The following is a 124,985-nucleotide window of genomic DNA, read 5'->3' on the forward strand; positions in this document are numbered from 1 at the left end:
ATCATAGACATGAGAGAGAGAGAAAGAGATAGATAGATAGATAGATAGATAGATAGATAGGAAATAGATAGATAGATAGATAGATAGATAGATAGATAGATAGGAGATAGATAGATAGATGGCCACGTATTTCCATGCTAAAATTGATAAGATCCGTCAGGAAATTACTGCCCAAGCCCCAGGTGGCATTGATCCCACCACCTACCATAGCAATGATCCCCTCACCAATTGCACCTCAGACTGTCTATTCTCATCTTTTGAACCTGTTACAGAAGAGGAAGTCTCCCAGCTACTTTCTTCATCTCGCCTTCACCCCTCATATTGAATCACTCGCACGTTCATGTCACCTCCACCTCAAAAATATCTCCAGAATACGCCCTTTCCTTACCAGAGATACACTAAAGACACTTATTGTCTCTCTGATTCATTCTCGCCTTGACTACTGTAACTCCTTACTAATCGGTCTTCCCCTCACTAAACTCTCCCCTCTACAATCTATTCTGAATGCAGCGGCCACGCTCATCTACCAGGCTAGACGCTACAGTGATGCCTCCGGTCTGTGCCAGTCACTACATTGGCTGCCTATTCATTATAGAATAAAATATAAAGTTATCACTCTCATCCACAAGGCTCTCCATAATGCTGCACCTCCCTACATCTCCTCCCTCATCTCTGTCTACCGCCCAACCCGTGTTCTCCGCTCACTCAATGACCTAACACTTACATCCTCTATTATCAGAACCTCCCACGCTCGTATACAAGACTTCTCCCGAGCTGCACCACTTCTCTGGAATGCTCTACCCCAGACAATCAGTTTAACTCACAATTTCTACAGTTTCAAACGCAAACTAAAGACGCATTTTTTCAGACAGGCCTATCACAATTCCTAATGCAAACCCTTCTTGATGCCTTTTCAGCCTAACATATTTGTCCATGCTCTAGCCACATGTTAAAGGACACTACTAGTGACGGCCCATAAAGCTTTGTTTGTGTAATGGCTGCAACCTCTATTACAAAATTGTCTGAACACTGTATAAGCAATACCGCCCCTGCTACCTCTTGTGTCATCCTCTCTACCTCATAGATTGTAAGCTCTTGTGAGCAGGGCCCTCAGTCCCATTGTGTGAAATGACGTTCTTTGTTTTGTATCTGTCTGTATCTGAACCCTACAAATTGTACAGCGCTGCGGAATATGTTGGCGCTATATAAATAAAATTTATTATTATTATTATTATAGATAGATAGATAGGAGATAGATAGATAGATATGAGATAGATAGATAGATAGATAGATAGATAGATAGATAGATAGATATGAGATAGATATATAGATAGATAGATAGATAGATAGATAGATAGATAGATAGATAGATAGATCGATAGTAGTGATCGGAGATTGTCAGTGTCTATAAGGACAACCCCCAGGTGGTAACACCCAGTTGTCAATCTATTTTACATTTCCAGGCGTTATAACAGATGAACAGCACAGAATAGTCATGTAATAAGAAACACAATTATTCAGTAACCCTTCATGTCAGCAGTGACCGGATCTCCCGATAGAGCTTCTACCTGTGTGACTGTATCTATCGGGTTATAACCTCATTACAGGGAGAAAAATCTCCAGTATTGATCCAAAGCTCTAATAAAAACCTCCACTATAATGTGGAGCCGAACACGGCGAACTGATCTGTAGAGAGGAATATGGAGGGGGCAAATAATCTCATTGTGGTTACCCCGTCTGTATACATGATAGGGAGCGAACACAGCATAGATATCATAGACATGAGAGAGAAAGAGATAGATATATAGATAGATAGATAGATAGATAGATAGATAGATAGATAGATAGATAGATAGATAGATAGATAGGAGATGGATAGATAGGAGATAGATAGATAGGAGATAGACAGATAGATAGATAGATAGATAGATAGATAGATAGATAGGAAATAGATAGATAGATAGATAGATAGATAGATAGATAGATAGGAGATAGATAGATAGATAGATAGGAGATAGATAGATAGATAGATAGATAGATAGGAGATAGATAGATAGATATGAGATAGATAGATAGATAGATAGATAGATAGATAGATAGGAGATAGATAGATAGATAGATAGCTATGAGATAGATAGATAGATAGATAGATAGATAGATAGATAGAAAGATAGATAGGAGATAGATAGATAGATAGATAGATAGATAGATAGGAGATAGATAGATAGATAGATAGGAGATAGATAGATAGATATTAGATAGATAGATAGATAGATAGATAGAAGATAGATAGATAGATAGATAGATAGATAGATAGATAGATAGTAGATAGATAGATAGATAGTAGATAGATAGATAGATAGATCGATAGATATGAGATAGATAGATAGGAGATAGATCGATAGGAGATAGATAGATAGATAGATAGATAGATAGATAGATAGATAGATAGATAGATAGATAGGAGATAGATAGATAGGAAATAGATAGCTAGGAGATAGATAGATAGATAGATAGATAGATAGATAGATAGGAGATTGATAGATAGATAGATAGATAGGAGATAGATACATAGATAGATAGGAGATAGATAGATAGATAGATAGATAGATAGATAGATAGATAGATAGATAGGAAATAGATAGATAGATAGATAGATGATAGGAGATAGATAGATAGATAGATAGATAGATAGATAGGAGATAGATAGATAGATAGATAGATAGGAGATAGATCGATAGGAGATAGATAGATAGGAGATAGATAGATGATAGATAGTAGATAGATAGATAGATAGATAGATAGATAGATAGATAGATAGATAGATCGATAGATATGAGATAGATAGATACGAGATAGATAGATATGAGATAGATAGATAGATAGATAGGAGATAGATATAGATAGATAGATAGATAGATAGGAGATAGATAGATAGGAAATAGATAGCTAGGAGATAGATAGATAGATAGATAGATAGATAGATAGATAGATAGATAGATAGGAGATAGATAGGAGATAGATAGATAGATAGATAGGAAATAGATAGATAGATAGATGATAGGAGATAGATAGATAGATAGATAGATAGATAGGAGATAGATAGATAGATAGATAGATAGATAGATAGATAGATAGGAGATAGATAGATAGATAGATAGATAGATAGATAGATAGATAGATAGGAGATAGATCGATAGGAGATAGATAGATAGGAGATAGATAGATAGATATGAGATAGATAGATATGAAGTAGATAGATATGAGATAGATAGATAGATAGATAGGAGAGAGATAGATAGATAGATAGATAGATAGATAGATAGATAGATAGATAGATAGATAGGAGATAGATCGATAGGAGATAGATGATAGATAGATAGATAGATAGATAGATAGGAGATAGATAGATAGATAGATAGATAGATAGGAGATAGATAGATAGATAGATAGATAGATGATAGATAGGAGAGAGATAGATAGATAGATAGATAGATAGATAGATAGATAGATAGATGATTGATTGATAGATAGATAGATAGATAGATGACAGCTATCTCACTGTATACAGTCTGGTAACCTTCTATGTATTTCTATATGACAATGGCTGACATTACTTTATTCTTCTGACATTCTGGGTTTGCAGACCCGTCTTTTGCGCTCAGCTGGTTGTCAGGGGTGATCTTGTCTTTGCTTTGATGTGGGGCAAGTGACATATGTCTGTCATACATGTTTCTGTGGCCTCCCGTGTACATACGTGTACATGTTTGCCATGTGCTGGTGGGATTTTCGTGTTTTGAGGCCTAGTTGAGATTCCGCGCATTGTTCCCAGGAGGCAGTTGCTAAGCAACAAGGTCCCCTCATCACATCCCAGCCAGATGCAATAAGCTGACATGGATGGGGTGGGGGGAGGGAATGCTGCGGACGGCCGGGGGGTGTCCGGAAGGATAAGGAGATCCCGGTGGTTTCTACGCTCCAGCAAGTTCATGTAGTAAATTCCTCCATTGACACCCGGGTGTTTATCGCCCTCCCTACAACACGTCTCTATTAACTCATTGTGTAATGGCAAAGCAATACAACACTGTAATTGCCAAAATTCTCTGAGACGCCACAAGTGTCGTAAGATGTGATCAGGCTCCCCATGACACAGATGTATATCAGGCTCCGTACACACTGGGCACCACTTCTATGTATTTGTTCTTTTGTACGACCTTCCTCTAATATCTGATATTAATGATGATTATTTTGCGATCTTCTCCACAACTATAGACCTAATTGTCCCCTCTCCTGTCCTGCGACCATCGATGGAGTGCAAAGCTCCTACAGATTCCGTCTCAAGACCACAGAAAGGCGATTTCCTTCCTTCATTCTGTGTCGCCGCACCTAATGATCGGATCTTCTTCTTCCGACAACTTTCTGTCCTTGATGTTCTTACAATATCTTAGTAAGTCTTCTGCGAGGACATCTTGGCAGAAATGTCTGTCCGTAGATATTGGGCTGAATTAGTCTCTGTTCACACTGTAGTCAGACGTCTCCATTAGGAGATTCCATCATATCTGAGAAGAAGAGCTCAGCATGGAGCCTGGCAGACCCTTTAATAATTCGGGGGATCTGTAGGGTGGCGGGGACTTTCCTCATATGACAGAACCAGCACAACGGATGCTAAAGGAATATGGAAGACTTGATGGAAATATGAACAGAGACTTAGTTTTTGAATGTTGTCAGGGCTGGGATACGACTGGAGCAGATTTGGGTTTATTCACATCGGAGTCATTTAGAATGTTCTATAAAGTTCGTAGGATCAGAACAACGGATGAAACAACAAATCAGTAACACAGTATTCTGAGTGACCTCATTGGGGTCAGTCAGGTTTCAATTATTGTCCCAGTGACATTGCTGGACCAGAAGGTCGGACTTACAGGATATTCTGTCCATGAGGTCAGGATGACTCTGAACTGGACAGACACGGACACAGGTGTGAATGCTGCCTTATACTGATAAAGGAAGGGATATGGATATTACGAGGAAATGGTTGGATCTAAGAAGAGTCACTGGGCAAAGGAAAATGTCATCAGGTGATTGGTTTGGTCCATGGATGAGATTGGAAGCATCATACAATAGTTGTCCAGAGGTTTTATGTTGTAGATAAGTTGGGTGATACATTATGAAGCCTCTCCAGAAGACGCCTCTTTGAGGAGACCGACCTCTTGACCAGACAAGGTTTTTTATGGTGGATTTTTAGTTTGACCATGTTTGCCATCTTCTATGAGAAGACCACCCCCCACTTCTTCTGGAAGAGATGTCACTGTATTGTGTCCTATAGCAGCCAGTGACTCTGTACTGTATACATGGGCATCATATTGGGGTAAATCTTTGTTACATGTCAGAGCTTCCCGGGGTCATCACATAACCCTACACATCTCATAGAAGGGGGCGCTGGACACAGCAGCAGGGTGAAGGGCTGATGACTCCAAGGGGCTTCACATGGATGAGAAAGGAAATTTAGCCCATCGTATAATGAGTAGTAATTGTGGGAAGAAGGGCCGAGAGGTGGGTGGAAGAGGCAGAGGAGGAGGGCGAGGGAGGGAGGATATTAAACGGGAGGGGAGGGGAGACACTATCCAGGTTGGGAAGACAGAGAGAGGTGCAATACTGAAGAGGATGAAAAGGAGGAAGAGGAGATTTGGGGAAAGGGAGAGAGGAATTGGCAGCATGTGAGTAGATAGAGGAGGGAGATCTTGGCTGAGGAACCGGGGGGAGATACTGAAGGAGGAGGAGGAGAGGGAGTGGGGTCACATATACAAGAAGAAGGAACGATTCAGGGAGAAGACGAGAAAATGGACAGTAACATTCAAGACGTTCAGCTGGATGGATGGGAAAGATAACGGAGATGAGATGGATGGGCATCAGTGAGAGGAATCGCAGTCTCCATTCTCGCAGGCTGGGAAGAGACATCTTTGCAGGCGACCACCTGTGCCACTGTGGAGCTGGGAGCCATCCAACGTACCTCGCGGTGGAGTACGAGGACTGGATTTACACAAAGAGACACCATTTATCGTCCTGTATCCGTCCATAACCCCTGGATTTCCAACACACAGCGAGGGCAATAACCAGGTGGGAGTGTACTGGAAGCATTACACAGAAATCACTGTCTCGATGGAAGACGACTTGGAGCTGGATGTGAGAAAGTAGGTAGGCTCAGGTCTCTGTGGATTCACATGCTCGCCATACATGGATTCCACTCATAGCTTTGTGTGCCTGCAGTAACCTGGTCTATTGGTGGGAAGCAAATACAATGACTTAGTGTCATACATGAAGGACTATTTGTCCCTATGTGTCTCCTGCGTCTACGTGACGACTCGGCCATTGCATGTACCAGACTTTAGTAACTTGCAATATGTACAGAGAGACAGCACGACTTGACTCCATTGCGTCACAAGATTTGTAGGTACAAGACATTGACCCCAACAATTCTTTATGCTGTCCATTATATTTACAAACAATCTCTTAAGTTCTTTCGATATCCAGAGCCCGGAGATATTCAATGGACCGAGGTAGACGGGAGAAGACGCCTGGACACACATCTGTATCTGCCTTGTACAGGATTACAGCTATATTCTCCACTGTAACAAGGATTACCTAGACTTAATGTCAAATCTCTTTAAATTTCGCCAATCTTCCTTACGTTACTGTCTCACCAGAGATGTTAGAAGCTTCAGGCCTTGAATCGGAGCCATCTACTGCAGCACATCTGGAGAGGATGATATGAAGAACACAACTGTCATGTTGTAAGGACCCTCGCGATGGAGATACCTAGCGCTGCCCTCCATCCCCCTACCCAGATGTTCTGATATCTGGCTCAGTATTAGAAGATTATCTCTGCCTTCCTTAAAGAGTTTCTAAACAAAAGAAGAGGATTGGGGAAGTTTTTGTGGCCAGAAGGGAGGAGGAGGAGGTGGAGGAGACCAGCTGCTCTACTGGAAAGTGCTTGGTAGGTAGTCGTCCCTGACACAAGGCAGGACAGGACTGACAGATATGACCCACATCTTGTTATTACAGCTTTATACGTCAAAGATATGGGGCCGAGATATTATAGAGCCTTAGTTATTAAGGTGTGACCAAGAGAGGGCATTGTCTAGGATCAGCTTGGCGACTCTTTCTAACCATATTTCTGAATCCTTCTGTCATTGTCGTGGTATATTTCTATCACAGTGTATATATATATATATTTTCTTGCTGTATTTTATTCTGTGTACTCGGGTATCATCTCATCTACACAATAGCTATGTGTAGTATATCAAGGAACAAGTTCTCTTATTCTGCTGTAGGACCTAAGGAGATGTCAATGAGAAGGTCACACTGGTAGGATTTCTCGATCAGTGACCTCTGCCATACTCCAGAATACGGATTTCATTCCCTTACATCTCTCTAGTGGAAGTTTCAGAAACATCTAAGTGTCCGCCACTGATATAAAGCAGGGAGCTTGTGGGGCAACACGGTGGTCTTGCAGTGCTGGAGTCCTGGGTTCGAATCCTGTCAAGGACAACAGCTGCAAGGAGTTTGCATGTTCTGCCTGTGTTTGCGTGGATTTCCTCCCATAATCCAAAGATAGGGCTCGTTCACATCTGCGTTGTCATCTCCGTAACGCAGGTTTCCGTTTCCTGCATAAAACAGAGCAGGAGATGGAAACCTGCAGGAGTCTTTCTCACCCATTCATTTCAATGGGTGAGAAAGCTGTCCGGCGGTGAGCGTTTTGCGCTCTCCGCCGCAAAACCGGGTTTTTTAATCCGGACACAGAGTCGGACATGCAGTACTCTGTGTCCGGATTAAAAAATCCGGTTTCGCGGCGGAGAGTATAAAACGCTCACCGCTGCTCACAGCCGGACCCGGTCTGTGCTTTCCATCTTCTGGCATGCAGAAGACGGAAAGCACAGAACGGAGAGTAGAACGCAGGTGTGAACCTAGCGATAACATAACCCTAACCCTATATGGGACTCACAATCCACATATAAAAGCAGAGACCTTGTGTACGACATGGCTGCTCTGGTTCCTGAGATGGTCCCACATGCTCCTCTTCACCAGAACATGAGTCCAGTATCTATTATGACATGTGGTAGGACGTTGGGGATATGTCATAGCACTGGTGACCACAGGACAACAAGGGATCTATCCCAACCATGCAGTATATGGTCACCCTGTAGCAGCCGCAATCTCCTTGGGTTTCAGAAGCTGGACTTTGAGTGATCGGGTGATTGTCTTTAAAATGGGTTGGTCATGTCTTGTTCACCACTTTAAGGGGTTGTCCACTGAGTCTTTTCTCACCTTTTTCTTCCATGGGTTGTTGTACCTTGAGATTCCCAGCTTCTTCCAGGATCGGGTCACATAACCTGATTCCTGCTCTGTTTCCTCCATCCTCTTCTGTTTTCAGTACTAGTTACCTGTATTATGGGGGTCAGATTTAGGATAGTCTGTGTGACCCTATAGCATCAGAGTCATGGACATACAGTTCTGCTTTCCATTACCTTGGGAAGGAGTTTACTGACCCAGCCAGAGGCCAAATCCCCTTGCCATGATGAGGTGTCTTGCTGGAGTTGCCATGTTATAGCAGAGCCCACACCTCCAGCATACACAGATAGAAGACTTCTCCTCGTAGTTTAGGGTATTTAGGTCTGACCTGATGTTCACCATAGTATCAGGCATCAGATCTTTATTATTGAAGTATTTGCTCTCTGGGATAAGACATTCTTTTCTATTCAAGTGCATTAACCTGAGCTGCAGTACCAGGCACAGCCTATGGATAAGAGGGGCGCTGTTTCTGAACAAACAAAAATATACCACTATATAGTCACTATATACTGTCTGCTGAGACCGGTGTACAGTCGGTATATACCACTATATTGTCACTGCGGTAATATTGGTACCTGAATTCAGGGCCACTTGGATGTGTTTGGCTTCCCTGTGCTGAACCCTTAACTACACCTCTGGTCAAACCATGTACATTTTACTTTAAGGGGTGGTTTATAATTTTTGTTCCATTTATGCAATTTCCAAATCAATGCTGCCATATACAACCTACATAATATTATTATATATTGTCATGACAATACTGCCAGTATATAGCACACATAACACCGCCATATAGTGCCAAGACAATACTGCCTGTATATAGCCATATAGCCCACATAACACCGCTATATAGTACCAAGACAATACTGCCTGTATATAGCCCACATAACACTGCTATATAGTGCCAAGACAATGCTGCCTGTATATAGCCCATATAACACCACCATATAGTGCCAAAACAATGCTGCCTGTATATAGCCCATATAACACCACCATATAGTGCCAAGACAATGCTGACATGGAGTCAACAGACCCCGATGACTTACAATCCTGATATTTGTCAGTTCCATGGGAAAAATAGAGGAACAGTAAGTGATAATTAATAATAATGTAAGATGAGACCCAATGACCAGAGCAAGATAAAGACAACATAACAACTGAGCCACAGACACCCTAATAACTGAGCCACAGACACCCAAATAACTGAGCCACAGACACCCTAATAACTGAGCCACAGATACCCTAATAACTGAGCCACAGACACCCTAATAACTGAGGCACAGACACCTTAATAACTGAGCCACAGATACCCTAATAACTGAGCCACAGGCACCCTAATAACTGAGCCACAGACACCCTAATAACTGAGCCACAGATACCCTAATAACTGAGCCACAGACACCCAAATAACTGAGCTACAGACACCCAAATAACTGAGCCACAGACACCCTAATAACTGAGCCACAGACACCCTAATAACTGAGCCACAGATACCCTAATAACTGAGCCACAGACACCCTAATAACTGAGCCACAGATACCCTAATAACTGAGCCACAGACACCCTAATAACTGAGGCACAGATACCCTAAGAACTCAGGCACAGACACCCTAATAACTGAGGCACAGATACCCTAATAACTGAGCCACAGACACCCTAATAACTGAGGCACAGACAGGCTAACAACTGAGCCACAGACTTCAATGTCACTACGTCTATAGTATTGATGTAAGGTTTCCCGCTTCTCAGATATGAACTTCTAAGTTTCAGATCTTGGACAAACTTAATGAAATATTGCGTAGAATAATTCCTATAATATACGGGTTATGTAACATCTTCACTGGCTGACCTCACAGCGCAGTGAATACTAATGGAGTGGCTCATGGTTCGGTGAAAGTCAATACTGACCGGGTCATGGCGCCAGAAAACTGAGTGAGCTGAGATGTATACCACAGTGATGAAGCCCTTGTATAAGTGACCTACTAAGGCCCCAGTTACTTATTACATTAGCTTTCTAGTATTCTTATAACATGTCAATGATAATGTTTTGCGACCACTTGTGATATCTCAGGATACATTGCTCAGATTACTTTGTAGATCAGACTCTTCTAGTGAACATTATAAACTCTTTGTTTTTCCGTCACCTCCAGGGACTGGTTCGGTCACAAAGGGAACAGGTCTAAGTGAAAATGATTCCAGGGGGTCGACGAGAAGGAATGAATCCTGGGCGGCCAGCAGAATCCAAGGAAGACCGTGAGGAACGTATTTTAGCCATGTTGGGTATTATCGGAACCATCTTAAACCTTCTGGTTATTATCTTTGTATACATATATACCACAATATAGAACCCGATACTTGGGATAAAGAGCCACAACTTCCGCTATATACGATACAACACCTACAAAGTCTTTGGATCAGTTTTTTGAGACTAGTGATGGATTCTAAAGCTCTACTGACATTTTTGGATTGGTGCTGCCATGGTGCTCACTGCTCTCCACTATTCAAAGTCTTCGGCATCCAGGTCTTATAATAAGGAGCAACCATATAACACTACAGGTAAGAACAAGCACAAGTGGGATGGAAGATGTGGTCGCCCAGTGACCAACTGAAATTCCTCGCACCTTCTATAGAGGAAAATACGGGGATGCAGACTGTCCTCCATCTAGTGCTGTATGTTTGTAGGATTCATCCACTACTTAGTCACCACCAATCACTATGAAGAATCTGAGCCAAGAAACCGGGAACAACCCAACAACTGGACTCCATGGATATACTCAGACAACATGAATTTATACCTGTAGTTTCTCGACTGACCACAAGGACAACAGGGATCACGGAAAGTCCGTAGTGAAGAGTTTATCATCAGACAGACATGGCAATAGCTTGGTGGGTAGTGGGATTATATAACCTCTGTACTTCATGTAGTGTATTATATTATATTAGTAGGGAAACATGACTGATGTTGATCTTCAAGGGGTTGTCCACATTGGACAATCCTATTTTTACTAAAAATGCTGATCACAGAGTTTCCTGCAGCTGAGACCCCCATAAATCTCCTATAACCAGTGGAGGAACTTGGCAGCAAATGTTCAATTCCCCTGCAGCGCCCCCGCAGGAGAAATGAAGCATTGCACGATGAAATCACTGGCCTATCTCTGTAATGCCTGGACGTGCTAGGTCCTCCAGAGTAAGAGACACTCTTTGTAGTGCCTGAGCAGGATCTATACCAGGGATATCACAAGAGAAAGCTGAAGGCAAATATTCTGAGGAGCATTTTATAGATTTCCTATAAATTGGGAATCTAATTATAAGTGAGATCATTGGAATGGATGATACCAATGACGATAGATGACTATGATGATAGATGATTATGATGACGATAGATGACGATAGATGACGATGATGATAACAATGACGATGATACTAATGACGATAGATGACGATAATGATAGATGACGATACCGATGACGATAGATGATGATACCGATGACGCTAGATGATGATGATACCGATGACGATAGAGATGACGCTAGATGATGATACCGATGGCGACAGATGATGATACCAATGGCGATAGATGATGATACCGATGACGATAGATGATGATACCGATGACAATAGATGATGATGACGATAGATGATGCTACAGATGACGCTAGATGATGATACCGATGACGATAGATGATGATACCGATGACGATAGAGATGACGCTAGATGATGATACCAATGACGATGAGGATAGATGATGATACCAATGACGATAGATGATGATACCGATGACGATAGAGATGACACTAGATGATGATACCAATGACGATGAGGATAGATGATGATACCAATGACAATAGATGATGATGATGATGGACAATGTGCTGATGACAGAATGTGAACTTTATATTACTCTCATCTCAATTGATGCATTTTCTGTAATCATAAGATTTTCTAACGTTGTAACATTTTTTTATTCTGTCATAATTCCGGCTTTGTGTTTTCCCCTTGGAGACGTTGGCATTTATCTGGGCCACAGTTTAGTCATGCAGCCCCTCCAGGCGCCCACCCTGTGCGATGTGACTCAATGTCTCTAGCACGGAGCAGTGGTCGCGTCTTGTTATTTCCAAATGCTCAGCGTTTAATGCCAGCCGTAGCTCCCTGTAGTTTCACATTCTCCGATAGCTCAGCAGCCTCCTGGGTAGCAGCAAATTTCCAGATTTAACCAGCTCCACTAAGCATCGAGTGATTTCTACATACGGCACATCCATTTCAATTTGGATTCAACAAATATGAGTAGAATTTGCACTGAAGAAGAAGAAGGGGTCATTTTAGGTCTAAGCTGCCCCTTGTACGCAGCAAATACTGTAGCAATATTGGGAAATAGGTCACATTAGGATCTTTGCATTGACTGGAAACAAAATGGATCCTTTGTAATGATAATACATGAGAAAAGCCGGGCCAATGCGCCAATGCGCAAACCATTATGTATGGGGGTGTAATACCGCCAGATCTGGCCACTCTTAAAGGGCTTCTCCACTTACTATATCTTTATATTAGAAGGGTCCCAAAACAATGATTAGGATTAGTACAATCTCCTGCAGCGTCCTCACAGGTGAAATTGGGCACTGCATAGTTCCCAATAAAAATCAATGGGCTTGCAATGCATGGACTTGCTGTGTCCTCTGAAGACTCTCGTGTTTTACTGTTCTTACTACTTGATGTGGATCCTTACAGGGAACTCCCATAGATTAATCTAGAATGACCTAATTCTCCTTTAATAATACATATAGTACAAATGGAAGTAAAACAAAGGTGGCCGCACTCCTTCTGAAGAGGCGAATCTTCCCAACTCTTCCCCATACACATGCAAGCTCGGCCTTCCCACCAGTATCCTCACCAAGTAGCCAGAACAGACAGTTGTGAACAAAAGAATTGGTGGATGAACATGGCGAATTCAACATGGTGGGTGCTTTTTGGAGATGATATTGGGAGCCCCCTACACATCACATAGTCAATGGCCTTGCAGAAACTGTTGAGCTTGACTTATGTTAATCTTCTGTGTATGGACACCTTAAACAGGACCTTTCACCACCTCCGCCAACTTGTGCTCTTTTTGTTCTCCAATAGGTGCCGCTCGACTGATTCTGGTGCAGCTGGAATTCTTACTGTAGCCTCCACCGTTCCTGAACAATCAGTGCTGTTAGTTTTGGTGCCAGATATCTTGGGAACGGTTGGGGCCAGAGAAGTAAATTGCCACTGCACCGGGGTCAGTGGAGCGGCGTCTACTGGAGGATGAAAAGAGGACAAGTCAATGGAGGTGGTGAAAGGTCCCCCTTAATGGAGGTGGTGAAAGGTCCCCCTTAATGGAGGTGGTGAAAGGTCCCCTTTAATGGTTATCATGAAGTGGACAGTCCGAGACAATTAGAATTAATCACTATATAAAGGCTTTGAAGTGGCCCCAACTAAAAAATTATACAAATGATGGAGTTTGTTTGGGTGTCCAAGAAAGTTACTCAACAGGTCTGGTGCCCAAACGCCTTGTTAGCTTCAATCTGCCAGTCCTGCTGCGTTGTGGGGAGCCATTTGTAGCCATGTAGAGTTACCACTCATAGGCCGGTGCGTTTCGTAACGCTAGGGCTGATACTGTTACTCAACATGTCTGGTGTCCCAAACGCCTTGTTAGCTTCAATCTGCCGGTCCTGCTGCGTTGTGTGGGGCCATTTGTAGCCATGTAGAGTTACCATTCATAAGCCGATGCGTTTCATAACGCCAGGGCTGATTTTTAGCCTCAATCTTTCTCTTGCTGTAATACTTCAGTGCAGCTCATGTGCCAAATCAAAAGGAGTCTCAGGGGACTTGGGGAAACAAAATGTTCTTGTTACAGCGCTGTAGCCCCATTACTGGAATGTGGCATCGCGTCCCATATTATTAATCCTTCGCAGTAGATGGAAATTTTTGGATAACAAGAGAAAGCCGATTCCAATTTCAGAATAGAAAATGAAAGAGATAGAAAGCACACAGGGAGATACGGTATATAGCTATGTACAGTCTATACGCTCATTTGGAAAGTGGGTCTTGTTACTTGGCAGGATGACGGGGATTGCAAAGTTTTATGAGGAAAGAAAAAAAAATTGAGGTCACCAATTGTTTCTGGGTATATATATCAGGTCTGTCAAACTATCAGGTCTATTATAAGCCAACAATATGGTGGAACTTTTATGGGGAGAGATAAAATGAAAGCTGCCATACTGATTTCTTTATAGGGGTGTGAGTTGTGGCCACGACATCAGTACCTTAAAGGTTCTTCTGTTCAAGAACTGTCTTAAAGTGGCAGCGTCAGACAATATGATAATGATGCTGCATTGTAAAACTCCTATCTATTGTGATGTATCAATCGTTCTGTGTATCTGTGCCCAATATATACTCCAAACTTGGCCGGTAGTAGTCTTTTTTACACAAAGGGTATACAAGACACCATTGGCCCCCCATGACACTAACGGGGGCACCTGCCATTTTGTTAATACCTACTACTACCAGAGATCAAAGGTGTCACGCCCCAGGTGAGAGGTCGCTACTGTCTCCTATGAAGACAATGACTGATGATCTTCGGTCTGATGGGACTGAACTGGAGATTCCGGTTAAATCTGTCCTGGAGATTCAGTCCAAACCTGGAATCCTTTTATATTGTCCTTGTGAATGATCTCTCACCTTATGGGGCAATTGTTTACATCGATGAAAGTTTCCAATGCAGGAATGTTCAGGTCACTCGTCCTCTAACGAAATTTGCTCAGGATTTTTGACAGTTCATGAGGACAAATCACAGAGGGAATAAAAAAAAGTCATCGATAGATCTTCTCCTCTGTGACGTCATCCAAAAAGTGCTAAAACATTTCTTCTTCCATAAATTCACCGGTGGTGGGACAAGAATGATTTATATGTGTGATACAAAAAGAAGTTCTGATAAGTTACAAAAATTTCAATGTTGGTCTTCCACGGGACTTGTGCGAAAAAAACAAGGAAAAAAAACTTTGTACTCCATTAAGTGTGGATGAGGTCCTTTACTAAACTGGAAAGCCGTCCTCAGATGAAATGTATTTTCTATGTATTTCTTGATAAATAAAATTATGAATACATTATTATTTATTTGGCTCAGTCCTTTCGTATCTTTCTTTGCAGCTGTATATAGTGTGACGTAACTCAATGGTCTCAGGAGATCTAATAGGCCTCTTATGGTCACGGACACTATGGAAGGTACGAAGGAGTAAAAAAGTCTGCATACAAAAATATAAAGAGAAAAATGGGTTAACAAAAGACCACACACAGTGCAAAAGTTTTAAGCATGTGCTGAAAAAATACCGCATAGTAAAAAAAAAAAGCTTTCAGAAGTAGAAGGGTTAATACTTTATGTCAATCAACTAAATGAAGACATCTAAATCTCACCAATATCTGCTGTGACCTTTGCCCTCTTCTTGGTACTTGCAGATAGTTCTTGGCACAACTCAATAGGGAGGTTGTTCCCGCCGCCATCTTGGAGAACTAAGCCCAGATCTTCTGTGCATGTTGCGTTTCCAATCCTTCTGTCTCTTCATGTCATCCCAGACAGACTGGACGATGTTGATATCAGGGCTATATCTGTGGGGCCGGACCATCACTTCCAGGAATTCTCCTCCAAAGGGCAAAGGTCACACCAAATATTGATGGGGTTTACATATCACATAGATAACCTATTAACCCTTCCATTTCTGAAAGCTTTTCTACTGACTGCAGTCACCTGTAACATTTAGAGAGTTTAGGACTTTTTAGATTTTCTTGCTGTGCACTTTGATCCTGTTCATGGTCAATTTGGGCTGTGCATGCACATGTAGCAACTGCTGGGACTCTACAGACCCCCTATGGGTGTGAAGGAGGTCAGGAGACTGTGTTTTGGACATTGCCTATTGGGCTGCATGGACAATCCAGCAAAATTTTCTTAAACAAATGCCAATTGCGTAAAAAAAAAAAGAAGCATGGAGGACAGTATGACCATGGAAGCCTATCGATGACGTATATCACTGCATTACCATATTTAGCCTCATGATGTGAACAGAGTCTTAAACTGGATTACTCATTACAATAATGTCCGCTGAGCCCACTTATTTCCATAGGACAGACCACTGACAATCCCAGGTCACATATTGCTGGGGTAGAGAAGGATTGTGCTGTTGGTTTTCAAGACACCTGATACTTTCCTTCTCAGGGAGATAAGTAATTGATACCATATTTGGGGTTGGTTGGGCCGAGCGTGCATGTGTATGGGGCAGTGAAGAGGAATCACTCTTACACAACTGCGACCTAAGTTGAATATCTTTGTCTCCTGAGTTTTTCCTCTTTGCTTTGGGATCTTACTGATGTTTCTTTCGTTCTCCTTGAGTTGAGATGGTTGTTGCTTTGCTTATTTGCTTGCCCGGGTAGTTGCCCCCTTGGGTTGCGCTCTTGTTTGTCACAATAGGGGCAGTATTTTACATTACCATCCCATAACCAAATATACAGATTGTTTTGCAAAATCATATATTAATAGAGGGGTTTTGCCCCACAGTTCCAAAGGACGTTCCACCAAGGCGGGGCGAGGGCACCATTTCGCTATAGGTGGCAGTAAGGCTATAGCTATAGGTGAATTTTTTGCCTTTTTTGCTGCTGATGATATTACAGAGAATGAACATGTAGAAGAATAAATCACAAGCCTGTCCCTTTAAGTGCTCTCTGGTGTCTTTCTTCATAGTCCACCATGCGGAATGGGAGCAGTTTGAGTCTTACGTCTTCGCTCCCCTGGGTAAAAGCAAAAGAAACCAAGTGTAAAATGGATGGATTGGCTGTTAAATGATTTATGCCGGCTCTGGTACCACTGCCCCCCCTCCCTGTACCACTCCCACCCCCCAGCCTTCCTGTTACGCAGCAGTGATTGGTTTAACCCATTCAAAAACTAGGAGAAGATGCCTCCTGGTACACAGAGTGCCCATAGTCAGGTAGAAATCAGGGATTACTCCTTAAAGGGCCAGTAAAGCTAAATCTCCACAGCCCGATGGCTGATAACAGTGAACAATAAATGACAGTACAAACACTACTGATAACGTCTACAGTACTGCCCAGCTCGTACACTTGGGAACAGGGTTAAAGGGGTTCTCCAGCTTCCAATATTCATCCCCGACAGTGCTGACTCCTCCCTGCTCCCTTGGCTCGGCTTTATTTTACTTGCTACTCCTTGTATTCCTGTTATTTGCATGCAGAGACTCTGTGGACAGACTACATTTCCCAGGATGCATCTGCCTTACATCACAGATAATAAATCCCTCCCACTTCTGAGGTCACATGATGCTGCTGTGATGTTTCGTTTGCTGGCGGACAATGTTAATAATAATTAGACAATATTTCTTATTCCAGTCAGAAGCCCGAACCCCTGAAATCATTCAGTCCCCTAAATTAAACAGTCCCCAGACCTGAAGAAAAAAATCCAGACCCCAGACTCTAAATTCATGGAGACTCAAAACCAAAACAAAGAAAATCCCGACCTCTTAATTCATTCAGACTCCAGACCTCTAAATTTAGCAAAACCCCCAGATTGGCCCTATAAATGTCTTCAGATCCCACCTAGGACGAGACGGCCCACTGTTTGGGGATTGATAACAACTGCTGAGGACACAGGTGGCGTTGACTACAATGGTGGAGCCGGAGATATCAGCACTTCAGGCTTCGATGATGATTTCTGTGATGGAGGTGCGACATCTCCGAGCCAGGGATAGCGCTACAGCCAGAGCCTACTCAATGGGAATGGAGAGGTGAGTCTAACTTTAGATATCGAGGCATTATGTGGGGGCTACTTAAGGTGGCACTAACATATGTGTGTGAGACATTCTGTTCTCAAGGCCCAATAATCTTATCAGCAAGTAAAACCTGTGGCACAAGTCGGAGGGCCAGAAAGAGGAGAGGAAATTATCACCGAAGTCAAACACAAATTCCTCTTCCTCTCCGCTGTGTGAACATACACTAATCGCATCTTCCCAATCTTCTTCCACACAGTGGATCTCCCTCCTGCCTCTGGACCTTGCCTGTTCCTTTATAAGACCTTCCTCCTCTGTATAGACCCCTGAACTATACCTTGTAGTCCCACGCACATAGTAATTCCAGAGCACTGGGTGCCAGATGTATGGGGTATTACTGCAGCTACATCCCGTCCTCGCATATCGGATGAATGATATGACGTGTGAAGCAGAAGGTTGTCCAGACAATTAACTTTCTATTTCTAACAGGCTATAGATGGTATGAAGAGGCGAGTAATGGAATGATGGCAAGTAATGGACGGGCTGAGAATAACGGAAGTGCTAGGGAGTAACAAGTGCTGGGAAGTAATGGCAAATAATGGAAGTGCTGAAGAAAAATGGAAGTTCTGGAGAGTAACGGAAGTGCTGAGGAGTAATGGAAGTGCTGGGAATTAATGGAAGTGCTGGGGAGTAATGGAGGCTTCAGTGAGTAATGGAAGTGCTGGGGGATAACGGAAGTGCTGGTGAGTAACGGAAGTGCCAGCAAGTAATGGAAGTGCTGGGGGTAACGGAAGTGCTGGTGGGTAACGGAAGTGCCAGTGAGTAATGGAACTGTTGGGGAGTAATGGAAGAGCAAGTGAGTAATGGAAGTGCTGGCGAGTAATGGAAGTGCTGGCGAGTAATGGAGGCTTCGGTGAGTAATGGAAGTGCTGGGGGATAACGGAAGTTCTGATGAGTAATGGAAGTTCCAGCGAGTAATGGAACTGCTGGGGAGTAGAGGAAGGGCCAGTGAGTAATGGAAGTGACGGGCCTGCTGTAATCCCCAAGGTTTAGGGGACAGCGGTCCAGAGATGAATCTTTCTCCTGACCACTGTCATATTGAAAGGGCCTGGAGGCAGTGGTTCGTGTGATGGTGATTTCTTTGAACAGAGGGGGTACAAAGGGGACTACTCTGTGGGGAAGGGGGGCACTAATACAGATGGTAGGAGCATTATACTGTGTGTGGGGGACCCTAATGGGGAACTATATAAGATGGGAAAGAAGCAACAGTATTTCTTTATAACATGTGGGGGCAATAATGCCACATTAGTACGTCCACATAGATTTCCCCCCCTCCCCACAGTATAATGCCACATTAGTTCCCCCACACACAGCATAATGCTTCTTATTACCCCCTATAAAGCATAATTCCACCTTAGTGCCCCCAACACAGTATAAAGACACATTAGTGTCCCCACAGACAGTATAATACCATGAAAGTGCCCCTTACACAGCGTAAAGCCACATTAGTACCCCCATACACAGTATAAAGCTTCTTAGTGGGGGCCACACGGTGGCTCAGTGGTTAGCACTGCAGCCTTGCAGCGCTGGAGTCCTGGTGTTCAAATCCCGCCAAGGGCAAAAAACCATCTGCAAGGAGTTTGTATGTTCTCCCCGTGCTTGCATGGATTTCCATCCCATATTCCAAAAAAAGACATACTGATAGGGAAAAATGTACATTGTGAGCTCTATGTGGGGCTCACAATCTACATTTAAAAAAAAAAAAAAGCTTCTTAGTGTCCCCACACACAGTATAAAGCTTCTTAGTGTCCCCCACATACAGTATGAAGCTCCTTATTACCCCATAAAGTATAATACCACCTTAGTGCCCCCCACGCAGTATACCATGAAAGTACCCCCCTACACAGTATAAAGCTCCTTAGGACCACTTCACTTGTTTGTGACACTGACCGCCTCAACTCCATTTGATCACCATGGAAGGTTAAATTAATAATAATAAATTAATTAAATATTTTTTCCTAATTTTTTGGTCTAAACCTGGGGTGGGTATTATCATCCAAAATAAATGGCAAATATTGGACGTGTTCAGCTTGGACAGTCACCTGATGGTGGGCCCTGGCCAGTGGAGCTTTGCTAAATGTAACCCTGCTCTAGACCTTCTCGTTGTGGCAGAGTCCAAACTGCATCAGCACCTCAGGGCGGCCTATTCTAATCAAGACAATGTACTTCAACCATTTCCAAAATATTGAGGGTCCACTTAAAGAAAGCGGCGTTCAAGCCAAAGTTGCAGATGGTTGCCTTCATCCTGTGCTTATTAAACTTTTTCAATTTAAATACAAGAAAATATATTACATTGTCTCATATCGGGAATAACAACCGCAGACAAGGCCCAGCATCAAATCTAACAAGATAAAGTCCAAGAAATACGTTACATGAATCGACAGCCAATGTGATATTCAGGGCGAGCCTCAAGGAATCCACAAATGGTTTTATATCATAAACAGGTCATTTGTCCTGTATTTTAATTTTATTCACATTATAATTGTTTATTCTCGCCATATTTATCAGTAACCGCTTTACCTGGAGATAGAAAGCTGCCAATACCGTAAGAACATCTAGGAGACAGGTCAGCCTTTTTTTTGGTAGGGTTTGCTAAGTTAAAACTTAATGACATAAATACAGTTTGCCCATGTCATGCTAACACATAGAGCCCATTCTATACCACTATACAGTTTGCCCATGGTGTGCTAACACATAGAGCCCATTCTACACCACTATACAGTTTGCCCATGGTGTGCTAACACATAGAGCCCATTCTACACCACTATACAGTTTGCCCATGGTGTGCTAACACATAGAGCCCATTCTACACCACTATACAGTTTGCCCATGGTGTGCTAACACATAGAGCCCATTCTACATCACTATACAGTTTGCCCATGGTGTGCTAACAGTTTGCCCATGGTGTGCTAACACATAGAGCCCATTCTACACCACTATACAGTTTGCCCATGGTGTGCTAACACATATAGCCCATTCTACACCACTATACAGTTTGCCCATGGTGTGCTAACACATAGAGTCCATTCTACACCACTATACACTTAGCCAGTGGTGTAACTACCATGGTAGTAGTGGTAGCAGCTGCCACAGGGCCCGGGACATTAGGGGGCCTGGCGACAGCTGCTACCCCTGTGTTTTTTTTCTTTTTTTAATAGGCCATTACCGTTACTGGCGTAACTCCAGCCGGTAACGGGCCCTATTTACTTACCGATTCTGGCAGGGGTCGGGATCAGTAAGTGACGGCGCAAGCCCCACAAGCGCTATTATACTCGGGGGTCTTTTTGGACCCCCGAGTATAACGATCGGAGGCACGGGAGAGGTAAGATAACATAAAAAACTGTGTTACTTAACTCTCCTGGCAGAATTCAGCCTACTTGCGTGACCTCATATGACCCGCGACGCAGGGCTTTGGTCACATGACGTCCCGGAAGATTGCCGACAGCGATCAAGAATGCAGGGGAGTCGGGAGATAGGTAAGTAACAGTAGTTTATGTTTGTATCCCTCTGGGTCTCCAATTATTATACTCTAGGGTCTGAAAAGACCCCAGAGTATAATAATTGTTCATGTGTGTCCACAATGGGACATAATACTGTGTACTGGGGCCAGTATGGGGACATAATACTGTGTACTGGGGCCACTATGGGACATAATACTGTGTACTGGGGCCAGTATGGGGACATAATACTGTGTACTGGGGCCACTATGGGACATAATACTGTGTACTGGGGCCACTATGGGACATAATACTGTGTACTGGGGCCACTATGGGACATAATACTGTGTGCAGGGGCAACAATGGGACATAATACTGTGTACTGGGGCCAGTATGGGGACATAATACTGTGTACTGGGGCCAGTATGGGGACATAATACTGTGTAGTGGGGCCAGTATGGGGACATAATACTGTGTACTGGGGCCACTATGGGGACATAATACTGTGTGCAGGGGCCAATATGGGGTATTATAGTGTGCACAGAAATGCGCGCAGGGGGGAGGGGGGCGGCGGCTGTAGGGGTCAGATGGTCGAGGTCTTCAGCGTCAGTGGGGAGGGGGCCATGTCAAAAGTTCGCCACAGGGCCCCGCCTTTCCTAGTTATGCCACTGCCCTTAGCTATCACACACATCAGTCCCTGTCCCCATTAGGGTACACAATCTAAATTTATAACTACAGTTCGCCCATGCAGTGCTAATGCACACCGGGTCTAGGTTCAGGAAAATCGCAAAGAGACTCTGAACTGTTGCCTGTGGATTATTCTAACAGGTAAAAAAAAAAAAAGCCCCTTTTTTATTGAAGTTTTGAAATTATGGCTGAAATAAATACTCCCGGCTGCTTTTTGTACATTTGAACCCTTTAGCCATGTAACACATTTTGCTGGTTTTATAAGTTTTTATTTCAGTGCAGCTTTACAAGACCTTGTATTTTGTGGTTACAGAAGACTTGACCTGAGATTATCAGAAAACATCAATTCTGGCCCTGAATTTCAAGGTTTATCATGTGCAGTAAATAACATCCTACTTTTTTTTTTTTTTTTTGGGGGGGGGGGGGGTTGTATAAATATGGTGATAACAATTGCGGGTTTATATTTTTTTCATTAATTGGGGGAGGGGATCTATTTTTACTTATTTCTGTAAAAAACCTTTTCTCTTTGTTCACATCTTCAGTGTCGTATTCGTTTTTATTGTACGTCACAGAACCAAAAGAACAGAGAAAAGACAGTAATGGAAACTGGGAATGACGGACACAAACGGATCCCGAGGAGTCTCATTGACGATAATGGAGTCTGGCCGCTGACCTGACCTTTACATGCTGCAATGTCTCCCAGGCACTACAATGGAGACTCCTATGTAGATTTGAACATGGCCTTACTCTTATTCATTTTACATTATGTCTTGTGTGACTTGCCTTGATATTCCTTACATACTGTAATGCTTACTCGTCTATGTAGCCCCCCCTTTACATGCCGATACAGCAATAGCCTATATATATACAGTATATACGTCTTTGGCAGGGTTACAGAAGCAGAGTAGAGCACGAAATAGGAAATTGTGAACTAAACTGCCACCTAGTGAGGATGTAGATGTATAGATGTGCGCACTCATCATGGATTACTTCTCCATCGCTTTGTGTTTTTGGGGAGTTTATCTTATACAAAGATGTCATCTGGGGATGGGGGGGCAAAGCAAAGATAAAACCTTGGTCCATTTCAGATCTGGCTTGACACCCCTACACTCCTAACTACTTAGTACGAGATAGTGGATAAGAGTAGATGTGGTCCTGTCCTACCTGGTACGGTGGATAAGAGTAAGTGTGGGTCTTGTACTACCTGGTATGGTGAATAAGAGTAAGTGTAAGTCTAGTCCTACCTGGTATGGTGGATAAGAGTAAGTGTAAGTCTTGTCCTACCTGGTACGGTGCATAAGAGTAAGTGTAAGTCTTGTACTACCTGGTATGGTGGTTAAGAGTAAGTGTAAGTCTTGTACTACCTGGTACGGTGCATAAGAGTAAGTGTAAGTCTTGTACTACCTGGTAAGGTGGATAAGAGAAAGTGTGAGTCTTGCACTACCTGGTACGGTGGATAAAAGTAAGTGTAAGTCTTGTACTACCTGGTATGGTGGATAACAGTAAGTGTGAGTCTTGTACTGCCTAGTAAGGTGGATAAGAGTAAGTGTGAGTCTTGTACTGCCTAGTAAGATGGATAAGAGTAAGTGTAAGTCTTGTACTACCTGGTAAGGTGGATAAAAGTAAGTGTAAGTCTTGTACTACCTGGTATGGTGGATAAGAGTAAGTGTGAGTCTTGTACTGCATAGTAAGGTGGATAAGAGTAAGTGTGAGTCTTGTACTGCCTAGTAAGGTGGATAAGAGTAAGAGTAAGTCTTGTACTACCTGGTATGGTGGATAAGAGTAAGTATGAATCTTGTACTACCTGGTATGGTGGATAAGAGTAAGTGTGAGCCTTGTACTGCCTAGTAAGGTGGATAAGAGTAAGTGTGAGTCTTGTACTACCTGGTATGGTGGATAAGAGTAAGTGTGAGTCTTGTACTACCAGGTACAGTGGATAAGAGTAAGTGTGAGTCTTGTAGTACATAGTACGGTGGATAAGAGTAGATGTAGTCCTGGGGGGCCACACGGTGGCTCAGTGGTTAGCACTGCAGCCTTGCAATCTTTGGTTCGAATCCCGCTAAGGGCAAAAAACCATCTGCAAGGAGTTTGTATGTTCTCCCCATGAGTAGATGTAGTCCTGTCCTATCTGGTATGGTGGATAAGAGTAAGTGTGAGTCTTGTACTACCTAGTACGGTGGATAAGAGTAGATGTAGTCCTGTCCTATGGTGGATAAGAGTCAGTGTGAGTCTTTAACTATCTAGTACGGTGGATAAGGGAATACAGTCCTATGAAAAAGTTTGGGCACCCCTATTAATCTTAATCATTTTTAGTTCTAAATATTTTGGTGTTTGCAGCAGCCATTTCAGTTTGATATATCTAATAACTGATGGACACAGTAATATTTCAGGATTGAAATGAGGTTTATTGTACTAACAGAAAATGTGCAATATACATTAAACCAAAATTTGACCGGTGCAAAAGTATGGGCACCTCAACAGAAAAGTGACATTAATATTTAGTAGATCCTCCTTTTGCAAAGATAACAGTCTCTAGTCACTTCCTGTAGCTTTTAATCAGTTCCTGGATCCTGGATGAAGGTATTTTGGACCATTCCTCTTTACAAAACAATTCAAGTTCAGTTAAGTTTGATGGTCGCCGAGCATGGACAGCCCGCTTCAAATCATCCCACAGATGTTCAATGATATTCAGGTCTGGGGACTGGGATGGCCATTCCAGAACATTGTAATTGTTCCTCTGCATGAATGCCTGAGGATTTGGAGCGGTGTTTTGGATCATTGTGTTGCTGAAATATCCATCCCTGAAGTAACTTCAACTTCGTCACTGATTCTTGAGCGTTATTCTCAAGAATCTGCTGATACTGAGTGGAATCCATGCGACCCTCAACTTTAACAAGATTCCTGGTGCCGGCATTGACCACACAGCCCCAAAGCATGATGGAACCTCCACCAAATTTTACAGTGGGTAGCAAGTGTTTTTCTTGGAATGCTGTTTTTTTTTTACTCCATGCATAACGCCTTTTTGTATGACCAAACAACTCAATCTTTGTTTCATCAGTCCACAGGACCTTCTTCCAAAATGAAGCTGGCTTGACCAAATGTGCTTTTGCATACCTCAGGCGACTCTGTTTGTGGCGTGCTTGCAGAAACGGCTTCTTTCTCATCAGTCTCCATACAGCTTCCCCTTGTGCAAAGTGCGCTGTATTGTTGACCGATGCACAGTGACACCATCTGCAGCAAGATGATGCTGCAGCTCTTTGTAGGTGGTCGGTGGATTGTCCTTGACTGTTCTCACCATTCTTCTTCTCTGCCTTTCTGATATTTTTATTTGCTTGCCACTTCTGGGCTTAACAAGAACTGTCCCTGTGGTCTTCCATTTCCTTACTATGTTCCTCACAATGGAAACTGACAGGTTAAATCTCTGAGACAACTTTTTGTATCCTTCCCCTGAACAACTATGTTGAACAATCTTTGTTTTCAGATCATTTGAGAGCGGGCTGTCCATACTCGGCGACCATCAAACTGAACTGAACTTGAATTGTTTTGTAAAGAGGAATGGTCCAAAATACCTTCATCCAGGATCCAGGAACTGATTAAAAACTACAGGAAGCGACTAGAGGCTGTTATCTTTGCAAAAGGAGGATCTACTAAATATTAATGTCACTTTTCTGTTGAGATGCCCATACTTTTGCACCGGTCATATTTTGGTTTAATGCATATTGCACATTTTATGTTAGTACAATAAACCTCATTTCAATCCTGAAATATTACTGTGTCCATCAGTTATTAGATATATCAAACTGTAATGGCTGTTGCAAACACCAAAATATTTAGAACTAAAAATGATTAAGATTAATAGGGGTGCCCAAACTTTTTCATAGGACTGTATGTGGTTCTTGAGCTGCCTGATGAGAGGATACAGGTAGATCTTTGTACAGTTCTGTCTGGTGCAGTGGATAAAGGTAGGTACTGGTCCTGTCCTGCCTGGTGCAATGGATAAGAGTGGATGTGGGTTCTTTCCTAACTGTGCAGTGGGTAAGGGCTAGTTCACACGTGAGTATAAGGGGAGGTTTTTGACAGCGGATTTCGCGTCCAAAACCTCCCCTTATAATGGTGGTCTATGGAGACCGCCGGGCTTCTGTTCTCCGCTAGCGGCGAGCTGTTGCTAGCGGAGAAAAGAAAGGACGTGTCCTTTCTTCAGGCGGAAGCCGCGCAGTCTCAGTCGCGCGGCTTCCGCCCCCCGCAGCTCCCTCCTATGTCGGCTCATTCATTTGAGCCGACAGCAGAGGGTTAAGCCGCGACAGCGATGGTCGCGGCGGGCGGGTTTTGACAAGAGAGAGACGCAGCTCGCCGCGTCTCTCTCTGTGTCAAAACCCGCGCGGGCAGTTCATGTGTGAACTAGCCCTAAGGGTAGATGTGGGTCTTATCCTGCTACCTTATACCATTGCTAGATAGACTCTGAAATTTTGCTAAATGGGTTTCTCCAATTATTTCTATTTTTCTTCCATAAATAACCACACTCAAGTAAAGGGCTAAGATGCAATACCGGATACAACCATGGACAAGAGTGGCGCTGTCTCTCAGTAAAAGTAGATCCTTTCCTTTTATCTAAGACAAGCCTTTACATCTCACTGCTTATCCCGCGGTAGTCTAGAGTTTATGGCTCCGGCTACATTGGCCGTCTGTTGCCTGTTTTTGGATTCTCTGGGATTTCTTGGAGGTATCTGCAGTGTTTTTAAATTGTGTCTTGAATTAATGTGGTTTGTAAGATTATATTAGGGACTTTCTAACTAACATCCCCCCCCCCCCCCCAACATGTCCTGCTCCTCCATTCTCAGGCCAACACTTAACCCTTTACTTAATTTCACTGCTGTGCCTTGAAGACAACCGAAGTGAAGTCCAGGGCAGTTGCCTTCCAAATCTTTCTGACTTTTGCTGGCTTCATCCTCGCCATCTTGCTTGCATTCTATTCATTCCTGTGTGTTTTCTGTAAGTGTCCCCCTGGCCCTTTGTCCGCCTCCCCGTCTGTCTCTCGTGCGCTCCTTCTGTGCCCTGATTTCGCTCTCTCATTCATTCGGGTGCTCTCGTGCCTTTGTCTGAATGCAGTGTGGCTGAAAGAGATGGAGAGGTTTACATTTCAGCAATATCTTTTGTGTCCTGATGCCACATAACAGCCATCTGAAGCGGGAGCCCCCTCCCAGCGTGGCATGGCCTGGCAGGGGACCAGGAAACAATCTTTACCATGGTACTGTTATGGCAACACATGCAAACCAGTTAGAAAGCAACGGCCAGTCTGCGCACGTTGTAACCCTGTGTGTACACGCTTCTATCAGAGCGGATCATTAGAGATGATCCCACAATGGCTGTAGGGCCGCAGTATTAGCTATGTCAGGTATATATCCAAGGCCTATATAATTTGGATAAAAGGGGGAAATTACTAACTCATCTATTCCAATTATCGGGTGTAAATGGGTTTCAATGTGGAGCATCTTTGGTGCACGGCCCTTTCTAATAGTAAAGATGACCACAAGGTTCCTTCTGTGCCCGGCTCGCCAGGGAAGCAAAAGGTATGGTGTGAAATTGTAAGAGTCCCAGCGGGAACAGTCACATCAGTCACACACAGCATATGAGAGATGGCTTGTAGATCGGACTTGTGCATCAGAGGATTGCTGAAGATGATGGTCAGCCTTCTGTGCACTGTGTACCAACCACAGCAATGAGCGCCAACCAGAACAATGAGCGCCAACCAGAGCAATGTGTGCCAACCAGAACACTGTGTACCAACCAGAGCAATGAGCGCCAACCAGAGTGATGTGCGCCAACCAGAGCAATGAGCGCCAACCAGAGCAATGAGCGCCAACCAGAGCAATGTGCGCGAACCAGTGAAATGTGCACCAACCAGAGCAATGTGCGCCAACCACAGCAATGTGCACCAACCACAGCAATGTGCGCGAACCAGAGCAATGAGCGCCAGCCAGAGCAATGTGCGCCAACCACAGCAATGTGTGCCAACCAGAGCAATGTGTGTCAAAAAGAGTACTGTGTGCCAATCAGAGCAAAGTGTGTCAACCAGAACAATGTGCACCAACCAGAGAAATGTAAGTGAACCACAGCAAAGAGCGCCTACCAGAGCAATGTGTGCCAACCAGAGCAATGAACGCCAACCAGAGCAATGTGTGCCAACCAGAGCAATGTGCGCCAACCACAGCAATGTGCACCAACCACAGCAATGTGCGCGAACCAGAGCAATGAGCGCCAACCAGAGCAATGTGTGCCACCCAGAACAATGTGTACCAACCAGAACAATGACCGCCAACCAGAGCAATGTGTGCCAACCAGAGAAATGTGTGCCAACCAGAACAATGTGCGCCAACCAGAGCAATGTGTGCCAACCAGAACAATGTGCACCAACCAGAGAAATGTAAGTGAACCACAGCAAAGAGCGCCGACCAGAGCAATGTGCGCCAACCAGAGCAATGTGCGCCAACCAGAGCACAGACACAGACATGGCAGCAGCCATTTGTCCCTGTAGACCCCCAGATGAGTTAGCCAGTTGGCAGTTCCATGGCATGTTACTAATAAATAGTGATACTATATGAACACCTTGTGACTGGACCATAACATTATGATTAAGGGGCCCCCAGACATTCTGTCCCACATGGAGGGGGTACGTAGAATCACATACATGTATCTGATCTCATGGATAAGGTTAACATAAACTCATGTATGTATAAAAAGTCACTGAATCTCACGTATGTATCCAATGCCTTATGTAATCCTATGTACGTATGTGGTGTCGTATAGATGGAATACGTCAAATATAATGTATGTATATTAGGTATGTATTCAGTGCCATATATAGGATCTCATGTATTTCATGTTGTATGCATGGAGAATAGATACATAAACTTACATGGATGTATCTGATGATGTGATACAGTATAAATAGGACCCACAGTCTCTTGTCTGTATCATATATATATATATATATATATATATATATATATATATATACATATATATATATATATATATATATATATATATATATGGACACAGAAATCGTATGTGTAAAATCTTGGGAATGTGTATGATGTATCCACTGCCATATGACTGGGTTATGTACAATATCCTCTATGTATGTGTTTTATGTGTCTCATACCATCTTCTGCAATCTATGTATCCAGTATCCCAACCATAAGCCCACGTCCATGTGCTTGGGGGCCTCAGATTGGCAGAGAATGGGTTAATTGTGAGAGGGACTATTTTGGAGGCTCGGTGACTTAGCCTGTGCCACAGACTGGAGTCCCCTTCCTTGCTAAACACCTGTAATCCTGAGCCCCCTTTGATGGAGCTGATAGGGTGAGGACAGAGGAGGGGGACGCGGGCAGAGCTGACCAGTCATTGGTGGGCAGTGAAAGCCCCAGTAAGGGGAGAAGGAATAAAAGACATTTCTGTACTAAGTCTGTGGGAGAGCGAGGACCAGGAGGGAGAGACATTAGCAGCTGAGCTCTGCTTTGGGTATATTAGTTTCTGACACTTTTCCTACTTCACTGTTCTCCCCATCATCCTGAATTACTCCTCAGCTCTTCACAAGCTCTAGAAGTTATCTCCTTGTCTGGCAGAATCTTACAGTCTGACACAACTGCATCTTCTTGTAGGATGTCACATCTTCAAGTTTTCTGTCTTCTGTAGGTTAATTATCTCCAGTCTTCATTCTTCTACAAGTTTGGTCTCTGGTCTTCAGTCTCATCTTCATTCTTCTACAAGTTCGGTCTCTGGTCTTCAGTCTCATCTTCATTCTTCTACAAGTTCGGTCTCTGGTCTTCAGTCTCTCGTCTTCATTCTTCTACAAGTTCGGTGTCTGGTTCTCAGTCTCGTCTTCATTCTTCTACAAGTTCTCTGTCTTCCTCTTGTCTTCATCCTTCTTTGATGTTCTTCTGCCCTTGCCTTCCTTCTACTCTTGAGAATTTGTTCTTTTCAGTCCATTTTCCAGTCTTCTGGTCTTCGACTTATTTGAGTTCTGGTTCATTCCAATCTTCATCTTACACTTGAGGATTAACTCTTGTCGATCCACTTTCCGGCAATCTCTTTGTAACTGTTGTCTTCATTTTTCTTAGGCTTTCTTTCTTCTCTGTCTCTCACATAGTCTTGATTTTTTGCTTCTCTCAGACCGTTCTTCTGCCACCTCTTTCCACCTCTTGACTTTCTTGAGTTTGTTTCATCTCTATCTTCATCTTACTCTTGAGCATTAACTCTTGCCAGTCCATTCTTCTCTAACATCTTACTGCCTTCTTGATTTCCCACATTCTCTTTTCACTCAATCTTCATCTTACTCTTGAGGATTAACTCTTGTCATTTGGATGTTTTTTTGTCTTCTTAGCTTCACCCTTCTTAAATTCTCCTTCTTTAGTCTTCACATTCTCTGAGACTCTAACTCTTGTCAGTATTGCTGTCTTCTTCTTCTTTTGTCCATGTTTCCTAATTCCTCCTTTATATGAGGCTTCATCCTTCATTTCAGTATTAATTCTCCACAATCCATTCCTTTGCACATTCTTTCTTCATCATCCTGGTCTTGAGTATTAACCCTTCACACCCCACAGTTCTGTAGGTTCTCTTTGTCATCTTCTCCGCATTTTCTTAGTTCTGCCTTTTGCTTGCTGTAATCCTTGACTATTAACCCTTGCCAGTACACTCTCCAACAAGTTCTTAGTCTCTGTTCTCCAATATAACGCAGTTCCTTCCTGGCTTGCCTTGAGACTGATGTGAGGTCTCCAGTGTCTCGGTTAGTCACTACCATATCTCTCAGCATTCTTCATCTGCTATTTCTGTAAATTGTCTTCAGCCATCACCCTCTTCATCTTGTGCCTTGTGTATGACTTTGCACCATGACTTCAGTCGCTGTGACCTTTCTCCTATGGCTGGCTGGACTCTCATGTCTTTGGCCCCTGGCACAACAATCTGAAAGGGTCTCAGGTGTTGTAATGGAAAGCAACATACTGATTTCTGAAACCAATGAATCACCTCGTGACGCGACGACTTCTACAATCCAATGGATCAATAATCAGACAACTTATCCAAATCCTGGAGGGAATAAGAAGAAAGTCATATTGAAAAGAATCCATAAGAAGAGAAAGTCGCGTCAGAAGGTACAAAGTGTAAGGTAAGAGCCGTAATAATCCAAATAATCAATATCTGATGTCCTTATATTATATAAGGGGAGGGGGCTATGTCCTCCTGTCTGTATATTAGGAGGTGAGATTGTGTATGGTGAAGTCGGAAGTTCTTATACCTATACAAGTAGTAATAAGTCCATAACTCTATGTTTAAGATAACCAGCCTGACAAGTCTATTTCTGTCCCTTGCTGGTATACTGCTCCCCCAGTAGGCCACTCTGAAGAAGATGAAAAAGGCCCTAAGAAGTGGCCCCTGGACCCCACAGGCCCTCAGCCTCCTGAGCAGGTAGAGCCCGCTGTGGCCCTTTCTGTGCAGCACATCCAGGTGATCGGCCCAGTCCAGCTTATTATTGGGGAGCGCACCCAGGAACTTATAGGTCCTGACTATCTCACTGCCCGTCCCCTGGATCTCCACCAGATTCGGGGCACTCCTCCGCTTACTAAAGTCCACCACCATCTCCTTGGTCTTCCCAGCATTAATCCGTTCCGCTGACACCAGTCCACAAAGTCCCAGTTTAAGTCTCTGTATTCCCTATCGTTACCATCAGTGATGAGGCCTACTATAGCAGAGTCATCGGAGTACTTCTGTAAGTAACAACTGGATGAGTTGTGTCTAAAGTCAGCAGTGTACAGTGTGAAGGGAAATGGGGCAAGAACTGGACCTTGTGGTGCCCCCGTACTACAGATTACAGTGTCAGACACACAGTCCTGGGCTCTCATATACTGAGGGCGGGTTGTCAGGTAGTCTAGGATCCAGTGGAACAGGTAAAAGCTCCGGAGAAATCACAGGACATTATTCTCACAGTGTTCCCGGGTTTCTCCAGATGAGAGAGAGCTCTGTGAAGAAGGTGGATGATGGCGGCATCTACCCCAATGCCCGGCCGATAGGCGAACTGGAGGGGTCCAGAGCGGAGCACACTAGAGGGCGTAGGTGTGTCAGGACCAGTCTCTCTAGGAACTTCATCAGATCTGTAGACGTTGAGGTCCATCGGATCAGGTGACTTTGGAACTGGTACCACACAAGGCTTGGGGTGTGTGGAGGGAAAAGCTTACAGCACATATGTCAAACCTTAGTGGCCACATGTGAGTTCCTTTTGCTTCCATTATGCTGGTATATCTCTGTATTCTTTGTATTTGAGGGATTGTTCTGGATTTGTAGAAATCTCAGGGCTATCAGGGTGATTGTAATACAAAAAAAGTTTCCGCTGCCCCTTTGTCCAGTTCCGGGCTCCCTTACCTCACATGGCTACTTAGACCAATCAGTGGTCTCTGCAGTGTAGAGGGGTCTCATCACTCACATATGTCACCAGTTCTCTACCAGCTACTGCTGAGGTCACTGATGATCTCATTGGTCATGTGAGCAAATCCTGGCACAGGAGTTAAAGGGGATCAGGACAGGACAATGGCGTGTGGGGGGCACCCCTGAGTTTGCTCCAAATTCCTGGGCAACCCCTTTAAGTGTAGTTTCTATGTGGTGCTATATGGTGCCATAAAACACCATATATAATAGTTAGACAGTGAAAACTCAGACAGGCAGACTGAAAATACCCCAGATTTATCACAGTTACTGATCCCGGGGAATAAATCTTTACACTCGTCTAAGTTTATACACCGTATAGTTGGAGAACTTTGGGACAGAATTTTTTGACACTATTTTGGTGCATTTATAACACATTATGGCGCTATTAAGTCAAAGTCATCCAAAGTGGCCCAAACTAATAATTACCCAAATACTGTGGCTAAGCTTTTCCGACTGGTATTGAGTCATTGGCCCAGTGATATGGCCACCATGTTGAGGGTAGAAGCATCTTCACTACACACCAAGGCAATATATATGCTGCAGTCCTGACAATGGGGTAACGTGGATCTTCTGGGCCCAATGCATTATCTATAAGAGGCCCTCCCACATACCACGTGCCACTTATACCACCAGTCACTTATGTGGGCCCCCTCAGCACCCACATAGCAGAGAGCTTGAATACGTCCATGTTAGTGCGCTGGCCCTCCCGCTATGTGAGATATCCATCCTAGTCTGCAGTTTATATCCTCTGTATACAGTCTCTGGTGTCTGTTTATACTGACAGATCTACTATAAGACCCATCACAGCCACAGCTTATAAAACACTTTCCTAATAGTGCGCACAATACACAAAGATCTGACCCCGACTCGTCTCTCCCGAATTGTATAAACCCACAGACATACTAAACACAGTCATAAAACCTCAGTATTGATATTAGCCACAAGTTCACCCCATGCAGGAGATATTGAGCCCGATAAGCGGTGTTACGTCTTGTATAATCCGGGCTTGTTGACAGACCGGCCTTGCTATGGAAATATCTCAAGGACGACGGCATTAAACCTGCAGATTTATGGAATACTCGTCAATACTCCATTGTGGTAAGGAGAAAGCGGGAATTCTGTACCAGGAGGTCAATATTCAATAAAACGGAGAATTATGTACGTGAAATAGCACAGTACATATATATGGTTGGGGCCCTCAGTATTCTACTGTATAATGTCTGCAGCCTAGTATATCCTTGACAACCCCTTTAAGAATACACAGCACCCCTCCTGGTGCCCGAGGTGATATCACAATGTAGGAATAAGTCTTTGTACGTGATGTACGTTACATTTCCCATGCCTCTTTTGGTGGTAGCAGGGTGGTCTCCACGTAGCAGCAAGTAGTCAGGACTATCGATGGGTAGGTCAGTCCAGGCAGAGGTAATAATAAATGATAAGACGCTTGATGTTGGAGAAGGAGTTTTTGGAGGTTCTTTTTGAGATGTGTAGGATTCGATAGACTTACGTAGATTTGTGGGATCCTAAGGCATCATATAGTTATGACGACCATTTGTTACACAGACCCCCACCCATCCCTGCTGCCCCTCAAGACTCACTCGCGTGTAACTTTGTTAAACCGAGACTAGATTTAATTAGCATGAATGTCCTGGCACCGGACGGGACCCCCGCCTCGTAATATCCTAACTGTCAACAAAAATACTAATCCTCTTAGAGCCTGAGGCACGTTATCTGGACCAGGCCTTCGGTGTCCTTACCCCTTCTCCTTACGCTACGATGGATATATTTCCTCAACACATTCTTGGATCGGATATCACACATCATGCCACAAATTCACATTAAATCCTGAAGCGCGGCCTGAACCTGAACGGATGTCTTTGCTAAAGGGTGAAATCTTTTTGGAACTAAAAAATTCTATTACCCTACAAAACCCCCCAGAGATGACTGGTAGGTCCATACAGGGAGGATTTATGAATTATAGGGCTTAAGCCGCACTCTCTGTCCCTTGTTGTGTGAAGGTTGGCGCATGCGCTGGTGTAGCCACTGCCAGGGCTCCAAGCCATCCAGAAATACTAAGAGTAGGAAGGCATGCAGAAATGGGAGGAAGCCGAGGTGCAAATGTTATTGTAGCTTCATTTCAGTGTCAGACCAATGTGGGGTCACTGGCTCGAAGTGATCAGCCGAATGTCAAGGGGTCCTTTTAATGAATATAGAAAAACCCTTTAAGTAAATGGCTCGGAAAAATGGCCAAAATAATATCAATATTAACCCCTTGCTCTCCCTAGACCACAGAGATACTAGATGGTTAGAAGGGCCGGCTCTGTCCTGGGGAGGCCCCTGGACCCAAGACAGGTGGTGGGTGACAGAAGGACACTGTCCGTGGTGAGCTCCATGCTGGAGAAAAATCCCACCCCATGTATGAGACCGTGATAGCACTGGGCAGTACCGTCAGTGACCAACTGCTTCACCCCAAGTGTGAAAAGGAGCTATCGGAGATCCTTCCTCCCAACCGTGGTCAGGCTGTATAATCTACATCAGGCCGAGCGGAGATCCCTCCGCACAGAGAACTAAGTGATCCTGAAGTTTTCTCTTCTTAGTTGCTCTGACTCCTGGTATTTTCTATCTGCTCTGAGCTTGTCTGTGCCTGTCCTGTAATATATTACTGTATTATCCAGGCTGATGTAACACACTGAGTATTACAAGATTATCTTATCTTAACTACCAAGTCATTCTAGACCACTGGTTCCCAAACTTTGTCAAGAGAGACTTATTTTGGCCAAGACTTATCTATGAGACCCCTCCACTACTGTATATAGCCCAATTTGAAGAATATATCCCTGTATATTGCTTTTCAGCTGTATTCTGCCTCTATTCTCTCTCTGTAATGCCCCTTTCTGCCGGACACCTTTTTAGTGAAGGACATGGCAACTAACGCAATATATCCTACTATTATAAATGTGAAAGTTTGTGTGTTTGGATGTTTGTTCCTCAATCACGCGAAAACAGCTGAACAGATTTGGATGAAATTCGGCACATAAATAGTCTGTAACCTCGAGTAACAAATTGGCTACTTTGTATCCCGGTAAATGACATGGCCTCACGACTGTTATGGATTTATGGTCACATACTATATTACACTGCTCTTGGCAGCAGCTGATAAAGCCAGGTCTGTTATCTCTCTATGTAAACACACAGATAACACTGATCACATTGTGTACAAGTATCTGCATATTATCTAATCTGCTCCAGGCAGTACTGACACACTGAATGGGAAAACACCTTTAATCCAAATTGGTAGTTTGCTAATATTAAACATGCCAGGAAAAAGAAAATCTAATTTGTCGCAAAAAACGAGAGCTATGAAGGAGCAAGAAGTCACAGAGTTCTCCTCAAGCGGAGCTGATGGATATCATCGACGCCAACAACACGCTCATTATATGATGTCCCAGCGAGCTGCTGAGAGGCCAGAACAATCACAGGCACGGTGCGAGGAACAAGTTCAGCAGCAGGACAGCTTGAGAGCTGCCGAAACACCAGAGCAAGCAAACCATCGACAGCAGCAATTTGCTGAATAAAGGCGGATCATCGAATCCAACAACACGTAGACAAAGTCATGGGCAGGAGCTAGTTTCTTCATAAAAGGCGGAATCTGATGGAATGGAGCGTCACATTATACATTTGTGATTAAATTATAATACCTGGCACCCAGGAAGAGCAAAGACTATGAGACAAAGGGACTTGGGACCCAAAAGCGGTAAGTACTGAGAAGAACCAGTCGCCGATCACTCCCTGGCCAACCGTCAAGTAATGGCCACGTCTGTCAATAGTGATGGAAGCACTCACGACATCCCCAGTGACAGGTGATGAGGTGGACGGGTCTATACATGACCCCCAAGGCGTTGGCCAACAAGGATATGACAGAACATAGTCCTAAAAGACCCTATGTAAAAAAAAAAACGTGTGATGGTTCACGTAAAGGGTTAACAATGTCAGTAAGTCAGGGGTGTAGGCAGAGAGAGGATTTATCATCTCAGCTGTGGGCACCAATGTACCAAAGTCTTCCCTTCAAAGATGGTGAGATGTCTTAGTGACAAATATCCTTAAGTCAGAACCTTTCCGTTCAGCTGATCCGACTTTCCAACGGACTCTCCAGTGGACTCGAAACTTTCCCACAGCTCCTCTATGACGTCTTCTCTTCACTGGCCCGGGAAGAATTCTTCTATTGTGGAGCCTAATGGTTTTACCACTTTAAGCTGTCGGGGGACGTCTGTCTCACACAGTCTTACTGTACGCTGCCAAGGAATACTGCAGGTTATGTATTCATCGTGCGTGACGGACCCCATGGCTGACCCCACAGCTGAGAACCACATTGGAGGAAATAGAAGGATTGGGGAGAACATACAAAGCAGATATTGAGTTTGTTCTCTTTATTTCCTCTGCTTTTACTACTTCATATAATCTCCTGCAGCCTCGTCCTACACCGAGAAGGAGTAAAATACCATCTGGGGGCTGCACAGCTTTAGGACCACAAAGTGGCGCAAAGCAAAGATGGAAAACCCTCCTTCATGTCTCATTTCTATTAGTAATTACTATTTCAGCTCCAGATGCCCAAAGGTTTCATTTCACTTTATAGGCACATTCTGGAGATGCCACTCGGACCTCTACTAGGTCTCTGGTCCTCTACTAGGTCTCTGGTCCTCTAATACGTCTCTGGTCCTCTACTAGGTCTCTGGTCCTCTACTAAGTCTCTGGTCCTCTACTACATCTCTGGTCCTCTACTACATCTCTGGTCCTCTACTAGGTTTCTGATCCTCTTCTAGGTCTCTGGTCCTCTACTACATCTCTGGTTCTCTACTAGGTCTCTGGTCCTCTACTACGTTTCTGGTCCTCTACTAGGTCTCTGGTCCTCTACTAAGTCTCTGGTTCTCTACTAGGTCTCTGGTCATCTACTACGTTTCTGGTCCTCTACTACATCTCTGGTTCTCTACTAGGTCTCTGGTCCTCTTCTACGTCTCTGGTCCTCTACTAGGTCCCTGGTCCTCTACTAGGTCTCTGGTCCTGGTTATATAGTGGCACTACTTAAATAAAAATGTATTTCTTCAAATGAATTATTTGTAATTATTACTTATTTATTTAATTATTATTACTTAATTATCTTAAAAATTTAAATAAAAAAACACCAGATCTCGAGGGAGGTAAGCCCCCACCAGAGACCCCTTTCTGGCCACATACCAGTTATCGGGGTAGATAAGCCCCTACTAGAGACCCTTTTCTGGCCATGCACCAGTTCTCGGAGTAGATAAGTCCCCACCAGAGACCCTTTTCTGGCCTTACACTAGTTCTCAGAGGAGATAAGCCCCCACCAGAGACCCTTTTCTGGCCTTACACTAGTTCTCAGAGGAGATAAGCCCCCACTAGAGACCCTTTTCTGGCCTTGCACCAGTTCTTGCAGTAGATAAGTACCCACCAGAGACCATTTTCTGGCCACATACCAGTGCTTGGAGTAGATAATTCCCCACTAGAGACCATTTTCTGGTCTTGCACTAGTTCCTGCAGTAGATAAGCCCCCACCAGAGACAATTTCTGGCCACATACCAGTTATCGGAGTAGATAAGCCCCCACCAGAGACCCTTTTCTGGCCACATACCAGTTATCGGAGTAGATAAGCCCCCACCAGAGACCCTTTTCTGGCCTTACACTAGTTCTCAGAGGAGATAAGCCCCCACTAGAGACCATTTTCTGGTCTTGCACTAGTTCTTGCAGTAGATAAGCCCCCACCAGAGACAATTTCTGGCCACATACCAGTTATCGGAGTAGATAAGCCCCCACCAGAGACCCTTTTCTGGCCACATACCAGTTATCGGAGTAGATAAGCCCCCACCAGAGACCCTTTTCTGGCCACATACCAGTTATCGGAGTAGATAAGCCCCCACTAGAGACCCTTTTCTGGCCATGCACCAGTTCTCGGAGTAGATAAGTTCCCACCAGAGACCATTTTCTGGCCACATACCAGATCTCGGAGGAGATAAGCCCCCACCAGAGACCCTTTTCTGACCTTGCACCAGTTCTTGCAGTAGATAAGTACCCACCAGAGACCATTTTCTGACCACATACCAGTGCTTGGAGTAGATAATTCCCCACTAGAGACCATTTTCTGGTCTTGCACCAGTTCTTGCAGTAAATAAGCCCCCACCAGAGACCCTTTTCTGGCCACAAACCAGCTCTCGGAGTAGATAAGCCCCCACTAGAGACCCTTTTCTGGCCACACACCAGTTCTTGCAGTAGATAAGCCCCCACTAGAGACCAGTTCTTGGAGTAGATAAGCCCCCAGCAGAGCTTACTCTTGTCTCCCCGTTCAGAAGACACGCAGGCTCCATACTCAGCTTGGTTAATGTCTTGATCTGTAAATCTGTCTATAGTTCTCCAGCTTAGGTAAGTCATTTGTTGAAGCTGCATTTCCTTATGCCAATGTAACTCCAAAGTCTTTAAGGCCACTGACAAGTCTCCAGGCAAGGAAGAAGTCAATGCCCTTCACTGGGATATCAATTATCACATATAAAACAATTTACCTCCTAATGGGTTTTGTGCAGATCGGCCTCCCCCGTCAAGCTGAGCCTTAAATCCATTAAGACTTTTGGCAAGAACAGAAAGCTTGTCCACCGCCCCCGACCCGTCCCTGGTTTTCTCATTTCCAGAACCCCAGGGAAGCAGCAGGGGTACGAGAGGAAGCCCCTGAGCAGGCTCGCAGGATGTCCTTCAGCTCATTACAGAAAGTGAGAGCAGAGACAGAGACATCGAGGACTTCATCTACTCCGTTTACGGCTTCAGTATGTCCTATTAACCCATCATATATGGGACTTGCGGCCTAATGCCAAATCCAGACCTGTCGTCATAACCGGGTTATGTGGCCGCCATTGTATCCATATGATAACATTACGAGGTTAAAGTATTTGTCGGGATTCAGGAAGATTTAAGGGATGGAAATATTTCAGAAATGTCTTCCCTAAACATGTCCTTACTTGGCGCTTGTTCAGTGCATAATATTATCATTAGGTCGGTTTTTACCTCCATGGACTTATCCCTTAAAGGTATCTGAGTGCCATTGAACGCTGAACTACAGATGTAGGCGAGTTACCCCGAACGTCAGCAATCGGTGAGCAGCGGGATATCTTATCCTACAAGAAGACAAAAAGCAGCAAAAAGTCATAAGAAAATAATGCACCGATCCTTGTGCTCCTTAGTGCATTACCAGACACAGCCTAATGACATGAGGGGCGCTGTTTCTGAGGACAGCAGCCATATTTGTATCGTCTTTTACAATCCCTTTATCTACTACGATTGATATTTGTATTTTGCTTCTTTTAGTTCCAACCTGTGTGGAGATCTTTGCTGTCCCGGATGGAGCAGGGCCCCAAATACTGGCGCATGTACAAGAGGTAAGAACTCCGGGGACCTCTGGGATTACAGGATGAGGCCACAGTGTGAACTCTGTCTAATCTCTGTCTATTGCTTTCTTTCTACAGCGATATGCACCCCAAAATGTAAAAACAGGGGTGTCTGCACAAAACCCCAGGAGTGTGTGTGTAAGGTTGGCTTTGAAGGGTCTCGTTGTGAGAGAAGATCACCCCCGCTGATTCCCAGCCCTGCACCCCTGGCAGGGGTATCTGTCACTACTAGTCCATCTATCAGAGCGGAGGCCGAGGCTATCTCAGAGGATATGAGCATTGCTACATCATCTCCGAGACCCTTCATCTCATCACTACTATCTGCAGACAGCATGGACCGCCCAACCAGCCCTGCGCCCACCAACACGGCCCAAAAATCTGGAGATGACCCTATGATCCCCAGCCAAGCTAAGAACACATCCCTAAACTGGCGGCCATTGACGTAAGTGTCTGTCAGGAGGAGGAGGAGGTTTATCTCCCATTGTATTGAAATTCACATCTATAGTCTGGTGACCACCATAGACATCAGATGGTCAGTGACAGCCGGAAATCTGGGTGAATATCAAAATGCCTGTCATTACAGTTTATATATATCAGACCAGCTGACAACTGTACAGGCCTTGTACTATGGTTATTGTCAGGTGCTGTCACATGCATGGTTACAGTGGCATTATAGAGCCTTATAGAGCACAGACTGGTAGTGCTATTAGGGTATTATAGAGACTTATAGAGCACAGGCTGGCAGTGCTATTAGGGTATTATACAGCCTTATAGAGCACAGGCTGACAGTGCTATTAGGGTATTATAGAGCCTTATAGAGCACAGGCTGTTAGTGCTATTAAGGTATTATAGAGCCTTATAGCGCACAGGCTGACAGTGTTATTAGGGTATTATAGAGCCTTATAGGGCACATGCTGGCAGTGCTATTAGGGTATTATACAGCCTTATAGAGCACAGGCTGACAGTGCTATTAGGGTATTATAGAGCCTTATAGAGCACAGGCTGTTAGTGCTATTAAGGTATTATAGAGCCTTATAGATCACAGGCTGACAGTGTTATTAGGGTATTATAGAGCCTTATAGGGCACATGCTGGCAGTGCTATTAGGGTATTATAGAGCCTTATAGAGCACAGGCTGACAGTGCTATTAGGGTATTATAGAGCCTTATAGAGCACAGGCTGACAGTGCTATTAGGGTATTATAGAGCCTTATAGAGCACAGGCTGACAGTGCTATTAGGGTATTATAGAGCCTTATAGAGCACAGGCTGACAGTGTTATTAGGGAATTATAGAGCCTTATAGAGCACAGACTGACAGTGTTATTAGGGAATTATAGAGCCTTATAGAGCACAGGCTGACAGTGCTATTAAGGTATTATAGAGCCTTATAGAGCACAGGCTGACAGTGCTATTAGGGTATTATAGAGCCTTATAGAGCACAGGCTGTTAGTGCTATTAAGGTATTATAGAGCCTTATAGCGCACAGGCTGACAGTGTTATTAGGGTATTATAGAGCCTTATAGGGCACATGCTGGCAGTGCTATTAGGGTATTATACAGCCTTATAGAGCACAGGCTGACAGTGCTATTAGGGTATTATAGAGCCTTATAGAGCACAGGCTGTTAGTGCTATTAAGGTATTATAGAGCCTTATAGATCACAGGCTGACAGTGTTATTAGGGTATTATAGAGCCTTATAGGGCACATGCTGGCAGTGCTATTAGGGTATTATACAGCCTTATAGAGCACAGGCTGACAGTGCTATTAGGGTATTATAGAGCCTTATAGAGCACAGGCTGACAGTGCTATTAGGGTATTATAGAGCCTTATAGAGCACAGGCTGACAGTGCTATTAGGGTATTATAGAGCCTTATAGAGCACAGGCTGACAGTGTTATTAGGGAATTATAGAGCCTTATAGAGCACAGACTGACAGTGTTATTAGGGAATTATAGAGCCTTATAGAGCACAGGCTGACAGTGCTATTAAGGTATTATAGAGCCTTATAGAGCACAGACTGACAGTGCTATTAGGGAATTATAGAGCCTTATAGAGCACAGGCTGACAGTGCTATTAGGGTATTATAGAGCCTTATAGAGCACAGGCTGTTAGTGCTATTAAGGTATTATAGAGCCTTATAGCGCACAGGCTGACAGTGTTATTAGGGTATTATAGAGCCTTATAGGGCACATGCTGGCAGTGCTATTAGGGTATTATACAGCCTTATAGAGCACAGGCTGACAGTGCTATTAGGGTATTATAGAGCCTTATAGAGCACAGGCTGTTAGTGCTATTAAGGTATTATAGAGCCTTATAGATCACAGGCTGACAGTGTTATTAGGGTATTATAGAGCCTTATAGGGCACATGCTGGCAGTGCTATTAGGGTATTATACAGCCTTATAGAGCACAGGCTGACAGTGCTATTAGGGTATTATAGAGCCTTATAGAGCACAGGCTGACAGTGCTATTAGGGTATTATAGAGCCTTATAGAGCACAGGCTGACAGTGCTATTAGGGTATTATAGAGCCTTATAGAGCACAGGCTGACAGTGTTATTAGGGAATTATAGAGCCTTATAGAGCACAGACTGACAGTGTTATTAGGGAATTATAGAGCCTTATAGAGCACAGGCTGACAGTGCTATTAAGGTATTATAGAGCCTTATAGAGCACAGGCTGACAGTGCTATTAGGGTATTATAGAGCCTTATAGAGCACAGGCTGTTAGTGCTATTAAGGTATTATAGAGCCTTATAGCGCACAGGCTGACAGTGTTATTAGGGTATTATAGAGCCTTATAGGGCACATGCTGGCAGTGCTATTAGGGTATTATACAGCCTTATAGAGCACAGGCTGACAGTGCTATTAGGGTATTATAGAGCCTTATAGAGCACAGGCTGTTAGTGCTATTAAGGTATTATAGAGCCTTATAGATCACAGGCTGACAGTGTTATTAGGGTATTATAGAGCCTTATAGGGCACATGCTGGCAGTGCTATTAGGGTATTATACAGCCTTATAGAGCACAGGCTGACAGTGCTATTAGGGTATTATAGAGCCTTATAGAGCACAGGCTGACAGTGCTATTAGGGTATTATAGAGCCTTATAGAGCACAGGCTGACAGTGCTATTAGGGTATTATAGAGCCTTATAGAGCACAGGCTGACAGTGTTATTAGGGAATTATAGAGCCTTATAGAGCACAGACTGACAGTGTTATTAGGGAATTATAGAGCCTTATAGAGCACAGGCTGACAGTGCTATTAAGGTATTATAGAGCCTTATAGAGCACAGACTGACAGTGCTATTAGGGAATTATAGAGCCTTATAGAGCACAGGCTGACAGTGCTATTAAGGTATTATAGAGCCTTATAGAGCACAGGCTGACAGTGTTATTAGGTAATTATAGAGCCTTATAGAGCACAGGCTGGCAGTGCTATTAGGGTATTATAGAGCCTTATAGAGCACAGGCTGACAGTGTTATTGGGGTATTATAGAGCACAGGCTTACAGTGCTATTAGGGTATTATAGAGCCTTATAGAGCACAGGCTGACAGTGTTATTAGGGAATTATAGAGCCTTATAGAGAACAGGCTGACAGTGTTATTAGGTAATTATAGAGCCTTATAGAGCACAGGCTGACAGTGTTATTAGGTAATTATAGAGCCTTATAGAGCACAGGCTGACAGTGTTATTAGGTAATTATAGAGCCTTATAGAGCACAGGCTGACAGTGCTATTAGGGAATTAAAGAGCCTTATAGAGCACAGGCTGACAGTGTTATTAGGGAATTATAGAGCCTTATAGAGCACAGGCTGACAGTGTTATTAGGGAATTATAGAGCCTTATAGAGCACAGGCTGACAGTGTTATTAGGGAATTATAGAGCCTTATAGAGCACAGGATGACAGTGTTATTAGGGAATTATAGAGCCTTATAGAGCACAGGCTGACAGTGCTATTAGGGAATTAAAGAGCCTTATAGAGCACAGGCTGACAGTGTTATTAGGGAATTATAGAGCCTTATAGAGCACAGGCTGACAGTGTTATTAGGGAATTATAGAGCCTTATAGAGCACAGGCTGACAGTGCTATTAGGGTATTATAGAGCCTTATAGAGCACAGGCTGACAGTGTTATTAGGGTATTATAGAGCCTTATAGAGCACAGGCTGACAGTGTTATTAGGGTATTATAGAGCCTTATTGAGCACATGCCAAAATCTCCTGATGGGTGAATTTGGCTTCCTGTAAAAAACTGTCCCTTGTGGGTGTTCCGGCCGAGCGCCCATAGGGGGGGTCACTGACTCCCCTACGTTCCCTGCACCTTGAGTCCCTTGTGGGAGAAAAGTGCATTACAAATGTTTCTCATTGAGACAATTCCTGGAGTTCTCAGCAACGTTTCCTGCAGGATGTGGAGGTTGCTGTTATGCTTTGTGGCCAGCAGGCGGCAGCAGTGGACAAGTCTTTGCACCATTTGTCACTCACAATGGCTGCCGAATGCCGATCCTTGTGCTGGAGACTTGTGTAGTTGCAGGACAGTGGTAGGAGTTGGTGCACTAAGTGGCGGTGCTTGTACCCCCGGTGCAGGATCTTTATCACTAGGAATATTGAGGGGATTTACATTTCTCTTTTCTTCATTCACTTCATTTTGTTAGTTGGTAAATCTATTAACCCTTCTATTTCCAACACCATGCTTAGTGAACAGAATTTTTTACACACCTGCCTAAAACTTTTACACCATGCTGTATATCTATTAAGTTGCAGCTCCGCCCAGAATAGATAATGGCAGACTATTAATACAATAAAAAAAACTCCTTGGTCATAATTTGTCTCCTACCAATCACCCCATCAGACCTCTGCACAGGGCTGTACACCTATGCATTAGGGGGCTCTGTGCCCCCTCCCCCCACAACCATAATTTCATTTCCCCTGCCCACATAAGTTCCCCTCAACCCCCAATATTACAAATTTTAAAAAAAAGACCTCACCGAACCGCGTCCCCAAAGACCTGCAGGCTCCGCTATAATGATGTCTGTGGCTGATGCTCCACTATTATATACTATCATGTGCCCACGACTTCGTCTGCTGGTTGGTTGCGGCGCTGAGCCGCGTTTATGTAGCGAACTCATGGTGGCTATGATCCACCGCACTCATTACGCCATTGGATCCCCTCCCCATTTACTACTTTCCCCTGCCCCCTACCTGGGCTCTACCCACCTCCCCGCGCATCATGCCCCTTTCGCTCGGCACGCGCTCCTGCTCCCATGCCCCTTTTTTTCCCGCACCCATGCCCCTCCTTCCCTTGTGGTGCAACGGCAGCCGCCACGCCCACTTGCGGGCTCCTCCACCTCCCCACGGCACTGGCCCCCGCCGGTTACCCCTCCCTTGGAGACCGTTCAAACAACCACCCCCCCCAAACTCCCCCCAGCTCCCCCCAACCCCCTCATCCCCCCAAACAACCCCCCTACACCACCACCAAACCCCTCAACAAACCTACCCCTACATCGTGTGTTGGCACTGCTACATCACAGCCTATGCTGAGCAGCACAACCAGACACGGCCCAGGCTGAGCAACACCCGGTCCCGGTGAACTCACCAAAGAAGTATAGGCGATCCAGTTCTGTTGCAGCCGCTACGTATGCCGGCATGTGCAGTCCTTGGCCAAGCGTGTCTTGGACATGTGTCGGCCAGCTATTAGCGAAGCCAGCCTGTGCGTTACACAGCCGAACACGTGCCGAGATGTCATCGTGTTTGGCTCGCAGTCCGGCTGATAGCTCATCCCACACAGTCAGCCCAGCCAATCGGGGAACGGCTCAAAGATCTGGGATGACGGCATCTCAGGTCCTTGAGTGTAGCTCGACCGGAAAATTTTCGTTAGTGGTGGCAAAGTGCGGGCATGCAGGGGGCTACTATGTAGCCTATGTTTCAAACCAGGACCCAATGTATGTGTGTGTAAAATTCCAGCCAAATCCATGCGGCCATTTTGCCGTGATTGAGGAACGAACATCCAAACCCACAAACATCCAAACCCACAAACTTTCACATATATAATATTAATAGTAGGACATATTACATACTATTATATTATATACTTATACTATACATATTCTATATGTGTTCAGTGTACAGGAGCTCCAGTCAATTCTGCACAGGAAGGGTTTAGCGAAAAAGGACAAGATGGCCGCCTTACTGGCAAAGCACCTGGAAACGCAAAAGAGCCAAACGGCGAAAGAGATCTGGAAGGAGAGACATCGGGAGCCCAATAGTCTCCGCACTGCTAAAGGGGAGTACAATATTCTGCGTCAGATCCAGACAAATGGTGAGTGTATTACAAGGTCAGAGACCAGTGAAGTATACACCGTATCCTCCAACAACATGGAGGGCCAGGCAGTGGTGAACCTAGCCTGTCTGCTGCCTGAGGCGGCCAATCAAAAGACGACCCCCCCCCCAGGACTGAATACTGAAGGGGAGGGGGTGTCGTCTTTCGATCGTCCACCTCAGGCAGAACAGAGGAAGATGAGACTCCATGGACTGTTATACCCCAAACCATCCGCCCCACCCCACTCCACCTCCCCATATAGCGGTCACCAACTAAGAGGAAGATGAGACTCCACGGACTGTTATACCCCAAACCACCCACCCCACCCCCTCATACCCACCACTCACCCACCTGAATCCAACTCCCCCCCCCCCCCACTTTACTAGCTTTGGCAATACCAAATATCTATTCGGACGTGCCAGTAAAGCCTGTTTGACTTGATTTGATCAGAGGCAGCTATGGCGGCCACCAAAGTTCGACACCCGGCATCTGAGGTACTATTTACCACTTCCCAACATTCGCCGTACTAGTACGGTGGATGTCAGGAAGTGGTTAATAGGAGCAGTGCAATTCAGTGCACTGTCGTCTTTCTAGTGGTATATAATATCACCCATCTCTGAGGACATGAAAAGTTCGCTTTAGGCTGAGGCTCCACATTGAGGAAACGCAGCTTTTTCTGTTGTAGATTTTGCTGCGTTTACAATAGAAAAGGGAAATCTATAGGAAGTTCTTATACTTCTACCTCCTGCTCAATCCACTCCTGGCTTTGGCTCAAAAAACCTCAGAAAACTGGCTTAGGTGACTCAAAATGCCACCCCCCGGCATTATGCCGCCTGAGGCTATTGCCTCATCTCGCCTCAATCGAGCTTTGGCTCAGAAAACCTCAGCAAAATCTGCACCAAAAAAAAAGTATTTCTTAGGCAGAACCCCAGAACCACAGTGTTTTTGTCTACTGCAGAAAAAAAGTGTTTTAAAGAACCAGCAAACTGAATGAAATGTAATCAATCTACAGCAACCTCACATGGCAGGAAAAAAAAACATGTGGAAGATGCTGCAAATTGTAAGATGCGTGCGCTTAAACTATGGCGGGTAATTCTAGCTGCACAATCACGAGCATTTCCACATAGAATTAATAGGGGGAGAAAGTGCAGGAAAATGCATCAAAAGCTAAAACAAAATACTGTGGAAAAAAACCCAAACTGTGATTAACTGCTATTTATTTCCACAGTGTTTTTTTTTTTAGCTGCGTCTCATTGTTGGGCCTAATCCTTATCATCCTTGCATCACACTATAAGGATAAAGCCTCGCGTAGCAGGTCACAGCAAAAAAAAAAGTGCTGTGGGAAAAACCACAGCGACATCGCATCATAGTCTACAGTCATGGCCAAAAGTTTTGAGAATGATACAAATATTAATTTTTACAAAGTCTACTGCTTCAGTTTTCCTAATGGCAATTTGCATATACTCCAGAATGTTATAAAGAGTGATCAGCTTAACAGCAATTACTTGCAAAGTCAATATTTGCCTAGAAAATGAACTTTATCCCCAAACACATTTCAACATCATTAAAAGGACTAGCTAACATCGTTTCAGCAATTGCTCCATTAACACAGGTGTGGGTGTTGATGAGGACAGGGCTGGAGATCAGTCTGTCATGATTAAGTAAGAATGACACCACTGGACACTTTAAAAGGAGGCTGGTGCTTGGCATCATTGTTTCTCTTCTGTTAACCATGGTTATCTCTAAAGAAACACGTGCAGTCATCATTGCACTGCACAAAAATGGCCTAACAGGGAAGAGTATCGCAGCTAATAAGATTGCACCTCAGTCAACAATCTATCGCATCATCAAGAACTTCAAGGAGAGAGGTTCCATTGTTGGCAAAAAGGCTCCAGGGCGCCCAAGAAAGACCAGCAAGCGCCAGGACCGTCTCTTAAAAGTGTTTCAGCTGTGGGATCAGGCTACCAGCAGTGCAGAGCTTGCTCAGGAATGGCAGCAGGCAGGTGTGAGTGCATCTGCACGCACTGTGAGGCGGAGACTCTTGGAGCAAGGCCTGGTCTCAAGGAGGGCAGCAAAGAAGCCACTTCTCTCCAGAAAAAATATCAGGGACAGACTGATATTCTGCAAAAGGTACAGGGAGTGGACTGCTGAGGACTGGTGTAAAGTCATTTTCTCTGATGAATCCTCTTTTCGATTGTTTGGGACATCTGGAAAACAGCTTATTCGGAGAAGATGAGGTGAGCGCTACCACCAGTCTTGTCTCATGCCAATTGTAAAGCATCCTGAAACCATTCATGTGTGGGGTTGCTTCTCAGCCAAGGGAATCGGCTCTCTCACAGTCTTGCCTAAAAACACAGCCATGAATAAAGAATGGTACCAGAATGTCCTCCAAGATCAACTTCTCCCAACCGTCCAAGAGCAGTTTGGCGATCAACAATGCCTTTTCCAGCATGATGGAGCACCTTGCCATAAAGCGAAGGTGATAACTAAATGGCTCAGGGAACAAAACATAGAGATTTTGAGTCCATGGCCTGGAAACTCCCCAGATCTTAATCCCATTGAGAACTTGTGGTCAATCATCAAGAGACGGGTGGACAAACAAAAACCTACAAATTCTGACAAAATGCAAGCATTGATTGTGCAAGAATGGACTGCTATCAGTCAGGATTTGGTCCAGAAGTTGATTGAGAGCATGCCAGGGAGAATTGCAGAGGTCCTGAAGAAGAAGGGTCAACACTGCAAATATTGACTTGCTGCATTAACTCATTCTAACTGTCAATATAAGCTTTTGTTACTCATAATATGATTGCAATTCTATTTCTGTATGTGATAAAAACATCTGACAAACACACATAAAATCCAGAGGGCAGCAGATCATGTGAAAATAGAAGATTTGTGTCATTCTCAAAACTTTTGGCCATGACTGTATACCGCAGCACTTTTCACAGAAAGTCAGTAGAGGTTTCCTCTGAGGACTTTCTGCTTCCATTATACCTATAGGAAAACCAATGGCGTTTCTGTAGGTATAAATGAAATGAAGCAATTTCCAAAACCACCACACATATATATACCATATATACCTACACAGTCATACATATAACATATATACTCACACATATACATACCTCCCAACTTTTGAAGAACTGAAAGAGGGACAAAATGTGCGTCGCGCGTAGCGCGTCGCGGAAAATTTAGCCCCGCCCACTTTTGTACTGACTCCGCCCACTCGTTAATTTTTCATGTGCCCGCACACAGTATAATCCTCCTACAGTCACCCGTAAATTATATATCCCCCCTCTATCTCTCCCCCAGTTTCATATACACCCTTCATCTGCCCCCAGTTTCATGTCCCCGTTCCATCTCTGCCCCCAGATTCATGTCCCCCCCATCTCTGCCCCCAGATTCATGTCCCCACATCTCTGCCCCCAGATTCATGTCCCCTCCATCTCTGCCCCCAGATTCATGTCCCCGCATCTCTGACCCCAGTGTCATGCCGTCCTCTCCATCTCTGCCCCCAGTGTCATACCATCCTGTCCATCTCTGTCCCCAGTGTCATGCCGTCCTCTCCTTCAGTTTCACGTTCCACCTCCACATTAAACTTACCTTCTGCTCCGCTCCCTCGCCGCTCTCTGCGCGCCTCTCTCGCTGACACATATGCGGCTGAAGCGAGGAGCTGACACAGGTCAGCTCCTCGCTTCGCCGCTGCCGCCGGTCTCGCTGACTCATATGCGGCTGAAACGAGGAGCTGACCTGTGTCAGCTCCTCGCTTCAGCCGCATATGTGTCAGGGAGAGAGGCGCGCAGCGGCGAAGCAAGGAGCTGACCTGTGTCAGCTCCTTGCTTCAGCCACATATGTGTTCAACTCAGATCTGCATCCACTGGACGCAGATCTGAGTTGAAATCGGGACATACCTCCCTCCAACCGGGACCGCGAGACATGTCAACCAAATCGTGACTGTCCCGCGGAAATCGGGACGGTTGGGAGGTATGCATATACATTATCCTAGCACATATACATTCTTACAGCATATATATTCACACATAACAAGCACAGTACTCACACAGTATACAAGACACAAACTATAAGCAAATATACACATATATACATATTATATTTTACCAAAAAAATCCACACTCACATTTGTCTGTAGTGAAGCTGTTCCATCGCTGCAGACTTCTTCCTGTCCCACACACTACAATCAGACACTGCTGTGAGGGGGAGGGGGAAGTCCGAGCTGCACGGACAGGATCTAATAAACTGGTAGGTGTAACTGCTGCTGTATAGTGTCCAGAGGGTTAAGCAGCTGCACCCCCCCCCCCCCCCAACACCAACCCTGGCTGTCTCTGAGCCATCTCTCTCCTCCCTCGCCGAAAACACAGGACAAATCACATGCATCTTGTTTTTTTTAAAGCGGCCTGTCCTGGATTTGCTTAGGTGACTCAAAATGCTGCCCCCGGCATTACACCCCCTCAGGCTATTGCCTCACCTCGCCTCATTAGAGGTGCGGCGCTGGTGCCAGGATATCAGAGCCTTCACTGTGGGGGCCGGCCCTGCGTATTACATGGACAGCTCATGTGTAATACCCATTATCTCCTATAGTGGCCAATGCAAGAGAACTGAGCACTTGCTGCAGGATTCCGCAGAGATCGCTGTGGACAATCGCTTTGTGTTTGGAGGTCCTTCTTACACAAAATAATTGCCCAATGTGCTTTTAATGTAAACTGTGCAATAGTTATAGGCACATGAACAAGACACAATCAGACGCTCCCTGCTTTTCCTTCCACCAATATCTGCCATCAGTGGCCCCATATACCTTATATGGTGACCTGATCCCTACTGTATATCCAGGCATGTCTGCTGCAGAGGCCATCACAGTAAGAAGGTAGCCTACATGGATGTGCGGGGTAGACCAGTGTAGCTGTCTATTCTGATACATAAAGAGGGATCCCGAGGGGGCGACCACATGACTTAAAGGGCCATATAAACAAGTATGGCTGGATTTAGGATCTTATCCCTTTTATAGGGTCTGCAAATGACACATTGCAGACTATTGAGTGCCTTAGGGGGTCCGCTTTTCACATGAGGGGGTCAGTGAAACCAACTGCCCCCAAGTCAACTTCAACCTGGGCTGTTTCTTCTGGATTTTGGGGGATCTTTGTTCATGGAACCCAAAATATTCATAAGTTAAAGGTCACCTGTCCGGGGGTTTGGCACCACTAGACCTCCTGAATGTCATTACAGCTTGGGTTTAGGGTAAGGCTGGGTAATTATGACCTAATGTATTTAATTGGGCTTTTTACTGTAATTACTATTAATTAGCTAATTAATTACTAATGCTGATTGTTTAGGCCACACACCCTTTAACACCACTCCCTTTCAGAGTATATGATGGGCAAACCTGGTGATATTCAGGGTCACTTTAGGAGTATAATGATCGGCGGTCCGGGGGAGGCGATCAAACATAAAACCAGAGTTACTCACCTCTCCTGGGCTCCGGCACTGCTTCTTGTCCTCACCAGGTCTCCTGAATGACATCAGATACCACTAAGGCCTGTGATTGGGCCTCAGCAGTCACATGGTGTTGTTATGCAAATGTGATGAGGTTTCATGGGCGACGCTGTGATATTTGCATCTTTGCCTTAATGGTCCCTGATGTTATTCAGGAGCCCAGGAGAGGTGAGTACCACTAGTTTTATGTTTGTTGCCTCTCCTGGGCCTCCAATCATTATACTCCGGGGTCTGGGCAGAGAATATAATATAATATAAAGCTGCTCCATTTTGGGTGTTTGCTGTACTAATAAACCTGCAGGCTATATTTTGTGATTACTGTAATAACCTGAACGATATAACTGATGTGCACAACATGGCATTGGTCATCTCAATTGTCAGTTTGGGTCATTTTTCAATTAGTTTAGCGCCCCACCTGTGCCTGCGCCCAAAGGGTAGAGAACAGGCAGTAAAGCGAAGTTTATGGACTCCGACCCCGGCTGCTTAACAACATGCTGGCACCTTATTGTGGGGTCTCTTTATAGGGTAGGTAGCTTCTGGGGACATTATTTTAATATTATTGCAATGTGCCGATCAGTCTAAAAAAATTCCTAATAGGTTTTTATTAATAATTCTCAGTGTGTCTCCTCTGCAGCCTGCAGGGTTTCTTATACAGCAAGTCCTGTTCAGAGAGAAATCTGTCAGAGAAGACGTCTGAGGGCTCGTGGGTTCCCTTATTTTTGTTGTCTTAAGAGGCAGAAGAGTTAATTTAAAGAAATTGTGCAGGATTTTGAAAATATGGCTGCTTTCTTCTTCTCAGTGACATTATTTCTGTCACTCACTTGGCCCTCATGCAGCTCAGTCCCATTCATTTTAATGGGACGGAGATGTGGAATAAAGATAAGGACTAGACTGGAAACTGTCAACATGTCTGACAGATTCTTCTCTGAAGGCAGCCAGCAGCCTGCAATGTATGAGATACAGTAAAGGCTTCAGAGGAGAATCGGTGAGAATTTCTTTCATAAACATCTATTAAGAACATGCGTAGCCTTGAAGTCGGTGATGTGGATGGAGGTTTGGATGAGTGTGCATGGGTTGTCAGCCTGGAATAAGCTCCACATTGCAGGCTACTGCGGCCTATAGGTTCAGCTCCAGGAGGAATGAAGGTCTCCAGAAGGACCAGGGGTGTCCATGTGACTTTTGCCTATGTCCTGGCCAGGGCTGAGGGTACGGCTGACCTCAGACTTATCAGCAGCTCAGAAAGAAATGTGCGTTTCGCTCCAATCTGTGTCCTGTCTTTGTTTTTCTGTCGGCTCCCAGGACTGAGGTCTGAAAACGCCCACAGAAAATAACATTATTCACATTGATATGAATTTCCTGCAGAATTCCATTAAAGGCGACTGCGATGACAGACACAAAACTTCTTTCCCGCCCAGATCAGCAGCGTATTCGCGCTCAGTGACAGCGAGGTCTCCAGGATCCTCTGCTGCGAGGCCGGGCCTGGTGTCAGCTACAGCCGAATCTCCCCATTACATGGATTCCTGATCTCCGCCTTACTCGGCTTCAGAGATAGGAAGTCACGGAAACGGAAGAATAAGGTGTGGTCATGATGAGAGATGGGCCGGTGAGCCCGCCACGTCCTGTAGTGACAGACAACAGGATTTCATGAATCCCATCACTTTGCCTGTGAAATCTTAAAGGAGAACTAAATAACTAGACAACAACGAGATAACTTGTCCGACCTGCTAGAACCTCCATGTCGTCGGCTTTATTATCTCCAGTCTTGGTGTATTGTTCTCCATTCATGTCTAAAACTAGAGCAGTGATTGTGGGAACTCCAATGGCAGGTGTACAGCTGAAGTTAGAGGGGATATCCAAGAGCAAATTCAGGGGCCGTCGGGGTGGATGTAAAGTAATATACCCCCCCCCATACCTATTGGTTGTTCAGTCCCAGTCCCCTTCCCCTCCTATGTCAGAACTTGCCACGTCCAAAGTGGACAAGCCAAGAGACTCACATGACCTTGCCGAAGAGGGATCACTGACATGACTGACATAGATGACCAGTTCCTCTGCGGTCACGTGAGCATATTCAGACAGGGCCGAGACAAGGGATGGAAAGGGAACCCGGACAGACGTGACAGCGCTGCGGAGAGGTGAGTGCGCAGTTACTATAAACAGGGGGAAGTAAAATAGTCCCCAAAACAAGGCAAACCTGTCCATATACAATACAAAAGGTGACACATTCTGATCCCAGGCCCAGCGGTGCAGTCATGGGGACACTTGTCTGGTGGTCACGTAGATAATAGCAAGCATCAAGATTCCAGGGGACGTCTCGCCTGTTGCAGGGGTAGAATGCCAGGGGTATCCTGGGGTGGACAGCTGGGATAAACAAGGAATGCATTATTCACCCTATAAAACCCTGACAGTCTGACTGCTGAAAGAAAATGGGGGTCTGAAATACCCCCTGAGCACTGCATAACAATGGAGAGGTGGAGTGCTGGTTTGGTCACCTCCATTCACTTCCATGGGAGTTCGGGGATGGCGCACCAAAAGGAGCACGGAGGAAAAGTTGTAGCCTCTGTTCCCAGTGGAAACTTCACGACTATGAGAACAGGGGTCCCACGTGCTCTGTATTAGTGGAGTGCGAGGTCACATTTGGCCAACTCCACCTTCATCTCTATGCAGCGGCTGCAGATAGCAGAGCCCTGTACTTGGCTTCTCTTTGGTATTCCCATAGAAATTAATGGAATGGCAGCTCATATATATTGTGGCCCACCAAATCGCTCTTCTCATGACCAGTGGGGCCCAACAGTTGGACCTCTACCCATCAGACAATTACCCCCTATAGGATCATTTCCAAAATATCCCTTTAGGCCAGGGCATCATGTGGCATAAACGGTTTTACAGTGCCTGCAAAAATTCAGATTTTTCGGTGAATTTCCATTTCCAGAAGGGGGTGGGGGTGGAGTGGAGTGGAACATCACCTATACTAACCCCTCGTTACCCCCTATACCCCCAATCATACTTACCTTTCCTCCAGTCAGGACCTTCTGTGTACGGGAAGTACAGTGGGGCACAATAATTATAAGGTGTAGTTTACTAGGGCCACATATATTTAGCAAGATCATCCATTGTAAGCGGGGTCCAATGGGTCACTCTTTTTTTTTGTTTAAAGATTGAGTCCCATATCGGGCTCATAATGTAGATTTTTCCCTATCAGTAAGCTTTTGTAGAATGGAGGAAATCCAGGCAAACACGGGGAGAACATACAAACTCCTTGCATATGTTGTCCTTGGCAAGATTCAAACCCAGGACAACAGCGCTGCAAGGTTACAGTGCTAACCACTGAGCCACCGTGTTGCCCCTCAATGGGTCACTCTTCAACATACTTGTCCACTTTTCAAAGGTGGTCTTTGGGAGTTCCAAATCACTGCCCCCTCTCTGTAAATCCCACCCCATGTGGGGGCTTGACATGCCCAAGCGTCATCGGCACATAAACTTCCCTTGTCATATACTATAGCGGAGAGCTCTGCAGAAGTGGGAGCGTTCCATCGGGTGCAGGAGATTTGCCAATGTTTCTGGGACACTGGGAGGTCACCCCTTTTTTGCAGGATGCTCTTGGACATTTTGGGAGAGTTGGAAATAATATGTCAAGTGGGTGGGGATTCTTGACCCCTATTACATTAGATGAGGTGCCAACACCAAGACGCAGACACAATACAAAAACCATAGCGCTCTTTTCTATTGGATCTATGGATGTTACGAGGAACTTGTGAAGATACTTCTGTTGTTTCTGAAGACTTGGACAGATCACCGGTATAGAAAGCTAAAAACGGACGTGATAAAAGTCTCCATTTCACCAATTGTTTTTGGACTGGAAAAATTTGCATCAAAATTTTAAGGAATTATCAATGATGATGATGATGAATTTTACGTTACGATCATCATTTTCACTGCGGACTGTCCAAGAATGTCCCATGTGTGGTGAGTATTACATAAGGTAGTCCTGTGTGTACTAAGAACATATGGGACATGTGAATACACGTGGATATGGCTGAAGCGTCTGTTCAGTAAGCAGCTGACCTCACTGGTATCTCCCAGCCATACTTGCCCTCTCGCCTCCAGTGAGCAGCTCACAGGGCAGTGAAGTAATCGTGTATCGCGGTGTATGACCTCACGCTCTGGCCGGCGTATACAGTCAGATTGGATAATGGCTAACACTTGTGGCAGAGCCGTCCTCATGAATCACGCCAGCTGCTTGTCAGAAGCCATTTGGGGCCTGAGATTCAGCTGCTGTTTGTTTATGAGGGACAGCGGATGTGAGAGCGTTGCCTGGCACTTAAGAGGTAACATTAACTTAAGTGATGTAGAGCCAGGACCCAGGGGGCATTTTAAACATGTAATTTGGCAGGGAGTGGGAGGGAGGTCACCAGAGACTGGTTACAAGGCATCACACCGGCCATTTTATTCCTGAACATCCCCCATGTGCATCTTTGTAGCTCACGTTGCGATCCATTCTCCTTGTTGCCGCCATGAACTTGCCCATCTCCAAAGTGTTATCTTACCAGCAAATGTTCTATGTACACAATGTTTTACATGCCACTTTTGAAGGCCATATTGGCTTTGGACCAACATAGCTCGAACTATGGGAGAACCAGCCACAGAACCGTACAACCACCAGGGTCTATATATCTATAGCAGGAGGAGCCGCCAGACCTGGGGTCAGATTCATAACAAAGTCAGGTTTTGGAAGATGCAGATTTCACTTCTGTTCCATCTCTTACATGTCAGGAAATTGTGTAGGAAACAACTTCATGTTGGAGGTTCATCGTGTTGGAAATTCTCATTGTTGGCAGAAACATAACATGAAGCTTCTGGACCCCAGTGGAAAATCTGTGCAAGGGCCACTATTGACCCTGTGCCCTTCATAATACTGGTGTCTTCTTATGTAGCAGAGAATCCTTCGGACCACAGACACTAAGACTCTGAATAACAGCCACTGTAAAAGACCTACTTGAAGATTATTTTACAGTTTCTATTTCCAGTATCTCTCCTTCGGCTGCTTTGTCTTGGTTCAGCTACGATATAAATTCCTCTCACTCTCCTAGACTAGATAAACTGATCAAGGACCTTTCTACAAAGTTTGTCACTTTATAAACACAAAGTTTGCCCAATGGTGCCCCATGTGCTAAATAAAGACCAGCAAGATTAGAAACACAGAAGACAGAAGGCCCCCTGGTCCATTACCATGTCATCTTAGAGTAGATGTGTTTATTCCCACCTTGCTTGGGCTGGGTTCACAATTGTGTTGGGCTCTCTGTTGTTCAGGTCCACATGGGGACCCAAACAATGGAAAGCCCAATGTTAGTGATCCTTATCTCATAGCTAGAAGGGACAGTGGTTACAAAGACTGTCTCTCTCTTTGGAGGACCTTCTTCGTCCTGTATTACACACGAAGAGAGGTGGATCTCTTCATTTACTTCCAAGAACAGCACAACAGAAGTGTCCCCAATACAGGGATTTGGTCTATGCTGCAGGAACACCACCAGATCGGCACTACCTCTTAGAGTTGTCCCAGTGAAGGTGATAGCTGGCCTAGGGCCAAGAGATACCAGTGTGAGGCACCATGGAGTCTGGAAAGAGAGTAGCCAGGTATGGGCTGAGGTTTGGGCAAGTGGAGATCATGCGCAGTCACAGTAAAAGAAGAAAGTTGGGGTTCAGAAGTCAGATCAGGCCGAGGTCAGCAACAAGTTGTCAGACAAGTACGCAGTTCAGCAGTCAGGAACAAGGACAAACAGGATGGGGTCAAATACACAGTTTTGTTTTGTGCAGGTTCCCAAGATCTCTCTTCTGGCCTTCCAGTTCACTTCTAGTCCACTAAATAGAGAATTCTTCTTCCAACTTTCTTACAGTCAAAAATGTCTTTACCCTCATACTCATCTTGAGGTTTAACAGGAGTAGAAGCAGATGTGACAGTGGAGGACCTGGAGAGCTGATTGAGAATCATAGGCTTATGCAAGAGACAGGCATAGCTTGGAACCAAGGAACCTAGGAGCAAATTTATAGGAAGGAATCTTCAAGCAAATGTTCCTCGAAGACAGCCAGACACAATTCTGAGAGAGAACTGAAGAAGTCTTCGCTTCTTGTCTGGGTATCTCTTAATACAAAAGCAGCTTGCACCATCGCAGTCTTGGTCTATTTTCAAATATGGAGAAAATGTCTGTATTTAATGTTGACAGCAGGAACTTTTGATGAGGCAGGAACTATATGCAGTACCCCAGGATGCAGACTCTTAATGATGAAAAATGGAGAGGAACCTGTGGATTCCCGAGCATGATTGTTGTAAGAGAACTTAGACCCACGAAGGTAGTTCTCAAGGACCTTGCTGATCTGCTCTTCTTGACCATTGGGCCACTAGACTGCGGCAGAGGTGAAGTCCAGCTTAATGTCCAGTAGACCACAAAATCTTGAGATGAGTTAAAACCCTGGTTTGAGACAATATGGAGAGTTAGACCATGAGAGTAAGTCAAACAGTTTCCAATGGACAAGGAAAAAGGAGGCAAAAGCCGGTTGGCAAAAACCTATAATTTCCAGCCTGTGCGATGTTCATGCATACATGATGGCTGCTCACGATTCCTTCAAGCCAAGTATGTTCCAGCAGTCTCAGGTCTCCAGTCCTACTGAAGAAAGTCACAGCGTTTGTGTTTGTTGTCCTCCGGACAGGACCCTACAGGATAGACCCACTTCTGGCCTATGTAAGGGGTAATGCAGCCAACAAGGTCATGACCTTTAAGGACGGGCCATTCTAGTTGAGACATATTTATTGATGTTACCAATGGCAACAATCGCATCCTAAATATCACTTTGAGAATTGAATGGGTTGTCATGGTCTATTTAATGCCGTTCAAACCCCCGATGACTTCTTTCTTCTGAGAGTATTGGACATCCCAAGGCGTTCCGCTCCGTCCCATATAAGCCCATTCCGTGGCAGTGCGGAGTCATCAGGCTACATTTTATTCTTCGAAGTCTGACAAACAACAAAGGAGGGCCGAGGCTCTGAGCGCTTTTTCCACCACATTCTAGAATACAAATAGAATAAAATAGTTGTCATGGACAGACTGACTTTATGAGGTGGCTCTGAAGACTCGGGAGAGATTGTGTTTGGTTTATTGGCTCAGCTGAAATGCGCGAATAGAAGAATAATACTTTGCTTGACAGTGTTATAAATATAGGAATATGGTGCAGGATCTGCTGCTCGGCTCAGTATCCACATATGAGGTTGTGCTCCATATACTGTATACGTGTATGGTATCTGTTGGAACGTTAGGAGTATCTGTCACAGATTTCACTAAATATTCCCAGTATTCTGCTACAATGCCAGGCCCATAATGGAAACCTGATAGGCCCGAATATAGTCAGTGGGGTCCGTTGCGCTCTGCTGGTGTCCGTCATGCAGCGGATCTAAAGCTGCCATTACTGTTCCTGTTCTGCTCCTATAACAAATCATGTGAATAAAGTCGTATTTGTTCTATGTACAGATGGATGAACTTCACGAGAGTCGCTTCATGAATATTTACAAAGCTTGTCTGTCTGTTTACTTCTATGGCCAAACCAGAGAGAAGCGCTATCATTATATTGTGGGGTCTCTTCAGATCCCAGAGAATAATAAGTGGGGGCCCAGAGAGGTGTGGAAACATGACATCACTTCTGCTCACCTTCCCTCACCTCTCTGGGGCTCACGGCACTCCCTCGAGGTCCTCTTCTGGCCCCATACACACGGCCATGTATCCCACAGTGAGCTCAGGGCAAATCTCAGGGCAGCCCCTATACCTGTCCATTGTGCAGCCCAGGCTCATTAAATGAAGTGCATGGTCCTTCGAGGTGAGGATGTCATACATGGGCTGTCTCTACTGCTCTATCACCTCTCCTGGGGTCCCTGGTGGGATCTGGCGTTCCCTATGGACCCTCTTCAGGCCTCTTTAGTGTTTTACACGGCTAGCACACTGATCCATTTCCTTCTATGACCCCATACACACGCCCATGTATTACCTTGGACCATTGTATACCGCAGTGAGCCCAGGACACTCAGCCCTACACCTCTTTGTTGGACACCCCAGGATCACTAGGTGAATTGAATGGGTCTATGGAGGCAGCAGATATTATCCAAGAGCTGTCTGTCCCATTTTACCAAGGACCAGGCACATGCACCCGACCCTTGTGCACATGTAGACTAAATCATTGAAGGGTATATAGTATATACTTTAACCTTTTCTGTATTGCTGCAATGTATATTGTTAAAAAATGAAGCAAATCATCTGGATTAACACAATGTTTTTATGTTTGCTGCTTCTATGGAGATCTTGGTGTCTGCATGGTAACACACTACAAACGCACCCTGTGTCGTCTGATACAGCCTCTATATGATCCCTACTTCTTACTAACATACTGTCCCTGTTCCTTTGTCCTTTGCTCCCGTTACGGTAGAATTAATAGACTTTCCTGTAGAGTTCCTCAAAGACGGAGACTTTACAAGGAAGATCTACTCATGACAGTCCATGTTTGTCAGAAGGGTCCTCAGACATTAATCTTACCCCCGTGCTGGTACCCTCAGAAATCCTGTCTTATTTATGGGGAGATCTGTCAGCAAATGATCAATTTCCTACCAATGACCATTATATAGCACCAGCTCAATAATATGGCATCCATAAGAGAAGCCCGGGCTGCTCTAACCATTGGGCTGTAGGTTGGGATTTCAACTCTGCCTCGCGAGAAGAATCTGCGTCCTAACGTTGAATACAATGGTGGATCCAACAGCTAGAGCATTCAGGCTGATGATGTCATACTGGTGACCTGGTCTATATGTCATGTCTCTGTACACTGTAGATAATACACAGTCCAGTCACATTAATGTGACCACCTTAATCCCCTTTGGAAGATCGGACCACTGCGAGACGTTCAGGAAGAGAGGAGGTGTTGTGATGATGGTCACTGGCATGTTGAGCCATGCCGACTCTAGTGCCGTGGCCAGTTGCGCTAGGTTACGCGGTTGAGCATCCATGGCGCCAACAACCCAATCGAGGTGGTCCCACAGATTCTCGATTGGGTTCAAGTCCGGGGAATTTGATGGCCAAGGGAGTACGGTAAACTCATCCTGCTGCTCCTCCAACTACGCACGTACATTGCGAGTTTTATGATACGTGGCATTGTCCTGCTGGTAGATGCCATCATCTTGAGGAAAAACAATTCACATGTAGGGGTGAACATGGTCCGCAAGGATAGATGCATACTTGTGTTGATCCATCGTGCCTTCCACAATGATGAGTGCACCTTGATGGCTGATGACAAGTTGGTTATTTAACGTCGACGTCAAAAGTAAGCGGTGGTCACATTAATAGGACTGGACTGTGTAGTATTGTGTAGGCTGCTATAGGTAGAGTCCCAACATGTAGTATATCAGGTTGATATTTGCAGTGACCCCCTATCCAGAGCACCGATTGTTCTGTGATTACATTTTTACGGTGTTAGTGAATGACGAGTCACCCCAGAATGTGACGTTGACATTACACCTGTCATCCATGACCCAAGTGGGTGGTGATGAGCGCAGTGTGAATACTATGGAGTGCTGATACATGGTACTGGGCTGGCTCTTATCTGTAAAGTGAATGTTTTGGAGTGAGTGGGGTTAATGTGAGCCCTAGTAATGGCTGACGGGATACCCTTGTAAACATTGTTGTTGGCCGGCTGCCCAGTGACTGTTTTTAATTAGTTGATCCACATTTCATATTGTAGCCAGCACGCTGTGGAGCTTGCTCTGTCACTCCCTCGTCCGTCCTCTCGCACTCTCCCTCTTTTTTTCTAACTTTCTTTGCTGTAATAAAGTCGGAGTGTCATTCAGTCCAAGTCTGTGTTCTCCCGTATGAGGAGAGCCTAAGACCACCAGACCCCAGAGGACCCCGTCCAGATCCCCGAATCTCTCCCCCTCCACCTCTCCCTCCTTTCTCCTTCTACGTGAGAGGCAGGAGGAGTTCAGGAAGAACCTAATCTCTGCAAAAACCCAACACAGCCCCAAGAAGAAAACTAAACCCCACTCCCTGAGGCCCCCCAAGAGCTAGCAATCCACCGGGGCCTCTGGGGGTGAGAGGTCAATATGGAGGGGAAACTAATTCTGCTCTCTGTGTCTCTTTGCTGCTTGGGGTGGACGCCAGCCTCTGGACAGGTGGAGAAGGTCAGAGTCATGTTCACACCTATGATATGTCGTGTGCACTGTGTGGGTGACCGATGCACCAACCACTGCGAGAAGGGGAACATGACGACCGTCTACAGCGATGACGTCCTGGGGAACAACGGAGAGAATCGATTCCGAGCCTGTGAGTAAGACTTCATGTATTGTCACTGCACCACACGCTCTGCACATGGGGTCTGGGGCTTTGTCATGTATACGTCTGGTCCTAGTCAGATCTATATGTTATTACTGCTATAGGTGTAATATCTCTCTCTCTCTCTCTCTCTCTATATATATATATATATATATATATTTAATGGGACAGAATGATTGGTAAGATTTTATGTCGTGTAAAAGGTGCATGGATCTAGGGGTCACAGAAACGGGAGCAAATGTGCTAAATTTATCCAGATGGTGCAGGGCAAATGTGGAACAGCTAACTATTGTCTTCTTTCTGCCACCTTGTGACTGGTGCACCCTCTTTACTATACGGTACACCGAGATCTTCCATAGAGTTACTACATGTGGCAGCTCTCGCTTAGTTACGTCCCTTTTACTGGACATTACTTAAAATGGTTGAAGTGGATAGAAAAGTGTCTATGGATGACCCCACTATATATGGCCAGGATAACTCTACTGTATATGGCCAGGATGACCCCTGTATATGGCCAGGATGACCTCACTGTATATGGCCAGGATGACCTCACTGTATATAGTCAGGATGACCCCCCCTGTATATGGCCAGGATGACCCCCCTGTATATGGCCAGGATGACCCCACTGTATATGGCCAGGATGACCTCACTGTATATAGTCAGGATGACACCACTGTATATAGCCAGGATGACCCCATTGTATATGAGGAGAATGACCTCATTGTATATGACCACATTGATTTGGATGACCCCATTCTACATGACAAGGATGACCCCATTGTATATGATCACATTGTATAACGACCAGGATGACCCCATTGTATATGATCACATTATATAAGACCTTGATGATTTCATTGCAGATGATCACATTATATAAGACCAGGATGACCCCATTATATATGATCACATTGTATAGGACCAGGATGACCCCATTGTAGATGATCACATTGTATAGGACCAGGATGACCTCATTGTAGATGATCACATTGTATAGCACCAGGATGACCCCATTGTATATGATCACATTATATAAGACCTTGATGATTCCATTGCAGATGATCACATTATATAAGACCAGGATGACCCCATTATATATGATCACAAGGACCAGGATGACCCCATTGTATATGATCACAATATATAAAACCAGGATGACCCATTACAGTATATATGATTGCAATGTATAAGAACAGGATGACCCCATTATATATGATCACATAGTATAAGACCAGGATGACCCCATTACATATGATTACATGGTAATCATACAAGACCAGGATGACCCCATTACATATGATTACATGGTAATCATACAAGACCAGGATGACCCCATTACATATGATAACATTGTATAGGACCAGTGTGACCCCATTGTATATGTCTAATAAACATATTAGATTGGCCCTGCCCCCATGTACAACCTACTAAATCCATTTTCTGATTCTCGTTGGGCTCCTGATCACTTTGGCTTTTCTATTCTTGACACCCGTCCAGTCATTCTAAAGATTCGGCCCCTGGAAGATTATATGTAAATTAGTTCTTATTCCCCAAGTGGGTGGTAACCTTTTGTTTTTTTCATATGAAGTAAAGGGTTCCACCCACTTGGTGAATAAGTGAGATATAACCCACCAGGGGACGGAGCTTTTGAAGGGGTAGACGGATTTTAAGAATAAAAACTCCAAACATACCAGGAGTGCAGGGCGCGTTTCCCGATGTCCGGCATTTATTGGCCGCTGACAACTACACAATATCATTATAGATCTGTTTGTCATAGCTGAGTGGTCATTACAATGACATCATATCGGGATCTACCGGTCCCTATTATTACATATATAGTGTATGGAGACTACGTAAGGGTCAGCTCATCCCCACGATCCTTCCCTCTTGGGAATCGCTGCCTCTGCTGCTGACACTTCACCGAGGCCATTGTCATTGCACCAGAGTGATAAGCCATAACGCCCTTGTTGCTCCATCCATTAATGATGTCCTGTGATGGATAAGAGCAATGGACATTGAATAACAGGAGTGTGAACTGACCCTTACACGGTCCCCATTAACAGGTGTCCGTGTGCTATATGGCTGTATGACGTACTTCAGGGTAAGACAGACTTCTCTCTAGTCCCCATCACATACACCCAAATCCAAAGCTGCCTACGTTTCTCCCTCTTGGTGCAGTCTACGGTCCACAGTTATCTCGGCTCTGACTATATAGTCCCTCCATTATCTCTCCTATATCCAGCTGTGACATCTTAACCGGCGCTCTCTGTATAATTTGGAGTCTTCGGGTTTGTGCCCCTTTAAATTCTACCCGTGTTCTGCCTAAAAGGAAGGATATTCTTCACATCCTCACAGGGGTTGGATAGGAATCCGTGCAGCTGAGCCGTCCCCGCGCGTGTAGTGCAGAGATATGATGTCATCCAGGATGTTCATGGAACGTTGCATAGGATAATGGATGTGAAATAAACAAGATGTGAGAAGAATGAGCGGCCTCATTACGCTCTGACAATCTCGCCGCGTACAAATGTGTATGAACTCGCCGAAACCACCGCACTCTAATTCTGGAAACTGTATGAATCTCCTTATGAGGGGGGGAGGTCAAGCTCAGGTCATAATTAAAGATCCCTCTGGATATCCGTATAGTCCACAAACATATGTCCATACAGTGCGGGATACGGCACTAGGCACGTGTATAGGGACGTAGGCGAGGATCTCGCGGGGATACTTTGATGGATTCCTTCATGCATGCTGAACATATGTCCAGAGTATTAGATATATTTCCCTGTATCCTCCTGCCTATGCCCTGAGGACACTTCTTACCATAGATCACATATATGAGGCCCCATAGATAGGTTTGACATATACTGAACAGATGTCAGATGTAAACAGAGCCTACATCTTACTCCATACACTACAAGCCTGACCTATACAAGATATACAGGATAACCCTCCGCTCTCCTCTGCTGCTGATTGTCATTGTTGTCCCTATTATTGTGCATAGGGAGAAATCTGTCAATCAGCAGCTGAAGTGACGACAGGTGAGCAAGCAGGAGATCAAGAATTCAGTGGCCACCTCGCTAGCAGCATGCTCCATGTATATGATAGTAAATATATGGGAGTCCGTGGAAAACAGAATGGAAGGCACATAGACGGTATCTGGGAACAGTCTCCAGAAACTTCAATGAAATGTATGAGACTGAGCCACAAGAACAGACAGGAATAAGACGTGTTGCTGTGTCGGGGACTATGTCACTCCACAGACGAGTTCTGTAGTTTGGACAGCTCCTTCTCGCTGGACTGGTCTCCTTAGGACGGGCTGGTTGTAGGAGGGTCACTTCTTCAGGAGGGGGATTCTTTCTTTTCTGTCTTTTCTGACCGCTTTGCCATGTGCAGGGTCTTAGAGGACCACACATACCCCGCTAAGGATTCTGGGAAAGGAGTATGTAAAGCAGCCCTACTTGGTAGAAAATGGAGATCTTGCATTAATGCCATTTTTGGATGAATTCTATAGTATATTGGTCTAGAGAAGTTCTATTATTCTGGAGCATTACATGGTTGGCCATGGAAACCAGTCTTGGGTTGCATTAGCTCCAGAAGAATGGGAAACCTTTCTACCAGAGAGGTCTTCCTTGCGCTTTCCTCTCCCATTGTCCTGGAACCAGAGACAGATATGCTGCTATATATATGATGTAATCCTGCAGGTAAGGACTGGTTTACTCTTACCCACCCCTGTCCACGGCTGCCTTCCTTTAGTCCTCTAGAGGGGGTGTCACGTATTGGGTTCTGACGCCGAACATTACATCCTAACACTGTTCAGGGAAATGGGACACCCTCTTGAGGTGGAAATGGAGTAGCCCGTGCGGAGAATGGGTGGAGAAACCTATAGTACCTCTGTGTGGTCCAGTATATGGGGCGGGGCCTGTAAAAGGGACACTTACTGTTTGGGGGAACTTATTTTATGGGGTCCTGTAACAAGGGCATTTACTGTATTTACTACCTTTAATGGGGGCACATACTATTTGGGAGTCTGGGGGGGGGGGTTCTTTCTGACTGAGGGCCTGTAATGGGGATGCTAATATAGGCCAATAAAGGAAGTAATATATTTTATGGAGGCAATATACCATGTGTGTGTGTGGGGGGTCATTAAGGGGGCATTTTACCATTTTGGGGGGATTGAGTTAAGGGGGTCAGTAAAAGGGGCTTTATACCACGTGGGGGCTTGGGGGGCCCAGTAAAAGCTTGCTATGGGACCCGTTCTTTCCTAGTTATGTTTCTGCCTGGACCTAACACAACCCAGGACCAGTCACCTTGGCCGTCCATTTAATGCTCCAGAATAAGAGAACTTTTCTATACACTATAAAATGAAACATACCAAAAACATTGGCGCTAAACCTGCTAATAATGGGGCTGAGCCCGGCAGATCTCTGTGGGACTTATTCTGCAGTCTTTAGCAGTCTGTGCCTTGTATCTTGGAACGGACAGATGTTTCATATTGGGCTGGTGAACAAATGTCTTCTGGGGGGTTGTACAAGATGTGATTTTCAGTTCTTCCCCGTATGTATGAGAATTGACATCTGGTCTCCTGCTCTCACCGTCCTCTGTGATGTCCAATCTTATTACATAACTTGCTGTGATACGAAACAGAACTGAAGCCACAGGACAACCCAAAATGTCACACTGTGAGATAGAAGCGTCTATCGCAACGCGGGAAATGGAATAAAAACACATAGAAATCACGACCTTAAATCAGGATTCGACTGAAGCTGCAGTTTACAGAAGCTATTCCTTCTGACCACAACATACACCTGCACACTCAGCTTGGCAAACACATGTGCCCTTAACAGGAGGGACAATATAAGTCAATGGTGGCCGTGGGTCTCTCAAGTCCAAACCCACTAATCTCATCTGCAGCTATTCCTCCCGACTCCCCCATAAACACAGACGCTTGGTTCAGCAACATACATGTATTTTCAGTGGTCCCTTCCAGAATCCCTTAGCAATGTCTTATCTCTTAAGAACAAAGGAGAGAACATACAGAAATCCATCTTGATAGATTCTTCTTCCCCCAGCCCAAATCTGCCATTGTAGTAGCTTTAGAACGTCCCGTACACATCAGAGACAGTCGCCTGGTCCGAGCAGAATTGGCGAGTTTGGCTGCCGTCAATCTAATGTATAGGGTCAGTTTTCAGATAATGAAGCTGATGGCTGATGTCTGGTCGTTCCACCAATCTGCAGGATAATACGCAACGTACAAGGAGACCTCCAGGGCTTGGCTAATGTAATGGAGTCCATCAAGTTTATCATCGACTTCCCCATAACTCATTGACTCCAAACCTTCCTACATTATTGGTAGGTAGAAAATTTCTTCTGTTGGGGCTAGAGAGTCGAAAGCAGCAGGGTGTTGGTCCTTGTATGGCCGAGAAAAGCCCAAAGGTGCCCAGAAGTAAAAATATACTTCCAAAGGTGAATTATTACATTTACTGAAAAAAGGACAATGACGAAAACCAACCAGACAGGGTGAGGGTCATCCTGCAATAAACATGGCCGAACTGCTGAAAAAGTAAGTGAAAATACACAGGCATGTTTGGTACCGCAGAGCGCGGGCCCTCATCTGTGGATATATTTCATAGATGGCTCTGCCACAATCGGCAAGTTTGGCTCATTTCTGGTTATGTCTTTGGTAGGGTTGAGCAATCGGGAAAGACCAGATACCGATCGGCGATCGAGCAAATTTCACGATCGGGATTGGGATCGGCTGGAAAATGATCGAAAAATCAGATTTTAAAAATGATCCTGAAATCTCAAGTTCGGCTCAACCCTACTCCATAAACATAAAGTAACTAGGGTTGAGCGTTCGGGATCGAGAAAGATCAGATCCCGATCGGCAGTCGAGCAAGTTTCACGATCGTAATCGGGATCGGCTGGAAAATGATCGAGAATCAGATTTTAAAAACTATCCTGAAATCTAAAGATCGGCTCAACCCTAGCCTTTGGCCACCTTTAGTTACTAAGGGAACATAAAGCGCCATTATGTCACAAAGATTGTCAAACAGCTTGTTGTGTATCAGGATCTTCATTAACTGAGAAATAAGGAAGATTACGCGAGCTTTGGAGTTAGGGGTTAGTCTAGATGGTGACTAATAAAGCAGCGTATGAGGTTGTACAGACTGGACATTGGGTTTAGGTGATGGAATTGGCTTTGAAATGACAGATTTTATTGGTATAAACTATAAAGTTGGGTTTGATCCACATCAGAAGACATTACAGATCGAAGCTAAAGATAGAACCGGCCTTACAGGTAGAACAGGGCCGTAGCTATAGGGTGTGCGGGTGCAGCAATCATGCCTGGACCAGGAAGACCAAACACCCCTTGGCCACATAAGAAGATGGCTCAGTAGCTCAAATCTGACCATGGGCGATATCTGCATGGAGTTTGTATGTTCTCCACATGTTCCACATGTTCCACATGGGTTTCATCCCACATGCTAATAATATACTGATAGTTAAATTGTCTTCCTGTAAAGTGACCCTTGTGGGTGTTGGGGATGACGCCTGTACGTTACTCCACCCCACTCCATCACGTTCCTTGTGTGAGAGGGTACAGGATCGGTGGGGCCTACACATCTGGGGCCAGGATCCAGAGGGCAGAATTTAGGTCTTTGGGAACAGTAAAAGTTTCCTACACCTTGAGATGCCGCAGCAGTGAGAAGGGAAGGAAGGACGACGACTTTTTATGAAAAATGTTCTATTCTTCAATTATTCTGTTTCTTAGAGAGAAAGTTGATTATAAAGCACATGAAGGTCAAGTCCTCATGTCTTTCTATCTGCCAAGTTTCGGTCAATTGTGGAGGATCTCTGCCAAAACAGCTCAAACGTTTGCACTGTAAAAAAAGAAAATGCTCCAATTCTTGTGTGAGGCCTTATTGTTTCCTTCCCAGTCCTGAGCGGCGCCCGGGCCCATCCTATAGGAGAGCTGGCTCTCTCCAGGGCTCTGCAGATTTGTAGGGTAGATGATCCTCATCTACGTTTTCTCTGATCCTTGAGAACGTTTCACAATGTCAATTCCTGGAGAGGTTCACCATTATATTTATAGAGGTCATGTAAGCTCAAAGACAAGGGTCAAGGGACTGGCGACAGTGTCTCTGGTCAGACGCAAATTATGTTAATATCAGATAGTTGGCCCGACAATAGTTGTCTCCAGCTGTAGTGAAGGTCAAGTGAGAGGACAACCTCACGGCTCAAAGATATTCCAGAAGAGAGAACGTCACGTCATGGCAATAAGAATGAATTCTTGGACTTAGTTATGTTCCTATTCAGACACATCTTATATGTACTAAGAGGCTGGCTCTGAAGCCGCAGGTGTCCTTCATGTTATTTGCTTGTCGTAGACCTTCACCAGTCTAATCCATGCTCCACCTTAGGACACATCTCCGGTCTGTCACATCAGTCACATACAGTGGTGGATGTAAAACTGGAAGACAATTTGAAGACTTTCTTTGAAGCCAATTGAAGAGCCATCGAGAGATTCCTTGCACGATAATTCGTGACGTTTCTCCGTCTGTTTCATTTCAGACCAAACAAGTTGTGGAAGTGCAATCTCTTAATTAGAGGCCCGGGAAGGTGCAGAAATATAATAAGCACTTAGGCTCACCTTTCCTCTCCCGGCTCCTCGCTGTGTCCTGCTCTCCCCCGGGGTCCTGTTCCGGCCTCCTGGGTGACATCACAGGCCCCAGGGGACCACTGAGAGTTGTGATTGGCTATCAGTAGTCATGTACAGGACAACAACCTCATGACACTTGCAATAAAGCACCATGATGTCATCACCTCACATGGCTACTCAGATACAATCACAGGTCTCAGTGGTCCCCAGGACCTGTGATGTCACCTAGGAGGTCGGAACAGGACCCAGTGAGGAGCCCAGGAGAGGTGAGGAAGGTGAACCTAAGGGTTTAAGAAGTTTCCACACCTTTCCTGAACCTCCTTTTATACTCTGGAGTCTGGAGAGTCCAAGGAGTAAAATAGTAATTTGTGGGTGACGAAACCCAAAAGTTTCAAGGTTGGGTCAAACCCAAAACTTTTGTAAACTTTAGGAAGAATTTGATTAGTCCTCCCGTCTACTAATGTCACGTAACTTGTCTGGTCAGTTTACATTGAGTCAGGTACTTTGTATTTATGAAGAATATTTGGGAATAAATGCAACGGGTCAGAAAATGACATAAATGACACTCAGAACCAATATCATAGACAGCCCATGGACAAAGGGGGTGACCCAATCGGCAGTCTCGGTGGCACTGTGCTCCTTATTGAGGTCTCGCCCCCTCCTGACGTGACGTCTTAGTAAATACTGCTATTACCCATTCATTCTGGAGCATCTTTCCTTATATGTTGTGTTGTTCCTCTGTTACTCCTAGAAATTAGGTTTTCCTATTCCCCTTGCATCCCTACACAGCCTGGCACTGTCTGCACTGACTGGACCCTGTTATAAATGTATTCCTAAATTTCTTGGAGGAATAACAGAGGAACAACACAATGAAGAATTCTAAGAAAAGATTCTCCAGAATTGTTCTATAATAGCGAATGATTTATTAAAGACAATACGGACCCGTAACTAAGGCCCGTAACCGATCAGGTCTTCGGCACCTGGGCTGGGGTACAATTGTATCCCCTTGGAGTTTGCATACACCTAACTATACGCATGATATATACGGGCACATAATGCAGACATCTGGTGTAGATTGCTGAAGGTATAATTGGACTTATTTAATGTCCTGGGTGGGGGGGAGTGGTGGGAGAAGATTATAAATATGACGCCATTTTGGGCAAGGAAGCAAATTTCCAGTATAGGTCTAAAGTTTCATCTTTGTGTTCCTGAGCCTAGTTTGGAGCCCCATGTGCGCCCCCCCCCCCCCATACCCCAATCTTCATTGTCTCGCAGCTCCAGTTTATTTTTGATGTTCCTGTGAAGTTTATTAAGTGCAGAGCTCGCACCCTCCCCGCGTCCAGGAACAGACGTTCATGTAACCCACTTGTTAGCTGGATATAACGCACGCGGGGTCCCTGTGGAATATCGGCGGTGTGAGCTCATAGCCCTCAGCCGCTCTGACACTATGATGGGCTGCCTGCCAGCGATGTCGCCCCCTCTGCCCCGCACCAGACTCAAAATGGGTTCCTCCCTGTAAGCCAATCAGATACATAACGTAAGATACAGGGAGGGTGCCTGCACATGGAAACCACACGTTGGGCGGCTAGGAGTTTCCATGTGCTCACTTGCTCGCCCAGTGGGCAGTAATTTGGTGGAATGGGTGGAATGTCACAGTTGTAATGAGGTACAGGACCTCCTGGAGCATGTGTGTCTCTGCAGGGGGGGGACCTGCACCGGGGCGTCAGCGCTCCCTAATCATAAGCAGACCTACAAACCAGAGATGTAGCTAGGCCGCCCTCTACCCGGGGTACAGATCAGGTCTGCTGCCTGGAATATAGGGGCTCCGTCCAAGTAGTCCGTGCTCATGACTGCCCTCGTGGATATACGCCTGCCATAAACCTCAACTCAATGGGAATGTCCTCATTGATGTACAGTATTATATACCGATGCTGAATTCAATGATCATCCATAGACTTGTACTGTCAGGGAGGTGATCATGACACCTCAGGGATGATGCTAGGCTGGAAGGCATTTGTATTGGATGTCGCAGCATGTCATAAAGCAGTACAGACCACAATGTCGCAGCATGTCATAAAGCAGCACAGACCACAATGTTGCAGCATGTCATAAAGCAGCAAAGACCACAATATCGCAGCATGTCATAAAGCAGCACAGACTACAATATCGCAGCATGTCATAAAGCAGCACAGACCACAATGTCGTAGCATGTCATAAAGCAGCACAGACCACAATATCGCAGCATGTCATAAAGCAGCACAGACCACAATATCGCAGCATGTCATAAAGCAGCACAGATCACAATGCTGTGGGCATCAATCAAAGTCTATGATAACAAATAAATATTGGCTGGAAATACAATAGTGAATAGCGCTTTATACATGTCCTCCTGACATTGGGCAGACAACATTGGGCCGAAGGCTGTATACATACATTACGTTATACCTGAACCATATACACTCACCGGCCACTTTATTAGGTACACCTGTCCAACTGCTCGTTAACACTTAATTTCTAATCAGCCAATCACATGGCGGCAACTCAGTGCATTTAGGCTGGTAGACATGGTCAAGACAATCTCCTGCAGTTCAAACCGAGCATCAGTATGGGGAAGAAAGGTGATTTGAGTGCCTTTGAACGTGGCATGGTTGTTGGTGCCAGAAGGGCTGGTCTGAGTATTTCAGAAACTGCTGATCTACTGGGATTTTCACGCACAACCATCTCTAGGGTTTACAGAGAATGGTCCGAAAAAGAAAAAACATCCAGTGAGCGGCAGTTCTGTGGGCGGAAATGCGTTGTTGATGCCAGAGGTCAGAGGAGAATGGCCAGACTGGTTCGAGCTGATAGAAAGGCAACAGTGACTCAAATAGCCACCCGTTACAACCAAGGTAGCCAGAAGAGCATCTCTGAACGCACAGTACGTCGAACTTTGAGGCAGATGGGCTACAGCAGCAGAAGACCACACCGGGTGCCACTCCTTTCGGCTAAGAACAGGACACTGAGGCTACAATTTGCACAAGCTCATCGAAATTGGACAATTGAAGATTGGAAAAACGTTGCCTGGTCTGATGAGTCTCGATTTCTGCTGCGACATTCGGATGGTAGGGTCAGATTTTGGCGTCAACAACATGAAAGCATGGATCCATCCTGCCTTGTATCAACGGTTCAGGCTGGTGGTGGTGGTGTCATGGTGTGGGGAATATTTTCTTGGCACTCTTTGGGCCCCTTGGTACCAATTGAGCATCGTTGCAACGCCAAAGCCTACCTGAGTATTGTTGCTGACCATGTCCATCCCTTTATGACCACAATGTACCCAACATCTGATGGCTACTTTCAGCAGGATAATGTGCCATGTCATAAAGCTGGAATCATCTCAGACTGGTTTCTTGAACATGACAATGAGTTCACTGTACTCCAATGGCCTCCACAGTCACCAGATCTCAATCCAATAGAGCATCTTTGGGATGTGGTGGAACGGGAGATTCGCATCATGGATGTGCAGCCGACAAATCTGCGGCAACTGTGTGATGCCATCATGTCAATATGGACCAAAATCTCTGAGGAATGCTTCCAGCACCTTGTTGAATCTATGCCACGAAGAATTGAGGCAGTTCTGAAGGCAAAAGGGGGTCCAACCCGTTACTAGCATGGTGTACCTAATAAAGTGGCCGGTGAGTGTATATACCATATACAGCAGTGGTTGGGGGAGGGGGGTTGCTGCTGCCCAATGTCTCCCTGGGGATCGAGGGATCGTATCAGCTGCTTCTCATCAGATTTGGGCAGGTTTTTAGATTTAGTGTCTTGGACAGTTTGGAGAATGTCCCTGGGAATGTTTTTATGTTGGTCGTCCTGTTATATTGGGGGCCTGACTACTGGTGAAATGTGCAAAGCGAGATGACACCTCTAGGCTAAGGCCCTGCGTAGCGAACCCTTGCAAAAAACAATACGGAAAAGACCAGCAGGAACGCAGGACGTTTTCAGAGGTTTCTTCTGTGGACTTTCTGCCCCTATTATATCTCTAGTGCAGGTACCAGCGACATCCTGCGATTTACAACACTTGCATTTCTGCTGCAGATTTTTTTTTCAATATGTGGATGAGATTGGCCAGAATTCGATCCAATTTGCAGGTAATGTAAGACCCATCGTATTCTGCACTGCAGTCAAAAAGCTGCTTTTTCGCAACGTTGGGCCTTGGTCTTATAGACTACTTTTCCAAAAGAAAAGGATCCATCATTTATGGGGCACGGAGGTCGAGTTATAGTGCGTGCAATGTCACAGTCACACCAATGTCCAGTATGTCCTGATCCCAGTATAGCGAGCGGCACATGATAAATTGGGGGTGGGGGGGGGGGGCTAGTGATAGACGTTACACTGGATCCAGGAGCTGCAGGTGACGGATGTCTCTACAAGGGCTTTACCACCATGTTGGATGGCTGTGCAAATACGGCCAAACTCTCCATTTACTATGCACGCTTAAGGGGTTATCCTGCTTCTACTATTGATGGCCTATCATTATCTGTGGCGGTCTGACACTCAGGACCCCCACAGATCTGCTGTCAAAAGACAGACCTGACAGACCCCATTATAGTTATTGGGGCCCCTCGGGGTCTGTTGTTGTCCATTTATTGTTGGGTGTCACCAGATGGGACCAGTCTCTACAGTTGCACATGAGCCCCATTTGGTGTTTTCTTCCGCACTCCACAGACAATCCTGTAGATTGTGAGCCCTATATGGGATGATGTGTGCATAGCACTGCGGAATATGGTGGCGATATATAAGTAAGAGAAATAAATAATCGATACACCCCTTTAACAAGGGGACAGTAACACCAACCTACTGATATATATAGTATCAGGAGAAATAACAGAGGAACAGACAGATTCAGACCAAACAGAGTAATAAATCTATTCACACACCACGGCCCTGGTCACAAGAGCTTACACTCTATGAGCCGATTATACCGCGCCATGTTTCAGGTTTCTTTAGTTATTTTGAGATGTGAGACTTTAATACATACAGATATAATAAAAGCTTAACCTGACTGTGGTGGGGTTCTAACCTGACTGTGGCGGGGTCCTAACCTAACTGTGGCGGGGTCCTAACCTGATTGTAGCAGGGTCCTAACCTGACTGTGGAGAAGTCCTAACCTGACTGTGGCGGGATCCTAACCTGACTGTGACGGGGTGCTAACCTGATTGTAGCAGAGTCCTAACCTGACTGTGGTGAAGTCCTAACCTGACTGTGGCGGGGTCCTAACCTGACTGTGGCGGGGTCTTAACCTGACTGTGGTGGGGTCTTAACCTGACTGTGGCGGGGTCCTAACCTGATTGTAGCAGGGTCCTAACCTGACTGTGGAGAAGTCCTAACCTGACTGTGGCGGGATCCTAACCTGACTGTGACGGGGTGCTAACCTGATTGTAGCAGAGTCCTAACCTGACTGTGGTGAAGTCCTAACCTGACTGTGGCGGGGTCCTAACCTGACTGTGGCGGGGTCTTAACCTGACTGTGGTGGGGTCTTAACCTGACTGTGGCGGGGTCCTAACCTGATTGTAGCAGGGTCCTAACCTGACTGTGGAGAAGTCCTAACCTGACGGTGACGGGGTCCTAACCTGACTGTGGCGGGGTCCTAACCTGACTGTGACGGGGTCCTAACCTGACTGTGGCGGGGTCCTAACCTGACTGTGGCGGAGTCTTAACCTGACTGTGGCGGGGTCCTAACCTGACTGTGGCTGGGTCCTAACCTGACTGTGGCGGGGTCCTAACCTGACTGTGGCGGGGTCCTAACCTGACTCTCTGCAATGGGTTTTCAATGTTTTTTCTTTTTGCTCCATCTGTACGTATACATCTTTCATATAGGTGACCCTCCGGGTGCTCGTAGCTGTATAATACCCGCCATTAGACATGCATTTTATATCTGGCGCCATTAGCTTTATTGTGCTTGGCACCCGGCACGCCGTTGTTATATCTGGCAACCGTCCTTGTTATATTTGGCACCACATACAGCACTTTTTTACATGGCAACGGCCCTGGACATGAGACTTAGCACTTTTATTTAAGGTCCTGCTATTATAGGTGATAATAGGCATGGGAATATTTGTCTAGGTGGCGGTATTATACTTGGCAGTGGAACATGACCAAAGTATTAGGATGGGATCGACAACCATCAGGACTTAGACAGGACCAGGGCAGCAAATCTTTAACTGGGGTGGAGATAAGCCTAGCGCCAACCCTGTGGATGGGATCTATTAACCTCTTCCCAACTACCTATAGATGTCTGAGTGCTCCACTTCTAACCCTGCAAAGATGCGCCCATAAGTCCTAGCAAGGATAATCTGCCGCACGAGATCACACAGCCGCACGAGATCATATAGCGGAGGTTCTGGGGGGATTACACCGATTGATCTGTGTCGGGTCCGGGTATCCGACTTCACAGATCACATACTGTGTGCTCACTCAGGCTAAGGCCGCATGTTGCAAGCCACAGACAAAAAGCAATGCAGGAAAAACTGCGGTGGAAATGCATCAGGTTTGTGTTTTCCTTGGCGGACTTTCTGCTTATACCTATACAGAACACGCCGGCATTTTCTTAGGTATAATTGACATGATGTGATTTCCAGAAACGTAAGGGTTTATGATATCATGACATGACCTCTGTGGATATATCTCTGCGATGTGTGGACGGGATTAGCAGGAATCTCAGTCACTTTGCAGGGAATATAAAACGCTGCGGTTTCTGCCACCCAATTTTGGGGGTTCATGCCACGTGGGGCCCCGGCCGTCGACTATTTCAGGCACCTTATTATTACGGTCCAGACCATCTCCGTACCCAGTGAGACCTGTTGCTGGTCCGGTTACACTAAGCAGGTGTCTGGAGCCAAAGGCTTGTTGTAGGAGTTTATCAGAATCGGTGCAGGCGGCCATTACTCATGTAGATTAGAGTTGTCAAAGCTCTCAGACATCATTAGCGCGACCCCGTGAGAGTCAGACCCCCGCCCCGCGCTCTCATGCCAAGGAATGAAAATAATGCACAGACAAATAAAAAGCTGGCAAATCCCATCTGAGGCTATTAATACAACTTATTCATATTCCTACAAGATTTGCAGCTCTTATCATTGCATATTTGTAGCACTCGGGGAAAGGTAGCAACGTAGGGAAGTCTCCGAAAATAATTCTAATACAAGAAATGCAACAGAATCTATCATAAAGCAGATATTGGTCTGCGCTCCATCCTATAACCAATTGGGCAGTCAGAGAATTACTGGTTGACAATGAGACTGTCAGTCCAGACAGAATCAGTCTACTTCCAGGGGCCACACGGTGGCTCAGTGGTTAGCACTGCAGCCTTGGAGTCCTGGTGTTCAAATCCCGCCAAGGGCATAAAACCATCTGCAAGGAGTTTGTATGTTCTCCTCGTGTTTGCATGGATTCCATCCCATATTCCAAAAAAAACATAATGATAGGGAAAAATGTACATTGTGAGCTCTATGTGGGGCTCACAATCTACATTATAAAAAAAAAAAAAAAAAAATCAGTCTACTTCCCCCTTTGGTATCTAACAATATAGTCCTGGTTGGTGATGCAGCTGTCAGTCTGGACAGAATCAGTCTCCTTCTCCCTTTGGTATATCACAATATAGTCCAGGTTGGCAATGTGGCTGTCAGTCCAGAAGGAATCAGTCTCTTTCCCCCTTTGGCATCTGACAATATAGTCCAGGTTGATGATGTGGCTCTTCATCCGGACAGAATCAGTCTCCTTCCCCCTTTGGCATCTGACAATATAGTCCAAGTTGGCGATGTGACTCTTCATCCAGACAAAATCAGTCTCCTTCTCCCTTTGGTATATAACAATATAGTCCAGGTTGGCAATGTGGCTGTCAGTCCAGAAGGAATCAGTCTCTTTCCCCCTATGACATCTGACAATATAGACCTGGCTGACAATGTGGCTTTTCGTCCGGATAGAATCAGCCTCCTTCCCCCGTTGGCATCTGACCATATAGTCCCTTATTCCGGAATCTGCTGAGATGTTCTACCATCTTACTACAGAGTTTCAGACAGGCAGGGCATGGGATATTCCTATTAGACATCCTACAAAGCAGTGACTGTGGTCTGAGTGACTGAGCATGTGTGTCCACCAGCAGCTGAATGTGCACAGCGTTATATGCCTGGAACACCAGGTGGCGCCATACTGTGTAAGTGAATGCCTTAACTCGTCACTGGATAGTTAAAATGAACATGATATTTAACAAGGACCTTTCACCACCTCCCCCAGTTCTAGTTCTTAGTACTCTTAATAGTCGCCGTTCTGCTGATTCCGGCACTGTTGGATTTTTCTCTCTTGCCCCCACCATTCCAGAGCAACATGTGCAGGTAGTTTTTCGTCTCTGATGTGCTATTTCAGCTCTGAACAGTCAGGTGGGTGGGGTCAAGCAGAGGGGCGTGGCTCAGAGCTCAAATCAGAGGAAGCCTGTATCAGAGAATCACACCCCCTTGTCTGCTACTGCCTGACCCCGTCCTCCTGACGGTAGAGAGACTGAATAGTATATCAGGCACCAAAACTAACTGCAGTGATTGCTCAGGAATGGTGGGGGCAAGAGAACAAATACCGACTGTGGCAGAATCAGTGGAGTGGGGGCTATGACAGGATATAACGAACTGGACTTGTTACAGGAGGTGAAAGGTCCTCTGTGGTGGTGGGACGACCCTTAGTAAGCTGCCGTATAGAGAACAGGAGATATCTGACTCTTACAGTCCATCGGGGGTCGCCCTCAGCCAATACCAGATATCTCCATCATTCATGGACGGCTTGTGTCCACTCTATAGAGATTTCCCTTCATGCAGGATACCCCTGTATAGTAAGAAGAGAGTGATATCATCTTTATATGAGGCCCAAATCTCTATTGCAGACTGACCCTGATCCATCTTTCTGGCCTTTGGGTACAGACACACATTTTAGCATCTGCATAAGGTCGGAGCCCCTCCATGGCGGCCAATGGCCTGTAACATGGCACAGATCCATAACATGGCAGTGTGAATGAGGCCTTAGTGAGGACTACGACCCCGTCATCCTTCAGGTTGTCTCACAAGACATTTCTGATATCTTTGTCTTCCTGCAGATTTCTCCATTGCACCTGGTCAGACAGGATTGAGTGCACTGGTTTTGTGTCATCCCCTATATATACTATATATATATGCGTATCTAATACATCTAATCTACCTGATATAAAATGATGAAGTCACTTGTACTCGGATTTATCGAGTCCATGAAACCACTGAAGACGTAGTGTATGTATCCAGGTGGTGGAGGGTTAATCGGCTCCGGAGGAAGGGGCCTCCATTATTCATGTAAACAGCTCGAGTCTCCATCTGGATCTGAGCCTCGGAAAATAAAATGTGCACTGTTATGTGTTCCCTTGTTGATGTGTATACAATAGCAAAGCTTGGAAATGGTACAGGGCGATTGGGGGGATTTCGAGGGCGGCCCCATAATGATGTCCATTTGCAGCATAAACATTTAGCAGGAAGTGTCCTGGCAACAATTCCCACCAGACCTCGGCCGGCTGAAGTGTTTCTCCAAAGCCAAAAGAGTCTTAAAGAATGAAAAGCGAACAAGAAGTGAGAACTCTAACTGTACATGAAAAGAGACCGCTAACTGTACATGAAAAGAGACCGCAGGCTGGTATATAGTGGTATATGGGAGGCACAGTATGGCTGGATGAGCTGGGTGAGCAAAGGGTTAAGTGCTAGACAGTACTGATACAGGAGAGAAGCTGAACTGTGTGATACATAGGGGTATATGATAGAAGAGAAGCTGAGCTGTGTGATACATAGGGGTATATGATAGGAGAGAAGCTGAGCTGTGTGATATATAGGGGTATATGATAGAGGAGAGAAGCTGAGCTGTGTGATATATAGGGGTATATGATAGAGGAGAGAAGCTGAGCTGTGTGATATAAAGGGTTATATGATAGAGGAGAGAAGCTGAGCTGTGTGATATATAGGGTTATATGATAGAGGAGAGAAGCTGAGCTGTGAGATATATAGGGGTATAGGATAGAGGAGAGAAGTAGAGCTGTGTGATATATAGGGGTATAGGATAGAGGAGAGAAGCTGAGCTGTGTGATATATAGGGTTATATAATAGAAGGAGAGAAGCTGAGCTGTGTGATATATAGGGGTATAGGATAGAGGAGAGAAGGTGAGCTGTGTGATATATAGGGGTATAGGATAGAGGAGAGAAGCTGAGCTCTGTGATATATAGGGGTATAGGATAGAGGAGAGAAGCTGAGCTGTGTGATATAAAGGGTTATATGATAGAGGAGAGAAGCTGAGCTGTGTGATATATAGGGGTATAGGATAGAGGAGAGAAGCTGAGCTGTGTGATATATAGGGGTATAGGATAGAGGAGAGAAGCCGAGTTGTGCGATATATAGGGGTACATGATAGGAGAGAAGCTGAGCTGTGTGATATATAGGGTTATATGATAGAGGAGAGAGGCCGATCTGTGTAATATATAGGGGTATAGGATAGAGGAGAGAAGCTGAGCTGTTTGATATATAGGTTATATAATAGAGGAGAGAAGCCGAGCTATGCGATATATAGGGTTATATGATAGAGGAGAGATGCTGAGCTGTGTGATATATAGGGGTATATGATAGAGGCGAGAAGCCGAGCTATGTGATATATAGGTTATATGATAGGAGAGAAACTGAGCTGTGTGATATATAGGGTTATATGATAGCGGAGAGATGCTGAGCTGTGTGATATTGCCCTTTGCCTTCTTCTCGGTACTTGCAGATAGGTTTTGGCAGAGCTGGGCAGGGAGGTTGTTCCTGTCACCATCTTGGAGGACTAAGCCCAGATCTCCTGTGGATGTTGCTTGCTCCAATCCGTCTGTCTCTTCTTGACATCCCAGACGGACTGGATGATGTTGAGATGCGGTCTCTCAGGGGGACGTATGTCACTCTTTTGATAATGACGGTCTAATTCCATGTTAGGAGCTCAGGACAGATTTTCCCAGCAGCACATATGATGACTGTTGGCGGTAAGCTCAGTGTGTACATGTCCTAATATTCTGAGAATAGAAACCTGAATAACCCGGCGGCCGGATCTGTAGTCAGTGACAGCAGTTTGGGTTCTGCCGTTCTTGTATGGCACAATGTGTTCTGCATCATCACATCTGTGGACATAAACCTGAAACACATGGTTGGGAAGTGCCATGAAATATATTACAGAGCCTGCGAGCGATACGGGGCCGCTCCATATGGGGTGAGGGGCTTTACTATTCTCTATGTAAGAACCAACAGGAAGGTCTAGAGCCCGAGGGCCACATGTCAGAGTACAGACTTTACCTTGTAAGGTTTAGGGGTGTTAGCGGCTCCACATGGGATAGGTACATGTAGGTGCGTGTAATATGTAGGGACGTGTGATATGTAGGCACGTATGATATGTAGGGACGTGTGATATGTAGGGACGTATGATATGTAGGCATGTGTGATATGTAGGCACGTGTGATACGTAGGGACGTGTGATACGTAGGGACGTGTGATATGTAGGGACGTGTGAAATGTAGGCACGTGTGATATGTAAGGACGCGTGATATGTAGGCACGTGTGATATATAGGGACATGTAATCTGGAGGTACATTCATTGCCCTATTCACATGAATGTCCTGCCCCTTGTCCACTCTCAGGACAACCCCATACCTCGGTCCGCCAATCTTCAGAGAAGCCGTTATAAGCCGAGCCCCCTGTTTTCCAGGCTGGGACAGATTCTGATTTCCTGAGATTATTCGAGGACTTTCTCAGCATATTTCTCAGCATATTTGTGATATTTGGCAACTCCGCAATTTGTACATTATGAGCAAAAGACTGTTTGGTGCAATGAGGGCGTCACCATTGCTCTGCGCACCCCACACAGTTTTCCAGGGCCCTACTTGCTATCACTAACACATATACTGCCTGGGGGATGGGGGCTGATAAGCAAAGGTCTTGGTAGAGATGAGAGCAATGGTGACCCCTCATTGCACCAAACAGCTCATTAGCATATCAGGATAAACGATCTCAGTGATGAAGGCAGCAAACCCCCGATCACCAGATCCCCCAATCACCCGACAAACCCCCAATCCCCAGGAGCAATTTGGTGTTTTGTTTATCCAAATCTGTTCAGCTATTCTAAAGTTATAAGCCCTGTTAGTGTTGATGCAGATTAGGGTCTACTAGTCAAGTGGACGGTACCATTGCAGGGTCTCTGTGTGCTGTATGTCATGCTGTGTTACCGCCCACTTGCCTAGTAGACCCGAATCCGCTTCAATACTAAAGACTTATATCTTTCAAACGGCTGAACAGATCTGGACACACCAAACACCAAAATGTTTCGTGTGACAGCCCCGATCATATAATGAATGTAATGAGACCCCCTGAGAGGTCCCCTTTAAGGTCAGTTCAGTAGAGACACCCACCGGGGTGCACTCAGGGTACTGGTAGACAAGGTGAGAGGCCACTGACGTCCTTTACTTACCCTAATATTCCAAGTCCCATTCTAAGACTTCTTTGCACTTAGAGGATCGATCTTCCAAGAAGTGAAGGGGAAGTAAATTGCATTTCTTGGGCCGGAGTTCCACAGAGGACATATATGATTTTTGGCTCAGGGTCTGACACAACAATCAGCCGACCGCGTCCCACTGTCAGAAACGTCTACAAATGATGGGGCTGTACACAGGGGTACCCCGAGTAAAGCAGAAATACCCCCCGTCCTGTGCAGTAACCTCTGGTGCTGGGGTGCAGCCAGATGAGTCCGGGGGTCCAACTCCCACCAGTCATACTGATGACCTGTCCCCAGTGTCTGCAGCAGATTTTCATTCAAACATAACATGTCGTCAGAGTCCCAGCCATAATAAACCCAACCCAAGCCCCGCTCCGATCCCTCAGCCCCGGCCCTTGTATATCGCATACATAGCACTTTGTCAGCGGTGACAGATGGTTTGGTGTTATATATAGTATGTTTTATTTTTCCTCTTAATCCTCGCTCTTTCCCCTTTCCTAAATCCCCTGTCCTCAGATTCCCTGTCCTGAGATGTAAGCACTAGCTTTCTGTGCATTGCATTGTCTGTGTTACGATCTATGTAGCCTGCTTTGTCATTCAGGATTTGTGGAAAGCTGGGTGACAGTGATGTTAGCTTATATATGATGTTCTAGCTAGGGATAACATTGCTTGGTATATGCAGAAGACTAATTGTCTGTGACCTGGGATGAGGTTACCGGTATCTTCAGAATAAGATACTTCTATTGTCCTGTGCACTGCACCCGCCGCTCTGTCTGACTCTTCTGGCACAAAGCAATGCATGTCCATCCCAATCCCTAATATTGTCAGCCCCCTTTCTTCTATAAGTGCCAGGTATATATCCAGCAACACTGCACCCCAAATATCTACAACAGTAATGTCAGATCTGCTTAAATCCAAACTCTGTGACAAAAAGCCTCAACATTTGTAATGAAACCTCAATTCTCCTATGTCTGCCCTCCCTCTCAGAACCCAGAGTATCACCCCAGCTGTGCAGAAAGATGGTGGTGGTGACAGTAACCTATCTGCAGGGCTGGGGTGATATGCTGGTTCTGGTGACCCTAACCTATCTATCTGCAGGGCTGGGGTAATATGCTGGTTCTGGTGACCCTAACCTATCTATCTGCAGGGCTGGGGTGATATGCTGGTTCTGGTGACAGTAACCTATCTATCTGCAGGACTGGGGTGATATGCTGGTTCTGGTGACAGTAACCTATCTATCTGCAGGGCTGGGGTGATATGCTGGTTCTGGTGACAGTAACCTATATATCTGCAGGGCTGGGGTGACATGCTGGTCCTGGTGACAGTAACCTATCTATCTGCAGGGCTGGGGTGATATGCTGGTTCTGGTGACAGTAACCTATCTATCTGCAGGACTCGGGTGATATGCTGGTTCTGGTGACAGTAACCTATCTATCTGCAGGGCTGGGGTGATATGCTGGATCTGGTGACAGTAACCTATCTATCTGCAGGGCTGGGGTGATATGCTGGTTCTGGTGACCGTAACCTATCTATCTGCAGGACTGGGGTGATATGCTGGTTCTGGTGACCGTAACCTATCTATCTGCAGGGCTGCGGTGATGTGTTGGTTCTGGTGACAGTAACCTATCTGCAGGGCTGGGGTGATATGCTGGTTCTGGTGACAGTAACCTATCTATCTGCAGGATGGGGGTGATATGCTGGTTCTGGTGACCGTAACCTATCTATCTGCAGGACTGGGGTGATGTGCTGGTTCTGGTGATAGTAACCTATCTATCTGCAGGACTGGGGTGATATGCTGGTTCTGGTGACAGTAACCTATCTATCTGCAGGATGGGGGTGATCACCAGGACCAGCATATCACTCAAGCCCTCCTGCATGTGCCATTCTACCACCCCTTTATGTGTAAGTCTTCTGCACATTTCAGCAGAGGTGATTGGTTACACAGGTTGATCGGATGCCCAGGTGCCAGATAGTGCTGTCTGCAGATATCATATTATAGAACAGGAGGAGCGGCTTCCTGCTTCTATACGAACAGGCATACAGAGATGACTGTCACTCACTATGTAGGACCACCCACTGGACTCCTAAGCATAGAAAGGGCAGGGACTATATAATGAATACATTCCAGGTGATACTGAACCTTTTGCTATATATCAGTCTGCTCGGCCCCTCCTGCTCTATAACCTGCTGTTATTCCACCCCTGTGTGTAGCTGTATAAGGGGAAGCAGAGCTGTACTTTGATGTGAGCCTGTTATGGACGGTAATGACCCCCCCTGTGGTGAATTTTATAGGACATTTCTTTCCCATATGTTTTTAGTGACTTGATCATCGTTCTGTTGCCCATTAACAAATCTTACAGTCTGAGGTCTTACAACTATGAAGGGTAACGTAGAGATGTCCCATTCACTGGGTCTTCGAGATGTAACAGTATAGAAATGGCTTTGTGGCGTTTTGAAGCAATTGACTATTTGACGCCAAATGTTAGTGGAGGCGCAGAAATGTTTTTAGGTTGGAGGACACCAGATGGGCATCTGCTTACAGTTATGGTGCATGAAGTGCAGGCGGAGATGGTAAGGAGTGCAATGTTCCTTGTAAAATAGCAATACTGCTCAGCACCATAAGGGTTAATGTGGCGTCCTCCATGGCCGGACACGCTTCAGCCTCAATTATACATCACAATGCTGGTTCTGTGAATGTCTGCTTTACATCAGAGCTTGCTGCATGGTGCAGGATCCGGGGGGTGTTTGGACGAAGATCTAGCGGACCTGGAATGTCCTGGACCTGCCCTGGCCCGTCTGCTTCTGCTCACTGTCACTAAAGACTCAAGAACCTGCGTCTTTGTGATGGCCGTGTGGGTGGAAACACTCTGGCTCCAGGCCGATCTGCAAGGTGGCCTTACAGTATGTGTGTTCTGTCATTAGCTTTCGTGACTATGTCATTGCTTGACGTGTGGGTGGGCTGCCGTGACCATCGAGTTAGGCAACAGGCTGCAGGACTGCCAAGGCTTTCCAACAACATTCGTGTCCCAGAGGTTGCAATAAAATGACAAATGTAAAACAACGTTCCGCACCCATCTCATAGCTGTGATTCATTGACCTCCAGCTAAAGCGAACCATCTGATATACGAGAACACTGGACTAATCCAATACTGTAAGCTGGCCATACACTATAGAATATAGACAGAGGTGGATAGAGACCATTGTCTTCTAACTCTTGGCTCCTGTCCGTGTCCTCAAAGGGTTTTACGGATGGTGATCAACTCTGGTATAACCAACGTGCCATGTAGGAGTATTGTGGTCATTGTGTAGGAGTTGTCATAGAAGATAAACAATGTACGATCTACAGCGATCTCTTCCAACCCTCCATATACATGCTGACTATACACATGTCTATGGGGAGAGGGGACTAAGCTGCTGTCAGGCTCCTCAGGTGGCAGGACCTCTTCTGCCCCAGTCCACAGAGCAAGGTCAATAAAGGCAAGGTTGTTGTGAGGTTTACTAGCCCGTGCAGAGCCCTGACCCCATTGAAAACACCTTTGGGATGAACTAGAACACAGATAAAGGGGAGACCACCTCCATATTATTCTCTATGGCTTTAGATTGGGATGTCCTATAGGTCTAATATGTAGGTGACCCGATACTCCTTATACATTACTGGGGCAGGAAGCCACATAAAAGGGGAATATAGAATATTATTCGTCTTATCCCTCGTGATGGATATCGTTGTGATATACACAGTTACATTGATATCTTGCCATGGGATATATGTAGAGTAGCCAAAAAATTTTCTTACATCATAACTACTACTGTGATCCGGCACATGCGCTACACACAGCTGTACCATCCACTGACAGGCAGATTTATCAGGGTACCATTCTTGTATGTGCTTTGTAGAGATGGTTGACCTCCTAAGATTCATTTTGGGTTTGGGTGAGTTGGGTCCCAGATTAGGTTCAGATCGAACAAGTTCGGCTAGAAGCAGATTTACATTATAATACTGTGGCGTCTCTGCAATCCAGCGGCGACCATTTTAGTTCATCCAAGGTGAATTGCCAATTGCTTGGTTTCATTGGAACGAATCAGTTGACCCATTTCTATTACTGAGAGTGATAAGGAAAGAGGGGAAGGATGGGATGGCGCAGAGGAGGGTAGGCGGCGGCGGCCATATGTGAACCAAGACTGACTCTGTCCTTCCATCTTCATCAGACTGTAATAATGCTCCAAGCAGAAGCAGAGGTGGCGGAAGGTCCTTTTTAAGATGCTTTGTTTTTAAAAGTATCAAACAAATAAAAAACACATCAGAAATGCACCGTGTGAACGCAGCCTTTCCCGCAGCAGACATAGGTGTGTCATGGCCAAGCCACGTGCTCTTATCTTTAGAGGGGATCTGTATCTGCCTCTCTGGGGCCCCGTAGATCACCTACTTCATGGCCGTCTGGTTCCCGGTAATGCTGGGTATGGCATTGCTTACTCTCCATAGTGGGAGCTTTAGATGCTGAAGGCCATAGACATCAATGGGACAGGTCTGCAGTACCTAAAGCCACTACCACATATTGTATGACGAGTGAGCATTACCGGGAGCCACAGCTGTCCTGTGGGGCCCCAGGATGCCGGAACCCTCTAATACCGATGATCTATCCTTCAGGATATTCTTCAAAGGATCTATGGAGGTGATCCGCCTTGTATATGGCCAGCTAACGCCTTAGACCTATACTCACCTATCCTTTCTCTCTTCACAGTTCTTTGCCCTCTGCTGTGTAAGAATGGAGGTATATGTGTTAGAAAGGACAAATGTCTCTGCCCACCAAACTTCACAGGACGGTTCTGTGAGACATCTTTATCCACCAGTGGAGGGGTAGCAGCATTCACGATCAGGAACAACAGTGCGGAAGAGAATCTGAAGACCAAGTCGGTGTATACATTACCATTATCCAACCATCAGCCCGAGAAAGACGGTGAGGAGAATGGACAGCATTGACCTGTGAGTGGTACAACATATAGAACCTGCACTTAGTATTGTGTTGTTTCTCTTTCAGGAGGACCAGCTATTGTTAAAGTCCACGTAGAACACCCACCAGAGGCCTCTGTGAACATCCATCAGGTGGAACGCGTGGACGGTCGGAATGGCCAAGTAAATGGTGACCAAAGGATTCTGCCCCGTCGTCAGGAAAACAGGGTCCCGATGTATAGGGTTCAGGCTCAAAGCAGCCCCAGAGTCAATGGCTACACCGAAAACTCCGGCTACGGGTACTGCTTCAGACGACTTGAAAATGGCCAGGTATAGGATCCCGAATACGTTAATGCGATCTCGTTATTCTGATGTCTATATAGTAAACTTCATAGGCATGTAAGATGTTGGTGATGGGTTAAAAGTAGTAGTGACCAGGACAGGAGGTTTGTGTCGTAACGAGCATGAGCTTCACATCATCCGATAGATTGGAACATGTGGCCCAAGCCAGAGACAACCTCACCCTATCAGTCTACTGGCAGGGGCTTCAGAACATATATATACACACACTATACATATTACAGGGTCAGCTGAAACCTTCTCAATGAGTAGGTTTGGCCATGTATGTGAACAGGTATGGTACGTCACCCCTAAAAAGTTCCATCTAGATATTCTCACAAGTATAAACCACAGACTAAGATAAAGAACAAAATATGGAGAAAAACATAAAAAAAGAACGTTAATAGAATCCAGTCCAACTGCGCAAAACATCTCTTACATAACCAAGTAAAATAGTCGCCATGTGAACAGTTCCCTTATCAGTTCTGACACCAAATATAGACAACGAAGCGTTGCGAGCACATGTCTTCACTCAGACCCCGCAGGTGCAATTACTTTGGCCCTTCGCCCACAATCTCATCTGGATCCCAAGAGCGCTTTATGAACTTTTCATTACATTTGTGAAAATTTATACTTTGATCTGGAACGTACTCCGAGATTTAATCTCCCCCAAACACTGGAGACCCGAGCTGACCGTAGACATATGAGAAAGTTTGTGCAACAAGGATGAATGTTAGTTCCATCGCCACCTCCCAAAAAGTTGGTCTTTGGGGCACTACACAAAAACATTCAGCAATAAAAAGCAAGTCCACAGTACACAGCATGCTTACCATCAATGGTTATGATTGTCAGGGAAGGCCAAAAAACCCCCAAAAACGACAGATAAGAGGCTGGAAAAATCCATCTTGGCCAATCAGATATCTGTCAGATGTCAGTCTTGGAACTGATCTCTCATGTAAAAAATTCACTTGATAGTTGGCCAAAGCTGTCAGACCGATGACGGTGGACTCTTATTTAATGTCTATGGCCTTTCTTCAAGACGCTGCCGCGTGACTGTGTAAGTAGAGGACTCTTGGCCGATTACTTGGCTTCATCTTCACGAGGTTGCTGATTGACTATTTCAGTCTCGTGATTCATGGAGAAAATTTCTTCTCCAATAGATGATTTCACCATCTCCAATAGTCTTATCAAGGAGTCTTTTCTTAAGAAGTGACTTACCAATGTTCCAAATGACAAAACATTGCAGTCTTTAGAAAAGCACAAAGATGAGTCTGAGAACAATCCTACTGTTATACCACTGGGAGGAACATAAGACTAGTGAAGACTGGGCCCAACTTATGTCATTGCTTAACCCTGATGCCAGAACATCTGCTTTTCCTTCAAATTGATTCACATTTATTCTTGCTATTAAGTGTGGTTCACCATTCCCTGGCCTGAGGACTCAGGAAATCTGCTGCCGGGGGTCTGGAGTGGCCTGGGGGGTCCATGACTGCACACCCTGCCCTGTGCTCAATGGTAAGTTATTTTGACTCTTGACACCAGAGTTCTGTGACAGTAACCTATCTATCTGCAGGGCTGGGGGGATATGCTGGTTCTGGTGACAGTAACCTATCTATCTGCAGGACTGGGGTGATATGCTGGTTCTGGTGACAGTAACCTATCTATCTGCAGGGCTGGGGGGATATGCTGGTTCTGGTGACAGTAACCTATCTATCTGCAGGGCTGGGGTGATATGCTGGTTCTGGGGACACTAACCTATCTATCTGAAGGGCTGGGGTGATATGCTGGTTCTGGGGACACTAACCTATCTATCTGCAGGGCTGGGGTGATATGTTGGTTCTGGTGACACTAACCTATCTATTTGCAGGTCTAGGGTGATATGCTGGTTCTGGTGACACTAACCTATCTATCTGCAGGACTGGGGTGATATGCTGGTTCTGGTGACACTAACCTATCTATCTGCAGGACTGGGGTGATATGCTGGTTCTGGTGACAGTAACCTATCTATCTGCAGTGCTGGGGTAATATGCTGGTTCTGGTCACACTAACCTATTTATCTGCAGGGCTGGAGAGATATGCTGGTTCTGGTGACACTAACCTATCTATCTGCAGGGCTGGGGTGATATGCTGGTTCTGGGGACACTAACCTATCTATCTGCAGGCCTGAGGTGATATGCTGGTTCTGGTGACACTAACCTATCTATCTGCAGGGCTGGGGTGATATGCTGGTTCTGGTGACAGTAACCTATCTATCTGCAGGGCTGGGGTGATATGCTGGTTCTGGTGACAGTAACCTATCTATCTGCAGGGCTGGGGTGATATGCTGGTTCTGGTGACACTAACCTATCTATCTGCAGGGCTGGGGTGATATGCTGGTTCTGGGGACACTAACCTATCTATCTGCAGGCCTGAGGTGATATGCTGGTTCTGGTGACACTAACCTATCTATCTGCAGGGCTGGGGTGATATGCTGGTTCTGGGGACACTAACCTATCTATCTGCAGGGCTGGGGTGATATGATGGTTCTGGTGACAGTAACCTATATATCTGCAGGGCTGGGGTGATATGATGGTTCTGGTGACACTATTTATCTACATGGCTGTTTTGATTCACTGACACCATTGACTGTAATGGGGTCTGTCGGGGGTACACTTTCCTATGCTGGACTTTCCTCAGGCACACACTGCAATGGAGAGTCTCCCTAGGTAGCTGTTGGCCGAATGACAACTCTTTGGACAGTGGCTCATCTCCCTGAGAACATCGGGGGTTTGGCAATTTCAATCCCACTACTTGATGGTTGTCTCCCCTGATGAGATGTCCGAGGCTCCATACATAGTGGCTGGTGACATTGTCAGGTTTGGTCTACTGTTTATGGTATCTTTAGCTTTATAAAAGATTTGGATATGTGGCAGAGGCAACATTCGCTATTCCAAGTAAACTAGACATAGCTTTGGCCAAACATGGCGCCATTTATGATCCAACCCTCCACATTTGTACTGAATGTTCCTGACTGTGCAATATATGACAGTATCTTAGAAAACATCACAGATGTGTAAGTAAAAACTGGCAGTTTCGATCCCTTATCATTGCCCCTACAAAGACTAAACCTAGATGAAGACTATGCTTATTTCCATCCATGCAATGTGGTCATGTTAAGGATTAACTGGAGGACACAAAGTGCTCAGCCGATAAGTGATGGGGACACGTAGACCCGGCGTGGAGTACGAGATAACACCGTAACACCATCACTCAGTACCTCGGGCTAGACGTGGCTGAGCTGGGGAAAAAACATGCAATCAATCCTTCGAGGGGGAGCTAGCGTTTTCCAAAAACCACCCACACCATTGTACGGAGAGAGTCATGCCAAGCACACATCTGTCCCATCTGTCCTTACCCGAGATCTGCTCCATCTGTGATAGATAAATGTGATTACAAAATGAGAGAGAAACTTTATAGTGTTCCCGGGAGATCTCCCCCCGCACACGTCCCAACCACCGAGGAGCGGCTCCAATCATCCTTACAATAGACCCCAGTGTTAGGCTGCAGTCTGGCAGAACCACAGACTAATATCTATCATCTATTATTAATGCATCGCTGTCCGTAAGCCTTGGCAGGAGGAGACGTCTACTGTTTATAAGAACCGCACGATTTTACGGATAACTTTTTATTGTTTTAGCTATTCTGTAAATAAGTGGCCGCACATCACCACATCCGTGTCCACAAGGATGTCTGATGGGCAGAACGTGTTTAGCTCCTTTCTGCCCTTTAATCTAATTGTGGAGCCAACTAGTAGACTGAAACACATCTACAAACCTTTGCGGACTTGGTTACAGGTCTAATGGGTAAGAATATATTAGAGGGTGCCGTGCCCATTGGGGGAGGACCAAGCCAAGCCTGCCAAGTGTTCAGGGTCTCCTTGTAAACCCCACGTCTCCTCTGTGGTCTTGACTGACGCTCCACAGTACTAAATATGGATGCGCATAAGAGTGTGACCCCTTTCGCCACCTGGCACATGTGCGGTACAACACTGATGCTGGGGCAGCAGGGTGACTCAGTGGCTACAACTCACAACTTGCAACGTTGGGTTCCTGATAGGTAAATTGGCTCCTCAAAAAACTGACCCTTGTGGAGGATCAACCCCAGTATGACAGCCACAAAATCCACAACACCTCCTGAATGTAAAAGGTTTCCGAGCCCTGCAGGACAGCATTGGCCACTTAGTCAAGCAGGGAAAGGGTTAAAACATGTCTTGAGTGGTCCGAGCCTTGTGGGCACAGTGCACTGAACTACATGCTGTAAGTAAGTGCCCCCTACACCCCCTCCTTCCTTTCCTGGCTCGGCGTGTATATATCCAGCTGTCTACTATAGGTACTTGTGCTGAGATATGTCTTGGCTTGTCTGTATACAGCTGGGATATGTGTGACTTAAAGACTTCATATGGAAGTTACTTAAAGGACTTTTCCAGGATGTGCTGAGTACTCTCCTTAGGACAGGTCACGACATCGGTGGGGGATCTGACTCGCCTCAATCCTGTGATCAGCTGATGGAAGAGGCCAAGGAGGACCATGCTGCCTTCACTGTTTATTAGGCACAGCGCCATATGTTTTATAGTGGCTGTGTCTGGTACTGCAGCTCAATCAGCTGATCGGCTAGGATGCCAAGGTTCCAGGCCCGATCTGTTATTGATGGCTTTTCAATACTACGAGTGTTATTTATCATTGTATAATCAGGCAAAATAAAGGGCATCACTCAGGTGTAGCTGCCTTGCCTCCATCCTGGGACAAAATCAGTGGGGCCGGGCCCTCGGGTAGTGAAGGTCATGGGCCCCTAACTAACCCATCCATCTGACTGCAGTGCCCAAATGACTCAGTGTCAACCATTCAACCCAGCTTTCCAGGAAACAGAAAGGAATTGCAGGATAGAGCTTTGACTACTTAACAGAATATGACATCTGAGGATAACATTGCATTTTTCAGTTCCAGCAAAGTGAATCCGATTTCATTTAATCTCATCCGCTCATTGCAGAAAATGCTGCTGAGGAATGGGAATCGTTAAAAAAAATTCATTTTACAGCAGAAAAATTATTACAGATTTATATGTGAGGAGGGGGAAATACAAAATGCCTTTAAGACAAGAGCCCGACTACCGTAAGCTGAGCCGACACCGAGTGCACCAGATTCCTCTCCAGACAGGATCAGACAATCTGCCCCAATGTTCTTATCTTGTGTCTCCACAGCAGAGGCTGCACTGGGTAGTCTGCCACAATCCCCCTGTCCTAAGGGTTTTGACAGAATCAATGGGACCTGTACAGGTAAGTGCCACTGCCTGCCCAAGGGTCGCTGCCCTGCTCGCCCGCACTCGGGTGTTCTAGTAGTGTGAGCGCATATTGCTTATTTTATTTGAGCACGCTTTTCTCCATGGAGTTTCTCATCCAGGTCTTATCACTTCTTGCTTTACAGACATAGATGAGTGTAAGGATCCGACATTATGTCAGAACGGCGACTGCACCAACACTAGGGGGAGCTTTAGCTGTGTGTGCAAACAAGGATATCTTCTGGATTCCTCCCGGAGCAGCTGCATTTGTGAGTTTTTTTCTCGTATTACATACAAAGCTTTAAGGATTCCAATAAATTCTGGCAAACAAACCAATAAATAAGTGACCAGTTTGTGCGCTGCAGCCAATGAGGACCGTCCACCTATTGCATCATGGGAATAGCTGCAAACTGGTACCAGGGCAAAGGAAAGGTTTGGGACTTGCTCCCGTCCAGGAGATTCAGTGGAGCACAGAAGACTTGACAACTCTTTCACAGAATAGATCATCAATATGGAAATCCCCTCTAAATAGTGTCTGGACCTCTGAGGTTGTGTTTGTGTTTCTGCTGTAAATCTCTGTATTTGACCATGTGGCTTTCTCCTCAGCACATCATGTCATCTCAGAAGCCAAAGGTCCCTGTTTCCGGATCCTGCGGGATGGTGGTTGTTCCCTTCCTATCCTTAGGAATATCACCAAACAGATTTGTTGCTGCAGTCGTGTGGGAAAAGCTTGGGGCAAAGGATGTGAGAGTTGTCCTCCTTTTGGCACAGGTAGGAAGCCTTCATGTCGCCTTCAACTCTGCTCCAAATGTAAGCTATTGTGGTCCTAATTAAAGAGGATTCCCATGAACACAACCAGACGTAAATCTGTAGACAAGTAAAGATGAAACAGTGTGACAAAGAAAAGTAATCAGAACTTTTACAGAGTTTTAAAGATTTTCTCTAACAATCAAAGTGGTGAAATCTGATGTCTTGTGGTCGGGTTATCTTCTCATACATGTAGTGTCTCCTCCTGATAACCAGCCATGGTGTCCTTATTGTGGTCAGGTTATCTTTTCATACATGTAGTGTCCTCCTGATAACCAACCATGATGTCCTTGTTGTGGTCGGGTTATCTTCTCATACATGTAGTGTCCTCCTGATAACCAGCCATGATGTCCATATTGTGGCCAGGTTATCTTCTCATACATGTAGTGTCCCCTCCTGATAACCAGCCATGATGTCCTTATTGTGGTCAGGTTATCTTCTCATACATGTAGTGTCCTCCTGATAACCAGCCATGATGTCCTTATTGTGGTCGGGGTATCTTCTCAAGTCCCAGATTTTAGAAAGTTCCTACATTCTTCGTTGTATACATTGGCAACTGGACATGAGATGTCACCACTAACGCTATGGTCACATCTGTGTTGTGGTGTCCATTGGAGGACCAGAACAACACACACACAGAGCGCTAAAACAGTGGACATCAATGGTGCCTGATGGACTCCATTGACTATTATGGGATCTGTCAAGTGTTCGTTCTTTAAACTAAAACCGCCAGATGAAAAGTTGGACTTGTGGGACTTTTTCGTCTGCTGATTTTCAGCGGTGACTGTGACAGAATCTACCATTATAGACTCCAACACAGACGTGACCCCAGCCGGCGATGGTTTAGAGGAAATCTATAAAACTCTGCAGAATTTTTAGTTCTTTATATTTCTGAAAATGTTTAACCTTTAATTGTCTGGAAAACTAAATCTAATTGTGTTCACGGGAAACTCATTGACTATATTTGTTATGTAGAGGGATTTAGAGAGACCTGCCCCGCTGGTCCAGGCTACCATTACTCGGCGTCAGACCTGAAGATTAACCATCGCTTTGTTGGTGAGGATCAGGCTCGGGTTCCTGTCCTGCGTCAGCCTGGATCCAGAATTCTGACTCCGGCCACTGCTGTACCACCGCTGAGACCCGTCACAAGTAAGCAATGGGCGCTGACCTCTAATCTTTAGCAGACTCCGCTGCAAAAACTGCTGAAAATCTGCGAAGAGAAAAGTCCCACATGAAGGGTTTGTCTCTGTGCACAATGACTGATGACAAGGCATTCTTGTACAGCTCCACAGAACATGTTTGCACTATAGCTAAGTCTTGTTCACGTCTAGGTCGTTTCATTGTGGAGGATAGAAGACCAGAGAGCGATCCGACCCGGGGACGTGTACCACCACAGAGCCCAGAAAGGACGCAGATACAGATTAATAGGACCCCCTCTATTATACAAAGACTTCTGCCCACCCGGCCCCCATCACAGGCGGAACGGACAGAGACTGAAGTGGAGTCTCCCCCTCAGGGTAAGTGCCATTATACTGTGCCGTATGGAGTGGAGACATCACTAGGACACGGGAGCTGACACTAGTCCCGAGTCCATGGCTTCCATAGTATCAAACATCTTATCTAAGCGAGTCCCATCCTCTTCTATTGCAGAAACCAATTTGTGTGAGCTGAATCCACAGATCTGTGGCCCTGGACGTTGTCAGCCACGTCCCGGCAGTTACACCTGTGTGTGCAACAATGGCTACTGGTTAAGCACACAAGGGACCCATTGTATTGGTGAGATATGAAATCATTCTACTATCTATAAATCATTCTATGTGGTTGTATACAGGTGGGTATAGGGGAGTAGCTATAGGAGGTGCAATAGTGACCGTCGGTACTGGGGCCAGAAGGGACCAAAAAGGCCTCTGTACAACACAACAAGGCATCGGTATAAGTAGGGGCCCTGTTAGTGATTTACACTGGGGCCCAGGAAGGTCAATTACACCATAAAATCTAAGCAACCAACTCTGTATATAATGAGAAATGCAAATGTTAGGCCCACAAAACTGTATTAAACCATTTCTTGAAGGGTTTGTCTCATCAGGGCATTTCTACTTAAGTCGGTCTAGTAATTGGCAACTCAGCCCGGGCCTCTGAAACCCCTACTAAGGATATCGCCAGGTATAGATGTCTGCAGTGGCCACTACAGGAGAAATGCAGTATTACATGTTGGCCTTTCCAACTAGCAGAATGCGTAATACATGGATGCCTCAAGTCTACCAGAACCAGAGCCGCCGCTATGTTATCTAATAGGGGGTCCCCTTTATATTGGTCTTTAATCATATTAATGTGATTTGGGGGAGGGGGATAAATTGGAGCAATGAAGCCATCCTTGAATTGAGAAATAAGCTAATGTCTCAGCAATGGAGGTGTGTATTTACATGGGGTAAAAGGTGTTACATTCAGATGAGCCCGAAGCCTGCTAGTTTCATAGGCTTCCCCCTGGTGACACTCCCTTTAAGAACAGCTATTCTGAGCAGGTGCAATTATAGGAACACTTGAGGGGGAGCCAAACGCTGCACAAGCCAAAAATCCCTGGACGAGGCAATCTGCAGAACTTGTACGGCACCTGCATGAAGGAGCCCGGTCCTGGGGATTAGGTGTCCACCATTAGATCCAAAACCTCCGATAAGGGCCAATTAGACACCAATCTGAAAGGCATTTGTTTCTGGGAGACGTGTTCCTTAATCCCAACCACCATTAAGGTTTTAGCTTTCAGATGGAATTAGCCTTCAGTACATGATAACACTTTGGCAGTTTTTGGCCCCGCTCGGTGCTGAGCTATCGGCGCTCCATTACACGGCTTACTAACAAGATGACTCTGGATTTGGAAGGAAAATCTCCAGAAATTCCAGGAATCGCTTTCTCGTGGTTTCTTCTTTCCAATTAACGGCTATAAAAATGCAAAACATTAATCAAAGGAAGGAAAAAAACAAGCAACAAAGTGTATCTGGCGTCGGCCCACGCGATTCGCGCAGGAATGTTATGCCACATCTGTAGCCTGACAGTCTGATCTTCACCCCGATGACGCCGATCCTTCTGCAGTTTCTCAATCCTTTCCTCTAGTGCTGTGTTTATAAGGAGATAAAACCCAAACCCCGCACCGCCATCACGGCTCATAGGCGGAGAGACAGGAACATTATGGTTTCCTAAATCTAGACTTCCATAGGTTTCTGCAAAACTGACGCATTTCAGGTCACAGTTTTAACCCCTTGAAGGCGGTAATGCTCTGTAACTATTTTCATATTCCCCGCCCCCTTCCTTCCAAAATTCATAACTTTTTATTTTCCTGTCCCCATCGCTAGGTGAGCGCTTATTCTTATACTTTCATTGGCCACCATTTTGGGTACATATAATGTTCTGATCAGCTTTTATTTATATTTTTGGGGGTCTGTGTGAAATAACTCACAATCCTATCATCATATATATAATTTCATTGTTACGGCCTTCGCTCTGTATTATATATGACTCAGCAGCTTAGTTCGGCAGGGCGTTCCGATTACGGCGTTCGCTCTGTATTATATATGACTTAGCAGCTTAGTCCGGCAGGATGTTCCGATTATGGCGTTTGCTCTGTATTATATACGACTCGGTAGGTTAGTCCGGCTGGACGTTACTAGAGATGAGCGAACAGTGTTCTATCGAACACATGTTCGATCGGATATCAGGGTGTTCGCCATGTTCGAATCGAACACCGCGTGGTAAAGTGCGCCAAAATTCGATTCCCCTCCCACCTTCCCTGGCGCCTTTTTTGCACCAATAACAGCGCAGGGGAGGTGGGACAGGAACTACGACACCGGGGGCATTGAAAAAAATTGGAAAAAGTCATTGGCTGCCGAAATCAGGTGACCTCCATTTTAGACGAATAGTGGATTTCAAATCCGGGTCATATGAGAATGTGAACTTTGTGACTATGAGACAGGGATAGCTGTACAGGCAGGGATAGCTAGGGATAACCTTTATTTAGGGGGGAATGTTATTAAAAATAACTTTTTGGGGCTCTATCGGGTGTGTAATTGTGATTTTTGTGAGATAAACTTTTTCCCATAGGGATGCATTGGCCAGCGCTGATTGGCCAGAGTACGGAACTCGACCAATCAGCGCTGGCTCTGCTGGAGGAGGCGGAGTCTAAGATCGCTCCACACCAGTCTCCATTCAGGTCCGACCTTAGACTCCGCCTCCTCCAGCAGAGCCAGCGCTGATTGGCCGAATTCCGTACTCTGGCCAATCAGCGCTGGCCAATGCATTCTATTAGCTTGATGAAGCAGAGTGTGCACAAGGGTTCAAGCGCACCCTCGGCTCTGATGTAGCAGAGCCGAGGCTGCACAAGGGTTCAAGCGCACCCTCGGCTCTGCTACATCAGAGCCGAGGGTGCGCTTGAACCCTTGTGCACACTCTGCTTCATCAAGCTAATAGAATGCATTGGCCAGCGCTGATTGCCTAATGCATTCTATTAGCCCGATGAAGTAGAGCTGAATGTGTGTGCTAAGCACACACATTCAGCACTGCTTCATCACGCCAATACAATGCATTAGCCAGTGCTGATTGGCCAGAGTACGGAATTCGGCCAATCAGCGCTGGCTCTGCTGGAGGAGGCGGAGTCTAAGGTCGGACCTGAATGGAGACTGGTGTGGAGCGATCTTAGACTCCGCCTCCTCCAGCAGAGCCAGCGCTGATTGGCCGAATTCCGTACTCTGGCCAATCAGCACTGGCTAATGCATTGTATTGGCGTGATGAAGCAGTGCTGAATGTGTGTGCTTAGCACACACATTCAGCTCTACTTCATCGGGCTAATAGAATGCATTGGCCAATCAGCGCTGGCCAATGCATTCTATTAGCGTGAACTGAGTTTGCACAGGGGTTCTAGTGCACCCTCGGCTCTGCTACATCAGATTGCTACATCTGATGTAGCAGTGCCGAGTGTGCATCAGATGTGTAGTTGAGCAAAACTGACTCAGCACTGCTAAGTCTCTGCATTCGCATAGGAATGCATTGGCCAGCCTTCGGCCAATCAGCGCTGGCTCTGCCGGAGGAGGCGGAGTCTAAGGTCGGACCTGAATGGAGACTGGTGTGGAGCGATCTTAGACTCCGCCTCCTCCAGCAGAGCCAGCGCTGATTGGTCGAGTTCCGTACTCTGGCCAATCAGCACTGGCCAATGCATTTCTATGGGGAAAAGTTAGCTTGCGAAAATCGCAAACTGACAGGGATTTCCATTAAATAAAGTGACTTTTATGCCCCCAGACATGCTTCCCCTGCTGTCCCAGTGTCATTCCAGGGTGTTGGTATCATTTCCTGGGGTGTCATAGTGGACTTGGTGACCCTCCAGACACGAATTTGGGTTTCCCCCTTAACGAGTTTATGTTCCCCATAGACTATAATGGGGTTCGAAACCCATTCGAACACACGAACAGTGAGCGGCTGTTCGAATCAAATTTCGAACCTCGAACATTTTAGTGTTCGCTCATCTCTAGACGTTACAATTACGGCGTTCGCTCTGTATTATATGTGACTCGGTAGCTTAGTCCGGCGGGACGTTATGATTATGGTGTTCGCTCTGTATTATATATGACTCGGCATCTTAGGCCAGTGGGACGTTACGATTACAGCGTTTGCTCTGTATTATATATGACTCGGTAGCTTAGTACGGCGGGACGTTACGATTACGGCGTTCGCTCTGTATTATATATGACTCAGCATCTTAGGCCAGTGGGACGTTATGATTACAGCGTTCGCTCTGTATTATATATGACTTGGCAGCTTAGTCCAGCGGGATGTCATGATTATGGCGTTTTGAAGCACACACAGTATTAGGTAAATAGTTGGAGCTATAAGATGATTGTCTCCGGCCAGGTACGGCCGTCTCCTGTAATGTCCCGCACGTCACACACAACCTGCGGCTTATACTTTACATGAATATCATTCCATCCACTTATTCTCCTACAGATATGGATGAATGTCGACAGAGACCGAGTCCATGTACCAATGGTCGCTGTGAAAATACCGTGGGCAGTTATCGTTGCGCCTGCTCCGCTGGATTCAGCACCAACCCACAAGGCACTGAGTGCACAGGTCAGACACAACCCAATCTCTGTATAAAGAACCAGACATCAGAGACATCTACAGAGGACGCAACACATAAGATTAGTCAGAGAAGGAATATCTACAGAGGACGCAACGTATAAGATTAGTCAGAGAAGGAATATCTACAGAGGACGCAACGTATAAGATTAGTCAGAGAAGGAATATCTACAGAGGACGCAATGTATAAGACTAGCCAGATATAGAACATCTACAGTGGACGCAACACCTAAGATTAGCCATAGATGGAACATCTACAGAGGACGCAACGTATAAGATTAGTCAGAGAAGGAATATCTACAGAGGACACAACGTATAAGATTAGTCAGAGAAGGGATATCTACAGAGGACGCAACGTATAAGATTAGTCAGAGAAGGAATATCTACAGAGGACGCAATGTATAAGACTAGCCAGATATGGAACATCTACAGCGGACGCAACACCTAAGATTAGTCATAGATAGAACATCTACAGAGGACTCAACACATGAGATTAGTCAGTGATAGAACATCTACAGAGGACGCAACGTAAAAGATTAGCTAGAAATGGAACATCTACAGAGGACGCAACGTATAAGATTAGTCAGAGAAGGAATATCTACAGAGGACGCAATGTATAAGACTAGCCAGATATGGAACATCTACAGCGGACGCAACACCTAAGATTAGTCATAGATAGAACATCTACAGAGGACTCAACACATGAGATTAGTCGTTGATAGAACATCTACAGAGGACGCAACGTAAAAGATTAGCTAGAAATGGAACATCTACAGAGGACGCAACGTATAAGATTAGCCAGAGATGGAACATCTACAGAGGACGCAACACATAAGATTAGTCAGAGATGGAACATCTACAGAGGGTTGTCAGGCAGAAAGTAAAAGACATGGACATGAGACTAAGCTGTCTGGAAAGTTACTGACAATTTAAAGGGGATGTCCAGGAATCTCGGCATTTGGGCAGGAGGGTGGAGGAGGTGAAACATATAAAAAAAAGAATCATACTCCCCTGCCCCCGGTGCTCTGGTGTTGGCCGACGCGGTTCGGTCAGGCATTCGCTGGTTTGTGTCAGTCCTCTTGCATGTGACCGCTGCAGCAAATCAGAAGCCTAAGGAAAGGAAGCAGTCATGTATGTGAGTGATGTCATTGGTTCCTTGGTGACCTCAGCGGTCACATGCAGCGAGGACTGTGGGGACAGGTAAGTCTGATTTTTCTTTTACGTTTCACCTTCCCCGACCTGCCCAAGCACTGGGATTTTGGGAAAACCCCTTTAAGTCCAACACATCTCAAACATTGGATTGGTCAACTATCTAACATGGACCTCTCGACTCAACCGTGACCGCAGAGGTTGGAAGAGAGAAGGATCAGGTAGATGGATTTGAACATGTCTGATAATTTTGTTGTCAGGCTAGATAAGACTCCTCAGAGGTGCCTGGTAGTGACTTATTACCCTCTAACCATTCAGATGACATGCATGCCCTGCAGGCTACATACTGCCTATACTATGGCACAATCTGTACGAGTATATATATATACTCCTGCAGTGACTGGTACAGAATTGTCATATAGTAAGTCGCTGAGATTTCGGGGTTCTGTTCCTTGCAGACATTGATGAGTGTAACAGCGGACAACAACTCTGTGCCAATGGACGATGTGAAAATACCCCCGGCAGTTACCGATGTGTCTGCCCGTCCGGCTTCAGCCTCAATGCTCAGGGCAACGCGTGTGTAGGTAATGTCATTATATTATAGCGCCCCCACATGTAATGGTCAGGCCAGGAACACCCTGGGAAATCAGAGAAATAAATAAAATGTGTAAAAGTGACAACTCTCTGTGTTACGTGACTAGACAAGTAAGTGTATCGCACAGTGTGTGACATCACTGGTGTATATGGGGGGGCGGAGGGCAAACCTACAAAACAGCAAGTAATGGGACGGAGGCCAAAGGGATGCTGAGCGGGTACTGACCCTCCATTACCCTCCAGAGCAGCATTCACAATACTGCTGACCTCTCATATCCACCAGGGCAGGTGTCTCACTATAAAGTCATGTCCAGGTCACCTAGGTAAGCAATGTATTCTGGGTCTCCTATAGATATCGATGAGTGCCGAGTAACTCCGAGACGTCTGTGTCTGAACGGTCGATGTGAGAACACTCCGGGAAGTTACCGCTGTGTGTGTCCTGCCGGGTTCACGGCCAACACACAGGGCACCGATTGTCAAGGTAAGTATATACTGGGCTCACCGGCTGCGGGGTAGACTGTATTGACTAAATCTATCGTATATTAGGGCTGGATGAGCCCTCCATATGGAATGGCATATAAATGGGCCCCATTAGAGAACAAACAAATTTAGATGTGTCATGGAGTTTTTTGATGGCAGAATTTTCTGCGACTAATCTACCGTATGTGACCATAGTCCAGTCAGTGCACATAAAGCTGCTATACACTACCATATACTAGGAAGATGGCAAAGCCTCAGGACATTCTTTGGGATGGTCGGGATCACCACACAGGGAGAAGACACTTGAGGACCATGAGATGTGGACTGAAAGGTCCATTTATATAGCGTCCCATTGTATGTTATATTATGAAGGCGTTACCCCTATAGTATAGTACCTAGTGGAGGTCGGCTCCGTATGAGGGCACCATATGATATTATAGGTTGCCATGTGTCAGGCCTCGCTCTATATACTATAGTTTGCCATGTGTCAGGCCTCGCTCTTACTCTACATTTGCTTCTGTTTGTATCCTAAGTTACTATAATGTCTCCCTGTACAGATATAGATGAATGCCGCCAGACACCAAGACCCTGTGGATCAGGAAGATGCCTCAACACTCCCGGCAGTTTCCGCTGTTCTTGTCCATCTGGCTACAGACTGACCCCACAAGGCAGTGACTGTATCGGTAAGAGCACCCTATGTACCCCTATTCATACATCCCACATACATCCTATTCATACACCCTACGTGCCCCTATTCGTACCCCTATTCGTACACCCTACGTCTTCTTTCGACTATCAGTCGTGTCCCATGTATTCTTGTTAGAAGCCTTTACATTTCTCTTTCCTTCTCTGAGTCCAAACCACCATGAGGACTAGTTCACAACATGTCGCTGCACATCTCGTCCCTCTTGTCCCTTTCGGTTCCCCCCACATGCCAATTGTAACCCATTTTTGCACAACAGCCTTCCCCACAGAGCACATCTTTGACTATATGGCGTTGGTAAAAGGAAAATGGCGTTGACTATATGGCGTTGACCAACTGATATTTTGGAAATGTTTGTCTTTCTGACAGTGACTGTCTGTGTATCACAAATATCCTTTACCTGTTAACTGTCATTATATTAGTCCTTCAGTCTGTTGTCCTGATCCGATGACTGTTATGAACACAACCTGTTCAGCTCCTCCTGCTCTATAACTTGCTGTCGGCAGCAGAGTAATAGTCTGGTTGTTCATTACAGACATTAATGAGTGTGAAAATCCTGGAGCCTGCGCAGGTCAAGAGTGTGTGAACACACCAGGGTCCTTCCAGTGCAAGCAATGCCAGGCTGGATATAGACTCCAGAACCGACGCTGCGTGGGTGAGTGTCTGACTCTATTTACAAAATGTCTAGATTTTCACATTCCCGTAAGACCCAGCATATCACCCAGCCCTGCAGTTAGGTAGGTTACTGTCACCAGAACCATTATATCACCCCAGTCCTGCAAATAGGTTACTGTCACTAGAACCAGCATATCACCCAGCCCTGAAGATAGGTAGGTTAGTGTCACCAGAACTAGCATATCACCCCAGTCCTGCAGATAGATAGGTTACTGTCACCAGAACCAGCAAATCACCCCAACCCTGCAGATAGATAGGTTACAGTCACCAGAACCAGCATATCACCCCAGCCCTGCAGATAGGCAGGTTACTGTCACCAGAACCAGCATATCACCCCAGCCCTGCAGATATATAGGATAGTGTCAGCAGTATAGTGGATAGTAAAGAAATAATTAATATAGGACTAATTAATAAGAAGTAAAAATAATGAATCTAGACTATAAACAATGCAGATAAATCCACTATAAGCAAGTCATTGGATAATAGAAATTTCTGACTCCATCACCTCACTTCTCTCTAGATATCAATGAATGCCTGACCGAGTCTTCATGTGGACCACATGGCAAATGTATAAACACTGATGGTTCTTACCAATGTGAATGTGTCCCTGGATACAGGCTGAGCAGTGACCGAAAGAAGTGCACAGGTCAGAAGAAGTCGTCTATGTGCAATATTCCTCTAATACTGTATATAGCATCTCACAACCTATGAAACCGCACCCCCAATCCACCAGAAAAACCCCCAAACACGGCACAAGTCCTGTCTCTGGTCCATATGGCAGGAGCAGCTGGAGGGTTGGGGGTTTGGGTGCCATAACATTTGTTCTCACAGGGGCAAAGGAACTGACTGAGTGGATTTTAGCCAGAGACACATTGTAAAAGGGCACAAGCAGTCTCTGATACCCCTTAAGGAGGAGTGGTCACCAGGCCATGCATCATCTAATCCAGGGCTATATAATCCAGGGCTCTGTTCAAACTTGCCCCCCACCCCAAATAATTTAATTTCTCCTGCCCAAGCCCCATATAAGTCCCCCTCGCCTATCCGTGTTCTCACAGACCTGTAGGTTCTGCTGTAATGTTTGTGGCTCGGTGCTCATTGCATTTCCCTGCCGCAAACCTCACCAGCCAGGCAGATATAATGGTGCACGGGGCCGATAGCTGATAGACCAGGGCTCCACTATTGTATTAACCTCTGTCTCTAGCATACAGAGCGCTGAAATCACTGCCTGTCACCTGGAACAGCAACCGAAATGTGGGACCTGCTCAATCCAGGGCAACTGAGAGGCCCCTGCAACCAAAGGACCCACAGCAGAGGCACAATTGACCCCTATGTGTAAAGCGGCCCTGATCTGATCAGCACTGACACTCTGAACCTTTATCCAATTCCAGGCATTTCCAAAGATATAAGTCCTTTCAGACTTGATGCAAATTCGGGTAAAACAGCCAAGTGGGCGGAAACACTTTGGTTTTAGGCTATAGCATCAGGCTTATTTGCTACCCAACCTTCATCTGGATGAGTTGTAATACCAGGCCCAGCCAGATGAGCCTATAAGATACTGCGCCTGTATATACAATAAAGGGGGCCCTCCAGGGGCTGATCAGAAGAGGTCCCTGAACCCCCAATCATCAGACATTGATGGCCCATCCTAAGAACAGACAAGTGGGGACTATGAGACTCTTCATCTTTATCCCCTGCAGATATTAATGAGTGCCTAGAAGGAGACTTCTGTTTCCCAAGTGGCGAGTGCCAGAATACAGAAGGTTCTTACCGATGTGTCTGCGCCGAAGGCTACGTTACTAGTCCCGATGGTTCCTCATGTGTCGGTAGGTTCAGAACCAGTGACAGCCATGTGCCAGTATATACATGTCCTGGTGTCAATGTCATCCATAAGGTATTTACAGTAAGAAATTGTTCATTCTTTGATTCCTTATCATGAATTTATTTTAATATATCCATAAAAGATAAGGATGAATGTCAGACGGGAACCTTGTGCCAAGGAGGACGCTGCACCAACACCGCGGGATCCTTCCAGTGCGTATGTCCCACTGGTCTAAGAGCGACCCCTGACAACACCAAGTGTATAGGTGAGACGAGACGGGATATGGACTGGACCATTACTGGACTGGACCATTACTTATGAGATATTATATCTGCAGATATTAATGAATGCCAGGAGCGCGGAGCCGCCCTGTGCGGTACACAGACCTGTGAGAATACACTGGGCTCTTTTAGGTGTATTGCGTCTTGTGATAGCGGATATAGAGTCACCTCCTCGGGAGACTGCGCGGGTGAGAAGACTCCCAATGTCCATTCAATACCAATTATCGTCATTGTCGTCAATGGGTAATAACTTCTATACTACACTGATTGGATTCTTCTTTCTACAGATATCAATGAGTGTGCAAATAACTCGACAATCTGTGGAGACAACGCTGTCTGTGAAAATCTTATTGGCTCCTACCGATGTACATGTAACTGGGGCCATGAGATGTCCAGCGAGGGTCAGCACTGCGTCGGTACGTTACTGCAAAACCAAGAGACTGACTATTAAGCAGTCTACATGGAAGCCATCAGGTTGTCAGCTTAGGAATCCTCTGTATATTACTTCATCCTTAAAAGGGGTTCTCCAGAAATACAGATCCATCCCCGTCAGTGCCACAGTGCCATGCTTTCCACTGGACGATATTGTTGTGTTCATTGACTTTTTGTTCAATGATATCAGTGGTTTTCAAGCAAAAAGGAACTGCCCCCATTTGTGGTATTATGGTCTCCTCAATGCCCCCAAATGTAATACAGTGGCCCCATCTGTGCCCCCACATCATGCTCAGTAGATTGGCCCCTTCAGTGCCCACATGTCATATAATGGCCCCCAACAGAGGCCCTACTTGGAATATAATGAATGGTGCCTGCAGTCATGTGCCTTGGTGGGGGATAATGACAGTGGTTCTCGGCTGCATTGTGTTTCCCCCCCCCCTGGACAGCAGGGTGTACCCCCCCTGGGACAGCAGGGTGTACTCCCCCAGGGACAACAGGGTGTACCCCCCCCCCGGGGCAGCAAAGTGTACCCCCCTCCCCCCGGAGACAGCAGGGTGTACCCCCCCAGGGTCAGTAGGGTGTACCCCCCCCCATGGATAGCAGGGTGTACCGCCCAGGGACAGTAGGGTCTACCCCCCAGGGACAGCGGTGTCTACCCCCCCAGGGACAGCAAGGTGTACCCCCCCAGGGACAGCAGGGTGTACCCCCCAGGGACAGTAGGGTGTTCCCCCCAGGGACAGCAGGGTGTACCCCCCAGGGACAGCAGGGTGTACCCCCTGGGGTATGTATCCTGCAAGGTGAGAACCTCCGCTATACATGATGTTATGCCTGGTTCCTAGATTGAATCCACTGCTTCGTTCTACGTGTTTTATTCCTCTTTCTAGATATAGACGAGTGCGTGGAATACGGAGAGTCACTCTGTGAATCAATGCGATGTCAGAACACGCCGGGATCCTACAAATGCATCAGTGACTGCGAGCCTGGGTATCAGCTGTCTACAACTGGAGACTGTACTGGTGAGAGTCCAAGCTGTTTATCCCTGTGCTAGGCTGAAATGGTTAATGGCGTAATGGTGTGACTGCGGCTTTACCGTCTTGCAATCAGAAACTAAAAAGGCGGCATGTACGATGTCTAACCCCGGGTATGTTCATGTGTCAGATATCAACGAGTGTCTAAATAAGACTGTCTGCGGGGAGCACGCCTTGTGCCTCAATCTAGTGGGAGCCTACCAGTGCCTGTGTGATCGGGGCTATGAGGGGGAGAGGGGCGACCAGCACTGCCTGGGTGAGTGTCTGGCCCAAACCACAGGATCATATAGCAAATATCATTCCCACTAAGCAGATGTCCTCACCAGACAGAAAGGCTCAGGGTTTTCCACCCCAATTTTGGGACCGAAAATCAGTAGAATACAGAAGGTCAAGTCCACAAAATAACTTGTTGCATATTTTGGCAGATTATTTGTCAGATCTGCAGCAAAGTCCACAAGTCCAGGTAAGAAGCAAAGCAAAAAAACACAACGGGGCAGATTTACAGCAATTTTCTACCCTGTTCCTGTGATGTCACAATATTTGGTGCGCCTTAAAGGGTAATTCCCATCTTGGTAAATCTCTGCTGAGATAGAAATATCTCCTCCCCAAACCGACTCCTCAGCACTTAGACGACCTTTCACTGATTCTAGTTCTTAAATCTGTTATTAGTCGCCAGTGATTCTGGCACAGATGGATTTTTCTCTCTCATTCCCACCGTTGACAAGTAACAAGTGCAGGTAGTTGTGGTGCCTGATGTGCTATTTCAACTCTGTACTGTCAGGTAGGCGGGGTCAGGCGGGGGGGGGGGGTGACTCAGAGATCCAATCAGAGGCAGCCGATGTCCAAGCTCAGAATGCCACCCTCTTGTCTGCTCCTGCCTGACCCCGCCCTCCTGACAATACAGACACTAAATCATAGATCAGGCACCAAAACTATCAGCAATGATTGCTCAGGAACGGTGGGAGCGAGAGAAAAAATACCAAATGTGGTGGAATCACTGGAGCGGAGCCTATTAGATGATGTAAAGAGCTGGACTTGGCAGATGTGGTGAAGGGTCCTTTTTAAGTGAATATCCAATTAGAGTAAAACAAATGATAAGTAAAGAGCGCAGAGCAACATCGCAGGGCTATAAGTTCTTTGTAGAATGGCCACTTATTGATTAAGAAAAAGCTGCTTTTTATTCCAATACAAATTATGTGAGTGCCTGCTCATGGCAGAAAGATCTCAGTCCCTGGCTACGGCGGGTCACTAATATGGCCAGTGAGAGGGATCAGTAAGACCAGCAGGGACCAGACAGCGTTAATACGAGAGCGGTGGGACCATTTGGCATCACTTAGGTTTTTCATGCTATTCTTTTTAGAAAAATTTTACAGCTTAGGAAATCCCCTGTGATGTTTTCCTACACGGACAGACGATGTGGATGACATCTGACAATCCCAAAAATTACAACCACATGGAAGTTCTTGAGAATGCTAAATAATTTCTTTTCCCCATAGGGCTGGGCGCGAGTAATAGTCATGCAACCAAAAGTAGTCATAGAGCCCTGGTCTAATACACATCAAAAGAAGGGAATGCATTTTTCGGGTTGGACTGATCCCCTTCTTTTGGAGAAGGACCATTCCAAAAACACGTAATTAAAGCACTTGGTATAACCCCCTGTCCTGGGGACTTTTCCTCACAATGCCAAATGGTTCCACACAACTCCTGGTAGACAAATCCCATTCCTACAAATGATTTTGGGCCCATTCCTACAGTCACACTTTTCTGTTGGAGTATTCGGCACAAACTACGTTGAATCACGTTGAGTTACACGATGTTGGTGTTTTCTTCCAGATGTTGATGAGTGCGAGACCCTACAAGGTGTATGTGGGACAGCCTTGTGCGAGAACGTGGAAGGATCCTTCCTCTGTATCTGTCGTAACAGCAATGAAGAGTTTGACCCGATGTTCGGAAAGTGCATACGGACAACCTCTGCTGGTGAGAAACTCATGGAGATCTGATGTATAAGACTAATCCTTAGAGTGGACTAGAAAGGGTAGAATTTAGTAATAGACAGCACGGCTGTTGGTAGGGCTTTTCAAAGTCCAGGGAAACAAAAGCCCAAAGACATAGATACCAAATATCCCCAGCACTGACATAGGTACCAAATATCCCCAGCACAGACATAGGTACCAAATATCCCCAGCACAGGCATAGATACCAAATATCCCCAGCTGGTGCATGTCATACAGTATGATTACACACTGCGGCAGGATTGAGTTAAGGAAATACATATATGTTGGCCAGAGGTTTGGGGCACAAAACTTCAGCCCCCGATGGTAATGCCTCCTTATTTGCTTTGTTATCCTCATGTCTTCTGCAGCCCGCCCAGCATATCCAAGTAATACCGCCTTAACCAGAGTGGAGTTTTCGCTGACCCCCGGCCTTAAGGAATGCTATTACAACCTGGAAGACCCCAATGTGTGTGACAATGTGCTTTCCAGGAACGTCAGCCAGGTTGAATGTTGCTGCACTGTTGGCAAAGGATGGGGACAAGGCTGCCAGATCCAGAGATGTCCCAGCATGGAATCAGGTAGCAAACCATGACTTGTACACCATTATGCTTGAAGGGCTTGTTCAGATTTAGGCAGCGCCCAGGGGTTCTCATGGTGCCTTATGGCTTGAGCTACCGACTCTCCAATGTCTGCACCGCCTGCTCACTTATGGACGTGTTACTGCACATGGCTCTCATCCACTGCCAGGGGTGCTGGAGAACCTGTGCCTGGTGTGCGGGGTGCCAGAGCAGGTGGTATTACAAAGTCCTAGCTATAACCCGGCCCACTGCTGCCAAACTGGCCCTTGTGAATCCTCGACTAGCAGCCACTGGGTACCAGCTTAATAGAATATCACAGCATAGACTTACAGGGCTCTGCAGTCAGTTCCACTGGATAGGGGAGAACTGCTAGATCGGAGCGGATCCAGCTCTAGGGATCGCCACTACTCACAAGAACAGGGATCCTTCTGACCCAAATAAGTAGAGTCGCGAGTCGAGCATGCACACTGTCTGGAGTGACATGAAGAGACCGACGGATTGGAGCAAGTAACATCCACAGAAGACCTGGGTTTGGTTCTCCATTGTATCTTGAGGCAGTCCAACGTATCTGCACACTACCATTTTATTAATAAGAAAGATAGGGACCCCCTTTTCTTGTGATGCTTTGTCACCATCTCACGGATCAGTTATCCCCTATCTCGGTATATGTTCACACTCAGTGCTTTTTCAGTAGCTTCCCATTAAAAGCTGTCAACAGGACCATATTATAGCGCGAGAAGGACAAGCAAGTGTCCAGGGACCCCGCTGTAGGGTCTCCACCACCAATGAAGTGCTTGCTATAGCATTAGTTGGCCACATTGTTGTGCAGGTATTATAGGTGACTCTATAGGGCGCTGCTTCTCAATACGATATAATAATTCTATGTATATAATCTATTGTCCTAATGTTCCAGCTGAATACCGCAGGCTATGTCCCGATGGCGTGGGCTATATCACATCGGGTCAAGAAACCAGAGGTAAGTACTAGGGCTCTGTGCTGCTCAGATTTAGCCCCCAGACATACTTCTTACGTCTTACTTCTCATATGTCTTACCATGGATTTCTATTTAAGATGTTGATGAGTGCAAGCTCTTCGCACCGGAGCTGTGTAAAGGAGGTGTCTGTCTTAACAAGGACCCACTGTTCGCCTGTTACTGCTCCAATGGCTACTACTATGACGTCCATCAGATGGAGTGTGTAGGTAAGAGTCATAATGCTAAATGCTAAGTAGTGACTGGTGGCTGAGATCCAATATGTATGTATTATTTATATGTGACCCACCATAATACACTGCAATACCAGACACAGTCTATGTCCAGGCGAGGCGCTGTTTATGGACAACCTCGATGTGAAGGAAACACTCTGCATGATGGACGTAGAAATAGGGCTACAAATCCATCACATCATTGTCATTGTCCTGTTATAATCTTCTTGGAGTTACTTATTGATTATCTATCCTTAGGTCATCAATATTAGATCGGTGGGGGTCTGACACCAGCTGTGTCTGGTGACGCTGCGGCCTCTTCACTGCGCTGTACATTGTAGAGCGGCCATGTTTGGTAATAGTTACTTGAAAGGGACTGAGCTGCAAACAGGTCAAATGAATGTGACAGCGCTGGTATGTAAGCAAAGGCGGTACCCGCCAAAGTGCACTGAACTTTGAGCAGCTGATCTGCGTGGGTTCCTGGTATTGTACGCTCTCCGGTCAGAAACCGGTCAGCTATTCTAAGGATACTGCATCGATATGTAACTCACAGAGACCAATTTAAGGAGGACCTGTCATGCATAGGCGGTCTTATACACCGCTAGAAAGTTGCTCGTCATATGCTGGAGATATCGGCGCCGTTAATTTCTGCACTGACATCTCCCCCCTGTCAGAAGGGCATTCCTCACAGCCTACAGTCATCGCTGGGTGGTAAGGTACCGTCCCACTATAACTTGATTTGGTGGGAGTACCCCTTTATGTACCTAAATAAAAAATCTTAGCAAATGGATCAGACGGAGGACAAATCTTTGTGTCAGGTTAAGAAGTTTTCTTTTGTCTACAGATAATGATGAATGTCAGGAGGAAGACGTCTGTGAGGGGGGTAACTGTATAAATACAGTGGGCTCCTATTTCTGCACATGTAACCCCCCCCTGGTGCTGGACTCATCACTGAGAAGATGCATCACCAACACCAGCCAGACCATAGGTGAGCCGACTAATAACATATATAATATCCTGGTGACATGTGCTATGGACTGTAGGATTATATGGCGGATCCCTCCCTCCTTTCTTCGGTTTTCTTCTTCTATCAGTATTTACGAGGTAAATAACCAATGAACGCTTTCTCCTAGAAAACACTATATCCCTGTGCTGGCAGGCGGTTGGATCAGACTTGATGTGTACGCACCTCATCCAGCAGAGGCAGATGACATACACTGAATGCTGCTGCCTGTATGGGGAGGCCTGGGGGATGACTTGTGCCCTGTGCCCAGCGAGAGACTCAGGTAAGGCCGTATTCACACTGTGCTGAATGAGTTGTCACCTCAGCAAGGTCTGGATCACGTCTATCTGCAACCTATATTTATCTACAATTGTCACCAAATCTGTTGATGTACTGTATAATATACTGAGCATTGTATAATATTCTAACCACTGTATAATACACTGAGCACTGTATAATATGATATATAAAGTGTATAATACACTGAGCACTGAATAATATACTCAGCACTGTATAATATACTGAGCACTGTATAATACAATCAGCACTGTATAATATATTTAGCACTGTATAATATATTGAGCACTGTATAATACACTGAGCACTGAATAATATGCTGAGCACTGTATAATACACTCAGCACTGTATAATATACTGAGTACTGTATAATACACTCAGCACTGTAATATATTTAGCACTGTATAATATATTGTGCACTGTATAATATACTGAGCACTGTATAATACACTGAAGTACTGTACAATATACTGAGCACTACACAATATACTGAGCACTGTATAATATACTGAGCACTCTATAATATACGGAGCACTCTATAATACACTGAGCACTGAATAATATACTGAGCACTGTATAATATACTGAGCACTGTATAATACACTGAGCACTGTATAATACACTGAGCACTGAATAATATACTGAGCACTGTATAATACACTGAGCACTGTATAATATACTGAGCACTGTATAATACACCGAAGTACTGTATAATACACTAGGCACTGTATAATACACTGAGCACTGTATAATATACTGAGCACTGTATAATACACCGAAGTACTGTATAATACACTGAGCACTGTATAATACACTGAAGTACTGTATAATATACTGAGCACTGTATAATACACTGAGCACTTTATAATATACTGAGCACTGTATAATACACCGAAGTACTGTATAATACACTGAAGTACTGTATAATACACTGAGCACTGTATAATACATTGAAGTATTGTATAATGTACTGAGCACTGTATAATAGACTGAGCACTGTATAATACACTGAAGTACTGTATAATATACTGAAGTATTGTATAATGTACTGAGCACTGTATAATACACTGAAGTACTGTATAATACACTGAGCACTGTATAATACACTGAAGTACTGTATAATACACTGAGCACTGTATAATACACTGAAGTACTGTATAATAATAATACATTTTATTTATATAGCGCCAACATATTCTGCAGCGCTGTACAATTTGTAGGGATCAAATACAGACAGAAAGATACATTACAAAGAAAGTCATTTCACACAATGGGACTGAGGGCCCTGCTCGCAAGAGCTTACAATCTATGAGGTAGAGGGGGTGACACAAGAGGTAGCCGGGGCGGCATTGCTTATGCAGAGGTCAGACACTTTTGTAATAGAGGTGACTGTCATTACACAAACATAAAACTTTATGAGCCGTCAACAGTCGTGTCCTTTAACATGTGGAGGGAGCTTGGACCTATAAAGTTAGCCTGAACAGACATCATATCATGTGGGGAAATGTGGGAGCAGGGACAGAGGAGGGTTAAGGGTTTACGTTAGAAATTGTGATAGGCCGGTCTGATAAGATGTGTCTTTAGTTTGCGTTTGAAACTGTAGAAATTGGGAGTTAAACTGATTGTCCGGGGTAGAGCATTCCAGAGAAGTGGTGCAGCTCGGGAGAAGTCTTGCATACGAGCGTGGGAGGTTCTGATAATAGAGGATGTAAGTGTTAGGTCTTTGAGTGAACGGAGAACACGGGTTGGGCAGTAGACAGAGATGAGGGAGGAAATGTAGGGAGGTGTGGCATTATGGAGAGCCTTGCGGATGAGAGTGATAACTTTATATTTTATTCTATAATGAATAGGCAGCCAATGTAGTGACTGGCACAGACCAGAGGCATCGCTGTAGCATGTAGCCTGATAGATGAGCCTGGCCGATGCATTCAGAATAGATTGTAGAGGGGAGAGTTTAGTGAGGGGAAGAACGATTAGTAAGGAGTTACAGTAGTCAAGGCGAGAATGAATCAGAAAGACAATAAGTGTCTTTAGTGTATCTCTGGTAAGGAAAGGGCGTATTCTGGAGATGTTTTTGAGGTGGAGGTGACATGAACGTGCAGTGATTCAATATGAGGGGTGAAGGAAAGAGGGAAGATGTGTATAATTGGGTGTCATCAGCATAAAGATGGTACCTGAAGCCAAATCTGGCAATGGTTTGTCCAATGGGGGCTGTGTAGAGAGAAAAGAGCAGGGGGCCTAGGACCGAGACCTGAGGAACACCAACAGCAAGGGAAAGAGGGGAGGAAACAGAGCCCACAAATGATACACTGAAAGTGCGGTCTGAGAGATAAGAAGAGAACCAGGAGAGTGCAGTGTCATTGAGGCCCACTGAGCGGAGCATAGTGAGGAGGAGTTGATGGTCAACAGTGGCAAAAGCTGCAGAGAGGTCCAGAAGAATAAGAAGAGAGAAGTCACCATTGGATTTAGCCATTAGGAGATCATTGGAGACTTTTGTGAGAGCCGTTTCAGTAGAGTGCAGAGCGCGGAAACCAGATTGTAAGGGGTCAAGCAGAGAGTTAGCAGAGAGATAGCAGATTAAACGAGAATAGACCAGGCGTTCCAAGAGTTTAGAGATGAAGGGGAGGTTAGAGTCGGGTCAATAGTTAGCAGCACAGGATGGGTCCAGGGAGGGTTTTTTCAATAGCGGAGTTATAACAGCATGCTTGAAGGAGGATGGGAAGATTCCAGAAGAGAGAGGTTAAATATTTTAGTAAGGTAAGTCGTGACAGCAGGCGACAGAGATTGGAGAAGGTGTGAGGGGAAGGGGTCACTACTGCAGGTTGTATGGCTAGATGAAGAAAGTAGTTGGGAGACTTCCTCTTCTGTAACAGGTTCAAAAGATGAGAATGGACAGTCTGAAGTGCGGTTGGTGAGGGGATCATTGCTATGGTAGGTGGTGAGATCAATGCCACCTGGGGCTTGGGCAGTAATTTCCTGACGAATCCTATCAATTTTGTCATGGAAATACGTGGCCAGGTCATCGGCACTAAGGTCTGTGAATGACGTCTGCACCTTGGGTGTGAGTAAGGAGTGAAAAGTTTCAAAAAGCCTTTTAGGGTTGCTGGAGAGAGAAGAGATGAGGGCGGTGAAATAGTCTTGTTTGGCGTGGTAAAGGGCAGAACTATATGTTTTAAGCATAAATTTGAAGTGGAGGAAATCTGCAGGTGAACGTGATTTTCTCCAGAGACGTTCAGCACACCTAGAGCACCGCTGAAGAAATCGTGTCTGTGGCGTGTGCCAGGGTTGCTGCCTCCTATGTGGGACTTTACGAGTGGAGGGGGGAGCCACCTCATCCAATGCATTTTTAAGCTTTTCATTATAGTGACTGGTGGCCAGATTGAGGAGATGGGGAACAGAGAGGACTGTAGAGTATCTGAGAGGTGCATAATATACTGAGCACTGCATAATATACTGAGCAGTGTATAGTACACTAAAGTACTGTATAATATAATGAATGACATGTTGAAGTGACGAAGATTAAAAAAAGTAAAAGTAATTTTGCAGAAATGTCCGTGGGTTGGGTTTCGTTCGGGCGCTCTGCCACATCTTCTTTAATGCCTTAGACCATGGACAAAATTGGGGCAGTTTGTAGGCAAAACAAGCAGTTCTTGCTTTTCTAAACTCAGACATCACTATACGTAGATTACAATACTAAGGAGAAGACGAGAAACAAGAATTTTCAGACTGTAGAGTGTATGGGCAGATTGGATGAGACGTGATTGTATGCCGCCCTGAGCCATTATATATCCATTCACTTAGCAGTCTGTACATTGATCATCATTATTCTTTATTTATTCCTTTCAGATGATTTTGAGACTCTCTGCAATGGCTTGAGATCTCCGGCCTATGGAAGTCCAGGATCATCTCCTTCTGATCCATACGAATATGGCTCTGAATATGGCCCTGGTTATGGCGTTCCATATGGGGCTGATTCTTTTGCTAACCCGGCTCCTGGAATAGTCAGACCTGGATATGAAGCCTACCCTGCACCTCCTGGAGTTGGGTTCGGATCACGTCCACAACCACCCTACGGTCCACGAGACTCTGTGTACAACCTCCCTCCCTACGAGTCTTCAGACTTTGAGTCTGATATTTCATATCCAGATACAGGTTTAGATGATCCAAGACCACCCTTCCAAAGACCTGAAGCGTATGACCCCAGACTGCGACCATCTCCACCACGTACCAGGCCCAGAAGCCCGATCTCTGCTGGGGTTGGATTAGAGGATGGACGAAGGTTTCAGCCATGGAGGCCTGGAGGACTTGATGCAGATGGCCTCCCTGACAGGAGAGGAGGCCTGAGAGAAGCCTACGATGGTAAAGTACTGCATGTTACAAACATATTAGGCGGCCTCTGTGCACACAATGCTTTATACACTTATTTTTTCCATAATTTTGTTTCCCACAGACCGTTACGAACAATTTGAAGGCCTCCAAGCTGAAGAGTGCGGGATTCTCAATGGGTGTGAAAATGGTCGTTGTATTAGAGTTCCAGAAGGTTATACCTGTGACTGTTATGATGGTTACAGGTTGGACATGACAAGAATGGCATGTATTGGTAAGATAGAAACCACTGGTCCCTTCAGGGGTCCAAAAATCTCAAACATGGGCTCCTTAGCAGAAAGATCCTTGGTTAATTGACCGTCTGGTCCAAAGCATACTGCAGTAAATACGGCCCAATAGTAAAGGGTTGTGTAGGTGTACCACTCAGCTGGTCTGGCACCAGGTATGGGGAGATGCAGCTGCATGTCAGGAACACAAAGGGTCCGGAGTCCAGCCACCAATGTGCAGGGTCTTGTAATATGTTCCTGATTTGAACTACACAGAGCCGGTTTTGGATCGACCGGGGCTACATCACTGGTTTGGGTTTGGGTCACTCCCATTGTCTAATCAGCCTTCCCCTTATTAACCCTTCAACCCCCACATGGGAATCTGTGGGATCCTACCAGGTTATTAACTTTCAGCGTGGTCCCAGTGTAGGTGCAGGTTGGCATAGTGCTAATGCGAAACACCAGGGAACAAGAAAACGCAAGGTCAGATATGGGCCAAAGTCTGGGGCTTGCATAATACATGCTCAGTTGTAAACAGGCCGGAGGTCAAGACAAGTAGCACAAGTTCAAAGGTGAAAGACAAACCAAGAGATCGGCAGAGTCAGGATGAGCAATGGAGTCGGGATCAGTATGCAGTAGCAGAATGCCATTGTATGAATTAGTACGCTTGGAATCTATATTGCTCCGCATTGGGTGCTTAAAATATGTTCTGGGTCTCAGGGATTGGCTGGGGAATGATGAACAAACACTGGCTCTTTAAGGGTTAGCAAAGAAGTGCATGTGCCGTACGGGGGCAAAGAGGCAATGGGGAGGAGAACAGCACACAGATCAGAGAACATACAGTGCGACCCCCACGACAGCTGAAACCGTATATCAGTGAGCAGCGAACACCAGAGAAGACAGAGAGTACCCAGCAGGGGGAACGGCCACAAGGAGTGACACTATGTAGTGGATAGTACCTACAAAAATGGTCCAAAACAGGACAAAAAACTGGTAAAGACCAAGGGTGCCGGGGCTCAGCAATGTGTATAAGGTATCTGTATTGGCCGCTGCATGTGCCGGGGCTCAGCAATGTGTATAAGGTATCTGTACTGGCCGCTGCATGTGCCGGGGCTCAGCAATGTGTACAAGGTATCTGTACTGGCCGCTGCATGTGCCGGGGCTCAGCAATGTGTATAAGGTATCTGTACTGGCCTCTGTATGTGCCACGGCTCAGCAATGTGTATAAGGTATCTGTACTGGCCGCTGTATGTGCCACGGCTCAGCAATGTGTATAAGGTATCTGTACTGGCCGCTGTATGTGCCGGGGCTCAGCAATGTGTACAAGGTATCTGTACTGGCCGCTGTATGTGCCGGGGCTCAGCAATGTGTGTAAGGTATCTGTACTGGCCGCTGCATGTGCCGGGGCTCAGCAATGTGTATAAGGTATGTGTACTGGCCGCTGCATGTGCCGGGGCTCAGCAATGTGTATAAGGTATCTGTACTGGCCGCTGCATGTGCCGGGGCTCAGCAATGTGTATAAGGTATCTGTACTGGCCGCTGCATGTGCCGGGGCTCAGCAATGTGTATAAGGTATCTGTACTGGTCGCTGCATGTGCCGGGGCTCAGCAATGTGTATAAGGTATCTGTACTGGCCGCTGCATGTGCCGGGGCTCAGCAATGTGTATAAGGTATCTGTACTGGCCGCTGTATGTGCCAGGGCTCAGCAATGTGTATAAGGTAAATCAAATCAAACAAGCTTTATTGGCACGTCCGAATAGATATTTTGCATTGCCAAAGCTAGTAAATTGGGGGGGGTTGGTATTTACTGGCTCAGCCCCACAGATGATAGCAAGGTGTCGGTATACACAGTGCATTACAGGGGCTGTGGAGCTGTAGACTACACGGTTGTAGCTGGTATCAATGCTGCCGTCTACGCCGCCATATCCTGAATGTCTTTCTTTACGTCTTCCTCTAGATATAAATGAATGCGATGAAGCCGAGGATCTCACTCTCCTGTGCCTGAACGGGCAGTGCCGTAACACGGAGGGATCCTATGAGTGTGTCTGTCCTCGTGGCTTCGTCCTGTCTCGACAACACAACTACTGTGTCCCCACCCAGGAATAAATTTCCCGCGGTCCATTCCTTGGAGAACCAAAGACTTCCTGTGATGGCGAGGCTATGTCCCCGCCATTGTGTGCGGAGCGGGGGAGGGGGCTTGCGGGAAAGAGAGGAGGGAGATATTTATTTTTCTGTATATATTGCCAAATGGTCTCTTCAGTGCAGTCAGTGGTGGAACCCCGGAGAGATTTCTATGTCCATCGCCATTTTCCTGTCTAGGGTGTTATTTCGGGCATATGAGGTCCACGTGCCATACGCTTATTTCTTAAAGGACATTGGGAACGGAAGCAACCACTGCTTTATGTCTTTAAGTCTCCTCCTGAAGGAAGAAACCCTATAGTGCCCCCTATAGGTAGCCAGAGAGGCAGCTTCTCTCCTTCTGTAGGAGAGCCTATAGGTGACCAGAGAGGCAGCTTCTCTCCTTCTGGAGGAGAGCCTATAGGTGGCCAGAGAGGCATCTTCTCTCCTTCTGGAGGAGAGCCTATAGGTGGCCAGAGAGGCAGCTTCTCTCCTTCTGGAGGAGAGCCTATAGATGGCCAGAGAGGCAGCTTCTCTCCTTCTAGAGGAGAGCCTATAGGTGGCCGGAGAGGCAGCTTCTCTCCTTCTGGAGGAGAGCCTATAGTTGGCCAGAGAGGCAGCTTCTCTCCTTCTGGAGGAGAGCCTATAGGTGGCCAGAGAGGCAGCTTCTCTCCTTCTGGAGGAGAGCCTATAGGTGGCCAGAGAGGCAGCTTCTCTCGTTTTGGAGAAGAGCCTATAGGTGGCCAGAGAGGCGGCTTCTCTCCTTACGGAGGAGAGCCTAAAGGTGGCCATGCTCTGATTCAATCTTTGGTCCATTAAGCAGTCTTAAAGACGTTGTCCAGGAACTATAGGAAACTCAGAGGCGGCCATGGCAGGTGTAAAACAAAAAAAGTCATTCCCCCATGCCAAATGTTCCAATAGCCAGCTGCGGCCCCTTTCCTTCCCTTACTGCGACTCGCCAGGCTGGAAGTGGAGAAGTTCACATGACCCAGTCAGTGGTCTCAGCAAAACTGGTAAGGAATCAGTGACATACATGAATGATGTCACCTGAATGATGTCACATAGCTGAATGATGTCACCACAATGATGTCACATCTCTGAATGATGTCACACACCTGAATGCTGTCACATACCTGAATGATGTCACATACCTGAATGATGTCATTGGTCTCTTTACAATCAGCCTCTCTGCTTCCAACCTGGCAAATTCAGGTTTATTCCCCCTGGCCACCCATGGTTTTCCAATCATTTCTGGACAACCCCTTTAAGACTTGACTAGTCATATGAGTTAACCATAAATGCCCATCTGCAGACACTCGCATTGGCAGGGCAGCCACCTATAGGTGGTGCTAGAGAGACAGTTTTCTTGCTTCTGGAGGAGAGCTCATTTGCATACCGTTTCCCAGGGTGCAGTGCCTGTAAGAGTCTCCACAAGGGTAATTAGCACCTTCCAAGACCTGCCTAAAATATTCAAAGGAACTGACTGTCCAATACGGTTTTCTTGCGAGTGGTTTTCCTCTACATGAAGGGATGTTAGAGCAAGACCAGATATAATTTTGGGTGTGTTCCCCATGTAATAGATGAGAGATGAGCCTCTCCAGTAATAGCTGCTAACCCATGCCTGGAGACCCCGCGCAGTGACCAGTCGCTCCTTATGGCGGCTCCTCACTTATTCTAGGCCTCTCGCCGGAGGTTTTACAATCTACATTTTCTTATGACCGTGACGCAGATTTTATTTTCTACACAAATGCGAATTGTGACTTTTATACACTTTTATAGTCATTGTTTAAAAAAAATCTAATGAAATAAACTCTATATGTGTAAAATAAAACCTTCTGGCTTGCTCGAGTTATTTTGAGGGTCCGTGGATTGATTCAGCCTGCCCATGTAAGAGGATCCTTATGTCATACATTTCCAGGAGGAGTAACAGAGGATTCCACAAAAGATGTTTCTAGGGTTTGATTGCAAAGGAAAACAGGGCACAAAATCTGACAAATTCTGCTAGAAATCCGGAAAATCCAGCGGCCCTCCAGGAATTACAGGTCTCTGCCAGGAGGCCGGGGATGGTGAGGAATGTAAAAACCATATGTACCTGTCCCCGGCGCTCGGGTGTCCCCGCCCAGTTTACCAGGACCTGAGGGCTTGGTCCTTGTCGCTTCCTTGGACCAATCTGCAGCCTAAGGAAAGGAAGCGGTCACTCATATACGTCACCTGCTTCTGAATGGGGCTGAGTATGCAATACCTTTCCCGCTGTGCTAGACCAATGCACATCAGCTCCTCCTAACAGATGTTCAGTGGGGTCGCCGAGAGTCGGACCCTCCGATCTAATATGGACAACCTATATAGTCAATATTAAAATTCACCTTTTATAACATACTAGCTTTTACCCGCGACTTCGTCTGCGGTGATTTGAGAATTGGGCGGACACAGACGTGTGAAACTGTAAAAGTGCTTTAAAAAGTTTGGTGGGCTAGCAAACGTGATGTGATGTGTTATATTGTGTATGTCGTGATACAGACAATGTGATGTGTTGTATTGTGTATGTCGTGATACAGACAATGTGATGTGTTGTATTGTGTCAGACAATGTGATGTGTTGTATTGTGTCAGACAATGTGATGTGTTGTATTGTGTATGTTGTGATACAGACAATGTGATGTGTTGTATTGTCAGACAATGTGATGTGTTGTATTGTGTCAGACAATGTGATGTGTTGTATTGTGTCAGACAATGTGATGTGTTGTATCGTGTATGCATACCTCCCAACTTTTGAAGAACCAAAAGAGGGACAAAATGTGCTGCAAATTTAGCCCCACCCACTTTTGTGTTGACTCCGCCCACTCGTTAATTTTTCATGTGCCCGCACACAGTATAATCCTCCTACAGTCACCCGTAAATTATATGTCCCCCCTCTATCTCTCCCCCAGTTTCATATACACCCTTCATCTGCCCCCAGTTTCATGTCCCTCTTCCATCTCTGCCCCCAGATTCATGTCCCTCCATCTCTGCCCCCAGATTCATGTCCTCTCCATCTCTGCCCCCAGATTCATGTCCCCTCCATCTCTGCCCCCAGATTCATGTCCCCTCCATCTCTGCCCCCAGATTCATGTCCCCTCCATCTCTGCCCCCAGATTCATGTCCCTCTTCCATCTCTGCCCCCAGATTCATGTCCCCTCCATCTCTGCCCCCAGATTCATGTCCCTCCATCTCTGCCCCCAGATTCATGTCCCCTCCATCTCTGCCCCCAGATTCATGTCCCACATCTCTGCCCCCATATTCATGTCCCTCCATCTCTGCCCCCAGATTCATATCCCCCCATCTATGCCCCCAGATTCATGTCCCCTCCATTTCTGCCCCCAGATTCATGTCCCACATCTCTGCCCCCAGATTCATGTCCCTCCATCTCTGCCCCCAGATTCATATCCCCTCCATCTCTGCCCCCAGATTCATGTCCTCTCCATCTCTGCCCCTAGATTCATGTCCCCCCATCTATGCCCTCAGATTCATGTCCCCCCATCTCCGCCCCAGATTCATGTCCCACATCTCTGCCCCCAGATTCCTGTCCCTCCATCTCTGCCCCCAGATTCATGTCCCCCATCTCTGCCCCCAGATTCATGTCCCTCCATCTCTGCTCCCAGATTCATGTCCCCACATCTCTGCCCCCAGATTCATGTCCCACATCTCTGCCCCCAGATTCCTGTCCCTCCATCTCTGCCCCCAGATTCATGTACCCCATCTCTGCCCCCAGATTCCTGTCCCTCCATCTCTGCCCCCAGATTCATGTCCCCCATCTCTGCCCCCAGATTCATGTCCCTCCATCTCTGCTCCCAGATTCATGTCCCCACATCTCTGCCCCCAGATTCATGTCCCACATCTCTGCCCCCAGATTCCTGTCCCTCCATCTCTGCCCCCAGATTCATGTCCCCCATCTCTGCCCCCAGATTCATGTCCCTCCATCTCTTCCCCCAGATTCATGTCCTCTCCATCTCTGCCCCCAGATTCATGTCCCCACATCTCTGCCACAGATTCATGTCCCACATCTCTGCCCCCAGATTCATGTCCCTCCATCTCTGCCCCCAGATTCATGTCCCCTCCATCTCTGCCCCCAGATTCATGTCCTCTCCATCTCTGCCCCCAGATTCATGTCCTCTCCATCTCTGCTCCCAGATTCATGTCCCCCCATCTATGCCCTCAGATTCATGTCCCCCCATCTCTGCCCCCAGATTCATGTCCCACATCTCTGCCCCCAGATTTCTGTCCCTCCATCTCTGCCCCCAGATTCATGTCCCCCATCTCTGCCCCCAGATTCATGTCCCTCCATCTCTGCCCCCAGATTCATGTCCCCACATCTCTGCCCCCAGATTCATGTCCCTCCATCTCTGCCCCCAGATTCATGTCCCCTCCATCTCTGCCCCCAGATTCATGTCCCACATCTCTGCCCCCAGATTCATGTCCCTCCATCTCTGCCCCCAGATTCATGTCCCTCCATCTCTGCCCCCAAATTCATGTCCTCTCCATCTCTGCCCCCAGATTCATGTCCCCCATCTCTGCCCCCAGATTCATGTCCCCCATCTCTGCCCTCAGATTCATATCCTCTCCATCTCTGCCCCCAGATTCATGTCCCCCATCTCTGCCCCAATGTCATGCCGTCCTCTCCTTCATCTGCCCCCAGATTCACGTTCCACCTCCACATTAAACTTACCTTCTCCTCCGCTCCCTCGCCGCCTCTCTCGCTGACACATGCGGCTGAAGGAAGGAGCTGACACAGGTCAGCTCCTCGCTTCGCCGCTGCCCGCCTCTCTCCCTGACACACGCGGCTGAAGCTGCTCGCGTGCTCGCTTCGCCGCTGCGTCTCTCTCTCTCGCTGACACATGCGGCTGAAGCGAGGAGCTGACCTGTGTCAGCTCCTCGCTTCGCTGCTGCCGCCGGCTTCTGGCTTGTAGACGCGATGTACACGCCAGGAGTCGGCGGCAGCAGCAAGCGAGGAGCTGACACAGGTCAGCTCCTCGCTTCAGCCGCATGTGTCAGCGAGAGAGAGAGACGCAGCGGCGAAGTGAGCACGCAAGCAGCTTCAGCCGCGTGTGTCAGGGAGAGAGGCGGGCAGCGGCGAAGCGAGGAGCTGACCTGTGTCAGCTCCTTCCTTCAGCCGCATGTGTGTTCAACTCAGATCTGCGTCCTCTGGATGCAGATCTGAGTTGAAATCGGGACATACCTCCTTCCAACCACGGGACATGTCACCCAAATCGGGACTGTCCCGCGGAAATCGGGACAGTTGGGAGGTATGTGTATGTCGTGATACAGACAATGTATAGTGGAAAGCTATATGTAAAATGTGAGTGAGTAGAGTGAGGGCTACTCCTGAGGTGACAGTAAGGAGTGTGCAGGCAGGTTGAGGCAGGAAATGCCAGGCAGTGTGTGTGAGTGTGTATGTAGTGATACAGACAATGTGATGTGTTGTGTATGTAGTGATACAGACAATGTGATGTGTGTTATGTGAGTGAGTAGAGTGAGGGCTACTCCTGAGGTGACAGTAAGGAGTGTGCAGGCAGGTTGAGGCAGGAAATGCCAGGCAGTGTGTGTGTGAGTCTATAGCTGGGGCTAGGAGTCCTGCTTTTCGGAGTCTCCTGCTAGGAAGCCATGTTGTTTAGTGGCACCAAAAGTAGCCTGTGAATCAATCCTAAGGGAAAACTATGTTTGTGGAAAATTGCACGCAAATCCGTCCAGGCGTTTTAGCGTGATTGAGGAACAAACATCCAAACTCACAAACATCCAAACACACAAACTTTCACACTTATAATATTAGTAGGACAACTCAGTCGCCTCCTCCTAAAACTTCATACAGTTACTATTGTAAAGCTTGCATGTAGACAGACATCCCAACGGCACACAGGTCCACACATATA

General features: G+C 45.8%; 1 protein-coding gene across 2 annotated transcripts; it reads left to right on the forward strand.

The window, feature by feature from the left end:
* The first annotated feature begins 46,407 nt into the window (after nt 1–46,407).
* On the forward strand, nt 46,408–120,830 carry LTBP4 (latent transforming growth factor beta binding protein 4). Of its 2 annotated transcripts, XM_075259628.1 has the most exons (31): nt 46,408–46,546; nt 62,239–62,400; nt 87,347–87,562; nt 87,644–87,885; nt 89,307–89,409; nt 93,131–93,205; nt 93,354–93,476; nt 93,814–93,978; nt 94,990–95,163; nt 95,346–95,531; nt 95,665–95,790; nt 100,000–100,125; nt 101,742–101,867; nt 102,230–102,358; nt 102,915–103,040; nt 103,596–103,715; nt 104,256–104,381; nt 105,433–105,558; nt 105,697–105,819; nt 105,892–106,023; nt 106,123–106,251; nt 107,155–107,286; nt 109,132–109,275; nt 109,661–109,870; nt 110,784–110,846; nt 110,942–111,070; nt 111,918–112,061; nt 112,207–112,359; nt 116,220–116,732; nt 116,824–116,973; nt 118,923–120,830. In XM_075259628.1, the coding sequence occupies exons 2-31, from the start codon at nt 62,268–62,270 to the stop codon at nt 119,069–119,071; spliced, it is 4,593 nt and encodes a 1,530-aa protein (XP_075115729.1). In that variant the 5' UTR covers nt 46,408–46,546; nt 62,239–62,267; the 3' UTR covers nt 119,072–120,830. The 2 variants fall into 2 exon arrangements, with proteins under 2 accessions (XP_075115729.1, XP_075115728.1); XM_075259627.1 differs by lacking the exon at nt 46,408–46,546 and having other exon boundaries at nt 61,917–62,400.
* The last annotated feature ends 4,155 nt before the right edge of the window (nt 120,831–124,985 follow it).

This window comes from Leptodactylus fuscus, chromosome 11 (genome assembly GCF_031893055.1).
Source record: "Leptodactylus fuscus isolate aLepFus1 chromosome 11, aLepFus1.hap2, whole genome shotgun sequence".
NCBI classification, from domain to species: domain Eukaryota; kingdom Metazoa; phylum Chordata; class Amphibia; order Anura; family Leptodactylidae; genus Leptodactylus; species Leptodactylus fuscus.

Excerpts from the sequence above, each read along its gene's own strand:
- LTBP4 (XM_075259627.1), top strand. The coding sequence starts at position 62,181 with ATGGAGGGGAAACTAATTCTGCTCTCTGTGTCTCTTTGCTGCTTGGGG. Across the intron at positions 87,886-89,306 it reads GACGACTTGAAAATGGCCAG|TGTGGTTCACCATTCCCTGG; the intron begins GTATAGGATCCC and ends CTTGCTATTAAG. Across the intron at positions 109,871-110,783 it reads ATGTCCCAGCATGGAATCAG|CTGAATACCGCAGGCTATGT; the intron begins GTAGCAAACCAT and ends CTAATGTTCCAG.